The sequence below is a fragment of the Hibiscus syriacus genome, unplaced genomic scaffold (genome assembly GCF_006381635.1).
Source record: "Hibiscus syriacus cultivar Baekdansim isolate YM2019G1 unplaced genomic scaffold, ASM638163v2 tig00110716_pilon, whole genome shotgun sequence".
NCBI lineage: Eukaryota > Viridiplantae > Streptophyta > Magnoliopsida > Malvales > Malvaceae > Hibiscus > Hibiscus syriacus.
This window is the reverse complement of record NW_024062835.1, coordinates 120,856-265,034: the sequence shown is the minus strand read 5'-3', so window position 1 is coordinate 265,034 and position 144,179 is coordinate 120,856. Positions and strand designations below refer to the sequence as shown.

The 144,179-nt window shown below is 33.7% G+C and overlaps 1 protein-coding gene across 1 annotated transcript; it reads left to right on the top strand.

The window, feature by feature from the left end:
- The first annotated feature begins 37,871 nt into the window (after positions 1–37,871).
- LOC120138940 (BEACH domain-containing protein B-like) lies at positions 37,872–116,812 on the top strand. Its single transcript, XM_039154319.1, is given in 37 exon segments — positions 37,872–38,014; positions 67,063–67,386; positions 67,582–67,804; positions 71,765–71,833; positions 72,267–72,731; positions 72,890–73,208; positions 73,845–74,306; positions 74,409–74,567; positions 74,661–74,813; positions 74,905–75,060; positions 75,206–75,247; positions 75,362–75,706; positions 75,843–76,016; positions 76,130–76,290; positions 76,420–76,732; positions 76,925–77,354; positions 77,444–77,780; positions 77,855–78,043; positions 91,327–91,588; positions 91,745–91,936; positions 92,021–92,239; positions 92,349–92,373; positions 92,376–92,524; positions 92,994–93,109; positions 93,984–94,448; positions 94,560–94,773; positions 95,353–95,574; positions 95,732–96,202; positions 96,299–96,616; positions 96,719–97,171; positions 97,278–97,324; positions 97,425–97,518; positions 106,350–106,556; positions 106,749–106,874; positions 106,973–107,344; positions 107,433–107,664; positions 116,076–116,812. Coding segments are annotated over 37 exon segments (9,189 nt in total). The 5' UTR covers positions 37,872–38,007; the 3' UTR covers positions 116,753–116,812.
- The last annotated feature ends 27,367 nt before the right edge of the window (positions 116,813–144,179 follow it).

The window sequence follows — 144,179 nt, the reverse complement described above, 5'->3', positions numbered from 1 at the left end:
TGGCGGCGGCGAGGCAGTGCTAAGGTGGTCAGAATCTGGGTTCATGCGAGAACCCAGCCATGTTCTTACTTTTAAAGAACAGACGAGAGAAATGTTGAGAGGGAGGGAGCTCTCGACGAGAGAAGAAGAGAGGAATGAAACTTTAAAAAATATATTTGAGTCATATAGTGAGCCCAGCAGACCAAACTGACCCGACCCGTGCTTATATCAGATCCACGTATTTTGTAATAAATTAGGGTAAACTACCCTTTTGGTCCCTCGTATCTTTTGAAGAGTTATTTCACCCCCAAATTGAAATTAACCCTTAATATTGCTTTGAATTTTGACCCCTAGCTTATAGTTCTTTCAATTTAATCCTTTTTCTGGATTTTAATTTTATTTATCTATTATCTTTTTATATTACATTATAATGTTTATATATATTTTATATTATTATTAGTTTTTTTACACTCGTATATATGTATTATTAGTATATTATTATTTTACTTATATGTTATATATATATATATATATGTGTGTATACATTTTGTATTTTATCTTATTATTTCTTTACTTTTTTTCTTATTATATTTATCTTCATTATTTAGTTTTTCTATTACTATTATATAGATTTTTTTCTCCCTCTCATATTTAGTTATTATATATATATGGTATTAATATTATTATATGTTTTTTATTAATTTTACCTTATACGCTATTATTTTACATTTTTTATATACATATGGACATTTTATTTAATTCTTATCACTTTACATTTGTATGTTATTTTATTTCACCTTTATTATGTTTTATTTATTTATTTATTCCTTTTTTATTTTATATGTACATATTTGATTATAGTTATTTATTTATTTTAGTTTTTAGTTTTTTTATTTATTACTATTATATATATCTTTTTATTTTTTTCATTGTTTATATCTTTATTATTATTACCATCATTTTTATATTCTATATTTTCCTCATCTTATTTGTTTTCCATTTTACCTTAGGTGTTTTATTTGCATTCCTTATCTAATATATGTCTCGATCTTTTAAGGGTACAATTTAAGCAATCTAAGGTAAGTAATTTGGATCGTCATTTTACATTTTAATTTAAATTTATAACTTTCTTAATTAAAGACAACTGAAAATTACATAGTACCGAAAGGGCAGTTCAAGGGTGCTAATCCTTCCTTAGCTGTAACCGACTCCCGAATCCGACATATCTTTGGTAAGACGCAGATCAGGTAAGATATAAGGTATCCGATTAACCTATTTATTTTTAAATAAATAATCGGTGGCGACTCCAATCCATTTCCCTAAGTCGAAGCCCAATCCCGGGGCCCAACCGAAAGACGGTTACGACAGTAATATTTAATGTGTTTTAATTTCGAATCTTAACATGATATTTTAGTGAGGTTTGCGACAACATTTATAGGAAATAAAAAAAAAGAAAAAATTTCCACAAAATCACGTGATTTTATGAAGAATCTAAAGGATTAAGAATAATGGAAGGAAAATAAAAAGTTATTGATGTGGATGCTCCTATGGTCCTACTCAGCCATCAAGGAAAAAACAATAGAAAGGCATAATAAAATCATATGCCATTAGTGGAGCTGTAGCATTATGATTTGGAGCATCTAAAACCAAAGGCACACGCATTAATAAGAAACTCAAAACAGCTTAATATAATTGCAAAATCCACTTTCCTGTTTCCACTATATAAATAGATCAATAAATAAATAAGTAATGGTGCATTATAATTTAAGATAGCCTCTTGAAAACGTTGAAATTATTTGTCCACAAAATATCTAGAGGCAAAATGTTGCCAAGGGACTAATTGTATACTTGGGGATTAATTGTATACTTAGATATTGGCACTATAATTTTTTAGTGTAACAAATTACTTTAAAATTGTTATACGCTTTTTTTTTATTTAAAGTTGAGGGACGATATTCTCATTTATCAAATCTTATAGATTCATCGTGGATTTGTTATTATCTCTTAAGGTTTCGAGTTCGAACATCGCGTATATAAGAATATAAACATTTATTATCAAATGGTAATTTTTTTTAATAGATACTATATTTGTATTCACTCAAAATTTATAATAAAAAATAGACTTATTGGTAATTGACAAATTATCGATAGATCTTAATATATATTATTTAAAAAAAAGCCCCTCGATTGGGGGGTTATTAGTATATTACTTTCATCAGAGCTTGCCACATTAGTGTCAAGCTTTTTTATTTTATTTTTGAACATATTTTTCATTCATGTAGTGATTATTGGGTTACTAAATTAGCCCATTTTAAGTAGTTTTGGTTTCTACTGGTTCTATTGGTAATAAAGGCCTCCAATTTGGTTTAGGATTCATATTACTTAGTCTAGGTCCAGCCCATCCTAGTCACCATTAAACCAAAACCCATTACCTTTTTTTATTTTTCCTTAATAATAAATGTTTTTTAATTATATATTTATTCGGAGGAAATACTAAATGAGGCATTGAGCTTTCACTTCCTTCAGATAAGGCCTTATACATTTACTATACTAATATATTCCCTTGAACTTTAACTTATACACTGAAACGCCTTTAACTTTAATCAACACAAAATCTCTTAACTTCTATTTTATCCGGTAATAAGAAGTGACAGATTCAAAAATATTTTTGAGGGTAGACATGTATATATTAATAATAAAAAAGTTTTGTATGTGGCGAACATAAATAAAATTATGTGAGTACCATCAATAAAATTAACATTTAATATAAAGAAATTCGAATGTAAACCCTAGATCCCATGTACATTTGTTGTTGCAAATAAGTGTAAGACACGTTATATTCTAAGGGATAGAATCTAGTTTCAAATCTTGAAGATTATATTGTTGGGAGGAACACCTATGAACCCAAGCTTTGATGCAGCCAACTAGATTTCAATAGTTTGGATTATGCTTTATTATGCGATAACGAAACAAATTAATGGTTCTCTCATTTTCTCTGTAGTATCCGATCCGAATTAGTCGATTAATAAATCGATGATTACAAAAAAAAAAAAAAACTCTCTTAGACCTACACCCATGGCTCAGTTAGGTGTGGCTCATTGCCTCAGCCAACTGTTTAGCTCGTATCTTCCAAACCTAGCCCAAGCCACAACCCGCCTCTATTTGGGCTTTTTCCTCTAGGCCTCCTTGAGATCCAAAATCATAGTTAAAGTCTAGAATCCCTTAGAACACCTCAGTGATCATCGACCCAACTTAACCTCGAGCTAACCAGTGAGCTTGCTGAGATCGTTGACTGATCTATATCCGACTCATTAACAAATCCATATTTGACCTGTTAAATGATCCGTATTTGATATGTTGACTAATCTATTTGATCAACCCATATCTGACATACTTAACCGATCAGTATATGACTTGTTGATTGATTCATATTCGATTTGTTGACTGATCTGTTGACTTGACCTAGACTATTTCTATATCCGTACCTAAATTGAATTTGACATTAACTGTTTTGATATGTGTTTATCAACCCGAACCTTTCTGACTCACTGAATCGACTTGTTGATCATTAATCTGTTGACTGTTGACTCATTAAATGTTGATTATTGATTGTTGATTTTGACCTTGACCTATTGACTTCAAATCTTTAACTTAATTTACTCTTGACTCGTATTTCTTTTCTATTGATTTATTCACATATTCTTAATTTTTTAAGGTATCTAATTCGCATCAGAGTGCATTAGCAAGTAGGATTTAATAAACTGATTGTTTGAATTATCAAATTATAACCTAAGTGTAGACACTAATTTTTCATTCTATTTATTATTATTATTATTATTATTAAATAAAATATATTATTATTATTATTATTATTCTATATTATTATTATTATTATTAAATAAAAAATACAAACCCAAATATATTACAAATCCCGAAGCCCAGTTACAATTTCAGACCAAACTTGTTCAGGCCCAAATATCAAACCCGAAGCCCAATAGCTCGAAGCCCAGATGGCCCAGCAAGCCTCAAAACCTACTTAGGGTTATTGTTAGGGTTTCTAAACCCTAGCTCCCAGCCGCCTCAATCTTATAGAAGGCCAGCCGCCGCCTCTGCTCAGCCGCCACCTCCACGTTAACGCTTCAGCTGCTGCCACACCGCCGTCAGTGCCACGCCACCTCGCCGAGCTTTCCAGAAAGCCAGCTGCCCCTCCCCACGTCGAAGCCCTATGGTGAGTCACCACCATAGTCCGGTGACTCACCTAGGGTCGCCATTTGGGACCAGTCCGAGAGCCACACCGTCGATGGCTATAAAAGCCATCGACCACCTGCAAAGAGAGCGACAGAGAGATATACGAACAGCAACGGAGAACAAACGGTCAACAATAAAATAAGGACAGCAACCAAATGAGGAAGAATCTGAGAGAGACAACAACAAGGAAAGAAAAACAGGAAAATAACAAGAGCAACCAACCACGACAGCAAGCAAGCAACACATCAACCAGAAGCAAAAAGAAAAGAGAAAAGGGTGGAGTAGCTTACCATCATCAGAACCCCAAACCACCGTCAAACCCCAAAGAACCGAAGGTATAAACCTATGTCTAGGAAATTTTAAGGGTTTTTAGCAAAAAAGGAAGCTAGATTCGGCTTTGGGATCTTTAGATCTATATTTTAGGGTATGTTTGTAAGTTCCGACCACCGTTGACGGTGGCCGGAAGCGGTGGTCGAAGCCCGAATACGGTGGCCGGCTGGGACTGGTTTCTCTCCGGCGTGAAGAGAGAAGGCAGAGAGTTTTCATCTCTCTCATTTAGAGAGAGAATGGAAAAATAAAAAATGAAGAAGGATGGCCCAAAGGGGCCGGTTTAAGGGTTTATATACCCCTCTCAAAACGGTGTCGTTTTGGAGAGGGGTGTATCTGTAATTTTAGGAATCCACAAATACATCTTATAGTCCTTGCTAGTTTATAAATTTGCATTATAGCCATTAAAATCAATTTATAATCATTTAAATTCGGGTTTTTAATCTTATTTACTTTATAATTTAGTCATTTATAATTTAATCTTATTTACTTTACAAATACCCCATTAACTTTGTTAAATTTTATTTTGATCACTGAATAGTAATTAAGGGTTAATTACACTTTAATGATTATGTTATATAATATTTCGAATTAAATCTGTAAGTTTTAATATTTTATAATCCTGTTATTTTAATTCTATTTATTTTAGCCCCTATAATTTTAAATGATTAATTACTAATTAGGTATTTAATTTTATTATATTATAATTTAGTCACTAATTTTAAATATTTTCATTTATTATAAAGTTTTATTGCTTTTAAATATATAGTTCTAATTTTATTATTGTTTATTTATGTTTTAATTTTACATGTTTATAAATTTAAATATTATTGTTATTATTATTATATAGCCATATAAATATATATATATATATATATATATATAATAAATAATACTTATTTACTTATTTTTACTTTATATATATTAAATCCTAATTTAATTTTACATAAATTGCTTTTTTAAAAAAAGCATATTTTAATATTTATTTATTTTTCAATATTAAGAAAGGATAGTCTTAAAGCAACTGGATGCTCATTTTCTGATATTTTAAATAAATAAATATCTTATTTTATAAATTATATTTATTTTTAATTATTTTTAGATAAATGTTTTATTAATATTTATTTATTTTTTAATATAAAGAAAAGAGCTGTCTTAAAGCACCTAGAAGCCCTTTTCTGATATTTCTAAATAAATAAATATCTTATAAAAAATATAATATATTTTCTTAAAATTATAAATTTGAAATAATAAGATTATAAATTAAACATATTTTTAAATTTTTAAATTTCTAATAATAGAGACAATTTATAATTAATGAGTACCAATTTTGGGCGTTGTGGGGGTGTTAATCCTTCCCCAAACGTAATCGACCATGAATCCCTTTTATTATTAAAAAGAACGAATTTTTGGTTAAAACGCAGACCAGTTTATCTTTTAACTGCTGTTTTCTTAAAAACTCTTTTAAAAGATAATTTTTAGGTATTCGACCTACCTGATCCAAAAGGTCGATGGCGACTCCAAAAACATTTTTAAATCAAAACCATATATTCACATCACTTTTCCCGCCAAGTAAACAATTCGTGCCCGGGCGAAAACCAGTTACGACAGCTTGGCAACTCCGCTGGGGACTTTTTCAAGCTTTAAAATCAATTATAAATTGTCTCTATTAATTATAAATTAAAAATTCATATATTTAATTTATAATTCTTTCTTTTCAAAATTTTTATATATACTTATTATTTTCATAATATTTATATGTATATTATTTTTTATATTTTTATTTTATTTTCAAGTATTTTATTTTCATTATTTATTTGTTTGTCAGAGGTTTGAACATTTTTCCTCACACACAATACGTGCATTGCATAAACATAAGCTTTATAGCCAAGCTTGTCCCTTTTAAGTGGGAGTGAAAGCGACGTCTTCGTGAGAATATATTCTCCGTGTCAGACCTAGCAAGTAGCTTTCGGGGTTCATATGCTCTATGTCTTCATGAGAATTTATTCTCCGTGTCAGGCATAGAGAAGTGTATCCCCTCGAATTAAACTCGATCCGCTTTAGTCTGTGATGGACTAGGATTGAGGGATTGACAGCCTAAGGGGGCACCAACAAGGACAATTCGGGTACCTTTACTCTTAGAACCGAAACCCTGCATATAATAAACCCTAGCAATTCTCTTGATCTAAGACAGTACTGAACCTCTGTCTGTAGGTGTACACTAAGGAGAAATAAATTCTAACTTTTTGTTTTTTTTTTTAATTTTTTTTAATTTTTTATTTTTTCTGAATAAATGCATGCGAACTAGAAATCATGCAGTTAGGTTAATTTTTCGAAACAAAGCATGGAACTAGAAAGCATGAGGTTAGGATTTATACCTTGATAGATAGAATATTTTTCCTTCCATTAGTTGGTACTAACTATTCTATTTTTTTTTCTTATTTTTTCCATGCACGTTACATTGCTCTAATTTGTTTATATTCTTTTGTCTGTATTGCATGATCATGGCATAACCAAAAGGTGTTGACTTGAAATATTGTTCATCAAATTGGAAAGACTTCATAAATGGACAAAAGGTTTTATGATCAAACAAAATATGACGCGGCCAAGGAATGGCATCATGAGGGAACTCCGAGGATAGATGAGAGCTATGCACCCAAAGATCGTATGCCCATTGAAGAGCAAAAGGAGATACGAGAAATAAGAGAGCAAAAGGAGATACGAGAAATAAGAGAGCAAATGTCCAAGATGATGGGAATAATATTTGTTTTGGCCAAAGGAAAAGAGATTCCTTCACAAATAAAGGTCAATGAACATGATCCTGCAATCTCAGATATGCAAGGAACTTCAGATCTTAACCAATTGGAGAAATTACGGACAGTCATTATTCGTATTCACAAATCGTCTGGAGATACCCAGGAAATGGTGACAACTGTAAAAATTCCCAGAGATAAGAAGAAATCTTGCAATTTGAAATCGTCGAAGTTTAGTCTGCTCCCGACATCTAAAACTCAGGTTCAATCCAAGACAAAAGGCAGTTCTCATTTTGATGCTATCCCTATATCATATAAAGAATTATATGAGAAACTACTTAAAGCACGAGAATTGGCTCCGTACTACATAAAACCATTCCAACCTCCGTATCCGAATTGGTGTGACATCAACGTTTATTGTGAATATCATCCTGGAGCTCAAGGACATACTATTGAGAATTGTCTTGCCTTCAAACGTCGAGTCCAAAGTCTTTTGGATCATGGAACCTTACAATTTATGATAAATGATCGACCAAGTTTGATAATTGAAGGTCCTGCTAGATTAATACCAAAAGTCTTCAAAGGTAAAAGTATCAGTAGATATGTCCAGAAGGAAGAAGATTTGTTGAGGTTCGAGGCTCAAATACGTCATTTGATGATTGAAAACGATAAATTGAGCACCAAAATGGAAACCATGCAGGAAGATTTCCAGAAGGTCAGTCAATCCTTTCAGAATGATGGCATAAGAAACACCCCATAATAGTGGATAATAGGGGTCACCAAACTGAAAAAGAATTGCAACATAAATAAAGGACGAGCCAAGAAGTTTCCTCATGATTTACGAATCGCAGAAGAAAGACTCAATACAACTGTCATTGAATCGAGAAAATATCAAGTCGACAATCAAAGGTTGAATAGTGCTATGACCAATATGGAAGCATCATATCAGATTTATCAGCATGAGATTGATACTGAATTAAAAGCCAATATAGACAAGAACAAGACATTGAAGAAATGTTTAGATGATTATGGAGATCTTGTACGAGAACTTCTTGAACATAAAGATTCTCTCACAAGAAAAAATGAACAATATTGTTTACAACTTCGAGAGTTAATGCAAAAGATGAAGGAAAAAGACAATATCATGAAGGAAACATCTGCTCAAGCAAACAATGTGGCTCATAAGCTGGTGGACTTAGCTGGTTTCACGAGAGAGTTAAGGCAGATTGATAACTCCACAACTGAACATGAGTGGAAGTTAAAATGGCTTTTAAGGGAAATAGAGAAATTAGGAGTAAAAGCCATCCCCTACATGTAAAAGTTTTGTTTAATGCACGAAAACTTTTGTGTTCAATGAAATATGTTCTAAGATGATCACTCTTGAGTAACACCTTTTCATACATGCATTTGCATTTCACATTTTTTGCATTTACATTACATTTATTATTTAAGTATTGTTATATACATTAATTATAAAAATATGTAAATAATTCATGAAAGGTTTTGTAACAGTAAAATTGAGATCATTCATTCATATTATTGTACCATCATCATGAAAACAATAGAGCAATCTTATGAGGGACTGCAAGATCAGTGGCCAGAACAATTGACAGGGTTACCTCAGGATATAAGGAAAGAAACATCAGATTCAGTACCAGATGGATCCAATCAAATTATTCAGGGGATAAAATCTGATAAAGAAGAGATAATAACTGATAAAGAGCAACCATGGTGTCAGATTGAAGAGTCGAGAATGATAACGTACCCTGGGGCATCCCACTCGAACCCAAGGAATAGCCTCGTTAATTATTCACAGTATGAGGAAAGATTCAAGAAGATGGATGAAGCAATAAGAAATATGAAAAGTGTTAATGCCTCCCACAAAGAATTAGAAGCAAGAGAGCTCAGCTTGGTTCCACACTTGGTTATTCCCCATGAATTTAAAATGCCAGATTTTGAGAAATACAATGGCGCTAGTTGTCCCCTAATCCACCTCATAATGTTTTGCAGAAAAATGGAAGGATATTTAAGTTCTGATGATTTGTTAATTCACTCCTTCTATAATAGCCTCATTGGCTCAGCAATAGTATGGTATAATTAGTTGACCCAAGATCAGATCAAGAGATGGGTTGATTTAGCTGATGCATTTTTGGAACAATATAGGTATGTTAAAGGCTTAACTCCAACACATATGAATCTTCAAGGAGTAAAGAAGAAAGCCAATGAAAGGTTTCAAGAATATACCTTGAGATGGAGAGGAGTGGCAGCACAAGTTCAACCTCCCATGTTAGAAAAAGAGATATCACGTATGTTTCGTGATTCTCTTCCCGCTCCTTTCTTCGAGTTAATGCAGGCAAATCCGACGAAGGAATTCGAGAATCTTGTGACAAGTGGAGAATTAATTGAGAATGTAATTAGCGAAGAAAACTCAAAAGTCACACCCAAGAGCCCGAAAGATCAAAAAGCGAAAACTGATGATGTAAATGAGTGTCGCATCTAGAGTCCCCGCAATTGCAAAAGAAAAAGAGCAAGTAATTGTTCGGATCGACCAAAGAAAGTCACACGATCAAGAAAAACTTTGGAAGTGTTCCAAACTTCCATTTCAGACTTGTACACTCATTTGATTAAAGGTTAATACATCACACCAAGATCTGTAAGAGTGCCACCAAACCCTTCTGCTCATTTCTATGATCAAAATAGCTTCTGCAATTTTCACTTGGGGGAAAAAGGGCACTCAATAGGGAATTATTGGCCACTATTAAAAGAAATAGAGATGCTTATTGACAAATGAGTCTTGACACAAGAAATGATCAAGAAATGGGGGGCAAATGAGGACAATGACCCTAATCCTATTACACACCCAACATTAGAGAGGCATGATAAATAAACAAGTGGAAGTTGTTATCTACCACTGTAGTACCTTTCATTTTCAACATCTTGTTTGAACTTGTTTTTTTGTTCCTTTATGTGTTTTTGTACAAAAAATAAATTTTTGTTACTTTTATGGTTATGAGCAAAGAATTAAGTTTTAATCTTGAAATTCTTGAGTATCAAGTAGATTAAATATTCTTTTAATTTTTCAAGAGTTATAAATCTGTGTCAAGTGGTAAAGTTATATCTTTCATATCCCATCCAATGCCAATTACTTAACCCTTACCAAAACCAAATCCTGACACTACAATTATCTGAGACTCTGAAGAAATGTCTCTACTTATTTTTGAGAGACCAACTCCAGACGTTTACTGGTTTATGATACTACCTTCCACCATATACACGACTTCATAAGTCACACTTTTGTCCTTCCAAATACAAAACCATCATGAACTAAAAGACCTCAAAAGAACCAAACTTTCAAATTATTCGTGAATCTTCCTGCAAGAAGAGACGAGATGAGGCATTATGGACCAGCTTATCGAAGATAATTTCGAGTGATTGGGGCATACTCAAAGAAGAAAAAATGATTGATTTAAATAAATATATCATGCATTAATTACATTGTTTTCATGTAAATGAAAGTTAATCTTGAATATTCATCCCCCTGGAGATACATCTTTTCACAAAGACTTCTCTGTATGAAATGACTGAACTTTGTGCATAGTTTAATTATGCAAACTCATTGACATATCGCCCAAAGATGAATAAGGCAGTTGAAGGAGCAAATAAGAATATTAAGAGGATCGTTACAAAGATCACTAAAACTTACAAGGATTAGCACGAGAAGCTACCTTTTGCTTTATATGCATATCGAAATGATGTTCGAACATCACTGGGCAACACCTTATTGTTCAGTCTTACCAATTTGAGATACCATCACTTTTTATCTTAAAGGAGGTAAAATTGGAGGAAGCTGAAGGGATCCAAGCTCGATTTGATCAATTAAACCTTATTGATGAGAAGAGATTGAAAACTATTTACTACGGGCAGATGTATCAGAAACAGATAATGAAAGATCACAACAAGAAAGTACATCCGAGAGAATTCCAAGAGGGTGATCTAGTGCTGAAAAACATCTTGCCTATACATAAAGATTTCCCTGGGAAATTGATGCCTAATTGGGAAGGGTCAAATGTTGAAAAAAAATGGGCCTTTTCTGGAGGAGCGTTGATTTTGGCAGAAATGAATGGGAAAGTTCTGAGAAACCAAATAAACTGAGATTCTGTCAAGAAATATTATACTTGAAAAAAAGGAAAAAAAGGAAAAAAAAGAGAAAGAATTGAACCAAGATGAGTGACTCATGGAGTCTCAAGTTACAAGATTGATCAAGTAAAATTAGTTCAAAGATTCATATTCAACAAGAAGTGCAAGAGATACTGGAGATGAATGAATCTTATGGTAAAATCCCCAGCAAAGCATATCCAAGGCAAACAAAGCAAGATTGAAGGCATCTAATTAGAAGAGAATATCTTCAGAATTCATTCCACCTCTCAAGATTGATTTTTATTTGCAAAAATTGATTTTTAAAAATTTTTAATGCATGATATGAAAAAAGAAAAAAAGGGGGTTCAAGATGTAAATTTTTAAATAATATCTTAAAACCAAAGGAAGATTCGAGTTGAAAACCTGAAAAGACGGCTCGAATATTAGATGGTGCAACGACGACATAAGAGACAATCTTAAGCTCTTAATGAAGCACCACACATCCCAAAGATGTTCCTGAGAGTCTGGAAATAAAAAGTATCTCTACGAAATGAGCATAACAACGAGAAGTATCTCTACAAGATGAGCATAACAATCATTTCTTCAAGTTAGTGGAAGTCCAAAGAGACATAAATGATGGACTAACCCGAGAGACCTTACTTTACCATAATCAAACTACACCTTAAATCAGTCAATAATTTTGACACTTGCCATAGGACTATGATTTTTGAATGATTTAAAAGAGTAGTTGATTTATTTGATAGTTATTAATTTCATAACTTATGATTTAATTCTATTGTGAACCTGTAAAGGGCAATACTTTACAAAATTTTGTCATTCTTCAATAAAGAAAGGAGAAAAAACATTTTCAAACAGGGCAGTCTCAAATGAGGAAGGTCCTTGAAGCAAGTTGTCATTTATTCTACCTCTAGAAAAACGAGACCAGAATGATGAAGCATTACACTTTCTTGAAAGCAAGTGGTCCAAGAAGCTAGAAAATCAGGAGAATTGAACTTGTAATGCCTTCTCCTGTGACATTATCAACAATCCATCAAGAAAGATTACCCTTAAGTCCCATTAAGGTGTGTTATGGGAATGACCAAGTCCACCACGTGCAATCTGGTTATACTGTGATGTTGGCTTAATTCTTGATACATTATTGCTACCTCTTCCATGCTGATCATTTTCTTTGTCAAGATTATATCTTTTATGTCATTCAGAAGATTGTTGAATTTAAATTTGAGAACATATGGCACAAAATAAGACAATGGAACAAATTCTACACTTATAGGCTTTACAGGATTCCAAAAGAAGAAATAATCAAACCCTTCCATTGTTCGGGAAGAATGAGATATGGAGGTGTGTATCTTGAAGAAACAAAAAAGAAAATCGTTGTAGCAATCATTGCAAGAAAATGCACCAACAAAAATCCTTGAGTCCATCCAGTTATGTTTATGTCTTCCAGTAAGGTTGTAACATTGGACGTCACCGACAACAAGGTCGAATTCGACAAGTCTACTCATCAATTGCTCCAACCGATCACCATTCAGTTCTTGTGCATCTGTGTTCAAGGATATGCCAAGACAGTAGAAAGCAACCTCTGCATCACTAATCCCAGAGAAAAGAGACAGGACATTGATACCACCAAGGAACATGTCTCTGGCAGATCCTCATTCTCGTGTATGGTTTTTAGGGAAACCTAGAAGCATTTCCACCTCATCAGGTTCAAGTGGAGTAATTTTATTCCTTCCAACCCATACTAGATTCTATTCTTGGCACTCATCAAGAACATATTTCTGGACACTTGAAGGTGGCTCATTGTCACAAGCTTCAAGAGCCTTACGAATCCTTTCTGTCAATTTGGCACTTCCTGTACATGTTTGTAAAGAGTTCAACTTTGTTCTTGGATCCCAGGAAGGTCATCATTTTGTTGTCAAGGGAAAATAATCATGTATGGTGCGGGGAGAAAGCAGAATAAGAAGAAATATGTTCTCAATTGACAGATTAAGAATATAGCCCCTCTTCTATGCAGCAGTACAAAAATATTTCGAATCTACAAATTCTGGCTCTACATTGTATAAGTACAGTGACATTTCAGTCCAAACACCAACTGGAGCAAGTGCCACATTCTCTTAGTAGAAATAAAGAGGCTCAATAGCATCTTCTGGAAGTGTTGTTTGAGTTATCTGATCTGGTTCGATGGGAATCCCAAAACCAATCATTGGATTTGAAAGATGAATTAGATGATCGTCTTCATTAAGAAGCTTCGTTTCAAGCTTCCTCTGCTTCTTCCTTTTCCAAAAATTAGCCCGAGTTTCACCTTTTCTTGTAATTGGGGTCATTGCATAATGGCTTCATATCTTCTACCGGAAGAAGTGTGCCAGCAACCTTAGCCATTTGAGCATCACATATAAAATATGTCAACTCTGCAATTGATGAATTCGGACCATATCTCTCCATGGCTATTGAAGCCTCAGCATCTGAGTACCCCATTTTCGTCAAGTATGACAGTTTATTCTTCTCATTAGAATCAGAATTCAGGATTTCCTCGGTATCAGAAGAACTATCAATAGCTGTGAAATCATCCTGAAAGATCACTTCATAATCAGATGAGTAGTTATCAGAATTAACATGTTGCATGATTGCGGACATTTCAAGAGCCTGTACCACTGTATATGTAGTCTTACTATTACATCAAAGTAAGATTACTGTTCATATAAATTGGTTTCTCTCCCACAGAAAAATATATTCCAGAAATAACCTTCACTGGAAACAGGGTTCATTGTGTCAGCCTGGAATGAATTACCAAGCGATTTATACCACTCTGTCTGACTAGACCCCTTCAGATCCAGAAAAATGGTCACCTCATTCAGAAGAGACACATATCTCAGACATTTCTGTCAGAATGATTGATTATTTCTTAAGTTCATGACAATATGAAGAGCATTCCTCAAATCATTTAAACAATGTTGTTTTGTAACACCAGAATGAGAGTATTCAAGATAAATAGATTTTAGGCACGGATAAAACCACAAGTACACACCACAGTGCTTTGTCAAAATTGGACCTTGTGGGGATCATGATATTCAAGTCAAACAGACATTGAAAGTAAGCTTTACAGTTTAGAATGTCAGGGGCATTGTGAAGGCCCAATTCAGATAGATCAATGCAGGACATCTTAAAAGCCTATTTCAACCAGGAATAGAATGGTGGAGCATTTTGAAGGCTCATAGTAATATGAATATTTGGGAATTCTTGGAGGCTCATCTCAACAAGAAATAATGTGAATTCATTTTAACACCTGTATCAGTAAATGTTGGGGCATTTTAAAGGGTACTTCATACAGATCCATGTGTGGCATTTTGAAGGCTCAGATTAACAAGAAGAAAATGCTAGGGCATACTAAAAGCCCCTCTCAATCAGAATCATGAATGTTGATGTATTTTGAACATTTATATCAGTAAATGTTGGGGCATGCTAAAAGCCCTTTCAATCAGAATGAAGAATGTTGACGCATTTTGAATGCTTGTATTAGCCAATGTTGGGGCATGTTGAAGGCCTATATCCTTTTATAGAAAGATCATTGACTTGAGCAAATATTTCCAATGAGACGGAAAGGTATGAATAATGAAACAGTCGAGCTGATTATACGTGATTGTTTTGTTCATCAGGCAGTTGCATCAGGGTATTGTTGTTAAACAATTATCTACTCAACAAGTATGGTTTCAAATACCCAATCTTCTTAACCATGTGTCACATGACACTGTGTTCTTTAAGCTACATCATGGTTGTATAGATAAAGATGGTCCCCAGGCAGTCTATTCGATCTAGGGTTCAGTGCTTCAAGATATCGGCTTTGAACATGGTCTTTTGTGTGTCAGTGATGATTGGAAATATTTCTTTGAGATTCCTGACAATTAATTTCAACCATATTGTTGAGGTTACGAAGTTGTTTTACATATCAGTTCTTGTTTGAATTTTATTCTTATTCCCGGTGTTATCATTGCCAGCCAGGGTGAATTGAGTTTTCATCTATTTGGTTTATCCTGTGAGTTTCATCCCCAGTGGCAAGAATTCCATAAACCTCCTTATGTACATGGATCCTATAACTGAAGGGTTTATACTTTCTACAATGCTCATTTCGGAAGAAAACGTGATCGATATCACACTTGCCCTTGCTCGAGATGATATCAAGATTAGTTGGTATCTCTTATTCAACTCGGCACTAGCATACATCGTGAATTTGACCAACTTTTTGGTCATACCAACATCTCACTTGTATCCCCACTGAGTTTTGTTCTCAAGTGGTCTTGTGACATCATACAAAAGCTTTGAACACTGTGCAACGAGCTTCACTGACCAGAAATTTGTGTAGAAGTCACAAGAAAGAATGAATGTTTGTCAAATACTTTACAAACATCTGAGCAGAAACCACATGAGATGATGAATGTGTTGTCAAATGTTTTACGAACCAGTGATTATGGTACTGAATCAATGTTGTGATCATATGGTTTCCATTTATTGATCTAAGATGAAGTTTGACTTCTTCAACCCCAACGTTAAAAGCGAGATATGATGAAGATTTGTTTCCACATAAGGAAGCTAGAATTTTAGCAACAAGAAACTAGTGGAGCCAACTATGGTTGAACGACATATTATTATTAAGCATCTAGACATGATATGGTCCAAGTTTCCTTGTTCGAGATCCAATTAGAAGTGGAGACATGAAAGGAATTAGGATAAATCCTCCTTATAATGTGTTTCAAGAGTCAAATCAGAACAGACTCTACTCTCCTAATTAATCCCTGCTGAGTCAGGCATATCTACATCTACACTCTTCAAAGATGATATATTCTCTTTTTAAAGATGATAGATTCTCTTTTCAAAGATTCTCTTTTCAAAGATGAAAGCTTTATTGGATTTCTACACAAGTCTAGACGAAGAAAGTCGATTTTATCCAAAACAAAATGGGGCATCAAGGTCATAGTTCTGACTACGGCAAGAGTTCCATACATGAAACATTTCTTCCGAGATTTTAATACAAACAAAGAAGATACAAAGATACCATTTGATCAAATGGTTCTTCAGCTTTATGGCATAAGTTGCTACACTGATATTCGGAGGTAACCCTAGAAATAAATGATGAAGTGAAGGAAGACCAAGTTCATCACTTTGAAGTCAAATGAAGAATGCATCAACATTCATACATTCATAAGAACATCATTTGCACAATAGATAATGCATTACATTGATACATCTGGTTGCATTCAAACATGAAATTTTACAGATCTTCGTATGAACAAGAAGATTCATAGATGAAAAAATACCTTACAAGAAGAAGGTAGAATTCAAAACCTCAAATGCAGGATTCACACAAACATCTGAAGAATAGATGGACACAATTCACAAGAATGAGCATTATCTTTATTTTGGGGCATGTTACCCAATCAATAAATTATTTCAATGAGAAAGCGCTTTCCAAAGTTTCTCATTTAATCTTTTCTGAAAATGAAATTGTTGAATAGTAAGAAAACAATTTTCATAGTTTCTTACTTAGTAAACTATTTCCCACATCTGTAAGTCCTTCAGTGCTTGATGTTTTCAAAAACCTTCGGGTCATCTGTAAGCCCTTCAGTGCATGATGCTTTCAAAACCTTCGGGTCATCCGTAAGCCCTGCAGTGCAGGATGTTTTCAAAAAGCCTTTGGGAGCTTTTTGATATTTTCAAAGCCTTCGGGTCATCTGTAAGTCCTTCAGTGCTTGATGTTTTGAAAAACCTTCGGGTCATCTGTAAGCCCTCCAGTGCATGATGCTTTCAAAACCTTCGGGTCATCCGTAAGCCCTGCAGTGCAGGATGTTTTCAAAAAGCCTTCGGGAGCTTTTTGATATTTTCAAAACTTTCGGGTCATCTGTAAGTCCTTCAGTGCTTGATGTTTTCAAAAACCTTCGGGTCATCTGTAAGCCCTTCAGTGCATGATGTTTTCAAAACCTTCGGGTCATCCGTAAGCCCTGCAGTGCAGGATGTTTTCAAAAAGCCTCCGGGAGCTTTTTGATATTTTCAAAGCCTTCGGGTCATCTGTAAGCCCTTCAGTGCATGATGTTTTCAACATTTCAAGAAGCCAAATGAAAAATTATTGTCTTTTTTCATCTTTGCTCTATTCTTGTTAACACAAGAATGAGCAAAGAGGGGCAGCTGTAGACACTAATTTTTTATTCTATTATTATTATTATTATTATTAAAAAAATATATTATTATTATTATTATTCTATATTATTATTATTATTATTAAATAAAAAATACAAACCCAAATATATTACAAATCCCGAAGCCCAATTACAATTTCATACCCAACTTGTTCAGGCCCAAATATCAAACCCGAAGCCCAATAGCTCGAAGCCCAGATAGCCCAGCAAGACTCAAAACCCATTTAGGGTTACTGTTAAGGTTTCTAAACCCTAGCTCCCAACCGCCTCAATCTTTTAGAAGACCACCCTCCACCTCCACGTTGACGCTTCAGCTGCTGCCACGCCGCCGTCAGTGCCACACATCACCTCGCCGAGCTTTCCAGAAAGCCAGCTGCCCCTCCCCACGTCGAAGCCCTATGGTGAGTCACCACCATAGTCCGGTGACTCACCTAGGGTCGTCATTTGGGACCAGTCCGAGAGCCACACCGTCGATGGCTATAAAATCCATCGACCACCTGCAAAGAGAGCGACAGAGAGATATACGAACAGCAACGGAGAACATACGAGCAACAATAAAAAAAAGGACAGCAGCCAAAGGAGAAAGAATCTGAGAGAGACAACAACAAGAAAAGAAAAACATGAAAATAACGAGAGCAACCAACCACGACAGCAAGCAAGCAACACATCAACCAGAAGCAAAAAGAAAAGAGAAAAGGGTGGAGTAGCTTACCATTATTAGAACCCCAAACCATAATCGAACCCCAAAAAACCGAAGGTATAAACCTAGGTCTAGGAAATTTTAAGGGTTTTTAGGAGAAAATGAGGCTAGATTTGGCTTTGGGATCTTTAGATCCATATTTTAGGGTATGTTTGTAAGTTCTGGCCACCGTTGACGGTGGCCGGAAGCGGTGGTCGAAGCCCGAATACGGTGGCCGGCTGGGACTGGTTTCTCTCCGGCGTGAAGAGAGAAGGCAAAGAGTTTTCATCTCTCTCATTTAGAGAGAGAATGGAAAAATAAAAAATGAAGAAGGATGGCCCAAAGTGGCTGGTTTAAGGGTTTATATACCCCTCTCCAAATGGTGTCGTTTTGGAGAGGGGTGTATCTGTAATTTTGGGAATCCACAAATACATCTTATAGTCCCTGTTAGTTTATAAATTTGCATTATAGCCATTAAAATCAATTTATAATCATTTAAATTCGGGTTTTTAATCTTATTTACTTTATAATTTAGTCATTATTAGTAAATATATATATTTATGATAAATAACAGATTTAACCCCACTAACTTTGTTAAATTTTTATTTTGATCACCGAATAGTAATTAAGGGTTAATTACACTTTAATCATTATGTTATATAATATTTCAAATTAAATCTGTAAGTTTTAATATTTTATAATCCTGTTATTTTAATTCTATTTATTTTAGCCCCTATAATTTTAAATGATTAATTACTAATTAGGTATTTAATTTTATTAGATTATAATTTAGTCACTAATTTTAAATATTTTCATTTATTATAAAGTTTTATTTCTTTTAAATATATAGTTCTAATTTTATTATTGTTTATTTATGTTTTAATTTTACATGTTTATATATTTAAATATTATTGTTATTATTATTATATAGCCATATAAATATATATATATATATATATATAATAAATAATACTTATTTACTTATTTTTACTATATATATTAAATCCTAATTTAATTTTACATAAATTTTTTTTTAAAATAATTTTAATATTTATTTATTTTATTTTTAATATAAGAAAGGACAGTCTTAAAGCAACTGGATGCTCATTTTCTGATATTTTAAATAAATAAATATCTTACTTTTATAAAATATATTTATTTTTAATTATTTTTAAATTAATTGTTTTATTAATATTTATTTATTTATTAATATAAAGAAAAGAGCTGTCTTAAAGTACCTAGAAGCCATTTTCTGATATTTCTAAATAAATAAATATCTTATAAAAAATATAATATATTTTTCTTAAAATTATAAATTTGAAATAATAAGATTATAAATTAAACATATTTTTGAATTTTTAAATTTCTAATAATAGAGACAATTTATAATTAATGAGTACTAATTTTGGGTGTTGTGGGGGTGATAATCCTTCCTCAAACGTAATCGACCATGAATCCCTTTTATTATTAAAAAGAACGAATTTTTGGTTAAAACGCATACCATTTTATCTTTTAATTGATGTTTTCTTAAAAACTCTTTTAAAAGATAATTTTTAGGTATTCGACCTACCTGATCCAAAAGGTCGATGGTGACTCCAAAAACATTTTTAAATCAAAACCATATATTCACATCACTTTTCCCGCCAAGTAAAAATTTTGTGCCCAGGCGAAAACCAGTTACGACACTAAGAAGTCAGTAGACCATTATGGAGATGATGTTCAAATTCCTAAATATTAATTTGTGTAGTCTCTGATTATGGAGACCATTATGGGCATTGTTTTGAAAACCGGACCAGCCGGTTCAACCGGGAACAACTGTCTAGTCCGGTTCAATTTACACCTGTTGAACCGCTACTAGTGAACTGGCCGGAACCGCTGAACCGTTCGAACCGAACCGGCTGAAAACCGAAAAAAACCGCCAATTTTGTTTTTTTAAAAAAAAATTAAACCAAATGACGTCATTTGTTAAACGAGCCAAGTTGAACTCGAGTATTGCTGAGCTCGACTCGAACTTGAAAACTTTAAAAGTAAGCTCAACTCGACTCAAACTCACGAGCTAAAAATTATCAAGTTCAACTCGAACTCGAAATATAATATTGAAACTTGAACTCGAAAAGGCTTGAACTAAAAAAAATTTAGAAGCTCAATTGAAACCTAAAATTCGAGCTTGATTAAAGTGAAAGAATAGTTCACTCAATGCTCACCAAAAGGCTCCATGATTTTGAATGCCAAATTACCTCTATTATTTATAGAAGTTAGTTGGGATGCTCTTCTATGTTTCTTAGCTATGTGGGATTGTTTTGTTCTCATATTTTCTCTTTAGACTTTTGGGATGCTCTTCTATGTTTCTTTGCCATGTGGGATTGTTTTTAAAAAAAAATTTAAACAAAACAATATCATTTTGTTATGATTTTTTTTAGCCCCAAATTTATTTTTTAATTATAGTTATATAATTATATTTATTATTTAATATGTTTTACCTTAAATATTATGTTGTAGTTAATTTGAATCATTTTGTTTCACTTGATTTTATTGTTTTTAACTTATATATGTTATGATTTGCTTTGAATATGACTTGTGATATAAAAAATTATTTTTTATTAAATATTTTTGATATTTTTTATTTAATTTTTTAAATAATTATGATGTCGTCCGGTTCTTCCGAGCGGTTGAATCGATTCTTCTGGTTGAACCAGTAAACCGATAGCATGACCTGTTCGCTAACCGGTCTGGTTCTGAAAACCATGATTATGGGAACTCCGTCTGTAAAGATTTGGATTCCACAACAATTGAATGATCCCATTTTCAGTTTTAACTCCGTTGCTAAGTACTATTCTTTTATGACTTCCTTTGTGAATTGTGGCTTTGAGACAATTTAAATTATTTATTCTTTGTTTTATTCCTAAATTCCTGAATTTATTTTGAAACCTTAATTAAATTTTCTTTCAGTCATATTCAATATTTGAGCTCAAAAAAAATATTTGAACATAACATTTGAACTTAAAAAAAATATTTGAACATAACAATTTTCTGAAACCTTTAATTGAACAGAATGTATAGAAACTACCAGAGATATTGTCAACCCCATTTGAGTGACGCACAAAATGACGCTACATTTGATGCTGAATTCTCAAAATGGTTCAATAGATTTGTAAGTCAAGTTACATTTTTTTAGTTGAAATGAGATATAGAAATATGCCAAAAAGTTTAATTTTTGGTAAACTTTTATAGGTTCAAGAACTGATGAATAACATCACAAACATATTCTTAAAAGCACTTGCCATGGGTCCACTTCGGTTGGTGAAATCATTCTCGGGTTATAAAGTAAATGGTTTTAAATTTCGCACAATGTCTTATGGTTCAGATAAACCATCACCAAACTATGGTGTTTGTGTTAAAGGCTCCAACTATGTAAACGGTGAAAGTTATTATTTTGGATGGCTTGTTGAGGTTATACAGATTCAATATCCAGGTTGGCCAATGAAGAGCATTGTTTTGTTCAAGTAAGATGGAATATGTGGACACATCACAAATTTATGACGGAATATGTGGATCTGTCACAAATTTATGACAGATTCACCTATTTTGTCAGAAATTTCTGACAGGTCCACATGTTCCTTCGCAAAATTTTGATTTTCTCACCTGGCCCGCCCTTGTTTTTCAATTTCCCTCCAATTACAACATCAAATTTAAAAACTTACCCGCTTTTCCCCCTTATTTTCTCTTATTTAAACCTTTCTAAACTCAATCTTCTCTCATTTCCTTCATTTCATCTCTTCTTAACTTTTTTTCTCTCTCCAAAAGTTCTCTTAATGTCATCCTCTTTATTATCATCAACTATCAATATTGATTTAAGTTCTAATTTTGTTTAATGTCATTTTTCTTAATACATACTTTATTTATTTTTTTTATTTTTTTATTCACTAACATCTTTTATTATATTTTGTAGGTTCAAAACTTTTAAATGATAATAACTCTTAAGTGTACAAACTTTGTATTTTACTTTTTCTTTATTATTGAATATTGTATTTTTTATGTATAGTGTACAATCATATATTTATATTTATTAGAAATATTGTATTGTGAAATATATGTTGTAAAGTCATATTTATCTTAGTTAATATGATGAATTTAATTTTTTTTATTATATGTTATTATTTTCTTATTAAGGCATTATCAAAATACAATATAGACTTCTTAGTATTATTATTATTATTACCTATTTTTTTAATTAATGTAATTATTTTAATTATATTATTATTAATTTTCGGTCTTTTAATTAATTAAATAAAAATATGGATTCATAATATTTTTTGGAGGGAATCTATTTTTTAGGGTAGAATCCCGATAAATTTTCCCTCATTTTAAAAAAATAATATTTAAATTTCCGACGGAAAACATATAATCTATCGAAAATTAAAAATTCAGATTTTCTTTTCATATTTTTATATATTCCGACGGAAAACATATGTTCATTGGAAACATAAAATATAATATTTTATTTATATATAGTATTCCAACAGATTTTAAAGTTTCCGTCAGTAATATTCTGACGACTTATTTTATTCCCTCGAAAATGTTGGTTTCCGACCAACGTTTTACTGACCACTTGTTGGATATATGAACTGCAAAACTACACCGTTAGCACTGACTGGAAATATAAACAGTAATTAAAAGGAACAGATTCGTAAACCGTGTCGTGGTATAACCACTGCCTTAGAAACGAATTCTCCCCGATGTGTGTAATCGCTGCAGTAGGCGGACCGTCCCCCGAGGTTAACACGGTCGCTCCGAATTCCATACACCCGAAATCGGAGTGGACTGCCGGTGGTATTGCTCTTCTTATCGGAAAGCACAGAAAGAATAATTGCAGAAAACACTTTGAGAGTGAATTGTGAATGTTGAGAGTGAGTTGAGAAGCTGAATATAGCCCTCTATTTATAGGGTTAAAATCGACCATAAAATTTCAGGATTAAATCTCTTCTTTTGTAACAGCTGAAACGTCTAGATGAACATGACTCAAAAATAGTCCAGGTTCATTGCATCATTGTTCAGCTGTTATAACTCCCGAAATTATATCATGTAACCCATGAAATTAAATCAAATAACTCCTGTAACTCCTGATATTAACAGCTTGTCTCCTCTGTACAAAGATGGAAATCAGTCCAGATACATCTTAACATTTTTGATTTAATTTAGGAAAAGCTGTTTAATTTCTGATAACTCTCATAAACCAACTATTATCATTTGAAATTAAACAGTCCTCAGCAGCCTATAAATATCAGTTGAAATCTTTCACATTTTTTCATTTGTTTCTTTCAAAGAGAAATTCCTCAAGAATTTTCTCTAAAAAGATAGTATCCGTGCAGACGTGTCGAAGACACGTATTACCACGACCACGAGCCGAGCCGAGTCGTACCGTGCCGTGCCGAGCCGAGACGAGACAGACGGCGGCGGTGCGCGAGAGTCCCCCTTGTTCTCTTTCACTCAACAAGGAAGTGGGAATTCCATACTATAAATACCCATTCCCAATAGTGTTTCCAATACTATGTGGGATTGAGCATTACCAACATTCCACCACTAATACGAAAGAATTCTTCTGAAACTCGAAAACAAACTTTCCAGAAGAGCAATAGCGAGATTAGTTGCTTAAGCACTAGTGAACGTATCTGGAACTAGTACATAGTGATAATGAGCAATCCTTCTCTTAGATAAGTGAAACTAGTCTAGAACTTTCTAAGATGGGGGTAAACTCATAACACACAACTAACCCCTTCATCCACCTGAGTCCTCGATGTGTAAGATATATATATACAAAAGTATATATTAGGCCATCTTACCTCAGGATTCTAGTAAGTGTGCTAGAAAAATGGCCCAACATTTTTCATAGAAGGCGGCTAACCCTTCTTACTTACATAGGTTGTTTCATCAAGTTTATCTCAACATAAACCACCCTTAAAAGGGATATAAAATAATTAAGAGCTTTTATAATAGCTCAACCTCACAAAGGGTATGGTGACATTCTTCAAGTTCATTATAAATGAACGACCCAAACTCTGGATAAGAAGTCATTAAGAATAAATATTCAACCTCATTTATCGATAAATTCAATAAGTCATTCTCACTAGAACCATCAAAATACTTGGATTTGAATTTATTAAGAGTTTAACAAACTCAACCTTTCTGTCGGTAAGTTCATCATTTCCTACCCACTCACTCTGGGTTATGAACTTATTAAGAATAGATATTCAGCCAAAATCGGTAAATTCATCAAGTCTTTCTCACTAAGACCACCCAAAGCCTGGGCTATGAATTTATTAAGAGCACTTAAGCTCATCCTGGGCATGCACATTATTCGTCATAGGGATAGGCAGTAGGAATATGCACTATGAGCCTTTTCATGGTTTCGTTTGACCACATGGAACTTAGATAACTAAGTTGGGTATCCACCATGAATTCCTCAACCAATGGGCTTTAGACCCATCCCCATCGACGAATCTAGGACCAGCTTCCGACTTAACCCTTTGGTAAGTGGATCTGCTAGGTTCCTTTCTGACTTCACATACTCTAAAGAGAGCACTCCATTCTTTATTAAGTGTCTAACAGATTCATGTCTTATGCGAATGTGTCTTTTCTTACCATTATAAGCTTGGTTCTTAGCCACACATATCGCAGCTTGTGAATCACACAATAATGAAACCGGAGGAGTCGGTCTTCCCCACAACGAAATATCTGCTAACAAGCTTCTGAGCCACTCAGCTTCTTGCCCAGCTAGGTCAAGAGCTATAAACTCTGACTCCATGGTAGAATGAGCAATACAAGTATGCTTTGATGATTTCTACGAGATTACTGCCCCACCCAAATTAAAAATATACCCGCTCGTAGAGCTTACCTCATCATTATCAGAAACCCAGTTAGCATCACAATATCCTTCCAGTACCGCAGCAAAGCCAACGAACTCAAGTTTCCAATCCAAAGTACCCTTAAGATACTTCAGTAAGCGTTTAAGAGCAATCCAATGTTCACCACTCGGATTATGAGTATATCTACTCAGTCTACTCATAGCATAAGCAATATCAGGCCGAGTATAGTTTATTAAGAACATTAAGCTTCCGATTAATTTAGCATATTCAGTTTGGGAAACGCTACTTCCTTTATTCTTAACAAGATGTATTATAGGGTCATAAGGAGTTCGAACAGGGACGACATCAAAACTGTCAAAATTCTTTAGCACTTTCTCTATATAATGTGCTTGACTTAAAGAAAATCCCTTTTCAGATTTGGTAACTCTGACTCCTAAGATTAGATCAACTTCTCCCAAATCTATCATCTCAAACTTAGTGGACAAGAAACTCTTAACTTTATTAATGGAATCGATGTTAGAACTGAAAATCAACATGTCATCAACATACAGGCTTATGATGACACATTTAGTGTCAAACATCTTTGAATACGCACAAGCATCCGAACCATTCACAACAAAACCAAAACTAAGAATAGTTTTATGGAATTTCTCATACTACTGTTTAGGAGCCTGCTTAAGTCCATAAAGTTACTTTTTAAGTCTACAGACTTTCCCTTCCATACCAGGTGCTTCAAAACCTAGTGGCTGCTCCATGTAAATCTCCTCATCTAGATCCCCATTCAAGAAAGCAGTCTTAACATCCATTTGATGTACCTGTAACTTATGAATAGAGGCTAGCACAAATAATGCACGAATCGTTGAGATTTTCGTAACGGGAGAGTATGTATCAAAGTAGTCTAAACCAAACCTTTGAGTAAACCCTTTGACGACTAACCTTGCCTTGTACCGCTGAATCGAACCATCTGGCCTTAGTTTCTTCTGGAAGACCCATTTGTTAGAGATTGGTTTGAATCCCTTAGGCAAGTCAACTAATTCCCAAGTATGATTTGACATTATCGATTCTAGTTCATGATTAACAGCGCTTTTCCAAAAACTAGCATCGATAGATCTTATAGCTTCTGCAAAAGTTTTAGGATCCTCATCTAACAGAAAAATTTGAGCTATAGGATCTGAAATGGAGTCTAAATCATTTATCTCAGAAATAAAGAAAGTAATAAAGTCTGGTCCAAAAGAGGTTTCAACTCTTTGACTTTTACTTCTTCTAGGCTCAAAATCAATTTGTTCAGAAGACTTAGCAGGATTACTAGAAGAAGTTGATGGAATATATTCTATTTGTGTTTCGACATTTAATCTCGGTTCCTTTAAAGGAAAGGTATTTTCAAAGAAAACAACATCTCATGACTCACAAATTGAATAATCTTGTAAAAGCATGAATCTGTATGCAACAATATTCGTAGCATACCCTATAAACACTGCATCAACGATTTTAGGTCCAATGGTGGACTTCTTAAAGTCTGGCAAACCCACTTTAGCCAGACACCCCCACACTTTCAGATATTGTAAATTAGGAGCGTATCCTTTCCACAATTCATATGGGGTAGAATCTAATTTCTTATGAGGAACTCGGTTCAAGATATGAGCTGATGATAGAATGTCTTCCCCCCACATGTTATCAAATAACCATGAACTTATTAGTAAAGAATTCATCATCTCTTTTAAAGTTCTATTTTTCCTTTCGGCTATACCATTTTGTTGAGGAAAATAGGGGGCTGAAGTTTCATGAATTATGCCATTCTTTTCACAAATATCTTTTAAGAATTAGATCCATATTCACCACCTCTATTAGATCTAACCCGTTTGATTCTCCTATCTAACTGATTTTCAACTTCTGCCTTATAAATAAGAAAGAAGTTTTCAACTTCATCTTTAGTCCTTAGGAGATAAACTTTTGTATATCCAGTGTTTCTAAAATCTGCTAGATCAGTATGAATAAGTTCTAACAGCTCAGTCTTTCTATTAGAAACAATCTTAATGTGAGGTCTAGTATGCTTAGCTTCTACACTAATTTCACATTTGTTAAAGCTAGTTGTGTCTAGTTTAGGCAGAACATTCATATTTATCAATTTCTTTAAAGCATGAATATTCATGTGTCCTAATCTAGCATGCCACATATCAATGGATTCAACAATATAAGCAAAAGTGGTAGCTTTATTTTCATTAAATTGGGTTTCTATGACAAATAAACCATTGCTTAAAAACCCTTTCCCAACATAATCACCATTTCGGGAAAGTACAAGCTTATTTGCCTCAAAAACTAACTTAATGCCTGCCTTATTCAGAACCCCACCACTTATCAAATTTCTACGCAATGCAGGTACATACAGAACATTATTTAAATCCAGAGTTTTACCAGAGGTCAGCTTGAGTAAAACCTTGCCTTTACCTAGCACTTCAGAGCTGCTAGAGTTCCCCATGTACACACGTTCACCTTCGTTCCTATCCTCGAATTCGGTGAAAAACTCATTCCTTGCGCATAAATACTTTGAAGCACCAGTGTCAACAACCCATTCCGAACTGTTTTCCACCAGATTGACTTCTGAGACCACCGCAGTAATGATCTCATCATCTTCTTCTACAACATGCATCTGTGGCTTGTTGACATTCTGGCGATCTGAGCGGTGTTGGCATTGGTAAACTTTGTGGCAGGGTAAACCGCAGACATAACACTTGAGTGTTTTTCCTTCAGGTTTGGCCTTTCTTGACTTTTTGAAGTTGGTAGCCTTCTGAGGTTTCGTCTTCTTGTCTTGATTCCCACGTTTCATGATCTTCTTAAATTTAGACTCAACCAAGTTAGCTCTAAAAGATAAATTACTCATAGAATTAGTAAGCTTATCTTTTAAACGGTTGGCTTCTTCAATCTTCATATAGCCCACGAGCTCTTCAAGCGAAATTTCTCTCTTCTTATGCTTAAGAGAGTTGCGGTAGTTGGACCAGGACTTGGGCAGCTTCTCAATGAGAACATTGGCTTGCAGCACCTCGCATATTTGCATCCCTTCGGCGATGATGTCAGCGACTAGGTTCTCATAGTCATGGACTTGATCCATTATCTGCTTGTCATCAGTCATCTGGAATTTGATCCATTCGCCGATAACGTACTTCTTGATTCCAGCATCGTCCGCACCATACTTTTTATCTAGAGTATCATATTGTCTTGGCACTCCTTTCTCTAAGAAACATATCAAATAATTTATTTGACATGTGACTGAGCAGATGTCCTCGCACCGTTTTGTTGTCTTTCTCGTACTTCTCGTAGGTAGCGAGTGCAGCAGCGGCAGTTGCTAAGGCATCATCATTAAGGACCGCATCAGCATCATTACCGGTAGCTGGGGTTGGCGGCATGGTAGGTGGTGGCTTGAGCAGGACGTAGTCAAGATCAAGTTGCTCGAAGAATATCAGGATTCTTTGGGACCACCTTCTATAATTCTTTCCATCAAGTGCATCGAGCTTGGAAAGATCGGGTATTAGTTTGCTCAAAGGTATTGACATGATTGCAATATATAGAATTCGTTTCTAAATTGTTGGATATATGAACTGCAAAACTACACCGTTAGCACTGACTGGAAATATAAACAGTAATTAAAAGGAACATATTCGTAAACCGTGTCGTGGTATAACCACTGCCTTAGAAATGAATTCGCTCCGATGTGTGTAATCGTTGCAGTAGGCGGACCGTCCCCCGAGGTTAACACGGTCGCTCCGAATTTCGTACACCCGAAATTGGAGTGAACTGCCGGTGGTATTGCTCTTTTTATCGGAAAGGACAGAAAGAATAATTGCAGAAAACACTTTGAGAGTGAATTGTGAATGTTAAGAGTGAGTTGAGAAGCTGAATCGTCCATAAAATTTCAGGATTAAATCTCTTCTTTTGTAACAGCTGAAACGTCTAGATGAACCTGACTAAAAAATAGTCCAGGTTCATTGCATCATTGTTCAGCTATTATAACTCCCGAAATTATATCATGTAACCCATAGAATTAAATCAAATAACTCCTGTAACTCCTGATATTAACAGTTTGTCTCCTCTGTACAAAGCTGGAAATCAGTCCAGATACATCTTAACGTTTTTGATTTAATTTAGGAAAAGCTGTTTAATTTCTGATAACTCTCATAAACCAGCTGTTATCATTTGAAATTAAACAGTCCTCAGCAGCCTATAAATATCAGTTGAAAACTTTTACATTTTTCCAGTTGTTTCTTTCAAATAGAAATTCCTCAATAATTTTCTCTAAAAAGATAGTATCCGCGCGGACGTGTCGAAGACACGTATTACCACGACCACGAGCCGAGCCGTGCCGTACCGTGCTGAGCCGAGCCGAGACGGACGGCGGCGGTGCGCAAGAGTCCCCCTTGTTCTCTTTCACTCAACAAGGAAATGAGAATTCCATACTATAAATACTCATTCTCAATAGTATTTCCAATACTATGTGGGATTGAGCATTACCAACACCACTATCTTCCCTCAGAAATTCCATTAATAAACTTAGATTCTGTCAGAAATTCGCTCGGAAATTTCCTCAACAATCCCACATTTTTTTGTAGTGTCTTAAACCGACCATGCACTATTAACTTTAGCATTTTATATGTTTAATATGTTTTGAACAAAGAATTGATTTACAATTGTATTTTTGTGAAGGTATTTGTGTTTCGCCAGATCGAGTAACAACCATATTTAACGCTTCTTGTTCAGCAGATCTGCATGATTCCCATACTTAGGGATGGCTATTTTACCCTAAACTGATGGGTGTTGACCCGATCTGATCGACCCGACTAGTCAGGTCGGTCTTTTATTTTTAAAAATTTGAGTTCGAATTGTGTTAAGTTAGTTTTTAGGATGTGATCGGGTCAGATAGGATTTGAGTTTGTGATAATTGCAATAACATCCCTTTCTATTTTATTTTTTCCTATTAAATCCTTATTATACCCAATAAAAAATGAAATATATATTTAGGTCAGGTCGTGTGTGAGTTTTAACCTAAAACATCGAGTCAGGTTTTAGGTCGGGTAGGGGTCCTCCTAAACTCAGGTCAGGTTCAATGTAGGTGGATGAATTTAATATTTGGGTAGGGTTCAAGTAGGTCAAAAAGCGAACTCGATTTACTCAAAAAATTACTTGTATGTCTTCGTAAATTTTTAGAGTAGAGTTCAGATTTGATTTTACCAAAATAGTAATCTAGTTTTCTTTGGTACTTAGGTTCTAGCACCAGCGCTCCCCGAGATAGACAAACCATTCAATGGATTTTACTATCAGACTTCTTAGCTCAGTACATGTATGTTCTTGATAGTGTTATACTATTGTTTTGTTTTAGTTATTCGGATTTCCATGAGTGGATGAATGCATACATATTTTAAAAAGTATGATTTCTAAGTTATTGTTATTTCAGTGAATTATATGTATGTTATGAGTTACTGAAATGATTACGTATTTTAGATAAATCAGAATATTGTCTTTCCTAAAAACATAACATGTATACTTATTATTATTCCGAAAATATATATTTTAAGAGGAAGTTATTCAGTTTATATTATACATGTAATTCTTTACCCTATGTTCCTCTGCTATGTATAGAGAGTAATTCTTTATTGTAGGTTCTTCTAGTATATAATACAAAAGGTAATTCTTTAGCGAGCGTACGTGAGTATAAGATTCATGGGAACCTACACACTTTTGATGATCGGTAGTGGTCATGTTTTTATAACTTATATTTCAAATAAATTTTCAGTATGTTTTTTTGTATGTTTCTATGCGGATCACTGAGCTTTCTAGCTTGAACTCACGACTTAAAAGATGGAATGCAACCTTCCAACCATCTGCACTACAACACCATTGAGTTATGAGATTCCTCAACGTAATTTTAAATCATGTTTCCCTTTAAATCGATTTTAATGGGGGCATAAAACCCATATTTCTCAAATAAGAGACATTTGGCATCCTAGATTTTCTCCCAAAGCTCTCCTATTCTAGTCAGCTACTGCCATCGATTTGTATCATCTAGCTATTCATGAGCTACACCTCTAGTGCATTGCCTCGAGTTGATTAGTGCCCTCGCTCCTATCATCATCGTTGTCATTGTCGAGTTTAGAGGGGGGAGATTTTGCCTATATTGGAATGCATCTCTATACTGTTATCCGTCACAAAATGAACCCGTATCGTCTCATACATGTGCTCGTACTTGACCCAGTTTAGCACAGTCTATGAACCAGGTCCACGGGTACCTGATGGGCGGCTTGTTCGGCCTAACTCGTCAACCCTGAACCAATTTTGTAAGCCCAAATCAAACTGGTCCAAAATCCTAGCCCGAATTGAAGGCCAGACTAAACCTAAACCTAAACCGAAACCGAAACAATTCAGTCCGAACCAATTGAGCCGAGCTGATTTAAGTCTATCATTAATCATTGAATTTTCCATTGATCGTTAATTGTTGAATGTTGATTTTGATTTTTAACTTTGAATTTGATGGATGTTGACTTTTTTCTGTTGAACTTGACCTTGACACTTTTCGATGCATTGATTCTGTTTTTACGGTTCATTCTACCAAATTCTAACTAGAAAACCTCAAATTGAACCTGTTAACCTGAGAATTTACATGTAACTTTAATATTTTATCTATTTATAGATTTCAGATAAAAGTTTGATTTTAAATTATATTTTTTGTGTTGGTATTCATGTTTCACATGATCAAGTATTAACTATATTTAACATTGCTTGTTTAGTAGATTCGTATGATTCTCGTAATTAGAAAATTACTCGTACATTTTCGTAAATTATTAGATTAAAGTTCATATTTGATTTTATCAGAATTTAATCTATTTTCTTTGGTACTTAAGCTCTAGAACCACATTTCACCATGGATGATAGATCATTTTGTCGATTTTCTTGTCAGACTTCTCAACTCAGTGCATGTGTGTTCCTGATAGTGTTATATCATCGTTATGTTTTATTTATATGAATTTCCATGAACATGTGATTGCATACCTATTTTAAAATTTATGGTTTATTGTTATTGTTATTTTAGTAAATTGTATTCATTTTTTAGGTAACGAGAATGATTTTGTATTTTAAATAAATCACACTATTATTTTCCCTAAATACATGCTTATTTATTATTATTGTTATGAGGATAAATATTATATGAGGATGTTATTTTATGTTTAGTCTATATTTGACCAGTAATTCCTTAACGCAAATTTCTTTGTTCTATGCAGAAGGTAATTTCTTACGATAGGTTCTTATACTACATATAAAATGTATTTTTTTTATTAGATGTATAAGTGGGTGTATTGTTTTAGGGAACCTGTATATTTTTTTATGACCAGATAGGGATAGTTATAATATTTTTATAACTTATATTTCAAAAAAAAAAAATTCATGATGTTTTTAATATTTGTGTGTTTCTTTATACTTTAAGGAGTATATTGAGCTTTCAAGTTCACTCCTTAATTTCATTTTTTTTCATAAAACTAGAGTATAAACTTTTGGACTTGACATATGGAGGATCAATCACTTTTTACTTTTATATTTCATTGCAACACTTTTATCTGTTTCTTCGTTATTTTGGTGACACTGAAATTTACTACTAATTATGTATGTACATATTATTTCAAATGCATATGATATTATTGATATTTTGTACATGTGATGATTATATGATTTTATGTATTATATATATATATATATATATTACAGACTTAATGGACTTTTGGAAATTATTTTATTTTATTAATAAATAAATATTTTATGTTTAATTTCCATATTTAGATGATGTATAAAATTTCATTGCAATACTTTTACCCGTTTCTTCATTATTTTGGTGACATTGAAATTTACTACTAATTATGTATGTACATATTATTTCAAATACGTATGATATTATTGATATTTTGCATATGCGATGATTATATGTTTTTATGTAATATATATATATATATATATATAAATGGATTTTTGGAAATTATTTTATTTTATTAATAAATAAAAATTTTATGTTTAATTTCCATATTTAAATGATGTATAAAATTTTAAAAACGTTTTGAGGCAAAGTATGTAACTAAAAATATATGGTCGTAATGTCTGAGTTGAGTTTAATAGGTTATAAATTAGGAAAGTAACAATAGCATCTTCATCTAGCACATAAATAACATCAAATGAAATACATAAAAGAAGATGTAAAGGTTAATTAGATTCAATTATTTAGGTGAGAAACTTAAGACTTCTGAAGTATTGGAAAAATTATTGAAGATAAGATACTATATCTTTACAAAAAAAATGACATCGATGGAAAATGAAGGATTTGATGGTAAATTTCTTTACAATGTGTTTGATTTTTTTGTAATGAATGAGTTCGATGCCAAAGCTTTCCGATGAAAAAACAAAACATATAAAATTTTGATTTCAAAAGTTTACCCAATGTTAAAGCTATAAGATTTTAATGTAGCACTTAATAATCATTAAACATTTCAATAAATTATTAATTAAATGTGTTGTACTACTAATTATGCAGTTGGCCAATACCGTTTTCGTATTATGATATACTACTAATTATTCATTTAGATGATATTGTTGTTTGAAAGTGGTGTGCTACTAATTATGCAGATGGACAATATTATTGTGTTAATATAATGTAGTACTAATTATACAATTGAAATGACATTATTCAATGTGATATAATACTAATTAATATCAATATTTATTCCTTTTCAATGTAGGTATATAAAACACATTTTTAATAAAAAAATTAAGATTATATTAATTAAACCCAAGTATAAAATTTTAATTAGAAGTTAAAATGTAAATCTAATGTTAAAAATGTTAATGAATAAGAATTATGGTCCCTTTCAATTCCAAAAAAAATGTATTACTATCAACTTAAAGTTATTTATATTATCTATATTTATATAAAAGAATGAGTGACATAAAAATTTAATTTATTGTATTTATAAAAATAAAATATCATAATACGTATATAAAATTTTAAAAAATATATAATTTTATAGCAATAAAATTAAATCAATAAAAAATAAAAGATAAAAGGAACAAAACTTAAAACGTGTGTTTGTTTCGCTGAAAGTATATTTCAATTTTAAGAAAATTTATCAAATGAAAAATAAATTACGCATAATCATCGAAACATTATTTTTTCAAATTTAAAAAAGATAATTTATTTTCTAAAAGATCAATTACATTAAAACAAATGGATCTTAAGATGTTATTTTCTAATAAAATAATATTTATTTATTTGAAAATTATATCAAACACACTATGGGGTAGTCCTCCAAACAAAATCCGAATCTTTAATGGATCTATCAGGCCCATTTTCTTTCCCCTTCCGCAGGTTCCAAAACGGAATGGAACGGCATCGTATAATGCAAATGCTTCAAAACGACAGCATTTGGGACTGATGCAGTTCTGTTGGTTGTTCTATTTTATTATTGGGTAAAGTGCATATATGGTCCCTTGACTATATGATACTATATTTTTGAGCCCCTAAACTATTAAACATTATAAAATGGTCCCTAGACTATAGGGAGTTGCTTAGTTGAGTCCTTCGACTATTAAAAGTTATAAAATGGTCACTCGACTATTCATTATATTTCAAACTTGTTCTTTTTCGTTAAAAGATTAACGATCATCTGAGCTAGACGTTAACATGCTGACTGAGATATGATAAAATTGGATCTCATAATCTCAAATGACTATTATATCTCAGTTAGGGTTTCAAATCGCGATCGCGTTTTCGGTCATTTCGGGTTTACAGTGATTGTGGCCATCGCGGGCGCTATTGCGGGTGTAGCAGGCAACTCGGACTACAACGAAACCACTATTTCTCGGGCTCTATCACATTTTCGGACCATGATTTGCAACCCTGATCTCAGTTAGCATGTTAACGTCCAACTCAGACGATCGTTAATTTTTTAACGGAAAAAGATGAGTTTGGAAGATAACGAATAGTCGAGTGACCATTTTGTAACTTTTAATAGTTGAGAGACTCAATAAAGCAACTCTTTATAATTGAGGGATCATTTTGTAGTTTTTAATAGTTGAAGGACTCAATAGAGTAGTATCCTATAGTAAGGAGACCATATGTGTACTTTACCCTTATTATTTTTATTCAATATAGTTAGTTAAACAAACTCTAAGATGTATTCTACCTTCCTTTCACCTCCCCATCCCCTCTTTTCTCTCTGTTTTCTCTTAGTCGCTCATCATTTTTTTTCCATTCTCATTGCATCGAGAAAGCTCAAGGAAACGAACAGATATTGTTAATATAGCATTCAAGGCAGGACACCAGCCGTTTGATATGATCTGGTATTTCCATCTTCCGTCATTAACGATTGCTTTATTCTTCTTTTTTAATTTCACTTGATTGAATGTTCGGAAAATATTGATTATATTCGCTTCATTTTTTTTCTTTTCAATCTTCTTAATCTCGAATGGTGTGTTCTTGAATGTTCCTCGTTTTAAAGAATGTGCATTGGCTTCCACTTGATCGCCTTCTGTAATTTAATTTTCTCCGTGAGAACTTGTAATAAGTACTTCGATATTATTTAATTAAAAGAAATTTTGATCTTACATTTATTGGCTTAGAATTTTCATTGAAAACAGGAAATTAGAACTGGAAATTGTTTTAAAAATAAGAAAAAAAAGTCTTTTGCGAATTATTTGTTTTAACTGAAATTGAAACTGCCTAGTTTACTGTACTGAAGCATTTGGATGTGGTTTAATATGAACGGCTTGGTTGATCGTGGCGCGAAGTAATGGCCAAGAATGGCCATCTATTTATTGTTGGTTGGATTATGAAGCAGTAGTTCTTGCATTGGCGGGAAACATGAACATTGTAAAAGGTGTTGCCGACCTTATTCGACGGTCTAGTGGTCACACTGGAGAATCTTCAGGGGAAAAAGAGGAGATATTGTCTCCTCCTACACCAAGGATTCGTTTCAGGTACGTGATGCTATCCGAATTTTGTTATCACACATTATTCAGAAATGATCACTATAATGGAGTTTTTGAGAATAAAATTTGGAGATGTTTTAGCACTTTAGAGTAAACTTATTTTTGAACAAGTTGATTAGTTCCATTTGTCCAAGCTGGCAGTTCATTTGGTTCTTTATTCATTTTGGTATTTTTCTTCCAGTGGAGTAGACGATGAAGCAGTTTTGAGTTCATTGTGGGAGAGATATGAGAATACCGAAGATAAGGTATTCCTTCATGTCTTCAAAAGTTTTTAAATGCTTTTTTAGTTATCTGGTTTAACTACACCATTTGTAGAGTTTTCTTTTACCTTCTATCAATTCATGTATTCTTTTTCCTAGATTTGGTCCAAGAAAAGGAATGTCTTGTTAACAACTTGGTAGGAGGTGATTATGACATATAATATAAACTGTAATTAGACCAACTCTAGATGGAGTGTGGTCATTCTGCTAGAGAAGGTAAAAGTTTTAGAGAAGAAACCTTTCTTTAATCATTGAGCATTGAAACTTCGTTCATGCTTGTTTAGTATTATTGTAACATTCTTAACTACTCACATGGTATTCAATTCACAATTTTTAAAGGCTTTTAAATGTTCATTGGAAATAGTTTTACATGTCTTTTAGTTGTTTTCTCACTTTAGGTGACTTCTCATCAGTTTTGAGCAATTACTTTATTAATCAATTCTTTTTCCCTCCTGCAATTCAGGTCTTTATATGTAATCTCATAATTTTAAAAATATTCTTCTAATATAAAATTCTAATAATCTTCATCTTTAATGTTTATATCTATTGATAATATATCTTCAGTTGTCTATATTAATCTTCCCCCACCCTCTGGTTTGCATGATTTTAGGAGGAAAAGAAACGACTATTTCATATTTTCCTGAAGCAGTTTTTGACAGTATTCAAGAACTGGGAGCCTGTTAATGCTGGTCAGTTACCAGAGGCTGATCAACCTGGAGAGAATTCTACTATTGATAATGATATTATTGGTTGTTCTGTCGGGCATCCTTCTGAGATCATTTTGACATTGTCTGAAGAGGTTGTGCAATTAACCATTTTGGTCTCTGAGAGTAAGTTGATATTTATCTATTAAGGAAGTTCCTTTCGTTTGACATTATTTGTTGATAGGAAGGACATAAGGGGAGAAAAAAATTGGAAATTGAATTAGAATGGGAAAGAAATTCTAAATTTTAAAACATTTGTTTTTAGAAAAATGATAGAAATTTAATAACCTACTCTTAAAAATATAAAATTTCATATGCAACCTAAGATTTGTTAAGAACTAGTTCAGATTGAAGTTTTAACATGGTAATTAATTACAGTTTCATTCATTCCTTGTAATTTTTTTGGATATCCCTTGTAAGTGCTAAAACTCCTCTTTGTTACATTATTGTTAATATGTCCTTTATTGGAAAAATTTTACAGCTTTATTTTCTAAGTAAAATTAATCAAAAGACATTGTTACCAGAGATTATCACAGGTGAAGGTGGTAGTATGCACTCTTAATTATTCCAATTTTTATGGTTCTCTTTTCCTATATATAGGTTGATTGAGAATTTATTATAAATGTTTATTCTTCATTATATTTTATTTATTCTTTTCATTATGAATCCAGTAAATACAGGTGCGGGACGCACAACAACAGACGTTCCTGCAGCTTCCTTAAGCTTGATAATCACTTCCGAAGGGTTACCTGTTTTGGATGCTTTAAAAATTATCATTCGTTCACTGCGTAATTGCAGAGTTTTTGGCTACTATGGTGGAATTCAGAAACTTATTGCATTAATGAAAGGTACAATTAATTTATTAATGGCCAATATATTGTTACTTCCGGCATGTTTTGTTTTTAGGGTACCCTATTGATGTGATTTAGAAGAAAAAATGTAGTGAAACAATATAAATATGACTGAAATACGAATTGGAAAGATGGAACTAAAGATAAGTTAGGTTAATAGAAGACCCCTAGTTTTTCTATTAATTCAAAGAAAATGGCAAAAGCCATGAATTTTACTTTAATTTACTCTTATTAAACGTGTAGGAAACTTACAATTATATATACAAGACTAGGCCTTATCTTAGGTAACTTCTAAACTAGGTAAGAGACTAATTCTAGTAAAAAAAAAATCTCTTAGATTTAGGGATACTAACTAAATAGAATATTTACAAATCCAACTCAATCTTTTTAACTTAGGGAACTAATCTCTGACACTCCCCCTCAAGCTGGGAGCATGGATATCTTCCATCCCCAGCTTGTTTGTTAACTTCTGAAAATACTTACCAGGTAGACCCTTGGTAAGTATGTATGCAACTTGATCTCTAGTGGTCACATAGGGAGTACAGATCAGGCCACTGTCAAGTTTCTCTTTTATGAAATGTCATTCCACTTCAACATGTTTTGTTCTGTCATGTTGAATTGGATTATGAGCAATGTTGATTGCTGACTTGTTATCACAGTAGAGTTTCATTGGTCCATTCCACTTTACCTTCAAGTCTTCTAAAATAATCTTCAGCCATAATAACTCACAAATTTCCAATGCCATAGCTCAAAATTCAGCTTTTGCATTTGATCTAGCCACCACATTCTATTTTTATTTTTTTTGCTTCTCCAAGTAACTAAGTTACCTCCAAAGAAAGTGCAATAGCCTGAAGTTGACCATCTATCAATTATGGATCCTGCATAATCTGCATCCATGTATTCTTCTAGAGTCAAGTTTCCCCCTCTTCTAAATAGAATTATTTTCCCTGGTGTACCCTTCAAGTATTGCAAAATTTGGACTACAACCCTTAGGTGTGATTCCTTAGGATTGTGCATGAATTGGCTCACAACCTCAACATCATATGCTATGTTTGGTCTGGTGTGTGACAAATAGATAAGCTTTCTAATGAGTCTCTAAAAAAACTTATGTCAACTACTATATCATTCTCCTTTGGGTCTCCAAGCATGTGATTCACTATTATAGGAGTTTCTGCTGGTTTACATCTTAGTTTTCTAGTTTCCTTCAACAAGTCCAAAGTATACTTCTGCTGAGATATAAAAGTCCCTTGCTGTGAGTGAGCCACCTCAATACTAAGGAAGTATTTTAATCTTCCAAGGTCCTTCACTTCAAACTCTTTTATAAGACACTTCTTTAAGTTACTAATTCCTTCAGAATCATTACCTGTAATAATTATATAATTTATATACACCAACAGTGCAGTTACTCCCCCTGAAGGAGAGTATTTCACAAACAAAGTATGATCACCTTGGCTATTTTTGAAGCCTTGTTTTAGTATTACTTTAGTAAATCTCTCAAACCAAGCTCTTGGGGATTATTTTAGTCCATAAAAAGCTTTTCTCAATTTACACACTGCCTGTCCAGTATTCAAATCAAATCCGAGTAGAATATCCATGTAAACTTCTTCTTCAAGGTCCCCATGCAAGAAGGCATTCTTGATGTCAAATTGCTGCAAATTCTATCCCTGAATATATGCTAAGGATAGTAGGGCCCTCATTGTGTTCATCTTTGCAGGGGAAAACATTTCAAGATAGTTAATTCCATAGGTTTGAGAATACCCCTTTGCCACCCATCTTGTTTTGTACATTTCTTTAGAACCATCTGATTTATACTTGATAATAAATACACATATGTATCCCACTATTTCTTTCCCTTCTGGCAGCTTCACTAAATCCCATGTCTTATTCTTCTCTAACACCTCCATTTCATCTTTCATAGCCTTTTTACAGTTCTCATTTTCTAATGCCTCAGATATTGTTATAGGAATATCAATGTTATTTAGGCTAGTAAGGAAGGTTCTGTGATTAGGGGATAGGTTTTTGTAGATAAAAAATAGATAAGTAGAATGTTTGGTGGTGCAAGTTATGTTTTCTTTTCTAATAGTAATGGGAAATTCAAAATCATAAGCATATATAGTATTTTTAGCATCACTTTTTTCAAAAGGAGTTTCAGAGTGTACCTTAAATTTCATAGGAACAGGAGAAGGAGATGATTGAATCTGTATATATGTCTTCTTCTTCAAATAGACCCTTAGGGACAAATAGTGTCCTGAATATTGGGCTATGGTGTATTAATGTTTGGTTGAAGAGTAGAAGTTTGAGGAATACTAGGTTCTGACTGGGGAGATGATGAAGTAGAAGTAGGTTGTGTTTTTGTAGAATGTGTAGATATAGGTGTAGAAGCATACTGTGTTTCTGTATAATGTATAGGTATATGTGTAGATTTAGGAAGATCAATAAGGGGTTGAAGTAAAAAAAAATTGCATCCTTATCTTCCCTAAAAGATATATCCCCTTAAGATAAGGAACTTTAAAATAACTCTCTTTTTCGACAAAAGTGACATCAGCAAAAGTGTAGTATTTTCTTGTAGGAGGGTGATAGTATTTGTAGCCCTTTTGAGTAGAGGAATACCCAATAAAAATGCATTTCAATGCCCTTGGATCAAGTTTCCCTCGGCCTTGAGAATGAATGCGAAAAAAGCATCACACCAAATACTCTTGGTTTTAGATTAAAAGATTGACTGAAATCTGGAAAGAACTTTGTAAGGGTTTGAAGGGGACTTTGGGATTCAAGGACTTTAGTGGTAGTCTATTTATGTAAGTGGCAGTTAACACAGCTTCCTCCAGTACCTTTTAGGGACATTATTTTAAAATAAAAGGGTTCTAGTTATGGCAAGAAGATGTACATTCTTCCTTTTTTATACCCCATTCTGTTGGGGAGTGTTTACACAAGAGAACTCATGTATAATATCTCTTTCTAAAAAAAAGGTGACATGGCTTGAATAAAGTAGTCCTTGGCATTATCTATTATGATTCGTTTTATTTCAGCCCCAAATTGAGTCTTGATCATGGTATAAAAGGTTTTAAAAGTAGAGGAAACATCAAACTTATGTTTTAGTAGATAAATCCAAGTAACCCGAGTATAATCATCTATAAAAGACACAAACCATTTATCCCCAGTTATGTCAGGAATAGTGGAAGGCCCCCAAACATCACTGTGAATAAAGGTAAATGGACTGTTGGTCCGCTTATTACTTGCTGCAAATTCACAAACTTCACAATGAAAATTTTCAATATTTAAGGAATTACACAATGAGGGAACATAATATTTAAGAGTCTAAAAGATAGGTGACCAAGGCGAAAGTGATGCATCCAGATTTGGTCTTTATTGATTGTATATTCGAATAAAAAAGACAATGGTTGAGTATTCGAAACTCTAGTTGGTCTACTAAGGTCTTTAAGGTAGTATAAGCCATTTATTTCCTTAGCACACCCAATCATCATTATTTTTTGCTCCTGAAAAATACATTGTGTATGATGAAATAAAACATTGCATTTAGTGTATTTAATAAGCTTTGGAATAAAGATAAGGTTATTAAATAGTTTTGGCACATGTAGAACATTTTTAAGCAATAGGTTTTACTGATGGCAATATCTCCTTAGCCAGCAACCGTTACCATAGTACCATCTGCAACTGTGATTTTCTTGTTGCTAGAGCAGGCTATGTAGGTGAGAAATTTTAGTGATGTTATGTGATCAGTGGCTCCTAAGTCAATTACCCAGGAGTTTTGGGTAGGTATGTGGGTGGATGATTCCAAGGCAATAGAATTCTAAGAAGAGGAATAAGATATACATGAGAAAACTAGATTGCATGTACCTGTAGATGATGGTTTTTCTAAAGATTCCAGTAGGTTCTTCAATTTTTCTACTTCTTCCCGGTTGAATTCCATGGATTGTTCATCAGACTCCTTAGCCACATGTTTAGTTGCATAAGCTTTTCTTTGTCCTCTTGTTGAGCCTCATTTATCTGTGAAATTTTTATTTGCAATCTGAGGCTTTCCATGTAACCTCCAACACTTCTTTTTGGTGTGATGAGGTTTTTTGAAGTAAGTACAACATAAGGAGTCCTTGTTAACAGTCCTTGTTTCTTCTGGCATGCCTTCAATATTCTGCTGCTCTAAAAGATTTGGACCCTAATTAACAACCCTAGTAACCAAGGCTGAACTTTCTACTTGATTGTTTTCAACCACCATCACTTATTTTCTTCCTTCTTCAGCACGAATGATAGTAATAGTTTCATTCAATAAGGGCAGATATTCTTTTCCTAGAATCTGGACCTTTACTACATCAAATTCTATATTTAGTCCAGCAGGAAAATCATAAATCCTATCTTTTTCTACAAATATCTTTAGAATTGTTGCATCCTCACTGCATTTCATCTGAATACATTGATAGTGATCCATTTCATGCCACAGATTCTGCAACATATTAGAATACTCTGTAATAGATTTGCTTCGTTGTTTAGTGGTTGAAATCTTGCTCCTGATTTCATAAATCTGGACAGTATCTCGAACCTTCGAATATGTTTGTTTTACATCCTCCCAAATCTCCTGGGTTGTTCCAATAAACATGCATGTGTCACTAATTTCAGGCACCATTGAATTCCACAACCAATACATAACCAATGAGTCTTGTTTATCCCAAGCCTCGAATATGAGATCTCCTTCCTTAGGATCCGTTCAGAGGAGATGACTAAGTTTACTTGTCCCTTTTAAGAAAGTCCGAACCAATTATGACCACTTAAGGTAGTTTTTTCCATTCAATCTATAAGCGTCTTGTATGTTTTGTAAGGCACTTATCGAATTAAAGTACTTTCCTCCCTCATTGTGCCTCCTTTAGCAGTTTCTGTACTGCTGGAATCACCCGTATTGCCTAGATCTTGCTGATCAAGTGTCATACTCTCTTAAAAAATAATAATAACTAAGAAACAAATGCTCAACAAGAAGACTACGACCAAAATATAAGTAGCTCTGATACTATGACAAAAGCAATGAATTTTACTATAATTCACTCTTATTAAACGTGTAAGAAACTTACAATTATATACAAGCCTATGCCTTATCTGAAGTAACTTCTAAACTAGGTAAGAGACTAATTCTAGTAATAAAAAGAATCCCTTAGATTTAGGGATACTAACTAAATAAAATATTTACAAATCCAACCCAATCTTCTTAACTTAGGTAACTAATCTCTTACAAAAATAATAATGATAAGTTGTGGTTGTAATTATTTTTACAACTTATTCATACTAGGTTACAAAGGTATTTTTGATCTTATCTCTTGATCTAAAATATAAAGGAAAAACACAAGCCAAACGACATTGTGGTAAAAGAATTGTTGTTATTCATTGAGATCTTAGGTTTGAGCACCATGAATGTCAAAAGTGTGATACTTACCAAGATTAATTCCTATGACCTCACTTCTTTAAAATCCAACACATCTTCAACAACCTTAGTCTTTTTATTAAGATGTTGTTACACTTGATATGATGGCTTCAAATTATGATACTTTTCCTTTGGAAATCTTTCTAGCCTCAAATGAACAAGAACATAGTCTCCCTATTCAAACTCCTTATTTCGAAAAGCTTGATTAGCTTATTAGCATAACTCTAATTGCTTGCTTCCATGACAGCCCCCTCACTCTTCATTAACTTGTCATAAATGATAAGAAAAAACCTCTCCATCGTCACTCTCTCTAGTATATATTGTGGTTTAAGTCCATATTCAACTTCAAAAGGTGTCTTCTTAATTGTTCTATGCACGAAGTTGTTTTATGCAAACTCAATATGAGGAATGATCAAATCCCAACTCTTCACGTGATTCTCAATAATACATTGAGATGAATTTTCTAAGCTTCGATTAACGACTTTTTCCCCCATCTATTTGTAGATGATAAGTGCTAGAAAAATTCACGTGAGTTCCTATTTTCTTTCAAAAAGTTCTACAAAAATGTCTAACAAATTTTACATCCCTATTAGAAACAACAAATGTTGGTACAACATGGAGCCTCACCACTCCTATAACACCCTAAATCTGATTCGCTATAAACGGTGGGCTTAAGGTGTCACATTAGACCACTGAAGCGACCAACAAATTTAAAAACGTTTCTTGTTTTCAATAATCATTCATATACTTAAAATTTGATATTGAAATGACAACATCTATAAACATTGCAAATCGTTTATACAAAACCGAAGCTCCTTATTATATAATGTATATCAACATAGAAATTAAAATACTAATAAAGTTTCAGACCAAATACAAATGAGAGTACTATGAATACATATGTCCTCTAAAATAATCAAATATTCTACTTTGATATAGAGATACTAAAATATATTCAGTGATGGTGTTCCTCAACACGATTTCTGATCTACTAACATGCAACTGAATACATTTGAACGTTAAGTTTTACAAGCTCAACGATACAATTCTTGTTAAAAATAGAGAAAATTGTTTAGAACATAAAAGAGTATGTATTCTCTGTTATTTTTCTCATTCAAAATGACTACCTAGACTAGGCTTTATATAAGCAGATTAACAATATATATATAACTCTAGCTTGAGTCATATTAAAAGTTAACTTAATCTAACTAACACTCTATATAAAATCTTATCTTATTCAATATCTTAGTTAGATAAGATGCACAATACAAATAAAAAATAAAATAGAACTAAATTACAATTAAACTGTAATTTATTTAGTTACAACCTATACTCCCTATCAAACTAGTAAATGTATATTGTAGAGTCCGAGCATGGATATGGTCTCATCAAAGTTTTCTCTTGAAGGGATTTGATGAGGACATCTGGAAACTATTTTTGTGTATGAACATAGTTTAATTTAATTGATTTTCACATATTTATTTTTATCATGGTGGACAAGATTCTTGACAATGTCGATGGTAGATTGGTTTTTTCTTTTTACCTCGAACAATCCATTGAAGTCCACTTCCAATTTTTTTCAACAATCTTTGTATCCATATTCCTTCTTAAATTCTAAGCTCCAGTGCTCAAAATTCTACTTCAACATTACTTCTTGACACTACAATTTTTTCTTACTTCCGTATGTAATCAAATTTCTCCAGACAGATGAGCAGTAACCACTTGTGGATCATATTTAGGCTAATTCTTTAGTCCAACTAGCATAAAAAGAATTTCTACATGTAGTTCTCACTTTTCCTGAAAATCAGTCTGTGTCTAGGTGTCATCTTGAGATACTTTAAAATCCTATTAATTGTTGATTTTAATATGTTTAGTTCTATCATGGTGGAAATATTCTTAGCAATGTTGATGGTAGATTAGTTGTCTCTTTTTACTTTGTATTGTCCATTGAAGTCCACTTCCAATCTTTTTCAACAATCCTTGTATCCACATTCCTTCTTAAATTAGTACTAGTACTCGAAATTATACTTCAACACTACTTCTTGACACTACAATTTTTTCTTACTTCTATATGTAACCAAATTTCTTTAGACGACTGAGCAGTAACTACTTGTGGATCTTATTTTGGTTAACTCTCTAGTCCAACTAGCATAAAAAAGAATTTCTACCATGCAGTTCTCATTCTTCCTGAAAATCAATCTGTGTCTGGGTGTCATCTTGAGATACTTTAAAATCCTATTAATTGTTAATTTTCATTTGTTTAGTTCTATCATGGTAGACAAGATTCTTGGTAATGTTGATGGTAGATTAATTGTCGCTTTTTTCCTCGAACTGTCCATTGAAGTCCACTTCTATTTTTTCCAACATTCCTTATATCTACATTCCTTAAATTCGCACTAGTGCTCGGAATTCTATTTCAACACTACTTCTTGACACCAATTTTTTTTTTACTTCTGTAAGTAACCAAGTTTCTCCAGACAGATAAGGAGTAACCACTCGTGGATCTTATGTCGGTTAACTCTCTAATCCAACTAGCATAAAAAAGAATTTCTACCATGCAATTCCCATTCTTCCTGAAAATCAGTGTGTTAGGTGTCATCTTGAGGTACCTTAAAATCTTATTAATTATTTTAAGATGCTCTTCTATAGGGTCATTCATATGTTGGCTCGTGATTCTTACTGAAAAAGAAATGTCTGGTTTGATTAGAGATAAATAAATTAACTTATCAACTAATCTTTGGTATTGATATTTTTTTATTGAAATTTCAATGTCATCCTTAATTTTAAGTTCGGATCCGTAGGAGTCTCGACTAGTTTGCATCCTAACTTACCGATTTCAATGAGTAAATCCATTATGTACTTTCTTTGAAAGATAATTTTTTCAATTTTTGATCTAACTATCTCCATTTTCATAAAATATTTGAGTGAACCAAGGTCTTTAGTTTTAAATACAACATTCAAAAGACTCTTTAATTTACTAATTTCTATAGCGTCATCATCAGTTACGATGATATCAGTTTTGATCAAACTAATAATGTTTGTATCTAGTTTGATAAAAAAAAATTATAAATTTATCAAATCAAGTTTTTGGTGATTGCTTCAAGCCATGTAAGATTACTTTTATTAGCATAGCTTATGCTTGTTATAGTATTCTTCCAAGTTTAAGGGAATTTTCATGGTTTGAAGCAATCACCAAAAGCTTGATTTGATAAATTTACAAATTTTTTTCATCAAAATGGATACAAGCATTTTCTATTTAGGAAAGTGTTTTAATGTCTAACTAGAAAATGAATCAATCTTCATTTAAATTTTAATTCTTTTATCACCGATCTTGCCTTGAATATTTCAACACTTCTACTCGGATATATTTGATTATAAATATTCACTTATATTTGATTGTTTGTGTGAATTGGAAAGGTTTTAAGACTGTCCCAAAAGTAAAATTTATTTAAATTCTTCCACTGAATTTAAGATTTGGAGAAATAAAGTTTGTCTTCAAAGAACATCCATGAAAGTATACATTTTCTAAATTATGGGAGAGTAACATTTGATCCCTTCTTAGTAGAGGAGTAAACTAAAAAGACATATTTTATGAATTTAGGGTCAAATTAGTTCTTAATTGTTGGTGAACATGAACAAATGATGAACAACTAAATACTTTTAGTGAGAGATTAGAAGAAACATATGTGAAATGGGGAATTAGTTGAAGAAGAACATCACAAGGTATATTACAATGTAACACTTTGTTAGGTATTCGATTTGTAAGGTATGTGATAGTTAAAACAGTTTTTCTCCAAAAATATTTAGGAACACTCATGGAAAACATTAAGGATCTGATCGCCTCTAGAAGGCATCTATTTTTTCGATCAACTAACCCATTTGTTGCGGTGTATCCACATAGGAGCGTACATGAATTATGTTATTTTCTTTAAGATAGGAACTTAGTGTTTTTGTAAAGTAGTCACTCTCATGATCAGTTTTAAGGACTTGAATATAACTTTCAAATTGATTGTCTACCATAGTGTAAACGTTTTGAAATATCTTATTGTCGAAACCTCTTTAAAAAGTAGAAGGTGAATCCTCTTTTAAAAACCAGCTTCAAATGAATATTAAATTATGGTTTGAGAGAGTTGTCACTAATCCTTATTATGGTCTGATTCGATCACCCGAAATTTGTTATTTTTTAAATTAAAATAACATATTAAAGTATGATTACAAGAGAAAATGGATCCAATAGTCGATTACGTGCGGAGAAAGATTAGTACCCCACAACGTTCTTTCGGTACCTAATCGGTTACGTTGTTGTCTTAAAAATGAAAATATTGAATTTGAATGTTAATTTAATTAATAATCTCTTTTAATTGTCCTCGAAGGTTTATTACCATAAACCAAATAAAATAAGTTGAATAATTATAATAATAAAAATACTAATTAATGTTAGGGTTAATATAAAAATAAGTAAAATACCAGCCAAATTAACACATAAAATAGGAATTAAATTAAATTAAAGCTAAAAGAACATAAATTAATAAATGAACAACAAAAAACGTAGAAATTACAAAAAATGAAAAAAAAACGTGTATATATATAATAATCTAAAAACTATACTTATATATTAATAATAAATAGATGATAAACAAATGTAAATAAAGAATGTAAGTAGAAGTATCTAAAAATTAATTACGTAAAAAAGTAAATATAATAAAATATAATATTATAATAACAATCTAATAGTATTAAAAATATGTATAAAAAAGTAGGACTTTCTTTTAAGAATTAAAAGATAAAATCAATATTAATTTATATAAATTTTAGGTTAAAATAAAATAAACTTACGAGAATTGAGGTAGAAATCAATCCAAATACACAAAGACGTGAATCTAAAGACAACTTCTTTGAGATATAGATATGATAACACTCCCTTCTAAGATCGTGTCTTTAACAACCTAGACGATGGAAAAGAACAAATACTTGCTACTGTATAATTGGCCGCTAGCACTTTGAAACAAGACCAAGACAAAAATCGTGAACAAAATGAAAGAACTCTCATATAGAACTTTGAAGAAAAATATAAGTTTATTTCTGAATTTCTGCGTGTCCCAAATACAAAAGTAATGAGCAAACCTAAAACTAAAAAAATTACAAAAGTTTGTTTCAACCTCAAAAACTAAATCTAAAAATAGATAAAACAATATCCTAATTTATCTATATCTATAAAAATGATAAATAAAATTATAAATTATATAAAATAATAAATAAAAATTATTTGCCAAATTTAATTGTAAATAATCAATAAAAGAATTAAAAATTCATAATTACTACAAAATCACACATTGGATCCGTATCCATTTTTCTACTTGTACTATCTTCGTTAAAATGGACATTTCTTGAGTTCTCAATATCTGATTGAGGCGTTCAAGTTGTGTTGGAAAGACAATTGAAAAATGGTTCATAAAAAAGAAGGCATCTCCACATAGAAATGCCCATATCCCATCAGAAAATTTATCGTAAGTCAGATGATATTTCAAGCTTCAAAATCAAAATCAACTTCAATTTATTTTATTTTTTCAAAAAATGTTTGGACCTTAGAAAAAGGAAGGTCAAATAAAAATATGGTATTACAATTGCCACTTTTTGCTTATTGGTGTGGAAATGGAATATGGCAAAGACCAAGAATCACCTGAGACATATATGGGTAAAATTTTGATTCATTCCACTGCAATTTCAGGAAAGGTTGGACATGGGTTGTTTTGATTTGTTGCAACTTCGGGAAGGTCAAATTTGGATAAGTTGATGATCCACTCAGATGCTTTTCAATAGATAAGATCTGGGCTGATTTGGTTCACTGCTACTTTAGGAATGTTAAATCTGGATAAGTTGATGATCAAATTTTCCATTTTTTAGTGAGAAATGATCTAAGTTGATTTTCTTCACTGCTACTTCAGGAAGGTCAAATCCGGATAAGTTGATGATCCATTTTGTCGCTATTTAGGGGAGACATGATCTGAGTTGATTTGCTTCACTACTAAACTAGGAAGGATAAATCTAGACAAGCTGATTATCCACTCTACTGCTTTTTAGGAAGATGAGATCTAGGTTAGCTTTCTCTACTGAAAAATCGGTATGCTGATTCGTAACTTGAGGGTAGGCTAGACTTGTAAAGGTACCATTGACATTGGTTAGTATATCTGAAAGTACATAAATTTGGATGTTTGACCCTTTTCCTCAAGTGAGTCATAATCTAAATGTAAATCACTAAAAGAAGATTTTTTTCAATCTGTTTTGAATTTTAGTATTATCTTGTCTCTAGGGATATGAAACTAGTACTTCAAAAGAAACAATATCGAAGTTTGTGTTTTGAGAGAAACTGTCTTTTTTTTATATAAAAGTACGAGGCCTCGTTAAAAAATCCCTTCATAGTTGTCTCATCCCAAAAAGGAAAGGAATAATTAGAGGAAAGAGGAAAAAAATACCTAAATTTTATTTAAAAACCCAAATAAACACATAAATCCTTGTACAATACCAAAACTACATCCTTCTAGATACAATTAGAACACCCAAAGGTTCCCTAAAATTCACCCAATCCCATCTTTAGATAATTTGTCAGCCTCCAGTAGCTACATCTAGGAATCAACCTAAAAATTATCTCCCTAAACTTTACAAGAGAATCAATTTTCCTAACTAGGCTGCTGAAACAAAAAGGGATAAAAGTAGACAAATTTATTCAATCCACTACAATTTTACAGTCACTTTCCACTATCAATCTACCCATAGTTGCCCAAACAGAGGAGAAGAAGAACTCAATGTCTTTTCTTATTGGCTTCAATTCAGCCAACAGGGGAGGACCAGATCTATCACTTTTTGAAAATGAGTCTAAAGTGATGCTGTAAGAGTCCCTTAGAATACCTGTCAACCCATCATTCCTTACTACTCCATCGTCATTCAATTTGAAAAATCCATCGGTAGAGGGAGTCATCTTTACATTGGCTTGCATTGTACCCCTTTGCACATGAACTTGTCTACTAGGGAGGGGCCACTAATCAGCGAATCCACCAAGATGGGGACGTAAGGGAACTTGGCCAAAAACCACTTTGCCAATCTAAATCTAATGATAAAGAAAAGGGAAGACCTGTCTACTTCCCAATTATCGAAAATAATAAAGTTTTTGAACTTCCAAATAGACCAAAATTATACACCTGTGATGAATTTCCAAATGGTAGACTTTGGCACCAAATCAGCCCAGGAAGTTACGAGGGATGGAAGATCACGAGGCAATGCCCAAGAGACCTCCCAAAACAGTAGGAATTTGTTCTAGAGTTCCCAAGATAGTGCACATGAAATAAACAAATGTTGGACATATTCTTCAACCTGTTTACATATCGGGCAAATGAAATTGTCTGCCAAGGGAACCACATTTTCTTCAACTCTGATTTTACAACCATTTTTTGATGAATTGCTTGCCACAAGAAAGTTTCTACTCTTGGAGAAATAATCCCCGTCTAGACCCATTTCTTCAAAATAGGATTCTCCTTAGGAAACTTAGAGTCAGCCTATAAGCCTTCACCGAAAATAGCCCGTCCCATTTCCAGACCAAGAGAGGAAATCATCCATTGATTCCATCAAGTTAATAATGTTCAATTTCCTCATAAATTTCATCTATTGCTCTAATTCATAGTTGCACAAATTTCTTCTTGTTTGTACATTCCAAGACTAGCCTATAGATTCATATTTGCCAATTTCGACCACTTTGCCCCCTTTATTGGTTGACAGTGCGAAAATCCTAGGATATTGAGCTTTTAAAGGAGAGTCATCTATCCATCCATCATTCCGAAAAGAAATTGACTTACCATTCCCCACTTGAAAGCGAGAATGATTTCTTAAGCACTCTCCAACCATAACATTTTTTCAGGTAATTATTTACTATTCCTTTCCAAATCCAAGAATCTTGGGGAGATTGCAAATTGTTTACTGTCATAGAATTATTGTCAACATAATGTCTACTGCAAATCAAGTTCTTCCACATGGTTTCTCATTCGCAAACTTTGAATTCAATTTCCTCAGCAAAACCCGATTTGTTAAATTCAAATCCAGAACTCCCAAGCCTTCAAATTCCCTTGGGCGACAAACTATTAGCCAATTCACCCAATGAATTTGATTATTCTCTGTTCTACCTCCCTAAAAAAATCTTGTCATCGGTGAGATAAGTTTCTAGCTAACTTTACTCGACATCCTGAACACTGATAGGAAAAAATAATAGAGAATACAACACTGTTCAAAAGCACCAGTCTGTCAGCCATGGACAAGGAAGACACTTTCCAATTTGCTAGTTTTTTATTAAATTTCTGGACAACCGATTCCCACAAATATTATGAGTTCTTCTTGGCTCCTAGTGGTAGAGTATTTCGTAGGGAATGAACCCACTGAGCATCCAATGGTAGAGACCCAATCTTTAAGGGTGTCATCTTCCACATTGATTCCATATAATTTGTTTTTTGAGAGATATAAGTGCAACCCAGCCACTAAACTGAAACTGAAAATTCTCAAGACTATTTTGACGTTTTTAATTTATCCAAGTGAAGTGCGACAAAATATCTGCAAACTGAAGATGTGACAACTGAAAAGGATTTTCTGACTTTTCTATGGAAAAACCACAAAAGAGGCCCATATTACCAGCTTTGGCCAGCACCAAGTGGAGTAGTTCACCAACTATATTAAATAATAAGGGAGAGAGTCTACAACCTTGTCTTAAGCCTTTTTCCATCAGGAAATACTTAGTAGGGGTGTCATTTACAAGGATAAAAATTGAAGCAGAGGTTAGACAACACGAGATCCATGAACACCACCTCTCCCCAAATCCCATTTCCTTCATGATTCTTAATAGAATTGGCCACTTGACCGTGTCGTATGCTCTTCAAAAATCAAATTAATGACAACACCTTGTAGCCATTTGTTTCTCAAATAGTCTATACCTTCATTAGTAGAAAAGCACAATCCAGCAAATACCTACTAGGAATAAACGTAAATTGGGATGGGTTGAAAACTTCTTCAATACAGGAAATAAGTCTATTCGACAGGACTTTAGAAAGAATTTTGTATAGGCTTCTAACATGACTTATCGATCTGTAGTCCTCCAAGCTTTTTGGATTTATCTTATTTGAAATCAAGGTGATGAAGGCATGATTGACACCGTGTTCCCAGTTCCTTCCCCAATGGAAGTCATTGAAGAATTTCATGATTGAGTCATTTATACTTGGCCAAAATTTCTTGAAAAAACCAATGTGAGCCCATCTGAGCCTGGAGCTTTATTACTACCGAAGAACGAGATTGTTTCCCACACTTCCTTTTTTGAAAAATGTTCTTCCAGACATACCTTTTGATCATGGGACAACTTTGAAAACTTTAATTTGATTTCATCTACATCCACCGTTGTTTTGTTGCTGTAAGCTTCCTTGAAAAAATCTGTAACATGGATCTTTATTTGTTTTGGATCCGAAATTCTCTTCCCATCAATCTTCAAGAATGTAATTACATTTATTTTTTCCTGCACAAAGTACAAAGATGGAAGTATCTCATGTTTCTGTAAACATGCTTGACCCATTTAGCTCTCGACTTCTGGAACCAAATGCTTTCATCAATCCTATGTAACCCCCATATCTCATTTTTGTACTGAAGTAGCATATTCCATTCTTTGGAGAAAAGAATTTCTTTTTGAGACTTGACTTCCATGTCTTGAATTTTAGATTTTATCTCTGTAATTGACTCAGAAATCCCAAGGTGTTTACTGCCATACCAATTTTTTATCACATTTTTTTGTACCTTGCAGAATGCTAAGGATTCCCATACAATTGTTCTCCTTCTTTAGATCAATTATGGAAGATCTGACCAAGTCTTCGAAGCCTTCTTCATCTAACAGGTAATTGAAAAATCTGAAAGGCTTAGGACCTCGGTTCTAACATTTATCTTCTAACACTTCCGAATGGTGATCATAGAATGATTTAGAGAGGAGGCATTGAACTATGTTCAGAAAACGATTTAGGAGGCTGCCATTGATCAAGATTCAATCAAGTCTTACCCATATTGACGATTATATGTTATTACACCATGTGAACTGTCATCCCGTAAGTGGAAGATCAATTAAATTGGCTTGTTAAACGAAAGTTTTGAACAAATCTATGGAATGCTAATTTTGGGAAACTCCAATCTTTTTTCTGGATCAAGGTAAGCATTGAAATCTTCCCCAATACATATTGGTAAGTTCATATTGACAATAAATCTAGTAATTCCCTGAAAAACTCTTCTTTCTCTACATCTATAGAAGGGCTGTAAACATTGATGACTACACAATCGAAATTCGTTTCTTTGAAAACCCCTGAGATTGCAATAAATCTTATGTGGATACGCTCTCGAGTGACTTTAAATAGATTTTCATTTCACAGACAAAGCAGACCTCTAGCAGACCCAATAGCTGATGAAAAACTGAAACCCTTCAGTAGATCTCCCCAATGTTCCTTCTTAAAGCTTGTTGACAGTGTTCTTGTTTTGTTTCCTGAAGAAGTAACATGATCGGTCTCCTCTTCTTAACAAGCCTCAACACTGCTATCGCCTTTTCTCTTATCCCAATACCTCTTATATTCCAAGAAATTACATTGAATTTTGACATAAAAATTTATGTAAATATCAACAGCAGTAAACATGAACTTAACTACTCATCTCCATAGCCCCCTTCCTCTCCAAATTAATGATCTATTCCTTTAAAATTCTTTAACCCCCTTTGAAAGTTATCCCCAACATATCACTCACCTCTCTAGTTCCTACAACTTCCTTTCTGAAGTTAATGGATGCAAGGGAAGATTTTGATGAAACCCAATCCTGATCCAGGGAGTCTCTTAACTTTATTCTTTGTGCCCTTCATACACTTTATCGAAGAAAATGACTGGCCTACTGACATCTGAAGAAACGCTACAGGTGCAGCGAAGTGAAATTATGATGTGAATCATTTTACTATAATTTTATGAATAAGTTAAAGGCAGCTGCATATTCACTAAGGGAACAATGTGATTATCCTTAATTGTTCGACCTTCTCTAGAAGGGTTCCCACTAGTGTAAATCTCAAGGCCCAAATTCTCACTAGCACTTGATTCTATGATCTGGTTGCTTTCTATCTCAAGCCCATTTTACAAATGGGTTGTCCTAACCTGTTTCTCTTGAGCTCCGACTTTTTGGATGGGTAGTTTACTCTCCACGTTTACAACATTTATTCTATCCACTAGTAACTGAATCCTGACATTAAAACCCACTTCTTTGTTTTTCATCCCCACTGACTGGTGCCTTGAATCCACCAAAAAAACTATTGACATGAACATCATTATCCTCAGGAGAATTAACCTCAGGATTCGTTTCAACATTGCCACTTGTCTGACCCACCTCAAGACACGTATTGACTATGTTTTGGACCTCCTCAAGTGATAATTTATTTCTTAGGTTAACTAGAGGATTTTGATCATCATGTTCCTCGTTCTCTGATGAACTTTATTCCCAGATATCCTCCAACGAGATCCCATCATTTTGATCAATGTACACGTCCGATCTCGTCATAGATAAACATGTTTTAATTTTTACCAAGAATGATCTTCCATTTTCAAATATTCTAATAGATTTTGGCACGTAAAAAGGACTAGCAACCCTCAAAAGAAACTTATCCACTATCAAATCATCTTTATTCTTTGTTTTATCTTGAATAATAATCAGGTGCCCCTATCTGTTAGCCAATCTTGTGAAGATAGAATCATTCCAACTGATAAGAGAGACTCCATAAAGGTTGGCAGAGCAGAAAACAATGGGAACACCTTCCTCCATAACAAGCTTATCTAACCACTCAAACCAATACGACAGTTCTACCTTTTGATTCAGCCATGTATCGATCATTACTTTTTCTGAAGGGAAAATAAGGATACACGAATTCCTAGCAAAGCCCCATCTCATGATTTTGATGTCTATGACATCGTTAAAAAGAGATTTCTACACAAAGTCTAACTCATACCTAATTTTTGTAATCCCAATTAAAGAACTCTTAATACATTCCTTTCTTTTGCTGGCATGAAGAAATTTGTCGAGTTTCTTATTCCCCCATGAACAGTTAACTTTGGACTCGCTAATCCATTAGAAATCCTACTACTATTCTCTAAAGCTTATTTGTAAGTCCTTTCGTCATTAAACTACTTAAGTAGTTCCTCAATCTCCTCTGATTTTCTGGAGGTTTCCTCCGTTCGCCTCTTTAGCACTTCACCATTTCTTTCAGATGTAGTTTTCTGGCTCTTCATGTTTGGGTACTTAGCTATCCCAACCGAAACCCTTCTCCCATCTATCAGGATGTTGTTCAGCTTCCTGATAGCATTCAACTAATCATCTTGACTTGCAAAGTGAACAAAAGCGAAGGAGGATTCTCTATACTTTGGTCTATTGTTGACAAAGGGGATAAAATCCTTTGTCACCTTTCCATGGTGATTGAATAGTTCCCTTAACGTTCCTTTAGAAACTCATCTACTGAGATTATCGATGAAAACAGACCAGGTTGCTCCAGTGGGGAGCGAACCGACTCTAGGACTTCTATTAGAGATAAGTTATTTTTTAAAAAAATTAAAAAAATATAATTATTTTGAGATAAATTGTCTCAAGATAGATGGTATTTGTGTTCAAATCTCATATTTCAAAGGGAATTCTTTCAAATGAGACGAAAGATTTTCTAGTTCATCATAGTGATTGTGTAACTTGTCCTACTTCAAATGCTATTGCTTATTTGTAAAGTGGATGCCTAATTCTTAAAGTTATATCACATTTTTTGTTCATTATAATGATTGGGTAGCTCGTCCTACCTTGAATGCTATTACTTTTCAACAAAGTGGACGCCTTTGTTATGAAGTTACACTATATTTCTGGTTCATCATAGTGATTAGGTAGCGCATCCTACCTTAAATACTATGACTTCTTAGTAAAATGGACACCTCTGTCAGGAAATTATGCCACATTTCAGGTTTATCATAGTAATTGGATAGTTTTTCCTACCTCTAATACTATGACTTCTTCGTTAAGTGGACGCCTCCTTCTTGAAATTATGTCATATATCTGGTTTATTACAACGATTGGGTAGCATGTCCTACCTCGAATGTCATGACTTCTGTAAAGTGGACACCACCATGAAGTTACACCATATTTTTGGTTCATCATAGCAATTGGGTTGTCCGTCTTACCTCGAATGCCATGAATTTTATAAAGTAGACATCTTTATTGTGAAGTTACGTCACATTTATGGTTCATCATAGTGATTGGGTAGCCTGTCCTGCCTCGAATAATATGACTTCTTTTGTAAAGTGGATGCTTGTCTTAAAGTTACATCACTTTTTTGGTTCATCAAAAATATTGAGTAGTCTGTCCTACCTCGAATGCCATGAATTTTGTAGGGATGATGCTTCCGTCATGAAGTTATGCCTTATTTCTAGTTCATCATAGTGATTGGGTAGCATGTCCTACCTCGAATACAACGACTTATTTTTAAAGTGGAATCCTCCATGTTGCAGTTATGTCACATCAAATTTTGATATCAAATATCATCAAGTTCAAACTTTTGGCTTCCTTTTTTTGAGATTAGCCCACAAAAATATTCTTATTTCCTGGAAGATCCTACAAAATCATATGTGAATGCATCTTATCATTAATGTAATACTTATATTTGTCTAGGATGTGCACAAAGAAAACAATATTTTGCATCTTTGTCCTTTTAAGAGACTTCAATTGTTGGTCTTTTTTCTTTGTCCATATTTTTTTGGTATGCCCAACATTGGTTGGATCGTCAATTGTCTATCATTACTCATAAATTTTTTATATTTGAATATTCTTCTCATTTTGTGCAATAAAGTCGCATTTATTTTTTACCTTTTCTTCGTGCCTTTTTCTTCATAATAAAGATTTATTCTTTGCACAATTGTTCACTCGATCCTGTGATCTTGTAATCTGGGTTGGATGAACTGACTTTTATCCTCAGATTCTTTTAGCTTTGGTTCAATCAAGGGAAAATATCTATGGTTTTATTTGGAAAGTAAAAGTCTACTACCATATCATTATGTTTGAATCATAAACATTAAGTGAAAGACTTTCTTGTGAGGCTTTGAAACTTGGGTAGCAATTCCTACACCTTAAGACGTCTCTTTCAATGTCTACAAAGTCACTCAGGTTATCATAAGAGAAAAAATGATAATCGTGTAGGTATCTTTGGAAGATGATGAACATTCTTAGTGCCATGCCTATTTTTGATTCACTTGCAAGGGAATCTTTGCTGCAAGGTTTATTTTCATTTTAAATCTCTCAGACTGATTTGGTAATTTCGATATGCACATTTAGTATGTCATTGCCATAAGGTCTTGCATTCACATTGTTTATACTAGATGTAACATTTTCAAGTTCAAACGTAAACTCATATTGGCTATTTGAGAGAACATCTATAATATATAAATTCTTATATGTATTGCATGAAAAGTTATTTCCTATCGACTTGCTATTGTAAGGCTTTCATGATTTGAAAATCACTTTTCTTCAAACACTCTTACTGTTCGTTGGGTGAATTTGTTCCAAGGGTAATTGTCAAACCTTCTTCTGTACAACATCAAACTTTACTTTGATTGGAACCATATTGGGATATTCTAAAATTTCCCCATTACTTCATTTTAGGCTCTTGGGTCAGAAGTCATCTTTTCAGCTCCGAGATAATTTGTATTATTTGAAAATGCCTTTCCATTTTTCCAAAATATGAAAAGTTTATGCATAGATTCTGAAAGAAAAATGTTCATTACTTTAGACTCAAAATCGAAACAAGCCATCAGTTCACCAAATATCAAATGAATTAATTGTTCATTTCATTGTTTTAAAAGTTATAGTCATTTGAAAAGTGTTAGGATGGATGAGTTAATTTGAGAAGGGAACATGATTTACGTTGTCTTCTTCTTGGGTTTTTTCAAAGGTTTCGCATGCTCCCACCGTCATGATTTGACCTTTAAATTGATGAAGAAAAAACAATGCAACTATCACATGCAACTACGAAACCTTTTAGAGAGCGTTTATGTTTCAACTCTAAGAAACCCTTCTATTTGTTCAAGATTTATAGACTCCTTTAACAAAGGTAGTGCAGGAAATACTTCCCTAAATACAAAATTCTCAAGTGCTCGTGTGCAGTTGACTACAACAAGTGTTTCTCAACTCCCTTAGTCTATCTTCCACTAAAACTCAATCTCATTTCAAACTTTTCACCTTTTTTTTCTTGTTGGGAAGTTCATCTAGTCACAGGGTCTTTTTAACCTAACAATTTTCGGGTGACCCATTTGTTTCATGATTAGAATGTAATATTGCTCATAAAGTTTGTGCTATTAAAATTACCTCTTCGGCTTATTACTTTAGCGGAGTACCTCTAACAACATCGATAGATGATTCAAGTTGTCGCAAAGTCTTTGACTTAACAATTTGAATGGAAGTCACTTCATAAAGCTTAGACATACCTCATAGTTGTTTGAACTTTCCTTCATAAATTAACAACTCACTACTTTCATCGGAATATTCCCAGTGGTTTTTTTTCTAATGAATTCATCACATCACAAAGTTTTCTATTTGACAACCATAGTGGACCAAAAACCAAATTGTCAGGTGAGCCTATTAATGTCATAATTTGAATGTAACCACTTCATGAAGCTTGGACTTACCTCCATAGTTGCTTGGACTTATCTTTATAGATTATCAACTTACTACTTTAATCAGAGTAGTTTGTTTTTTTTTCTTTTTGATAATGTCTTGCCAACTTATATGAATTTCCAACTTGAAGATTTCTTAAACTTTCTAAGAATAATTGATTATAGTCCAAATGTTACTGAAGATTAGAAGATTCCATCTTTAGAGGTCATGTTATTGAAGATCAGAAGATTTTATCTTTAGAGGTCAATTTTCCAAGCATCTGACCTAAGATTAATTTATCTACTCCATCATTCCATTTGATAAGATTATTGATATTTATCAAACATTCCAAATATAAATCTAAACTAATCAGTATTATAAAGTCATGTACAATAGATGCCTCATCTTGCTCGCTTCTACACTTGCCTAAGTATCTCGCTTTAATGATTTCACTATGAAAGGAGAAAACTATCTTCATTCCTGGGGAGAAATGTGGGATGGTTGGTATAATATCTAGTACAAGGGTGGACGGATCTTATTTTTAGGGGTTTAATCTCATCACATGTTAAAAAACTATAATCTGATTCTAAATAACATTCCATTATATTTGATATTCACTAAAATTATAATAAAAACCTAATTCATTGTTCAAACTCAAAAAGGATAGCAAAAGCTTCAAACATATTAAAAATGTTTAAGTAAATGAAGAAAGACAAATTCAAACAAGACATCATGTTTTTCTATGCAACAACCTCATATCGAGTGAATGATGTTTTCTTGTTGGCTCATCTTAGGATGCCCTATCACGACGTCAGATGTCCAGGTGCATGATTCCCCTACTACGTCGTCATTTTAGTTTTAACTAGTTTTTCCTTTTATCGATCAGTGGCCTACACTTTCATGTGGAATGTTCGACACTTTCCATGTGAAAAACGCATACACTATTTAGGTTATAGCTATAAGAAGACATGATATTCATCATTTGTAAAAAGTTCTTGGAGTGAGGTACCAATATTTAACCAAATGGGAAAGATATATTGGAACTTTTTAAGGGTTGTGTTCGTGCAAAATATCTTCTACAATGGGTGCTAACCAAACAATATCATTTTTTCTCTTTTCTTTGTTTTCTAATGTATGATCCTTATTTAGTTTGATCTCAATAACCTAGTGTGAAAAGATATTTTTCTGATGAAGGAAGTAAGTATTTTTATTCAAGGAAAAAATTCCACGTTTTTACAAGAGGATACATAGGATATTTATATACAAGAATTAGAGATATAGATAAAATAGGAATCGTCTACAAATTAGGAGATAGTTATAGATTTTGATTCAAACACTACTCACACTCCCCCTCAAGCTAGGGAGTAAATATTGTAAAGACACAGCTTAGATGTAATTTTGTCAAAGGTAATCCTTGGAAGAGCATTGATCAATACATCAGCTAGCTGATTTTGTGAAGAGACGTAGTTTAGTTTCATAGTTCCGCCATTTACTTTTTTTGCAATGAAGTGTATCGATCTCCACATGTTTGGTTTTGTCATGGAGCACCAGATTCTTTGTAATGCTTATCGTAGATTTTCTATCACTCTGAAGTTCAAAATAGTTGTTGTCGCACATCTCTAGTTTAGTTAAGAGTCTCTATAGCCAAATTCATTCACATATCCCAACTGTTATCGCCTTATATTCTACTTCTGCACTATTTCTGGAGACCACTGATTGTTTCTTGTTTCTCCATGTCACTAGGTTTCCCCACACAAATGAGCAATATCATGTGGTTGACCTTCTATCCGTCACTCCTCCAGCCCAGCTTGAGTATGAGAAGATTTTAACTGTTATGTCTTTATGTTTTCTAAAAATCAACCAATGTCCTGGTGTCATCTTTAGATATCTTAATATTCGATTAACTACCTCTAAATGTTTTTCTCTGGGATCATTCATGTATTGTCTAACAATGCTAACAGAGAAAACAATTTTAGGTCTAGTTAGAGATAAATAAACGAGTTTACCAACTAGCCTTTGATAATGTTCCTTATTTACCGGGTTTCCATCTTTACTCAATTTCAAGTTAACTTCAATAGGAGTTTCCGAGGGCTTACAATTCGTCAATCCAGATTTAGAAAGTAAGTCTAGAATATACTTTCTTTGATTTATGATAATTCATTCTCGTGATCTCGCTACCTCCATGCCTAGGGAATATCACAAAGTTCCCAAATCTTTGGTTTCAAACTCCTTTGCTAGTAATGTCTTCAACTTTTCGATTTCTACTAAGTCATCACCTGTGATGATGATATCATCACCATAGACAATCAAGATTGAATTCTTCTTATGAGGATCAGTTTTTACAAATAGAGTGTGATCAGATTGACACTGTTTGTAATTGTCTTGTAACATTACCTTCGTGAATCTATCAATCCAAGCTCGAGGTGATTGTTTTAGACCATATAAGGATTTCAGCAATTTACATACCCGGTTATGTCCATAATAGATTCCTGGTGGAACTTGCATATATACCTCTTCTTCAAGATTGTCATTGAGGAATGCATTTTTTACATCTAGTTGGTGAAGTATCCAATCCTTGTTTACCGCCAAGGATAATAGAACTCGAACAGTGTTGACTTTTGCAACTGGAGCAAAGGTTTCCTGATAGTCAACTCCATAAGTATGATGGAACCTTTTTCCATAAGTCTAGCCTTATATCTCTCAATTTTTCCATCTGCCTTGAATTTCACAATAAATACTCATTTGCAGTCAACTGGTTTCTTGTCTTTAGGTAGATCAACGATGACCTAGGTTTTTTTGTTTTCTAGAGTTAAAATTTCTTCTTCAACTGCATTCTTCCACTCAGGATTTTTAATGCATCCTCTATGGCCTCTAGAATGTGAATATGATCAACCTGAGCTGTGAAAGTCTTAAAACCAGCCAGTAGTTTCCCATAAGCAACACATTTACCAATAGGATGAGTTGTATATCGTCTAACTCTTTTTTTTTGTTGAGAAATTGGTAATTCACTAGTATCAATTACCACATACAACTTATTTTAGTCACCATTTCCTCTATCTGTTGATGGATTTAAACTCAGTTCTGGCTCTTGACAATGCATTGGCTGCGATGTGGAAGTTAGAGCTTGTTTAGGGTCGTCTTATGTAGATGATAATATCGGTATATGACTTGAGTATTTCATGAGAGTCGGTGGAATTAATGGATTGTTTTTCATTATAATATGTGGTGGTGTTAAGAGGTTGTGAAGTGGTAGGTTTTTTAATAGAAGATAGACTGATGGGTAACTCAGTAATAATCAATAATAATTAAAATCCAGATTCACTCTCCCCTGGATTTCGGTTTTTGAGAAGAATGATGTATGCTCTTGAAAAGTGACATCCATATAAGTGAAGAACAGTTTTGTAGAAGGAAAGTAGCAACGATAACCTTTCTAAAGGGATGAATAACCCAAAAAAACATTGAATTGCTCAGGATCAAGTTTATATTTATGAGGATTGTGGTCATGGACAAAGACAATACAACCAAATACACGAAGAGGAATAAAATAGGTAAAAGGTTTGAAATGTGGAAATTTGGTGGAAAGAATATCTCGGGGATATTTAAAGGCAATTATCTTACTATGTAGACGATTGATTAGAAAAGTAGTTTTTAAGAGAGCCTCAACCCAAAGTTATTTCGGAACATTAGAAGAAAAAAGTAGTGCTCAAGTTACCTCAAGAAGATGACGATTTTTACGTTTGATGACCCATTTTATTGGGGAGTGTCAACACAGGAAGTGAGGTGGACTATTCTATTTTCCTGGAAGAAATAACCTAATGAACAAGAGAGATATTCCTCACCATTATCAGATTTAAGGATGCCAATAGAACTTTGGAAATGTGTTTCAACCATTTTGTGGAAGTGTTTGAAGATGGTACAAGACTCGGACTTGTCATTTATAAGAAAGGTCCAAGTGGTACGAGAGTGGTCGTCAATAAAAGTAATAAACTGACGAATTCCATGTAAGCCTATAACCTGTGATGGTCCCCAAATGTCACTATGAATTAAGAAAAAAAGTTTAGGCAAGCGAGAGGGGAAAGGAGGATAAGAGCTACGAATGTGCTTTGCAAGAGACCAAATGTCACAAGAAAATGATGTGAGATTTTTATTAATAAATAATTTGGAAAACAATTTTGCAAGATAAGGAAAACTGAGATGACCTAACCTAAAATGCCATAACACAATTTCGACAACAACATCTATGGGAGAAACTGAAACAAATGAAGAGATAAATGGTGCAGGTGGGCGGTTGAGAACGAGAGCAGAAGGATAAGCTTCAAGGATGTAGAGTCCACCACGACGCCTATCATTTCCAATCACCATCCCCGAGGTCACATCCTGAAATTCACAATAATCATGAGTAAAATGAGAAGTGCAACCCAAATCAGTAGATAATTTGCTAATCGAAAGAAGATTGCAAGTCAAACTTGGAACAAAGATGAAATTAGACAGAAGAATATGACTATTAATGTGAATCGAACCACTGCCTTTAACCGATGATAGGGAGTCATCAGCAGTACGAACACTACATGAGACTCCATATTGTAAAATGTTGAAAATAAACCGTAGTTTCCTGTCATATGATCACTTGCCTCGAAATCAACAATCCAGGAGACACACCGTGGTGAAGGGGATAAAAAGGTAAAAGGAGAACTACCTACACTAACAGTGCAGACAGACTTATACTCAGTAGTAGGAGGAATTTGTAAATGACTAAAATCTGCCCAGATCGTCCAGCTATTGACGAGAAAATGAACCACTCTCCAAACGTTGTTACAGTAGAGTTACCGTGAGATGGACGCGAGGAGGATTTGGATGGAGTCCAGTTGGCTAGACGTCCATAGAGCTTCCAACATTTATCAAGAACATGACCAGGTTTTCGACAGTGATTGCATCAGGGACGGTCTTTCTTGACACGAGTGTCACCGAATGAATGGTATTTAAGGCAGAACTTTCAACGGGTGGAGGAAACATCAGAGAGCGACGGCTTTCTTCGTGGTGAACTTCAGAGAACACCTCGCTAAGAGACATAATTTAGCCTGATGCCCAGAAATTTGGCCACAAAAATCATCAAGAGAGACGAGAAGTCTCGATATGAATTGAAAAATACATCGTTTTCAAGTAGCCCTTTGTAGAGTTTGGCATCTACACCGGTTTTCCAATCGGGAGACTCAAACAAATAAATTTGCTACAATAAGTGAGATAGTTGAGTGAAGTATTGGGTAATAGTGAGATCACCTTGCTTCAAGTCATTGATTCAACATTCAATGGTAAACAGAACGAACAAGTTTTCTTGATTGGAGTACGTCTCCTTGACAACATTTTAGATTTCCAAGGCGGTGGTGTAGAGCATGAAGTTTGCGCTAATGTCAGGCATCATATAGTTGAGGAGCCAGGACATAATCGTGGTGTTCTTGGTGAGCCAAGTTTCGTATTGGGGGTCAGAGGGATCAGGGACCAACATATTGTCAGAGATATATAGTTGTTTCTGATGACTGATGATGAATAGACGCACATATTAAGACCAAACAATGTAATTCTCACCATTTAGACGATGACAAGTAATGGACGAGGAAACCAAGTCGGAAGGAGATGGCTAAACAATGGAAGTTTCAACCTCGGATGACAGGTTGGATGAAGAAGGATATGCCATGACTGTCAAGGAATTGAGATTGGGATATGTCGCGAACTAGCAGGGAACACTGCTATAAGTTACAATCGGAGATTTGAGGAGATCGGTGCTATGATGAGTATCGAATGGGCTGTGCAGCGAAGAGACAATGCTGGCCGAACAATTACCAACATCATTGGAACAAGTACCAAACAACAGCGGAACATGTACCAAACAGCTGTAGGGTGATGGGATTTTTATGGGCGAGAGAGTGGCAATGCAAAGAAAACTCACTACCAGTCGAATTTCTGTCAAATAACGGCGGGAGCAAAGCTGGGATCAATGCCAGCGACTGATACCATGTGAAAATATATTTTTCTGATGAAGGGAAATTCTGATGAAGGTAATAAGTATTTTTATTCAAGGAAAAAATTCCACATTTTTTACAAGAGGGTACATAAGATATTTATATACAAGAATTAGAGATCTAGATAAAATGAGTCATCTACAAATTAGGAGATAGTTTTAGAGTTAAGTTAGGACACAAATTTTGATTCAAACACTACTCACACCTAGATAAGACGTTTTATCTTCATTACTTGGGTCATGATAGACTAACCCTTAATCTTTAATTCTACAACTCCATGACTAAGAAGAATTTTGAACTCGACGTCTACAGTTTATACTTCTCTTGATAAAATATCCTTGAACTTCGACATGGTATTTACAATGGGCCTTTTCATTGTACCATAATGGATACAATAATGACAATGATTTAACATGTCATGGTGCAATCAATCGATCTTCGAGCAATCTAGAATACAAATAATTGTATATAAAAGGGATGTGATTGAATTATGAGCTTTTCTATTTCATCTTCTCCTTGTCATTTATGGTGTCATCATAGGAAACTAACAAGGAGTCAACATGCAATAAATTTGGCTTCAAGGATTGGCTTTGAAGATTCAAATCTTGACCGACATGTTGTGAAAGATTGAAGAACTAGTTTTCAAGAGTTTGATTATCTATCTTTTCTATAGAATTGGATATCACGATAGTCTTAGTGAATATTCTACAAATCAACCATTTGAACAACAATATTCTCGATTACAATGATATTAGTTGTAGGGCTGGTAACATTTGATGAACCAAATGATACTTTCAGCATGCCTTAGTAATGAAGAAGACATGTTTATTATGAATGAATCGAATCTGATAGCATGACGAAAAAAAGAAGGGAAAGCAAAACAAAAGAAAAATACTAAAAATCGACTCATTTTCTGTTCATCATAACAATGCACTTCTATCTCCTATTTAACCTTAATAAATTGACTTCTAATATAATGTTCTACTAGATGATATTATTTTTCTAGGGATGAAGATAATAAGGACTCTTTATTCTTAATAGATTCCTAAAACAATATGTACTCTTAATAAAAGAGTAAGATAAGCTTAAGTATGATTCTAATTACAATTGATACTTATGGACTTGGGGTTTTCTTTCACCATATCACGATACACACTTTTCAGTCACTAAAGCATGTTGACGTGCATCTTTGAGGTTGAATACAAGAAAATGTATTTTCAATGACATTAGGATAGTCATTAAAAATATCAAATTTAGTCACTGAAATTTATAGTAAACAATCGTCATTAATAACTCCATCACTATCATATTAATTATAATTTTTATGAGTTCGTCACAGTTATTTATATTGTTATAATTACGGCTTTTGAAGCAAAAAGAATAATAGTGAATACAATTTAAAAACTAATATTATTATTATTAGTGATTTTTTTTATCATAACTATATATTTAAATTAATAAATAAAAATTATTTATTATATTTTTAGTTATAACAGTCTTATTTTTGGAACTTGCTTTACAATAACTATCATTAATCAGTTATCATTACCAATAACTAATGTGTCACCTCTATATGTATTTTTTAAAATAAAATTTAAATGACTGATAACTTTATTGTCATAACAAATATTAAATAATAATAATAATAATTACTTTTTATGTTATCACTATCATATCATTTTTAAAATAAAAAAATAATTAGCGTCAATTTACGTATTCCAATCATGGCTTAAAAAGTAAATCTTACTTTAAACCCTCACGTTTTTGTATTCTGATTTCCCGTTAATTCTGATATGACCTTGTCATTTTATTTGTGCTTCTGTTAGACTTACATGAAAGTCTGAATTTTATTGCTGAGCACCTTTTTTTTTCTTTGTACTTTTAAAAATTTGCAGGTGCAGTTATCCAGCTCAAAACAATGACCGGTTCACTTTCTACTGATGAGAATATTTCGAATTTCATAGCAGAGAAAACGGGTTTCTTACAGCGAGTACTTGTATATGTGGTGTCAATCATCTTTAGCTGTATTAATATAGATTCAAATATACTTGAGAAAGCTCAGATGTACAGTATTAATGAAGATTTTTATGAAATTGGTGCTTCAACTTCAACCCACTCTTCTAATTGTTTAAAGGCTTCTCTTTTTGAAACAAGGCTTCATTGGCATCAGAACGCTATTGTCTCAGTGGTGGAAGCTGGTGGCCTTGATTGGTTCGTAGGTAAGTTAGGCACTTCTGTTTACCATCTTATGTAACTTTAGTAATATGTGTGAACCATTTGCCATGTTTATAAATGATCACTTTTGTTTATCATCTTATACCAACCCTAAACTCTAAAACCTAAACCCTAAAATAGAAATGATCACTGGATTGTTTATATTTTATTTTTATTCATGGAAGCCGTTTGTTTTTCAGATTTGATGAGTGTCATGAGAAGGTTGAGAATGAAGGCACGGTGGATAGATACGTCACTGCAGTGCTTGACTTTGAGAATCCTTTGTGTCGTGTTATCTAATAATTCAAGTGGTCAAAATCATTTTAAAACCATTGGGGGACTTGAAGTTCTATTGGATGATCTTGCACTTCCATCTATCGATACGCCACTTATAAAACGTGCCTCAAATGGTGACGGAAAAAGGTACTTTCTTAAAATTGTTTAGGGTTTTCGTTTGTGTTTTGACATTACATTGAGTTTGCCAGTAAAAGCATTAGGTTTCAATTGATTTGATTGCTTAAGATATAGAACTAGAATGTTTACCAGTCACCTTTGAAGTTTTCATCAGCTGCATTTCCTCAGCCTGTTTTTGGTCTCTTGACGACATAACTAAGGATAGGGTAAACTAAAAAGGAATGTTTTGATCACTTATTTTATCAATTCATAAATTTTAGTCACTCGATCGTCAACTTTCTTTAATTTAATGACATGATATGTTTAGGAAAAAAAAGAGTAATTTTAATTTTATCTCTAAATTTTAGACAAAACACAAATTTAACCCTAAACTTTATATAAAATGTTAATTTAACACTTGCATTTTAGATAAAATATCAATTTGACCATTGGATTCCATCAAAATCCTCGCCATCAGTTGCCGCTCTTTACCATTGTCGCCCACTGTCAATTGTCATTACTAGTCACTTCGACTGTTATCATAGACAATTGTTTAACCTCAAAATTTTTAATTCACTCATTTTTATTATCTGAATGTGAATTCAATATCCATTTTACAAAAAAAAAAACTCAAATTGTACCAACCTTATCTAGAACCCGTAAAGTTTATTTAAAAATAAACCATAATAATAAAATTGTGATTACATTTATTTAAAATTAAAGACAATTGAAAATTTATATTTATTAAAAAATCAAAAAGTAAACCTCCTCACCTGAATCATCAAGTCCTCAAACTTAATTTTCTATTATTCAACAAAAATTTTAAAAATCTTTAATATAAATAATAAAACAAACACAACCACTTAAAACACATTATCTCTTTAAATTGTATTTCTTTTAAGGGTTTCTGTTTTTATTGTTTTGTTGGAATTAATAGCAAAGGCAAAAGAGAGAGAGACTCCCTTTGATTTTACTATACAGGGCAGCCCTAGGGGTGTTCATTCGGTTAAAACAGTGGCCGACCGAACCGAATTAACCATAACCGAATTAACCAAACTTTTTTTTCTTTAACCGTTAACCGAACCGAATTTTTTTTCGAACATATTAACCGAAGCGAATAAATTTCGGTTAATTCGGTTAATTTCGAATTAACCGAATTTTTTTTAAAATTTTCTAATTTATATAAAAATTAAATATTTTTTAATTCAAAAAAAAGTTTATAATTAATTTAAATAATATATAATTATAAAATAAAAATTTTAGATAAATTTTTTAATTAATTAATATTGATTTAAGTTTAAAAGTTATTGGATCTTAAATTATTAATTGGGTTTTAAATGGTTTGAGCTTAGCCCATATGTTATATATAATATATTTAATATTTTTTAATTAAAAAAGAGTTTACAAATAATTTAAATAATATATAATTATAAAATAAAAAAATTATATAATTTTTTAATTAATTAATATTGATTTAAGTTTAAAAGTTATTAGATCTTAAATTATTAATTGGGTTTTAAATGATTTAGGTTGAGCCCATATGTTATATATAATATATTTAATATTTAAAATTTAATAATTCGGTTAATTCGGTTAATTAACCGAATTCGAACCGAATTAACCATTAACCGAATTCTAAAAATTTTCTTCACCGTTAACCGACTGAACTAATTCGGTAACCGAACCGAATTAACCGAACTAATTCGGTTCGATCGGTTATTAGTTCGGTTATTTGAACACCCCTAGCAGCCCTGTTTTTTTTCTTAAATATACAAAAGGTATCCAACTTATGCAAGGTTTTTTCAGTTTAGTGTCTAACTTTTATTTTGTTTCAGTTTGGCGTCTAACTTTTCATTCTGCTACTTAAAATAGGTCAAACTGTGATAGACCGTTAGTTTTCTCCGTTAAGTGACACATGTTATAATCTCGTAATTTTAATTTTTTTTAAAACAAATACTAAAAAAATTATTATATTTAAAAAAACCCTTGTTTCTTTTAAATTACAAAAAATCTCAAAATCCCTAAAATCTCCAAATCTTAACACTAACCCACCATTGCCGTCCTTTTCGACCATGTCCACCACCGCCGACGTAGTCATTGTCATAATCCTAGTTATAAGTCATCGTAGTTGTTGTTGATTGGCCGTCAAAATCGCTTGGGATTACGATTTTCATCATAGGGTTCGCGGGGTATAAAACATTGATTCGCCGTCCGCCATTGACCAGTCACAATTTCATAGGGATTTTGGTCGTTGGGAAAGGTGTGGTCGGGTGGAGCATCGTCGACGGCAAAGGGCGATGATCGGTATGGGTTTAGGGGTTGAAATGAAGGTTTTAAAGTTTTGGGGTTATTTCAAAATTTCTATTTTCTTTTTTAAAAAATATATAATTTTTTTTTAATTTTATATGAAATTCTTAGTATTATCAAATTGTGACACGTGACACTTAACGTAGAAAACTAACGGTCATTCACGGCTTGACCCATTTTTAGTAACAAAATGAAATGTTAAACACTAAACTGAAAAAACGAGTATAGGTTGGGCACCTTTTGTATATTTAAGTTTTATTTTATTTTTTACAAAATCTTTTTTAAACAAAGAAAAAATATTAAAAAATAGACAAATAAAATTTTAATTTTATAAACGGATAAAATTCAATAATCTTAACTAATATTTAAAATAAAAAAATATTATGTTAAATAAAATTTAATGTTAAAAATTTGAAGGCAAACTATATTGATGATCCATTTTATTTCCGATCCATCTTAATTTATATAATTAAAATATATAATATATAATTTATAAAAAAATTATTATCATTATAATATAAATGTATGATGACACATAATTAGATTTTTTATATCCTTATTTTCAAAGGATTATAATGATAAATTTATTAATATGGTGATGATAGCGGTTGGCAATAACTGATAACATATACCGATGGTGACTGACAATGGTGATGAGCGACATTTGAAACTTTGATTAGATTTAGGAATTAAATTGATATTTTATTTAAAGTGAATGAGGTTAAATTAGTATGTATCTAAAGTCTAGGGTTAAATAAGTATTTTATCTAAAATTTAAGGTTTAAGTTAAAATTTAATCTTTTTTACTAACGTGTCATATCATTAAACTAACGAAGTTAACGGCTTAGTAACCAAAATATGATAGATTAAAAATAAAAGCAAGCAGAACGTAACCTTTTCAAAATCGGTGCCTAAAATTAGAAAGGTCGAAAACAATAGGGGCCATCATTGTAGTTTACCCCTAAGCACGTCATGTCATGTTTTTTTCTTTTCATTTGGTTCTATTTCCTGTCTTTTTTGGCCCCTTCCCTTTGTTGTCTAGAACTTGAACCTTTTAGTTCATTTAACGAAGTAAGATTTTTACAAGGTCTCTAGGGTTGAGAGTGATTTTATTAGGTAGTGTCCAAACGCCTATGATTATTTTTGTTGATGTTTCAAAAGTTGGATGGAGTTTGACTAGAAACTATAGTGATTGTGTGGGTAGGTGTCAATAGAGGAGTTTCATGGTGTTTGTGGAAGTACTCGTGTAGAATCTGTATTTTCTACACTCTTAGTTCTTGGTTTACTTTACATCAGATTTCTACTCTTTGTTAAGGTATCCTACATTTAAATATTTTTATACCAGTTTAATTAATGCCTACTTGTGAAACATCTGTTAGTTATATGATCCCACATTATCCAAGTGGGTCCAGAGTTGCTAAACTTGGCTTTTTTCTGGTGATTGAGGAGTAGGCTATTTGAGTTTCTGCCTAGTTAATATTGAAATTGTATAGTTTTCTTTGGGAAGCTGATGCATAATGATCTTAAAGTTTTTTCTCATTAATTCTTTCTATTATGAAAGCCTTAAATTTAATGTTTTCTGTTCCTTCAACGCCTGAAGAAAATTGTCTGATGTTTTAACTTATCATTTTATTCCTACTTCTCTTTCTTGATCTTTTATTCTGGTGGTTAATTTTTATGCAGTGAGCAAAATGCATTGCTGGAAATTTTTGAGCTCCATGTTCTTTCTTTGGAAGTTCTTAGGGAAGCTGTGTATCCTGTTTATGACTTCTCTCGTATTTAGATTCTTATGGTGTTTTGTTGTTTGCACGTTAATGCTTTAATTGTGTCTCTGTCTTTTTGAAAATGAAATTTCTTATTCTTTTGTATGCTAGCTGGAATTATGCCACTCTCTTGAAGATACAATTGTTTATTATGTTATCTTTTAGCATGCCATACTTTTTAGTCTTTGCACTAAAGCCACTTTTTAGAGTGGTTGTATTGTCGTGAATTTTATCTTTAGCGCATTGATACAAAACAAACACTTTTTGTTTTTTCCATTCCTCCAAAATTTTCAAGAGTTTCTTACTTATCGAGTGAATCAGTGACAACAGGGGTTTCTGTTCTGGATTTATCGGCTGATATTTAACATTTTATGTTATCAATTGTGCATGAACACATGTTAACGTCCTTAACAAGTAATCAGCTTTGAGAATGTGAATAACCTGCAGTTCCTATGTGAAGATGGAAGTGTCCATAAATTTGCTAATGGCTTTTGTTCACCTGCTTTCATGCTTCAAGAGTACAAGCAGCAGGCGAAGGGTTCTGTACTGCAGCAGGATGGCAGTCAGACATCCATTTCTTACTTTAAAAATGAGGATAATGCTATAAGTTCTTTGATGGAGCCTTCCGTTCCTTTACCTAAGATGGAATCTTATTCTCAGCTTTGGAATGATTATTTTGTCAAGCTGAGCAGGGTTCTTTGTTCATTCCTTTTTGCTCCAGAAGATGTTAACTTTCATTCTGACCAAACAACCTCTGGTCAGATTCCCACATTAGTTTCTTCATTTTATGATGAACTTTCAATTAAATGGGTCATTAAGGTTCTGCATATGGTTTTCCCCTCTATCAAGGCTTGTTCAAATAAAAATGGGTTTCGAAGCCATTTATGGTAAGGTTTCTCATTGATTTTCTGTTTCTATTGTAGTTCTGGTTCTATTTAGCTGTATGCAGACTCCTGCAAGTGATGATTCTATTTTCCTTTAGAATTCTCTCATCTTCTGATCTCTAACCTTCCCCCTTCTTACCCCATTGTTTCTTTTCCTGAAGGGTCTTCGTCAGTACCTTGCAGCATTACGTTCTCAAGGCCTTCAGGAAGGTTCTTACCTCTTCTCCTGCAATGCTCGAAGTGTTTCGCAAAGAGGGAATATGGGACCTTATCTTCTCTGAGAACTTTTTCTATTCCGGATCTTCAGAAGAAGAACTTTCTGAAGAGTTTAGCACATACGACGAGGGTTCTCTTGAAAAGTATTATGCTTGTCAGAGCAATGTTGTTCAACTGAAGTATAGTGGGGTTGAAACTATTCATATGGAAGTGATAACATTTGTTGAGTCAGTGGCAACTTCTAATGGGAGTGTCCAAAACTTGGTAAGTCGTCATCACTATGAGATGTTATTCATGTAACAGTTGACCTACATGCATGAACAATTAATTTCTTATCTAGTTGACATTCATGTAAGATTGACATTGACATAGGTGATTATGAAGGGAGAGAAAGGGGAAGTCTGAGGTTTTATGGGCTCTAATAAGAACTCTGTCACTGATGAAAATACCTTAATCAGAAAAGTTAGCAGTACTATGCTTTCAAGTATTCTTTCAATGCTTGTAATCATACTTTTTGGGGAATTCATCTGGGTCCTGCTTGGATATAGATATGCTGAAATCACAATGATGAACATAGTTAGTACTGTAATATGTTGTTAATTTCTTTTGCCTCTAATATCAAAGCAGCATGCTGATCAGAAATTTAGGGTGTCTTGTATTTGAAAAATTGTAAATATTTAAACTTATTTATATCATATGGTTATGTATTAACGGAAGTATGATGTGTATGTTTGACTCTTTGTTTAATTTTTCTGCATATGTGTGCTTGTATCTGTTATGCCAGTGAATGTTCCAGTTTGTTCTACACTTGTAGCAGTAACATAAAAGATTTATTCTTCATTAGGTTGTATTTTTGATCTTTTGAGCTTGTTTAACTTCTTTCTCTCTATGTTTTGACAGCCTGAACTATCTGCTTTATTAGAGGCCCTTGAACAATGTACTTGTAATCCTGAGATTGCTGGTGTTCTTGCAAAAAGTTTGCTTCGAATATTACAACTATCAGCAGAAAAAACGGTTGCTTCCTTCAAGACACTCAATGCACTTTCCAGGGTTCTTAAAGTTGCTTGCATTCTGGCCCAAGAATCAAAACAGTCAGGCGACACTATCCCCATGATTGGTAATAATTATTTGGAAGGGGCACCATCTCATGGTTGCCAGAGTTCTGATTCACGTGAGGCATTCCGAAGTTGGACTGAAGGCATAGAAACATGCATGGAGATCTTTACGGAGTTTTTCTCGGTAGCAGATGATTCTAGGAGTTTAATTTTGCATGATTCTACCTGCATCGACTGTTTGTTCGAATTATTCTGGGAAGAAGACTATAGAAAACGTGTTCTTAAATACATTCTTGACCTCATGAATGTATGTTTGATACTGTTAGAAAGATTTGTGGTTCATTATTATACTATGTTGCTAACAAATAGACATGTTCCATTTTCCCCCCTCATCTTTCCATTTGTTTAGGTTGTAACACTGTCCGAAGAAGATCGTAAAGCAATGCTGAATGTATGTTCAAAATATTTAGAAACCTTCACTCATATAAAGGAAAAGGAGAAAAGCTTCGTCGAATTGTCTATTAATCTGTTGGTTGGAATGATAGATGTAATTCAGACTGATGTTGTGGTATAATCCCTATGCCCTTATCTAAAGCTGTGTCTCTTTGGCAACTTGGGAATTGACTTTTATACATTTCTAACAAATTTCATGTTTCATCAGCATTACCAAGCTTTGTTTCGAGATGGAGGATGTTTTTTGCATGTTGTCTCTTTACTGAATGGCGATCTTGATCAAGAGGAAAATGGAGAGAGGTTGGTTTTGGTTGTTTTACAAACTCTTACCTATTTGCTTGCAAGGAATGATGCCTCCAAGGTAATTTTCCTTCTCTTTTTTACTTTTTTTTTCATTTTCATTAGTTTTTTTTTCCTGGAATAATTGAATGTTTTATTAATTAATTTTTCAGGCAACTTTTAGAGCTCTTGCTGGCAAGGGTTATCAGACATTGCAAACTTTGCTGTTAGACGTGTGTCAATGGCATCCAAGTGAACAACTTTTGAATGCACTTCTTGATATGTTAGTTGATGGAAAGTTTGATATGAAAGAAAGTTCTCATATAAAGGTGATTTTATTTTCTGAAAAGCCTCTTTGATACATTGTTACGCCCATGCTGTCTGGTCATGTGAACTAATTATGTAGTCTTTTTTTCATTTTCTTCATGCTGCCACTGTCTTTCTTCTCATATACATTTATATCCTTCGATTCAGAATGAAGATGTGATCTTACTATATTCAAGTGTTCTGCAGAAGGTTAGTAATTCATTTTTCTTGGTGGTTACGAAATTCCTATTGGTAGATGATTCTTACTATAAGTGGCAGTCGTTTAAATTTGATGTCATTACTTGCAACTTTTTGATTGCCCAGAGCAGTGAATCTTTGCGGCTTTATGGTCTCGGTGTGTTTCAACAGCTGCTTAGAGATTCCCTTTCGAATCGAGCTTCGTGTGTCGTGGCCGGAATGCTTAATTTTCTTCTTGATTGGTTTGTCCAAGAAGGCGATGACAGTGTCATTTTGAAAATAGCTCAGCTGATTCAGGTTATTGGTGGCTATAGCATATCTGGGAAGGATATTCGCAAGATCTTTGCTCTCCTCCGAAGTGAGAAAGTTGGTACTCAACAACAATACTGCTCATTATTGTTGACTACTGTTTTATCAATGCTAAATGAGAAGGGACCGACTGCATTCTTTGATCTCAACGGAAATGACTCTGTAAGTCCTTTTGGTGTCTGTCCTTGAGGAGCATTTCTTCTGATATTCTTATTGTTATAAGTCCTTTTGGACCGTTTTTCATTCATTCATTGTGTCATGTGAATAATTTGTAAGAATCCCTATATTATTTTTGTAGGGAATCATAATTAAAACACCTGTGCATTGGCCTCTGTACAAGGGTTTTTCTTTTACATGTTGGCTTAGGGTGGAGAACTTCCCCAGGAATGGAACAATGGGACTTTTCAAGTTCCTCACCGAAAATGGAAGAGGCTTCTTAGCATCAGTAGCAGAAGACAAGCTTATATATGAGGTAAAAGTTACATGAACAATGTAGCAGGTAGAAAGGATTGGCCTGTTTTCTCTTCACTGGGCATCACTGCCAATTTCATGCAGTTACTGATACATTTTTCATGTGTTTCACAGTCTATCAATCTGAAACATCATTGTGTTCATGCGCATGTTAATATAGTCAGCAGGAAATGGCACTTTCTTTGTATTACTCATACCATTGGTAGAGCATTTTCTGGGGGTAGCTTATTTAGATGTTATCTTGATGGCAATCTTGTATCCTCTGAAAGATGCAGGTAACATGCCACCTTTATTAGTCATTCTCAGTTTGTATTTTGCTTTTTGTTTTTTTATCATTAAAAAAACTTTTCAAGAGTAACATAGTTCATCAACCCAGATTAGTGATTGTCATAATCATGCCTCAGATATGCAAAAGTCAATGAAGTATTGACTAACTGCTCCATTGGTACAAAACCCATCTTACCTCAAAATGAAGATATTACTCAGGACTCCATCCAGGATTTTTCCCCCTTTTTCGGTCAGATTGGTCCACTTTATTTGTTTGCTGATGCCATTTCCTCCGACCAAGTCAAGGCTGTACATTCCCTTGGACCAAGCTACATGTATTCCTTCCTGGATAATGAAGCTACTGCTTTTGGTGGTAACCCTTTGCCTAGTGGAATTCTTGATGAGAAAGACGGTCTTGCATCAAAAATTGTGTTTGGACTCAATGCACAGGTTCTTTATCTCTACCTTTCTAGGACATGGATGCACACACAGGGATGGATCGAGGGGGGGTTGTATTAATAATCTGTTTTAGTCCTTAGAACTTTATAAGTTCACCCCTAACATAAAATCATATGTCTATCCTTGCGCACACATTTTCTTTTGTGTGTATGTAGCTGAAACCTAAATGCAACTCCTTTTCAGGCAAGTGATGGCAAGAAATTGTTTAATGTTTCACCTGTATTGGATAATGCATTGGATAAGAATTTATTCGAAGCAACTATAATGGTCGGTACGCAGTTATGTTCCAGGCGCTTGTTCAAAGAGATAATTTACTGTGTTGGAGGTGTTTCTGTGTTTTTCCCTCTTATAACTCAATCCGAGAGATATGAAAATGACGAAACTAAAGCTTTAGAAAGTACAACCCTCCCAGTTGCAAAGGAGCGTCTGACCGCTGAAGTTATTGATCTTGTTGCTTCTGTCTTTAATGAGAATTTAGCAAATCAACAACAGATGCATCTTCTTTCTGGTTTTTCAATACTGGGATTTTTACTGCAATCAGTTCCACCTCAGCAACTCAATATGGAAACTCTCTCAGCATTGAAAAATTTGTTTCTTGTTGTATCCTCCTGTGGTATGCATGATGAACCCTATGGTTTTTTTCTTATAATAATTGTAGTTCTATTCGTTCCCTTCAATAATATATCTTATTTTGCTGTTTAGGATTGGCAGAGCTGCTTGTAAAAGAAGTCATAGCTTCTATTTTTCTTAATCCCATTACCTGGTTGTACACTGTTTTCAAGGTGCAGCGTGAACTATACATGTTTCTTATAGAACAATTTGATAATGATCCTAGACTGCTTAAAAATCTGTGCCGCTTTCCACGTATTATCGACATAATACAGCAATGTTACTGGGATGAAGTGAAATCTGGGTTTGCCATTGGAGGCCAACCTCTTTTACATCCTATTACTAATCAAGTTATTGGAGAAAGACCTAGAAGAGAAGAAATACATAAAATCCGTCTTCTTTTATTAAGTCTTGGTGAAATGAGCCTCAGGTACATGTTTCAAGCTGTTTCTTGTTGTACAGTACATCTGCTCTTTCTTATCTGATTAAAACTGTTGCATGCAGGCAAAATATTGCACCACCAGATATAAAGGCTCTTATTGCCTTTTTTGAAACAAGCCATGATATGGCATGCATTGAGGATGTTTTACATATGGTTATACGTGCAGTTTCTCAAAAAACATTACTTGTCTCCTTCCTTGAACAAGTAAATCTTATAGGTGGATGTCGCATTTTTGTCAACCTGTTGCAGAGGTATGCCATCAGCATTAAGATTCAAGTGTCCAAACTTTTTGCATAGGATACAATGTTGAACTCTATATTATGATAGAATGGTTTTTAGGATATGTGTTTCAATGGTTACTTTTTCTGTATTTCTTTAGTTGTATTGTTTTACCATTATGCTTCTCCATTAACTGTGAGTTTTATTTTTTTTGATAGGAATAGGAGGTCTCATTAAAAACCTCCTTCTTAGTTGGCTCTTGTGGAAGAGGAAACTATCGGAAGGAGGAAAAGAGTACCTCATCTTATTAATAAACCAGAATTACATAAGCTTACATCTTACATAATAAACCTCCCGAAATAATATACAAACCAAACCAACCATAAAGCTATAAACATCAACCAATCCCCTCCTTAGCTAACTTGTATGCCTCCGAATTGCAACTCCTAGGAATCCATCTAACAATAATACCCCAAGCAGAAACTAAGGTCCCAATTTCCCCAACCAAAGTACTGAAAAACGTAGGGGCAGAAAATGGCAACAAATTCCAATCAACTGTTGTTTTACAATCACTCTGTAGGATTAGTCTACCCTTCGATGCCCATTCAGAAGAAAGGAATAAATCAATTCCTTGTTTAATAGCTTTCAGCTCAGCTAACATAGGACGACCAGGACCCACCGCAATAGAGAATGAGTTTAAAATATAACAATTCGAATATTTCAAGACTCCACTCATCGCTCCATCAACATTGAATTTAAAGAAATCAGTAGGAGACGGAGACCAGTAGATAGCCTTCTTCCTTTTATAGGATTTAGTAGGAAATCTATCTGCCATCGATGGATCCCCTACTAGTAGGTCAACCTGAATATTAACATGAGGAAATTTCGATAAAAACCATTTAGCTAATCTAAACCTGGAAATGAAGAACATAGATGAAGTTTCTAGTTTCCAATTTTCAAACACCACTAAGTTCCTAGCTCTCCATAAAGACCATAGAACGACTCCTGGAATAAACTTCCAAATAGTAGACTGCTCCCTTAGATAAGACCACGAACTAAAAAGGGAAGAAGGTTCTTAGGGCATAACTGAAGAGATATCCCACAATCTTAGAAATCTATACCACAACTCCTCTGCAATCGAACAAGAAATAAACAGATGATGAATTGTTTCCTCAAATTTATGACGTAAAGGACACAAAACATCTTCTATAGTAATCCCTCTTTTCTTTAATTCCACTCTAACCGCCAATTTCTGATGAGTAACCTGCCATAGAAATGTTTCCACTCTAGGAGAAGCCATTCCTGACCACACCCATTTCTTCCACTGAAAAGAAGTTCCATTTCTGCTTGAAATAGTCAGTCTACACGATTTTGCCGAATACAAACCTTCACCTCTCCCCGACCACACCAGAAAATCATCCACAGATTCATTCAAGACTATGTTCTGAATCAAACACATTAAGGAAAACCACTGCTCAAACTCCCAGTCACAAAGATTTCTCCTTAGCTGAATGTTCCAAACCCAATCATTAATTTCAAAGTCACCAAATTCAACCACTTTACCCCTTTTGTTAGTCGAAAGAGCAAACATCCTAGGGAATTGAATCTTTAAAGAAGATCCATTGACCCAAACATCATTCCAAAACTCAATTGACCTACAGTTCCCCACTTGTATCTTCGAATTAGACCTCAAACACTCTCCTATCTCATCATTTTTCTCATAGTTACTCAGAATCCCTTTCCATAACCAAGAATTTTGAGAAGAAACGACTTTGCCTATTGACAAAGATAACTTACTGACATTATGCGTACAACAAATTAATTTTTTCCATTGAGAGTCTTTCTCATTTGCATACTTCCAAACCCATTTCCCAAGAAAAACTCTATTAACCAAACTCAAGTCCACGACTCCTAAGCCACCCTCTTCAAATGGTTGACATACTATATTCCAATTCACCCAATGAACCCTTTTCTTCTCTGAAACTTCACCCCAAAGAAATCTGGCCATTACGGAATTTAGTTTCTAATTTACCTTAACCGGAATTTTAAAAATGGAGAGGTAGAAAATAGGTAAGGATGACAACACCGATTTTACCAACACCAATCTTCCAGCCATCGATAGAGAGGCTGCTTTCCAACCTGCTAATCTCTTCTATACTTTCTGTAAAGCTGGCTCCCACAATAGCTCAAAATTTTTATTTGCTCCTATTGGTATACCTAGATAAGTTATAGGAAAAGATCCAACCCCGCAACCTGCTTGCAGTGCAAATTCTTTTAAACTGTCCTCTTCCATATTAACACCAAATAATTTACTCTTGGACAGATTAAGATGAAGCCCTGTAATTAAGCTGAACACCCTCAAAACTCTCTTAATATTAAGAATTTGGGTTGAGGAGTCTCTTCAGAATATGATTAGATCGTCTGTAAACTGGAGATGTGTCAAATTAAAAAGGTTCTCATTCTTACCAATACTGAACCCTTCGAAAAGGCCAAGAACAGCAGCCTTACTCAACATTAAATTTAAGAGCTCACCAATAATGTTAAACAGAAGAGGGGACAAACTACAACCTTGTCTCAACCCCTTACCTATTTGAAATTCTTGTGTAAGAGATCCGTTAACTAGAACCGATATTGAAGTAGAAGAAATACAATAATCCATCCAAGAGATCCATTTGTCTCCAAAACCCATTACCTTCAATAATCTCAAAATAATTGGTCATTCCACTGAATCATAGGCTCTCTGAAAATCGACTTTAAAAACCACTTATTTCCTTCCTTTTTTCCTCCAATAATCAATAGATTCATTGGCCATAAAAGCACAATCCAACAGCTGCCTACCTGGAATAAAAGCGAACTGCAATGGGCTGATCAAATCTTTAATAACCAAAACCAGTCTTCTCGATACGATTTTGGAGATAATTTTGTACAGGCTGCCAACTAGACTTATAGGTCTGTAATCTTCAATGCCTTCATGATTTAGTTTATTAGGGAATAATGTAATAAAAGCATGATTAACCCCATGCTCTCAACTCCTTCCTCTGTGAAAGTCATCCACAAACTTCATAAGATGGTCCTTCATAATAGGCCATAATTTCTTAAAAAAACACATCGTGAAACCGTCTGGACCCGGGGCTTTGGAACTGTCCGAATGAAACATTGCTTCCCAAACTTCCTGTTCTGAAAATTTCACCTCCAGACCACTCTTCTGCTCCTCTGATAATTTTACAAAATTAAGATTAATGTCCTCTACCTCTAGCGTAGCTTGTGAACTGTAATTCAGCTGAAAATACTCAAAGACAAAGTTTTTCAGCTTATCCGGCTTAAATATCTCTTCATCAGCCACTTTCAAAGCCGAAATTGCCTTTATTCTGTTTCTATTAATTGTTGTTAAATGGAAAAACTTAGTATTACTATCCCCTTCCTTGATCCACTTCAGTCTTGATCTTTGTAACCAAATACTCTCTTCCCTCTTGTGCAACTTCCACAGTTCGTTCCTACACAAAATCAGCAAATCCCGTTCTTGAATAGAAATCCCTCCTTCTTGTAACTTCAATTCTAGACCATTTATCTTTCTTTCTAGATGAGAAATATCTTCAGAAATCCCCTTGAGACTCGTATTTGGCCTATACCTGATATTTTGTTTAGTTCCTCGAAGTAGAGAAAATAAACCCCCTCGACCATTAGCTTTCTTCACATTAGACAATGAATTTTCAACCAACTCAACAAACCCTTCTTCCTCTAGCAAGTAGTTGAATAATCGAAGAGGCTTAGGTCCCTAATTGTTACATTCTTCAACTAACATTACGGGATTATGGTCCGAAAGGAATTTGGAAAGCATTTTTTGGATCACATTAGGAAATTGATTTAGGAATGAACCACTAAAAATAAACCGATCCAACCTTACCCAAGTCGGAGGCTCTCTATTATTGCACCAAGTATATCTTCCCCCAACTAATGATAAATATATAAGATTAAAGTGTTGAACAAAGGATCTAAAAAAATCCAAGGAATGACAATTCTGTGCAACACCACATTTCTCCTCTGTATCCAAATAAGCATTAAAATCCCCCCATGCAAACTGGCAGATTCAAACTCTGTACAAAACACATCAGCTCCCTAAAGAATTCCTCTTTATCCGCCTCTATTGCCAGACCATATACATTAATTAAAACACAATCAAAGTTGTATAGCTTTAACTTCCCTGATAATGCTATGAATCTATTCTGATTGTATTATGCACTGACCTCAAAAAAATTCTCATTCCACAAACTTATCAAACCACCTGCAGAACCCTCAGCTGGATTAAAGATATGACCTTTCAATAGATTACCCCTAACCTCCTCCATAGACCACTATTACAAACATTCAGTTTTGACTCCTGTAAAATAGGATGAACGACTTCTCTCTATTAACAAGTCTGGCCACTGCTCTGATTTTTTCTCTTCTCCCAAGACCTCTAATATTCCACGTGATCACTTTTATCTTTGACATTTGAAATGAAAATCCTAAGTTCCACACCGAACTCGAGAAACCTTCAGGATCTCCTTGAAGACCCCTTCATCTCCATCTTAAAAATCCTCCTCTAATAATTTCTGCCCCCTTTAAAGGTAATCCCCAACATTTCATAGACCTCCTTAGTAGCAGCAGCTTCATTCCTAGCTTTAACAGAAGATTGGGAAGACTGAGATACCTCCCTGACTTGTTCCAATGAATCTCTGACCATACTTCTCCAAACCCTTCTATACACTTTAACAAAAAAGCTGATAGACACTTCAGTATTCGAACATGCACCTCCTGAACAGCGTGGAGCAATTCTCAACTTTCTGTGATTAACAAGACTTTTAGACCGAGGAATAGACTGATCCTGATGTTCAATAGGAACTAGATGAATCTCATTTTCTTTAAACTGATTGACCCTCTCAGGACCTGCAGTACTTCCCTCTTGGTACTCATTACTCCTAATCCTTTCTCTCGAACTTGAGAAGCTTTCGTCTATGAAGTTACACATATTATCCTCCATGACCTTCTTTATCTTCTTTAAACCTTCCGATTGATCAACTGAAAATTTGCTCCTCCCTCCATCATTATGAAGATGTAAACTGAAAATGTGATCCCCATCTAGACTTTTCGTACCAACATATTTTTCTTTACTCATTACAACACCCTGTTTGCTTGGAAACACTTCCTTCTCCCCCTGTAACTTATCTTTCATCACCCTAACCTCCCCCTCCTCAGCAGCAAGCAACTGATTTTCAGAAATGGCATTGGGCTGTAAGATAAACTTATCCCCAACCCATTTTAAATTAAATGCAGGCCCATTAGGAACCAATTTTTTAATTGTTGATAAATCATCTCATTGTCCTCAGATTGAACTAAGTCCACCGAGTCAATTTTATCTCTCAAACTCAGGCCCACGTGATTATCATTCTGGCTTTTCCTAATTTCCAAGAAACCTGACAGCCCACAATCAGAATTATCTGTTGTTAACTTACCCGATTGGACATGTCCCCCACTGACTCCATTCACTCCACTGTTCTGCCCATAATTCAGCTAAGAAATAACTTTACGCCTAGCATCCTCTGTGAACTCATCCCTATATACATCCAGAGTAGGACGACTGCCATCTCCCTCGTTAGACATGACATAACCACTGTTCATTTTTTTAGAGAATTTCTCCATCTTCTTCCTCCACGTTTCTTCTTCTAGTTTATTCACAACAGAGCCCAATGAGATCTTAACTTTGAACGATCTTCCATACTAGCCTATCATGACTATTTCAGGAACATCATAAGGACTTTCCACCCTAAGCAAAACTTTCGTCGACGAGAGGTTCGACCTGCTCTATTGATCTTCATTAAAATATAAAAATTGACACCACTTCTCAGTAAGTTTTCTTAAGAATGTCTCATTCCAACATAGTAGAGACAATCCAAATAACTCTATCTGGCAAAGGGCTGACGGAACACCCTCCTTGTTCAAAACTGGAGCCAACCAGTTTAAGCACATGAACAACTCTTCCTTTTTATTCGTCCAAACCTTAGAGAACTCCTTCACCGAATTGAAAGTAATAATGCATGCATTCCATGCGTAACCCCATCTAGCCACCTGAACTTCCATACCCGCTATCTCCAAAGCTTCCTTCAACGAGTCATGGTCGAAAGAAGATTTTATAATCCCTGTTAATGAACGTTTAACCCATTCTGAATTATCTGATGGAATATGCATCTCCAAAACATTCCTCACACCAGTTGCATTCTATTTTTTAGCATCCAATTTTGCCCCTGATACAGGTTCACTTCTCACCTTGAACTCAGAGTTCACCACATCCTTATATGATCTGCCATCTCTCATGCTTCTCAACGACTCAACTATCCTCCCAGTTCTTGAAGTATCCTTTCCCCCGACTTGATCTCCCACGTCCTCTTCCCCTCCGCAGTTTTCCTCCTCTCCATCTTTTGATACTTAGCAATTCCTATTGAGACTCTTCTCTCATCAATCCACTTCCCATTCACGAACTTGATTGCCTTGTTTCTACTTTCCTCACCAGCAAATTGGACAAATGCAAAAGTAGAGGACTTATAATTTGGTTTTTCTAAAAAACGGGGGATGAAAATCCTCAGAATCTGACCAAAAGGACTAAAATAATTCCTTAACACCCCTCGTGAAACACTCTTACTAAGATTATCAATGAACACTGTCCATTCCTCATCAAGAACGCTAGATTTTTTTGAAATTACTCTCGCTCTCTCTATCTATCGCGCTCAAATATTATTTAAATAGATTTCTCTCTCTACCTATCGCGCTCATTCTCTCTTTGGGTATAAACAATGTTAGTATCTATGACCTACTCAAAACTCCATCTTAGAGAGGAAATGTTTGGATTTAAATACTTAGAAGGATGGTTTCGATGATAGGGTTTCATTGAACCCATAGAAGTAATCTTTGTAGAAATTGAGAAGATTATATTTTTGAATAGAGAAGAAATTGGATTCTTTGTATTTTCTCTCTTAAAAAACTATTATATTGGTTAGACCTTATATAAATAGATTTACAAGGAAGATATAATAAGAATATAGTTATAATTTAGTGTCCTATTAGGAATTAACTTAATCTAATTAATATCCTATCAAGCTAGTGGGTATATATTATAGAGTACCAGCTTGGATGTGAGCTCATCAAAGTTTGTTCTTGGTAATCAATATTCATTTAGGAGGATGTTTTTAATGTCTGATTGAAAGAGGGGGTCAATCTTCATTTACTGTTGGTGAAAATAGTACTCTAACAGTGTTCAATTTTGCTATTGATGCAAAGGTTTCTTGGTAGTCAATTCCATAAGATTGGTTGAATCCTTTTGCCACTAGTCTTTTCTTGAAACTTTCAACTCTCCTATCAATATAATATTTGACCTTAAATATCCATTCACTAGGTAAACACTTCATTCTTGTGTCAATTTCTAAGGTAAAAGGATCCAATTACAGTTCTTGGCATATTCTTAGTTGTATAACTTTCTTTAGATTCTCATCAGGCCGCTCCCTCCTTGTATAAACACGAATTTATCAATTTTCAAGTTGAGTTTGGGATGATGGTTGAGGAGTTTTAGAAAGTGTTGTTTTTTTTTGGTGAAGTGGTTATTTTTTGTGGAGATGATGAATTTATTTCAGTGGTCTCTAGTTCTTTTGGACGAAGGTGTTTGTGTGGGTTGAAAGGTTTTAAGGTTGTTTCAATGGTGAAATTCAAGAATTTCCCACCTGAATTTTAGATTTTGAGAAAGAAGATAACACCCACAAAAGTTGGGAGAATAACATTTATATAGCCCTTCGTAATAGATAAGTAATCCAGAAAGACACATTTGATGGATCTAGGTCAAGTTTGATTCTAAATTGCTGGTGAACATGAACAAATGTTGAATAACCAAAAAGTTTTAATGGGAGATTAGAAACTGACTTCAAATGAGGGAATTATTGAAGGACACCGTGAGATTTTTAAAGTGTATAACTATATTATGCATTCGATTGATAATGTATGTTGTAGTTAAAACGATTTCTCCCCAAAAATGTTTAAGAACACTCATGGAAAATATTAAGGATCTGGCTGCCTCTAAGTGGTGTATATTTTTCCTTTCAGCTACCTCATTTTGTTGTGGTATATTAACATGTGAGCTTACATGAATTGTGTTTTATTCTTTAAAATAGAAACATAGTGTTTTTGTAAAGTACTCACCATCATTATCTGTTTTAAGGACTTGAATATGGGACTAATTTTCTATCATAGTGTAAAATTGTTTGGAATATCTCACCAATTTCAGTTTGTCTCTCGTTAAGAATGTTATTGTCCTCGAATGATCATAAATGAATGATAACCAACATGATCCACTGAGATTTTTAAATTTAGAACGCCCTAAATGCCACTGTGAATAATTGAAAAATATTTTAAGTTGTGTAATTTGTTTTGGGGTAAACAATTCATGTATGTTCGACAATTTAGCAAATAACATAGGAGAAAGAATGGGGTTTTATTAATAAATATTTTGGGAGGAATTTTTTCAGGATAATGGAAATTGAGATGTTTAGCCTAAAATGCCATAAAACAATATCATTGGAAAGAATTAACACCATTTCATCATTGAAGGTAGCAGAGGACGTTATTTCAGACCCAGAACAGCTGAGAGGCTTCGTTTTTTAGTATTTCAAGGACAACTATAATTCGAAATCTACCTGACATGTGGATGTAATGTACTTGAATTTTGCTAAACTGACGGATGAGCAAAAAAACATTCTTGAAGTTAAAATCTTAGAACAGGAAGTGTGGGAGGCGGTTTTTCACTCGGATAGTGCCAAATCACCGGGGCCAATGGTTTCACCATGGGTTTCTTTAAGAAATTCTGGTCAACTTTGAAGCCTCATATTATGAAATTTGTTGAAGATTTTTATAACGGAAGGAATTGGGAGCATGGGGTCAATCATGCATTTCTTACATTGATTCCCAAGATCAGAAATCCTGAAGGTATTGAAGACTATAGACCAATAAGCTTAGTCGGCAATTTGTATAAAATAATTTCTAAAATCCTATCTAGAAGGCTTATGTCTGTTATTAAAGATTTAGTTAGTCCATCACAGTTTGCCTTCATTCCTGGAAGACAGCTGCTGGATTATGCCTTTTTGGCTAACGAAGTTATTGACTACTGTAGGAAAAAAGGGAGAAAAGGTGTGGTCTTCAAATTGGATTTTCGAAGAGCCTATGATTCGGTGGAATGGTCGATCTTGTTGAGACTTCTGAGAACTATGGGTTTTGGAGATAGGTGGATTTCATGGATAGATTTGTGCATTTCATCAGCCTCTATCTCAGTTCTAGTCAATGGTTCTCCGACTAATGAATTTAAGTTGGGGAAAGGGTTGAGACAAGGTTGAAGTTTGTCTCCTTTGTTGTTTAATATTGTTGGGGAATTACTGAATTTAATGTTGATTAAGGCTGCAGATTGTGCTCTGTTCGAAGGGTTCAGTGTTGGCAGGGAGGATAATTTGTTTCATTTGATGCACTTGCAGTTCGCAGATGATTTAATTCTATTCTGCAGAGACTCATCTACTCAGATTCTAAACATTAAGAGAGTATTGAGGATTTTCAGTTTAATGACAGGCCTCCATCTTAATTTGTCCAAGAGTAAGTTGTTCAGTGTAAATTTAGATGATGATGTTCTAAAGGAATGGGCTCAAAGTGCAGAATGTGGTATGGGGGTTTTTCCTATGACATACCTTGGGCTACCGATTGGAACTACCAGAAATTCAGAATTGTTGTGGGAACTAGTACTGCAGAAGTTCAACAGCAAATTAGCAGACTGGAAAGCTACTTCATTATCGATGGCAGGGAGATTAGTGTTGGTGAAGTCTGTTTTGTCGTCCTTGCCTATTTTTTACCTTTCGATTTTCAAAATTCCCTTAAAGATAAATCAGAAGTTGAATTCTTTGATGGCTAATTTTCTGTGGGGGGATAGTCCTATTAAGAAACGAATTCATTGGGTAAATTGGAAAATGGTGTGTCAAACGTATGAGGAGGGAGGCTTGGGAGTTTTGGACTTGTGTTTGACTAATAGAGCGTTACTTGGGAAGTGGGTTTGGAAGTTTGCGAATGAGAAAGATTCACAGTGGAAGAAGATGATCTGTTGCAAGCACAATATTAGTAACTTGTCTCTATCAATTAATAAAGCTACAAATTCTCAAGATTCATGGATATACAGAGGAATTCGGAATAATTATGAGAAGAAGGATGATATAGGGAATTGTTTGAGGTCAAATTCAAAGATTCAAGTGGGGAATGGTAGATCAATTGAATTCTGGAATGATGTTTGGGTTAATAATTCTACTTTAAAAGAACAATTCCCTAGGATTTATGCCTTATCGATTAATAAAAGGGGATTAGTTGAGGACTTTGGCTGTTATGAAAACAATTGTTGGGTCTGGAATATCCGATTAAGGAGGAATTTATGTGACTGGGAATTGGAGCAATGGATTTCTCTAATGACTTTGATCGAGAATATTGTTTTGATTGATTCAAATGAAGATTTTTTATCTTGGTCAGGGAATGGAGATGGTTTGTTCTCATTGAAGGCTTGCAGATCAACACTTACACGTAGGTATGGTGGGATTTTTCAGTGGAATAAGGATGGGATTGGTTCCTCCGAAAGTTGAATTTTTATGGCAACTATCTCATAAAAAATAGCTGTTAGAGTGGAGTTGCAGAAAAGAGGTGTTTCCATGGAAGATTTATTATGTCCTCTATGCAAAAAGATGAAGAAACAATTCAACATCTATTCATTCTATGTCCGGTTGCCTGGGAGTTATGGAATAGGTTCATCATGATATGGGATGTGTCTACTGTTCTGCCTAAAGATCCTATGTCTTTACTCTGGTCCTGGTCTGTTTTAATGGATTCTTCTTCTATTTGGAAATTTATCCCGGGTGTTGTTTTGTGGTCACTATGGAAGGCTAGGAATTTAGTGGTTTTCGAGAATTGGAACTTTGAGAGCTCTACATTGTTCTTCATATGCAGATTCAGGCTGGCAAAATGGTTTTTAGCCAAATTTCCTAAGGCTAATATCCAAGTTGATTTATTAGTTGGGGATCCTCGGCTTGCAGACAGTCTAGCTGTTTTATCTCACAAGAGGAAGATCGATCAGTGCTAGTTTCCACCTCCTCCTGATTTTTATAAATTCAATGTGGATGGGGCGGTTAGAGGTGATGGCTTGCAGGGTGGTATTGGAGGTGTACTGAAAGATTCGAATGGCTCTATCTTGATTTCTTTTTCTAAGGCTGTGTGACCAGGTCCTCCTGTGCTTGCTGAGTTGAAAGCTATTAAGGAAGGCATGGATTTGTTTCTTAATTCGGGATGGGTGTTGAAGGGTAGACTTATTCTAGAGAGTGATTGTAAAACAACAGTGGATTGGATTTTGAGGCCCTTTGAGGCCCCATCGTTTTGTTGTTCTTTGGTTGGGGATTTAATTTTGTTTAAGGACATTGTGGTTAGGCTGGTCCCTAGGGCTTGTAATTGGGAGGCTGATAAGTTAGCCAAGGAGGGGATTGGTTGAAACGTTCTTTTAGTGTTTTTATGGTTATGTTTAGTCTCTTATTTCGGGTGATGTTGTATTTAAAGTCTTATGTAATTTTGGGTTATTTATATATTGAGGTACTCTTTTCCTCCTTCCGCTAATTGCCTCTTCTTAAGAGGCAATTATGAGGGAGATTTTTAATGAGACCTATTCCTATAAAAAAAATATCATTGGAAAGAAACTTTGAAGTAATAGGGGATATAGAAATAATTTTGGGCGGTTTCCCTTTGAGTAGGTAGAGTCCGCCATAAAGCTTAGCATTGTCAATCACCTTCCCATGGCTTAGTGCATGAAATTCACAAAGATTTGAATCAAATTTAGTGTAACATTTGAAATCATGGGAAAACATACTACCACATAGACGGTTGCATGCCAAGTGAGGAACATAAAGCACATATGAAATATTGAGATTTTGTTTCAGTTGAATGGTGTCACTTCAACTTTTAAAAAAGATTCATATGCAGTCTTAACATTGGAAGGTGTTTTTAGTGATCAAAATGTCTAAAATAGATTGCTATCACTTATCATCTGATTTGATGCTCCAGAGTCTATTATCCATGTTGTAGATGTTTTGTTATCTGCAGTAGGTGCAAAAGGAATAATACCTTGATAAGGTATAAATCTTCTATGTTGATCACTAGTTTCACCTGTCATATGGTTTGAGGCTCCAGATTCCACTATCCAAGATTTGTTTGCAGCAAGAATTGCAGCAAGATTTGTTTGCTAATGATCTGCTGGCAGAAATTGTTAATAGCCCAAGGGTCGGGAAAACTACACCTAACTATTTAATGATTGAAACTTCTGTTGAGGCTAACCCTGCAGATCATGAAGCGATAGCTGATTCTGTCTGATCTATTATTGAGCAAGGAGTTGATGTTAATGCTGAGAAAATTGCATCTCTTTCTTCCTTTGCTGCTGATGTTGCTTCTACTGCAATTGTTGTTGCATATGTTGTATATGAAAGGTTATAGGAATATGTGAAAAAATGGGCACAGTATTTTATGATGAACGTTGATCTGATCTAGAACTGATTTATGAGGAAGAAGGTGGGTCTACCATAGTATTCGAGGGGTAGAACAAATAGATATTAGATATGCTAGACCTTGTATAGACATATTTTTACAAGGAATATAATAGGAATATAATTCTAATTTAGTGTCATATTAAGAGTTTACTTAATCTAATCAATATCCTATCTAATCTCTTTATTAGATATGATATAGAGTACAAAGTAAATAGATAACAGAACTCTAACAACTAAGCTAAATTAAAACTTTAACAACTAAGTTATGCGGCTACAATCTACAATTTTCAGTGAAGAGATGATACTTATTTTCTCAAGCATCTTTGTATTATATTTCTATTAATTTCCATTTTGAAAATCAAATCTACTTTTATTTTATATGTTTATCTTTTTTCACTATGTGATGATGCTATTGCACATTGTAATTTTGTAAGAATTTTTTATTTATTTATTTTTTGTTCTAACTGTTGATTAGAACAATATGCAGTTACTGAAAACGTTCAAGTTTATGAATCAAGTGCATGCTTAAGTATTTTTCACCATGATGGCTGATCTCATAATTTCACTAATCAATGCATTTTCATTCTGAAATACTTGAAATGTCTTAATGAAAAACAACACACATGGTCTATTTTAAATCAATGAATAAGAGTTAATGTCTTAAAGTGTCCCTCCAATTTTGCTTTGCATAGGGAATATGAGCCTATTAGATTGCTCAGCTTGCAGTTTCTGGGAAGACTTTTGGTTGGTTTTCCATTAGAGAAAAAGGCGACAAGGTTTTTCAATCTTCTTTTAGGAAGAACGAAACCTATTTCAGAAAACAACAAGAAATTCAGCTCAAGGTTGCAACCACTTTTCTCAGCTATATCTGATAGACTGTTTAAGTTTCCACAGACGGATAATTTGTGTGCGACCTTTTTTGACGTTCTCCTAGGTGGTGCTAGCCCCAAACAGGTGATCGACCAATCATGGAATTTTATCTCATTTGTCTTTTAGTTTAGTATATTTTAGTTGTTCTTTCTTTTTATTCTCGACCTGTGCCTTTTGTTTGAATAATTCTTTGATATTTTTTTCAAACATAACATGTCCGTTGGAATTGTTTGTTTACAGGTATTACAAAAGACTAGTATGATAAAAAAGCTGAGGACGAGAGGAACAAATTCTCACTTTTTGCTTCCTCAAATGTTGGTTCTAATTTTCAGATTCCTATCTGGCTGCAAAGATGAATCTGCAAGAATAAATATAATTAGTGATCTACTTGAACTTCTCGATTCAAATTCATTGAATATAGAATCATTAATGGTATTGCATACAATTAATAATTCATATGTATTTGTTCAATGTCTTCTTTTAAAAGTGTTTCTAATTTTTCAAGTTTTGAATTAGGAATATGGTTGGAATGCTTGGTTAACAGCTTCTGTGACACTTGACGTTGTAAAACACTATAGGACTGATTCAAGATATTATGATCACGATGAGAAAAATGAAAAAACTCTTGTGATTAAGGTTTTTTCTATTGTCCTTTGTCATTACATTCAACTTATAAAAGGTGGCTGGCAACAATTAGAGGGAACTGTGAATTTTCTTCTTCTGCATTGTGAGCAAGTATGTCAAATTCCTTACTATACTAATGGGCATATTAATTTATATTTATCTATTTATGATTTTTTTATTCCATTGGTGGATAATTTACTTTGATTTCAATTATTGTTAGGGTAGCACATCATGTCAACACTTACTTGTGACATATATGACAACTTGATTCAACGACTAGTAGATTTATCTTCCAAGGAGAATATTTTTAGTTCACAGCCTTGTCGTGACAACATATTGTACTTTCTGCGTTTGGTTGATGAGATGCTTATCTCTGAAATTGGCAATAAACTTCTGGTATCATTTCACTTGAGACTTTGATTGTTTTACATCAATTATTGGTTTATCTTCTCTATTGTGAAATATTTTTTTCCTTATGCCTCTAACGTCTCATAAAAACCTAATATACCTGACTTAATTATGTCCTGAATATAAGAGGAAGAATATATTAGGATATTAGGAAGAGAAGGAAGAGGTGGTCCTAAAGTTTCCTTATTGGATTTCCCTTTACATGTTTGAAAGAAAAAAGTGAGACTCAATTGATTATCTTGTATATGACTGAACTTTTAGTTTGTTCTAAAATATATGAAATTGAGACATTAAAACATTTAGAAATTTATGATTTCAATCTTTTCATGAAGAACTAATCAAGAATTGTTTACCAACTCTTAACATATAAATCTTTTAGGCTAGACAATTCCGTTACTTTTATATCTTGTTATTCCACATATGAATGATGTTAATTTGTTATATTTTTCCCTTACAGTTTCCATCTATTAGTTCAGATTCATTTGTGGATTCTTTAATGGTAGAAGGCCTGAAGGATTATACAACTTTGTTAAATGAGGTCTTGCGAGGAGAATTTGATGACAAAGTGTATGGATACAGCTAGCCCAATTTTATCCATTGCCTTTGAAACTAATATATTTCGTATCGTTTAATTGTGCTTTAGTTGGAATGCAATATACATAGTTTATTGCGATTTGGTTATTTCTTCAATTTGTGATACTAATTTGTTTGTGTAGCCATTGTATTGTGTTTTGCTTTTATTTTGCATGACATTGACAAGCTTTCCTTCTACTTTTTTACCTTTTAAAATCCTCAGTGAGTTTAAATGTTAGAGATAAATGTTATTCTACTCTTTTTTTCAATGGAGGAAATACCAATCTGATCTTTTCTAGCTTGTTTTCTTCAAAATAAACTTTTTGCATTGTAATAAGGCATATTACCAATTTGTAGGTAAAACATTTTATACTTTTATCGTGAAAAGTTTGTATATGATTCTACACCTTTATGATATCCATAAATCTAACTTTACAGTAGAATTTTCAATATTTAAGAATATTAATCAATAACACTAGGAGAATTTGAAGCAATAATTTGACTTATTTACCATTTTAAAAAAGGTTCAGTTGAGCACGTGGTTTTCTTGAGATGTAGGGTGCCATCACTTTGCATTCTGTTCTTTTTTACAAATGGTATCTACAATATCTCTCGATTCTTTTGTTCAATGATATGTACAATATTTCATTATAAAGTATAGAATTCATGATTTCACGTATTTCATTATTGGAAAAGTAGTTGCTTCTTATTATCATGTTGCATCATCCAAAATTATGTTTGAATCAGTTTTGCTTTGAGTCTGAGAATTGAATACGACATAATATGGATATTTATCAAGACAATATTATGCCACCAAACAAGATGTTCAGTGGTAAATAACTTCATAGTTTTGTATGAATTGTTTCATTGTCAGAAACCCATTGGCTTCCAAGCAATCAATAACAAGTGAAGATGACATAACTAATGATAGGTGGTGGAACTTATTTGACAATTTATGGAATGTTATTAGTGCGATTAATGGAAAGAGTCCGAGAAAAATGGTGCCTAGAAGTACTGTATCAGGTGGTCCATCTTTGGGCCAAAGAGCACGCGACTTGGTAGAATCTCTTAATATCCCTGCCACAGAAATGGCTGCCGTTGTTATTTCTGGAGGCTTTGGCAATGCATTGAGTGGAAGAACAAATAAAAATGTTGATAAAGCTATGGCTTTAAGGGGGGAAAGGTGTCCAAGAATTGTGTTTCGACTATTAATTGTATATCTCTGCAAATCTTCCCTAGAAAGAGCATCACGATGTGTCCAACGATTCATTTCACTTCTACCTTTCTTTTTGGGAATTGATGATGAGCAAAGCAAAAATAGACTACAACTCTTCATCTGGTATTAGTGTTTATCCTATTCCTAGGTCTAAAAATTCTGTTTGTCATACAACTGGTTATATTAGTTTTGAGGAAGAATATTAAAATGATAATAAAATAACATGATGTGCAGGTCTTTGCTTCTTGTACGATCCCAGTATGGAAATTTGGACGATGGTGCAAGAGTTCATGTTATAGCACATGTGATTCGAGAAACTGTAAACTATGGAAAGTCAATGCTTGTCACTTGCATGGTCGGTAGGGATGACTTATTTGAGTCTAACAGTCAGTCAAGAGAAACAGGACATTTCAACAATTTAATTCAGAAGGATCGAGTGCTTTCTGCGGTTTGTTCTTAATTTTAAATTTATCATCTCTTTTGGTTATTATTTGTTTCAACGTTTTAATTGTATGAAAATTTCTTTTATTTCAAATGGTGGAAAATATCATGGACTTGGGAAGTTCCATTAATGTTTTGCTGGTTCTACTATATTCCAAGATTGAGACCTATTGTTTTTTGTGTGGTTTATTCTAGACCTTACACGGAAACCACTAAAAAAATCATCGTTCCAAGTTTATTTGATTTTTCAACCTATATGGTATTCTATGAACTTTCTTTTGATGGAAGAAAGAAGAGTATTTTATGTTTTGCTTTAATGTCTCTATCATATACCTTTTATTTTTCTGAATTGAGAAAAATTCTTTTGAGATTATCTCCAAGGGTAAACGCAAATAAGCCACATGAAGAAATGGTATGTGCATTGCATTGCATATTTTATAAATGCTGTCATTGCCTAAAGATAACTAATAAAATTGTGAATTTTTCATCTTGTTTTGTGAGATTTTTCATTACTTTGCCATATAGTTTTATGCTCCCCCACTTTTCCTTGTTATCCACCATTCAGTTTTTGACCTTTTTATTTCAGGTTTCTGACGAATCTAAGTATATTAAGATGTTGGAATCTGACCGTAGCAGACACTTGCAGGAGCTTCGTGCCAAAATGAATGAAAATTCCTCTTCAGAAGTTTATAACCAAAAGGCATTTGAAGATGAGATAGAAAGTAGCTTACACACAATTCTTGATTCAGATGAGAGTAGAAGGAATGCGTTCTTGCTTGCACATGAGGAGGAGCAGCAAAATATTGTTGTATGGAAAAAATTTCTATCTTAGAACTTGTTCTTTCATTCAGTTCTTCGTTTATTTAATAGTTTCTCTACCTTTGTTTTGTTTTTTATTTCTCCATGAATTAGTTATGTTCGATTTCGTGCTCATATGTATGTAAAAGTAGGTTTTTCTCTGACAGGAAAAATGGATGCACATGTTTCGCACTTTAATCGATGAAAGGGGCCCTTGGTCTGCTAATCCATTTCCAAATCATGCTTTGATACATTGGAAACTTGACAAGACTGAAGATACACAGAGACGTAGACCAAAGTTAAGGCGGAATTATCATTTTGATGAAAAGTTGTGTCATCCTCCTTCCACTTCCCCCTGTAATGAAGCTACTCTGCCAAGTAGTGAGAGCAAAGAAAGTTTTGTGGGGCAAATTCCTGAGAAAAGGAAGTTTCTACTCAAAGGTGTACACAAGATAACTGATGAGGGCAACTCAGAACCTGGTGAGAGTGGTGTTGAAACAAGCAAGCAGTTGATTATTCCTGATGCTCATTCTGACATTCACAGTGCAGAATTAGTCAAACGCAATAATGATCATATTGACATTGTACCAGTCAGAAAAGAGTTTTCGTCACCTTCTCTAGAAACAGAAACTAGTGAGGTGCATCATTTGTATTATAACAACAGGCAAACATGGTTTCTTCTCAATTAAACGTATAAAGTTACTTCATTGACAATTTGTGGTTTGATGTTGCAGGTTCTTATGTCACTTCCATGTGTTCTTGTAACACCAAAAAGAAAATTGGCAGGTCAATTGGCAGTCATGAAACATGTCTTGCATTTCTTTGGTAAATTTTTGGTCGAAGGTACTGTAGGGTCTTCGGTTTTCAAGAACTTAAATGCATCAAGTCATTCCCAATTAGAAAAGGCCAATCAAAAGGCAAATTCTTTTAAGTGGTCCATCAATCAAGATATATATTCTAAGAAATGGGCTTCTCCTGACAATATAGATGAAGAAAATTTGAATAAGCAATTACAAACGGTTAAGCGACATCGAAGATGGAATATTGGCAAGGTAGGAAACATTGGTTTCTTTGTTTCTTTTCCTCACTTTTTTGGTTGTATTGCTTGTATGTCTTGCTCCATTTTGATATCTCGTTTGATTTCTTGACCACAGATAAAAGCTGCTCATTGGACTCGATATTTGCTTAGATACACTGCAATTGAGATTTTCTTCAGTGATTCAGTTGCTCCCATATTTATAAATTTTGCTTCACAAAAGAATGCAAAAGATATTGGGACCCTGATAGTTTCTACTAGAAATGAGTTGTTGTTTCCAAGAGGAAGTAGTAGGGACAAGAGTGCCACTATTTCATTTGTTGATAGACGTGTGGCAGTGGAAATGGCAGAAACTGCTAGGGAGAGATGGAAGAGAAGGGATATAACCAATTTTGAGTATTTGATGATTCTCAACACACTCTCGGGAAGAACCTATAACGATTTGAGTCAGTATCCTGTCTTTCCTTGGATTTTAGCGGATTACTCATCTGAGGTTCTTGATTTTAAAAAGTCGGCAACTTTTCGAGATCTTTCTAAGCCTGTTGGAGCTCTGGACTCAAAAAGGTTTGAGGTCAGTTTTCTTCAGCTTAAGTTCATAGAATGAGTTAATGTTGATTCATTTATATAATCTTTTTCTTCCCCTTCAATGTATCCAAACATTTTTCTTCATGATTTAGGTGTTTGAAGAAAGATATCGAAACTTTTGTGATCCAGATATACCTAGGTAATCTCAATCCTGACTCAAGATATTCATATGTTTTTATATAAATTTTACTTTAGTTTGTTTTTCTAATGTGTTGTTGGGCCTCTACTTCCTAGTGCAGTTTCTATTATGGGTCTCATTACTCAAGCATGGGGATTGTGCTTTATTACCTCCTTCGAATGGAACCTTTCACATCTCTTCACTGTAATTTTCAGGTATCTTTTTATTTGCATCATGAATTTAACTTTTTATTTGCATCATGAATTAAACTATCTTATGAAGTCTGACATTTAAAGCAGCACCTTGTCTGATACTGATATATAATGATATAAAAGGGTAACCACAGTAAGTTGATCTGACTATTTCGTTGGTATAGTAATATTTTGTCGATGACTTGTTAAATTCTTTTAGAAGCTCTCATTTGGTTTGATCTTTGCAAAATGAATCTTATTTTTTCATCAATAGATAGCAACAACAATACTCCTCCATATGGGAGAAATTTAAGTACTCATCAATAGATATCTTTATTTAATGAAGTGATGAACAATCTTTATTTCTTTTCCTAATCATTTTATGTTGGATATTGGGCTATAATAATCCAAATTTTGTTATCACAGTACCTTGATAGTTTTCTTTTCAAGATAAATTTAGTTTTTCCAATACTTTTCATGACCAAAAAGCTCACAAACCTTAAGTCGTAACTTCATACTCTGCTTTAGTACTTCATCATGCAACTACAATTTGCTTTTTGCTTCTCCAGGTGACTAGTTTCCTCCTACAAGCACAATAATCAAAAGTAAGCCTCCTATCATATGAAGATCCAATTAATATGCATTTCTAAAAAAATTATCCGAACTTAACCAAATTTGGAGAAAGGAAGACATTTACCAAGATTATGCGAAAAACAACTTACATGTGAGACTCTTGGGGATTGTGCTTAATCTAGCTTACCAATACAGCATCATATGATATGTTTGGTCTAATGTGTGAGATAAATTAGTCATCCAACCAATTTTTTATATCTCTCCTTATTAATTAGCTTTCCAATCTCTGCTTGTAGCTTACGAGTCCTCTCAATAAGTGATTTTGTCAGTTTGTAACTCAGCATACTAGTTCCTATCAAGAGATCCAAAATATATTTCCTTTGATAATTAAAGACTCATTTTCCTAATTGCTAATTTCAATTCTCAAGAAATATTACAGCTCCCATAAATCCTTGATTTAATATTCTTCAATTAAAAGCCTTTTTAGTTTAACAATTTTTTATTTACCATATATTGTCATCACTATGTCATTAATATAACAAGATTGATCTTACCCTTGTGATATTTTGAACAGATTTGAGAAAGTAATAATTATGTATTTCTCATTTTCTCTAACAACGGATTACAACTTTAAAGGAATAATTAGTACAAAAATAGGAAAGTGTCCCTAAAAATTAGGAACTACAATTAGAGACATATTTACACTAGGTTAACTCCTAAAAATAAGGAAAAAGATTCAGTCCGTTAATTCTAGGATTTTCAACACTCCCCCTCAAGCTGGTTTGTAGATATTCATCAATCCCAGTTTGCCAATAAAATCTTCAAACATGTTCTTACTCAGACTTTTAGTTAGCAAGTATGCAACTTGTTGCTTAGTAGGAAGATAGATGATACAAACTTCTCCTGAATTTACCTTCTCTTTGATGAAATGACGATCTATCTCCACGTGTTTAGTATGATTGTGATGAACTGGGTTATGTGCTATACTGACAGCAACTTGATTATCACAATATACCTTCATAGGTTTAACGTAGGATACTTTAAGTTCATTAATCTTTGTAACCAAATTCCCTCACTTATACCATGAGACAAAGCTCAATATTCTGCCTCTGCACTGCTACGAGCCACAACGAACTATTTTTTACTTCTCCATGTCACAAGATTGCCCCACACATAGCTACAATAACCACTTGTAGATCGCATCTTACTCACTAATCCTGCCCAATTTGCATCAGTGTAAAGTTCTATGTCACGACTGGTGTTTTTCTTGAAATGAAGACCTTTACCTGGTGTTCCCTTCAAATACCTTAGTATCCTGTAAACTGCCTCCAAATGTTTTTCCTTTGGAGCATTCATATACTGACTGATGACACTCACACCAAATGCAATATTAGGTCGGATGTGAGATAGATAAATAAGTTTTCCCACGAGTCGCTGATATCTCCCCCTGTCTACTTCTTCCCCATCATCATCATTTCCTAGCATAGAATTGAACTTCATTGGGGTCTCGGCAGGTTTACAACTTAGCATGCCAGTTTCAGCCAATAAATCAAGAACATACTTTCGTTGGGAAATAGAAATGCTCGTCCAAGTCCGTGCTACTTCCATGCCAAGGAAGTATTTGAGATTCCCCAAATCTTTAAGCTCAAATTATGTGCTGAGGAAGTCTTTTAGTTTCACCAACTCATTCGAATCATCCCCTGTTAGGATAATATCATCAACATAGACGATAAGAATAGAGTATTTACCACTTCCCAAGTGTTTGTAAAATAGTGTATGATATGCTTGCCCTTGGGTGTAATTCCTGCTGGTCATAGCCTTGGAAAACCGACTGAACCAAGCTCTTGGGGATTGTTTCAGTCCGTATAGTGACTTCTTTAATCTGCATACTTGCCCTTTTTCTTCTTCAAAACCTGGTGGAAAATCCATATATACCTTCTCGCTCAAGTCTCCGTTGAGGAATGCATTTTTTACATCAAGTTGTGTTAAGGGCCAATCAAGGTTGACAACTAAGGAAAGGAGCACTCGAACATTATTGAGCTTTGCAATGGGGGAAAATTTCTCATCATAGTCGAGACCATAGGTTTGAGTAAAGCCTCTTGCCACAATTCGGGCCTTGTGCCAATCAATACTCCCGTCAGGCTTGATTTTTGTGGTGAAAATCCATTTACAACCCACAGTTTTCTTCCCTTCTGGCAGATCTGTAACTTCCCATGTCCCATTATTTTTTAGAGCATTCATTTTTTCAAAAACAATATGTCTCCATTTGGTTGATTTCAAAGCTTCTTTCACATTTCTTGAAGTCTCTACACTGTCAATATTAGTTACAAAAGTTTTGTAAGCTTTAGATAAATTTTCATAGGATACAAACCGAGAGATTGGATGATGAGTACAAGTTCTTGTGCCTTTACGAACAGCAATGGGAAGGTCCATATTCGACGAACCAGGAGACTGATCTGGAACAGGATAGTCCTCGGAGTTTGATGAATTTGGCACTGCTGCTGTGTCGTTTTTAGGAGGGAAATGTTTTCGAGAATAAATAATAATTTCTGGAGGTTGTAGCTGGGGTTTCTCAGAGGAATAGGTTGCTGAAACTTACTTCCAATGGGGATTTCATCGATGGGAAGTTCATTTCTATCCAGTGGAATACTCAAATTTGGTGTTATAAGGACAGGGTCATCCTTAGAATTTTGTGTGAGAGTGCTGTTAAGGATAGGCTCAGGGGGTATAATAAGAAGAGTATGAAGAGTCTCATCTTCACTAAGAGTCTCCCCCTGAAGATCAGTGGAAAAAAATGTGGTTCGCCTTCAAAAAAATGTGACATCACGAGAGATAAATATGCGACACAAGGTGGGTGAGTAACATTTGTATCCTTTTTTTGTGGATGAGTAGCAAACAAAGATGCATAAGTGTGATCGGGGATCAAGTTTAGATTGATTAGGTTGGTGATTATGTACAAAGGCTTTACAACCAATATCTTGGCTGGTAGGATAGGAACACGAAATAGGGGGAAGTTTTGTTTGTAGGACATGTAAAGGAGTTTGGAGATTAGGAACTCTAGAGGGCATATGGTCTATTAAATAACATGCAGTAAGGACAACCTCCCCCTATAGGTATTTTAGAACTTTCATGGTAAACATTAAGGCTTGAGCAATAGCTAGTAGGTGTCTATTTTTTCTTTCTGAGATCCCGTTTTGTTGAGGTGTGTCAGGACACGAGCTTTGATGAATGATGCCTTGTTCAGAGAGATAGAGGCTTAAAACAGAATTGAAATACTCCCTTCCATTATCAGTGCAGAGCGTGTGTATGTTTGACTCAAATTGGGTTCGGATCATGGAATGAAAATTCTGGAATACTTTTGGTGTTTCTGTTTATTCTTTTAGAAGGTAAACCCAACATACTCTAGTATGGTCATCAATAAAGGTTATGAACCATCTAGCACACGTGATGTTTTTAACACGACTTAGCCCCCATAGGTCACTATAAATCAAGGAGAAAGGTTTGGATTGTATATAAGGCTTCAAAGGATAAGGAACACGACTATGTTTTGACAATTGAAAGATTTCACATTTCAAGGAATTGATTTTTTTATTCCGAAATAACATAGGAAGCAAATGCTTCAAATACAGAAATTTGGATGTCCTAACCTATGATGCTACATCTTGACAATGTCCTCATTTGAAGCAGAGAGAGCAAATACTCTTTTTTTATTCTTGTCCTTGTAGTCATCCTGTATATAGAGTCCATCATCAACCTTAGTAGTGCCAATTATCCTCCCCGATTTCTGTTCCTGTATAATACAACCATCAGCAAAAAATTTAGCATAAACATCTTGTCTTCAGTAAGTTTACTTATTGACAGTAAATTGCAAGGTAAACTAGGGATATGAAGAACTTTCTCGAGTGAGAAGTCCTTGGTGAGTCGAACAGCTCCAATTCTAGCAATAGATGAGTATGAACCATCAGTTATCCGAATTCCAGATTAGTTGTGGCAGGGGGCATACGTATGGAATAGTGATAAATTACCTGTCATGTGATTGGATGCTCCCGAATCTAGAATCCAGGATGGATGATTACTAGATTCAAAAGTAATATTAAAAGCAATACCTTGAACAGCCAAGGAACCATGGCTTATTGGTGCATCGAGTAACATGTGAAGAGTTTCAAGTTGGGACTTTTTTAGGCGAACATCCTGAACGGCTTCAGTAGGTACAGGGGTCGCAGTGGATGAGCTGCCCAAGGATAAAAGAGTCTTATTTTCCTTCTGAATTTTTGTTGTACCAGGATAACCATGAAGCTTGAAACATTTCTCCTTTGTGTGACCAGTACGGTTACAGTAGCTACACCAAAGTCGATCTCCTGAGCAAATTAGTTTTGAATCATTCCCTGCTCGATTCTTTTGAGATTGAGGGCCCCTTGAGACCAGGGCAGATGATTCAGTAGGACTATAATTAGAATTGGTCACAGGTTTAGGTTCCTTGAAATCTCCCATCATTACTCGCGATGATTTTCTTCTCTTCGAACCTCTGCAAATGCTTCTCTAATGGTTGGAAGAGGGGTCCTACCCAGAATACGGCCACGAACTTCGTCCAAATCTTGGTTCAGCCCTGCTAGGAACTCATAGAGCCGTTCTTTATTGAGATGTGACATGAACTTGGTTTGCTCCAAGCCTTCACCCCAGTCCACTTTATAGTACATATCGAGTTCCCGGCATAAGACTTTTAAGTTGTTGTAGTATTGTGTAACTTTAAGAGTTCCTTGCTGAATATCTTTTAATTTTAGCTTGATTTCAAAAACTTGAGAAGCATTTCCTAGATCAGAATAGTTCTTCTTGACTGCATCACACATTTCTTTTGCAGTCTTGAATAAGAGGTAGGTTCGGCTTATGTGACTCTCCATGGAGTTGATCAGCCAAGCCATGACAATAGAATTATTGAGTTCCCACGTAGCATACGTAGGATCAGTAAGGGGAGGACGTGGAATTTCTCCACTGATATATCCTAGTTTCCCACGGCCTCGAATCACTATGAGTACCGATTGGGACCACTGTAAAAAATTCTTCCCATCTAATCGGTGATTAGTTATTGTGAGGGACAAATTAACATCACTATGAGATAGTGCTTGATTGACATTCTGAGTTACTTGTGAAGTCTCAGAATCAGAATTATTTTTAGCGTTTACCATGATAGAAAGACAAGACAGGAGAAAACTATAAAGAAGTATAATGGATCGGAAATATCCCTACAGCTCTGATGCCATGAACAGATTTGAGAAAGTAATAATTATGTATTTCTCTAACAACATATTACAACTTTAAAGGAATAACTAATACAAAAATAGGAAAGTATCCCTAAAAATTAGGAACTACAATTAGAGACATATTTACACTAGATTAACTCCTAAAAATAAGGAAGAAGATTCAGTCCCTTAATTATAGGATTTCCAACATATTTTATAAAGAAGATAGGATTAACATTGCTTTTTTTAATAGTCGAAAGAGATCTTGAGTTTACTAAATCTATTGAACCATGCTTTGGAAAACTATTTGAACTTCATTTGATAGTTTGACGAAGAGTGTATAATCTCCTAAGCTTTGTTTGAAATTCGTTCCTTCCATAGCCTCGGTAAATCTTCTAAACCAAGCCTTTGGAGATTTTTCCAACCCATAGAGTGCTTTGCCCAGCCTGCATGCCTTGTTAGCATCAAATGTTTTATTGAACTCATGTGGTGGCTGAAAAAAGTCTCATCCTCTAGATCCCCATGTAAAAATGCATTTTTAACATCAAGTTATTGTAATTTATAATTAAGAATTTTCATTAAAATAATAATATCCTAATGGTATTTAATTTTGCTATAGGTGTGAAAGTTCCTACACAATCTACCCCATATGTTTTAGTATATCCTTTAGTAACAAGCCTATTTTTAAATAATCAAGTTTCCCATTTGCAATATATTTTACTTTGAACACCTATTTACATAAAATTACTTTTTCACCTTTAGACGACACAACTATATCTCAAGATCTATTATTTTAAAGTACTCTCATTTTCTCAACCAAGAAAATTTTCACTCTCCACCCTTAACTGTTTTTGGAGCATTTTTTGGAATCTTAATAGTATTTACTACTATTAAAAGTTCCCTATATGATGGAGATATATTAGAAAAAGAGATAAAATTGGCTATTGGGTGTTTTGTATATTTGTGTGTTTCTTTTCTCAGTACAATAGGCAAAGGAAGATCTTATAATTTAGAAGATAAAAGTTCAGTTGTGTTACCTTCTTTTAGAGTTTAATCTGGCATGTGTTTCGAAGATTGGGACACTATTGGTTCATGATTATGCTTCTTTCTTGTGAACACTCATAATAGAAATATTAGACGTTCATTTCCCTACGATTGAGGATGATTTGGAATTGTATTTGGTATTTCTTGCGACTGTTGAGGATGAATTGAATTTGTATTTGGATTTTCTTGAGTTGGACCTATAGGAATTATGGGACTACATTCATGAGTTGGGAAAAGATGAGATGAATGTTTTTTTTAAAGATGAATACTTTGTATTGATAAGGATACAAGGTACACCACCCATGGATCTCATTAAAAAACCTCCCTAAACCTATTTAGATGAAAAAGAGTGAACCATGAGGTGGAAAGAACAGGAAGCCAGAGGCAAGCTCCTGAGAAAGCAATCACTGCCTGCGATACAGGAACCTACAAAGACACATCTAACCTGTTGTTATTAAAACAGCTACAAACAGAGATGAAAACCAACAAAAAGACCACCTAATGAAGAGCAGCAATACAACTTAGCACTTAACCTCCTGTAGAGAGACACCAAAACATAATTACAACAATAACAACCTAAAAATAGAACGACCTCGAACTTCAAACTAAAACCCGAAAATCAAGGGAGCACTCCAATATGCTACTCAGACCACGAATAGATCAACCAAAGCTCCAACATGCAATTCCAACATCTCCAGAATGAACAACAATCGATCCATACCCCTAAGCCAATCGAACAAAGACAAAAACTAAGATGATCTCCAAGACCGAAAGCAATCACCTAAACAACCCCAACAATACTCTGAAAAACGTCAATACGTTCATAGGTAAGACTTGTTGAGTTGAGATCAATTGTAGGAAAGTCAATGTTAATTTTCTTTTTCTCTAGGCTTCCTCAGATGAAAAGTTTTACCATAAAATCATTGATTATAGAGCATGATCTCACTGACTTCTCAATGGCTAATAGGAATTTTTGGATTTTCTTAATCTCTTACTTATTGAAATCACTTAACATTTCGATTGTAATGTCTCTTTTCTCTATGGACAAATTTTTTATTGTAATTAAGCAGCTGACTTGTGGTTCTAGAATTATTTTTGATGGATTTTCTTACAGTTTCCAACATATATCATTAGTATGTCCTTGTTTAGTATAGTAGTTATAGAAAAACTTATCTCTGGTGGTCGTGGATTTATCAGCAGATGAACTAGTTTAGGAGCCATGAAAAGTGAGCTTAATGAAAAAGTGAAGAGGAGGAGGAGGAGATGGTTATAGGTTAGGAAGATTGAAGAGTTTACGTAATGGCTTTGCTCATGATTTTCCTCTCTCCCAAAAGAAGCAATACGATGACTCGGATACCATGAATAAAATTTTACTCTTACGTATTATTGACATTCGATTATAACCTTTTATAGCTTACAAGGGTCTACAACTATTTTGAAATCAAGGGCGAAACCAAAATTTATTAAGGCGGGGTTAAAGTATTTTTTTATTTTTCATAAATACAATTTTTTTTAATTGAGGGGGCCGGGTAAATTTTTCTTTATGTATTTTTCAAAAAAAAAATCAATATTAATTAATACATAAAAAAGAATTGGCGAGGGCCAAGGCTCCTCTTGGCCCCCTGAAGTTCCGCCCATGTTTGGAATATAGGTTATACTAAGAAAGTCTAAATTAAAAAGAAATCAGAATTAATTTTTGTATTTGCAGCTAAATATACAAGTTTGAATTATCAATAACAATTGCGTGTTACAAACATTGAGATGAAGGGAAGACAATTGACTTCAATTTCCTTGTCAATCACCTGGTGACATGATTTATTCACATATTTGTAACAATATGATGGTTTCAAATATGATTCTAATGCTAACTTATGAATAATATTCACTTTTAATTTATTATTTCTTGTATGTGACATGGTTCTCTATCCTTTTCTTTTTTATCGGTTAAGTAGTGGTCAAGTCATAGCATGCAAGCTCAACTAATTCATCATTTTTCTTCAGGGCGGTAAATTTGACCATGCAGATCGTCTTTTTAGAAGCATTGAAGATACATATAATAATTGTCTTTCTAATACAAGTGACGTGAAGGAGTTGATTCCTGAGTTTTATTACATGCCTGAGTTTCTCATTAATTCAAACTCTTATCATCTTGGGGTGAAACAAGATGGCGAACCCATAAGTGATGTTTCTCTCCCTCCCTGGGCTAAGGTATGTGAATTCCTAGAAAGAATGTTATGTTTCAGACATTTTCTAGGGTGTATTTGATTTAAGTTTTGCTTTCTCTACAAGTTGAATTTGCCTTGAGTCCTTCACTTGCTGAGCTAAAGAATCCTTGTTAATTTGAGATCAAACTATTTTGATTAAATAGTTAATATAAAACTTATTTTCGCTTCTTTATAGGGTTCACCTGAATTGTTCATAACTAAAAACAGAGAAGCCCTAGAAAGTGAGTATGTTAGCTCAAATCTCCACCACTGGATTGATTTGGTGTTTGGTTACAAGCAGCGTGGTGAACCAGCAGTGGAGGTATTTTGTGGAAAGAATGTCTTTCAATAACTTTACTTCAATTATTTTCTTCAACTTTTTTCTCCAAACTGATTTCAGTTAAAATGAACGGATTCCAGGCTGCAAATATCTTCTATTATTTAACTTACGAAGGTTCTGTAGATCTCGACTCCATGGGAGATGATCTACAGAGATCAGCAATTGAAGACCAGATTGCAAATTTTGGTCAGACACCAATACAAATTTTTCATAAAAGTCACCCTAGAAGAGGGCCTCCAATTCCAATTGCTCATCCTGTGTCTTTCGCACCCGATTCTATTAATTTGACATCTATTCTTTCTTGTACGAGTTATCCAACATCAGCTGTTTTGTATGTCGAATTAATGGACTCGAACATTGTCATTGTGAACCAAGGGCTTACTTTATCTGTTAAGATGTGGTTGACAACCCAACTTCAATTCAGTGGAAATTTCACCTTCTCAGGTTCTCAGGTTAGAATTTATTATATCATTTTTTTGTTTTTTTTAATTGAATCATTGGAATGCCTTGAAATACTCTATATTTTTTCAAACTTCTCAGGATCTTTTCTTTGGAGTTGGTTCTGATATTCTTTCTCCTCGCAAAATTGGGAGTCCTATAGCAGAAAATATTGAACTTGGTGCACAATGTTTTGCTACAATGCAAACACCATCGGGGACCTTTTTGATTTCGTGCGGAAATTGGGAAAACAGCTTCCAAGTCATATCTTTGAGTGATGGAAGAATTGTTCAAAGCATTCGACAGCACAAAGATGTTGTTAGTTGTGTTGCAGGTATTTTTCTTTCATAGAGTGCTTTAAATTTTTTAGAAGAAAAAGGAATATGAAGCTTGATCTTATCTGATACGAAGCATAGCTAATATTTCTAGTATTTTTGAACATTTACTAAAGCTTTACCCGATAACTCTTTAAAGTTAACCATATTGCATTTGTGGAACTATCTGTTGCTGAATAATTCATTTTTTTTTCTTTCAAGTTATGCCCTCAACCTCCTTATGATAGTTAAATTCTACTTAGACTTCCCATTTTCTTCTCCCACTATAAACTCTTCTTCACAGAAGTGGGTTGTATTAGCAATATGACAAATGAAGAAATTCCAGTACTAATGATAAGAGGTGTTGAAATTCAAAATTTCCAATTTTATTGATTTGTCAAAGTAGGAAGGGAAGTAAATATACATGCATTAAATATGAATTGTATAATCAAGGATGTTGAGTCTAATCAAGGATGATACATATGCAGAAATTAAGAATGATTTTGAAATAGAGAAGATGATTTCGCTGATCTTTTTATTACATAGGTTAGTCCTTCATATAAATAGATTACAAAGAAGCTACAAAATAAATACAATTTCCACTTTAAATCATATCTAATATTTTAATTAGATAAGATGTAGAGTACAAGATAAAATAAAACTTTACTATTTAAGTCATACAGTTACAATCTACACTCCCCCTCAAACCGGTAAGTATATATTGTAGAATCTCTACTTGGATATGAGCTAGCCAAAGTTTATAAGGGTCTCGGTGAGAACATCAACAAGTTGTTTCTGTGTAGGGGCATAGTTCAACTTTACGAAACATTGTTGACCTTCTCTAAGATGAAGTGTGTCGATTTTCACATGTTATGATGGAAAACAATCCTTGGCAATGTTGATGGCAGAATTTCGTACCTCGAACTATCCTTTGAAGTCCAACTTTAATTCTTTCAATAACCTTTACATCCACATTCCTTTAAAATCTCAGGTTCAAGTGCTCAAAATTCTACTTCAACATTGTTTCTTGACACCACATATTGTAGCCATGTTTAACCACAATTTGGTAAATCTTTTTTTTTTTTATAAAAGTAGGTCTCATTAAAAATCCCTTCATAATTGACCCTTTCCAAAATGAAAGGGACAACTAGCGGAAGGAGAAAAAGAGTACCTCATTTTATTGATAATACATAAATACAGCAGTAAACCTTTACATAACATCAGAAAAAGCTGTCCTCAAAAGATGCAGGAACATCCTATAAAACAGCAAAGAATTATCCAATCCCTTCTTTAGCTAACTTATCAGCCTCCCAATTACAACCCCTAGAAATTAACTTCACTAACAACGCCCTAGACAGTACATAAGACTCAATCTCCTTAATTACATTACTAAAGTACACAGGGGCAAGACAAGGTGACTGGATCCATTCCACAACTGTTTTGCAGTCATTTTCCAGCATCAATCTACCTTTAGTAGACCAAACTGAGGAATAGAAAATTTCAGTAACTTTCCTAATAGCCTTCAACTCTGCTAATGGGGGAGGACCAGGTCCAACACTCTCTGAAAACGACGCTAGAACGAAGTCATTTGAATTTTTAAGAATACCCCCATACCACCAGCCATCCCATCTCTTCTAACAACACCATCAACATTAAACTTGTAAAAATCAACAGCGGGAGGGAGCCATTTATGTACAGCCCTATTTGAAACCTTTGAACACTTGAAACCATCTGCTAAAGAAGGATTAGCCATTAATTAGTCAACCGAAATCGACCCTTGAGTAAACTTGGCTAATCCAAATCTGACAATGATAAAGAGGGATGACCTGTCCAGTACCTTATTCTCAAAGACAATTGAATTCCTATGTTTCCATATCGATCATAGGACCACACCTGGAATAAATTTTCAAATCGTTGATTTCTCCACCAAATTAGACCAAGAACTAATGAGGGAAGGAATATCACGAGGCAAAGTTGTACAAACATCCCAAAGTCTGAAAAACTTATTCCAAATCTCCCCAGCCACTGAGCAGAAAATAAACAAATGTTGGGCAGTTTCTTCGCTCTGCTTGCACAACGGAAAAAGCTCCCCATCTGATAAGGGAACCCCCTATTCTTCAACTATGATTTAACTGCCAGCTTTTGGTGAGTAGCTTGCCAAAGAAAAGTTTCAATTCTTGGAGGCACCAACCCTGACCATACATAATTCCTCCAAATAGGGTTCTCCACATGATCCTTAACTAGAGTTCTTCTGTAGGATTTGACCGAAAACAACCCATCGCCTTTCCCGGACCACGATAAAAAATCATCCACTGCCTTTATCAGTTGAATGTTGTTCAATTTGATCATTAATTCCAGCCATTGTTCTAATTCACAATCGTACAAATCCCTTCTTGTTCGAAAATTCCAAATCCAACCATTAGAGTCATAACCACCAAAATCGACCACCTTACCCGATTTATTTGGAGACAATGCAAAAATTCTAGGAAACTGAATTTTCAAAGGGATATTATCGACCCATACGTCATTCCAAAAGGAAATCGATTTACCATTTCCCTCTTAGAACCTAGAATGGGATCTTAACCTCTCACAAATTGAATCATTTTTCAAGAAGCTTCTAACAATTCCTTTCCAAATCCAAGAATCTAGGGTAGAATACACCCTACTAACTGACATAGACATACTATCAACATTGTGTTTGCAACAAATCAAATCCTTCCACAATGTGCCCTTCTCGTTTGCAAACATCCAAATCCATTTCCCTAGCAAAGCCCGATTAGCAAGATTTAAATCTAAAGCCCCCAAACCTCCATTTTCAATCGAACAACACACCGTTAGCCAATTCACCCAATGGATACGATTCTTCTCTAAACCATCCCCACAAGAATCTAGCCATCAAATAATTCAATTTCTGACTAACTTTACTCGGCAATTTGAAGACGAATAGGAAAAATTTCAAAAGAGAAGACAATAATGATTTCAAGAGCACCAATCTACCAGCCAAGGATAGTGAAGAAGCTTTCCAACCTTCCAATCTTTTGTTGAATCTCTGTATAACCGGATCCCACAGAACCTCTGAATTTTTCTTTGCTCCTAAGGGTAACCCTAAATATTTCGTCGGGAAAGAACCCACAGAGAAACCCTATGGATGAGGCCCAATCTTTCAGGATGTCTTCTTCCATATTGATCCCATACAAATGACTTTTCGTAAGATTTAGATTGAGCCCAGCCATCAAGATGAAAATTCTAAAGACTCTCTTAACATTTCTGATTTGCCCGAGGGAAGCGCGACAGAAGATTATTAAGTCGTCTGTGAACTGAAGATGAGACAACTGGCAAGAAATTTCTGACCCTCCATTAGTGAAACCATAGAAAAGGCCCATATTCACCGCTTTAGTAAACATCAAATGAAGTAACTGCCCAACTAAATAAAACAAAATTGGAGAAAAGGTTATATCCTTGTCTTAAACCTTTTGACATCAGAATCTCCTTTGTGGGGGTGCCATTTAGGAGAACAGAAATAGACGCAGAGGATAAACAATAAGAGATCCACGAACACCATCTCTCACCAAATCTCATCTCCTTTATGATTCTTAGAAGGATTAGCCATTTAACTGTGTCGTAAGCTCTATGGAAATCTACTTTAAAAACCAAACCTTTTAGCATTTTTTTCCTCCAGTAATCTATACCCTCATTAGCAATAAATGCACAATCCAACAACTGCCTTCCTGGAATGAAGGCAAACTGAGACGAGCTAACAATATCATCAACGCAAATAAGTCTCTTGGACAATACTTTAGACAGAAAATTTTACAACTTCCAACGAGACTGATGGGCCTATAGTCATCCAAACACTCTGGATTTATCTTCTTCGAAATTAAGGTAATGAAGGCATGATTGACACCGTGCTCCCATTTTTTCTGATAAAAATCACTAAAGAATTTCATCATCGACTCCTTCAGACTAGGCCAACACTTCTTGAAAAAACCCAAAGTGAGCCTATCCGGACCAGGCACCTTATTACTATTCGAACACGAGATCGCTTCCCAAACTTCCTGTTCCGAAAATTGCACCTCGATCTGCTCCCTTTGTTCAAGAGATAATTTGGAAAAACCTAGATTAATATCCTCCACTTCCAATGTTGCTACACTGTTGAAAGCCTCTGTAAAAAAATCTTCTACGTGCTTCTTTATTTGAACTGGATCCGAAGTTTCCTTACCTTCAATATTCAATGAGGTGATGGAATTAATTTTTTTCCTGCTCGAGACACAAAGGTGGAAGAACCTTGTATTCTTATCTCCATCCTTAATCTATTTTGTTCTTGACTTCTGAAACCAAATCCTCTCGTCAATCTGTGCATCCTCCAAAGCTCATTCCTGTATTGCGACAACTGACTCCAATCTTGAGGTTAGAGACTACCATTTTGAAATTTTAATTCCATGTTAAGAATTTTGGCTTCCAACTCCAAAATAGACTCAGAAATCCCTGTATGCCTACTACCCGACCAGCTTTTAATCGCTTTTTTGTACCTTGCAAAATGCATAATATGCCCCTATGTTTATTCTCCCTCTTGAGGTTAGAAATTACAGAACTGACCATATCTTCAAACCCTTCTTCCTCTAATAAATAATTGAATAATGAAAATGGCTTAGGACCCCAATTCAATCATTTTTCTTCTAACAGAACCGGATTGTGATCCGAGAGAGACTTAGGAAGGAGACATTGAACTACGTTCAGGAAGCAATTCAGAAATCCACCATTAATTAGAAAACGATCCAATCTGACCCACGCTGGAGAATCCCTATTATTACACCAAGTAAATCTGCCACTTGCTAATGAAAGGTCCATTAAATTAGTCTGTTGAACGAAATTCCTTAGCATCTCAATTGAATGCCAATTATGTGTAGCACCCATCTTCTCTTCTGGCTCTAAATAGGCGTTGAAATCTCCCCCAATACACACTGGAATGCTAAGGTCTACTACAAAATCCAATAACTTCTTGAAAAATGCCTCCTTTTCTGCCTCTATAGAAGGACCATATACATTAATTACTGCACACTCCATCCTCGACATTTGGAATGTACCAACAATTGCAATAAATCTGTTGTATATATGTTCTTGAGTAACTTCAAACATCTCCTCGTTCCAAATGCAAAGAAAGCCTCCTGCAGACCCCACAACTGGAGAAAATTTTGAGCCGTTCATTCGAATACCCCCTAATTTTCTTTTTAACTCTTGTTGGCAATGTTCAAGCTTGGTCTACTGTATCAACAAGAAAATTGGACTACTCTTCTTCACAAGCCTGACCATTGCTCTGACTTTTTCTTTTCTTCCTAAACCCTTAATATTCCACGATAACAAATTGATTTTTGACATTTAATTTATCTGATAATATTTTTAAAAACCCAGCAACAAAAAGAAGAAGCTTAAATCTTCTTCTTCGAAACCCTCATCTTCTCCAGCTTCTCAATCTCCTCCTCTAGCAATTTTTGACCCCTCTGAAAGAAATCCCCAACATATCACTAATCTCTCTAGTAGCAACAGTTTCCTTTCTTGCATTTATTGAGGCAGGGGACGAACTGGTTGAACCACTATCTATTTCCAGCGAATCACGAACCATCATTCTCTGAACCCTTTTGTACACTTTGTCGTAAAAACAGATGCTAATCTCTGAAGACACACTGCCTATACGACGATGAGAGATTCTATTTTTGAACGAAATGGCTAACACTTTTAGACCGAGTTAACACTGGCCCGAGATTGTCTAGGGGAGCTTTGTTTTTTTTGTTATTACAATTACTTCCTTCAGCTTGAATTTTTCCACTATTTGTTTCTGCACAAGAAGGCACAACGGCCCTTGATCCAACTGTCTAATTACTACCTATTACCAGCCCAATATGATTATGGGTAGACATTATCTGTTTTTTCTGGGTGGCAGCCCGTAAACTGTGAGAATCCCTTTCCCCATTATTGTCATTTAAACCTTCCCTTGGGGAATTAATCCTTACTTTTAAATTGTCTGCTTCATTAATCGCCTCCCCTGAAATCCTTCTCGAATCAGCCACAATTAATGCTCATAGCATCAACACCCCCTTGCTTATTTACAACTGGATTTAAATCATCAACATCACCTGACATGCCTCTCTCGAGCCACGTGTTCACCTTATTATAGACATCCTCCGGGGACGGATGACCGTCCATATTACCTTCCAGGCACCATCGTCATTTCCCCCACTCTCTGATGAACTATCTTCCCAAATATCCTCTGAGGAGCTTGCATCATCAGGCAACCACTGTCTTTCGATTCTGACTTAATATACCCAGTTTTAACCCTAACTAGGAACGATCTTTTATTTGCAAAGAGTCCGATAGTATTAGGCACATTATACGGGCTTGCAACCCTCAATAAAAATTTAGCCACCGAGAGATCAGCTTTAGACAATGTGTCCTTATGAATGCTTACCAGACGACCCCATCTATTCGCTAAGCTTGTGAAGATAGAATTATTCCAGCAAATAAGAGGGATTCCGTATAGATGAACCGAACAAAACGCCATGGGTATGCCATCCTCCATGAGCAACTTCTCAATCCAATCAAACCAATATGAAAGCTCCACTTTCTTGTTAAGCCAAGTTTCTTTCATTTCTTCTTTTGAATTAAAGCTAAGGATGCACGCGTTCCTATCGAAACCGCATCGCCTCACAACAACATCAATGCCATCATTATAGAGAGCTCTTTGAACTCAAACTCAAAATCAAAACCTTCTTTAACTATACCCGTTAATGAACATTTTATCCACTCCCTTTCCTCCTCTGGAATGAAGAAGTTCACCGGATTTTTTGATTCATTCTTCGTACCCAACTTCTCAACTACCACAAAAGGGTTATTGTCACTAACAATAGCCTCCCTGTAAGATCTACTGTCATTAAATTTTTTGAAGAAAGCCTCCTTCTCTACTGCTTTTTTGTAAGTCTCTTCAATCTGTTTTCCATTTGAACACCATTTTCTCCTCCAGGATAACGGAGGTTTATCACCTTCGGGTACTTAGCTATTCCTCCGAGACCTTTCTGCCATCTATAATTGTGTTATTCAGCTTATTGACCGCATTCACCTGCTCTCCCTGACTTGCAAAATGAACAAAAGCGAAGGTTGAATCCCTGTACCTAGCTCCGTTGTTAACCCGAGGAATAAAATCACTAATAACCTTCCCATGGTGATTACACAATTCCCTTAACGTGCCCCTAGCAATTCTTCTACTGAGATTGTCAATGAACACTGACCAGGTTACTCCAGTGGGGGAGTGAACCGACTCTTCGACTTCTATTAGAGAGAGGTCATTTTTTTAGAAAAAGTAGTAAACGTTATGGCATACTTTGGTAAATCTGTCAAACCAAGCTCTAAGTAACTACTTCAAGCCATATAGGCAGAGGTGAGATATTTCAAACCTTTTACAATATTGTTGAAAACCAATTTAAAAGCCACGTTCAAATACTTAAAATTGATCATAAGGATGAGTGCTTTATTAAGAAATTAAGTTAATATTCTAAAGAAATCGTTCAAGTGTTTTATACATCACAAAAAAAAAAACAAGGTAGATAAAAGAAAAAATAGAAATCTACTCGAGGTAGTCAGATCTCTCATGTTTTCTATTAGTGTTCCTAAATGTCTTTAAGGAGAAGTCATTTTAACTGTTATATACCTCATCAATCGACTTCCTAGTAGGATGTTAAAGTTTAGGAGGCCTCGTGATATCCTTCTTCAACAATTTCCACATTTTAAGTCTTTTTCTTCTGATCTTCCATTAAAAGTCTTTAGTTGTTTAGCCTTTGTAGAAAATAGAGAAAATGATTTGAAACAGAGAAAATATCATATCCTCTTTTTTTTTCTCATTTAAAATGACTACATAGGTTAGACATTATATAAGCATATTTACAATAGATATACAAGTCTAATTTAGATTTCTATTAAGAGTTAACTTAATCTAACTAATATTCTATCTAATCTTATCACATTTAATCTCTTAATTAGCCGTATATAATATGTTCTCCACATGTTGAGGGATGTGTATTCTTAGACTTTGTATTTTAGTTTATTTTAAACTTGTAATCTTAGACTTGTCTAAATAGAAGTTGAGACTTATCTATGTAGAAGACAAGATAGATATTTGTCAAACTAGGTAAACACCTAACAAGACTATTATATTGTAAATACTAGTAGGACTCTTATGTTGTAATTCAACCCATTTAAAATATGTATGGTCTTCCTTTTTCCTTTTTTTTTTTTTTTGAATAAGAGAAAAACAGAGAAATAAATTTCTCTTTCCAGAAAAACTCGTTCATATTTCTTAGCAACTTACAAGTACTATATGTAATTGTGAATTGTCAATATAAGTGTTTCTTTTAGTATTTATTATCTCATTACATTGTTGTAGTTACTTCTGATGGAAGTATTTTAGCTACTGGAAGTTATGACACTACGGTTATGGTGCGAGAGGTTCTTCGTGTTAGAGCCCCAGAAAAGAAAGTTCTCCGTAAGGACTGTATCATTGCTGAAACTCCCTTACATATTCTTTCTGGTCACGACGATATAATTACATGCTTATATGTTAGTGTTGAGCTTGACATAGTGATTAGTGGGTCAAATGATGGAACTTGTGTTTTCCATACCTTGCGAGATGGAAGATATGTAAGATCTTTGCAACATCCATCTGGAAGTGCTTTGTCAAAACTTGTAACTTCTCAGCATGGAAGGATTGTACTTTATGCCGACGGTGATCTCAGTTTACATCTCTATTCTATTAATGGAAAACATCTTGCCTCTTCTGAGGCTAATGGTCGCCTCAACTGTGTTGAACTCAGTGGATGTGGCGAGTTTTTGGTTTGTGCTGGTGACCAAGGACATATTGTTGTTCGCACTATGAACACACTTGAGGTTGTGAAACGATATAGTGGGGTTGGGAAGATAATAACATCCCTATCTGTGACTCCAGAAGAATGCTTCTTGGCGGGGACAAAAGATGGAAGTCTTCTTGTATATTCTATAGAAAATCCCCAACGCAAAGCTATCATTCCTCGGAATCCAAAAACTAAAGTTGTGATATCCAACTAAGCAGTGATTCAGTATAGCAATGGTTGTTTTGAAAATTAAGGTCTACTTAGTAACAATGATCTCAGGTACTTTTCTTAATAGTGTTTATTTTTAATCATTTCATTTATTGAGCATAATTATGTTAATTCAGTTCATAATTTTCATTTCTACTACATGCATCAAATAATGTTGCTTAATGTGGTTTTTGTGAGCTTATTTGGTCAAGTGTGTTGCATAGTTGTTTGAAAGGTATACATGACATAAAATTTCATGTTGGTATACCTGTTTCTTATATGATATTGCAAATACAGGAATGTCACTACCTTTTCTAATACTATACATTCTTTTAATTGCTTTCATTGTAATACCATATCATTCAATGCATCCAGGAAATGGCATTTTATAATATTTTTTGAAGCATGTGGAGTTTGTCAAAGAGTTAATTCTTTGTCAGTGTTACTAAACTTAGTCAATGGTGGTTAGAAGATAAGGTGGATGACTCACACTTTCGCTTACTATTTCTTAGTAAATATTTCAGAAATATCTTGCAATGAAGATGAATCATTGTTCAGCAAATATATTGCATTTTGTATTCTGTTGACATCATTTTAGTTTTCTTTTCATTTTCATGGACATGAATGCTATGGAAACTATAGCTCTGTTTCAAATATATTTATAGTGCATGAAGATGAATGATTCTGATGTATCTTTCTGCATGGTACGAGCATTAATCCAACACATGAGATTCTTAACCTTTTTGTAACATTAAGAGATAAGGCAACCTTTTAGAAAATTCAATTTCTCTCTTTACTTCATAATGAGTTAAGGCAAAAATTAAGATAATTTAACACATGTGTATAACATATTTCATACTACCCTTGGTTTCAATTATTTTGTATTATCAACATCCGCATCTCCCTCAACTCAAAGTAAAATGTACTCTCATCCTACTTTGTACAAATGGGCTTACTTTCCTGATTATAAACTAAATGGAAAAAAAAATCTATTCTTCCCAAGAATAATCATTGGCAAAATATCCATTCAAGTACTTTTATTATATTGGGAATTTGATTCACATTGATTGATTTTTCCCTACTTTTAATTTAGTAACACAATATTCCTTATTCAATCAATTCATCATCCAACATTCAATGTCATGGAAATTTGATTGTTATAAATTTGGGTTAATTAGCCAAATTTATAGGATAATTACCCCATTCATACATGAAGTATACCCGATTCTCAGTTTCATACATAATGTTTAAAAGTTCTCGATTTCATACATGATGTTTTCTACCGTTAACGGGTTCACCTATTTCCGTCACGGAAGGTGACGTGACACTCAAAAAAAATATTTTTTTAAGTTCCACGTGGCATTTTTGTTAGGGTTTCACGTCACCTTTCGTGACGGAAATGGGCGAACCCGTTAACGGTAGAAAATACTATGTATGGAATCGAGAATTTTTAAATATTATGCATTAAACTGAGAATTGTGTATACTTCATGTATGAATGGGGTAATTAACCCTATAAATTTCACAAATTACGAGTTTAAGAAGCTGACGAGCTAAACATTTGAGACTAAAATCTCCTTTGAGATTATCATTTTTTGTATATCTTAAATTATTTAAATTCCATCTCATCTCTTATAAATATTATTACTCAAAATAAATCTAAATTATTAAAAAATAAATTAATCCAAATTATTAAGACCACTGAATTAATTTGAGAATATTATTGAGTACAAGTACCTTACAATCTTGTATTTAATTCAAAATTTTCATTTCCTCACTCTATAAATATAATCCCGTTTGACTAACAAATTTGTCTACGCGCACATCATTCCTCCCCCAAATTCAATCAATCATACTCATTATACATAAAAAGGGGCTAAATTAAAAAATATACAAATATATAAGGGTATATAGGTAATTTAATAAGCATAGATATAATTAAAAGCCTAAAATTTTACAATTTAAACGAGAAGTATCGATATACAAAGTTTAATATTGAAACTTTATATTAAGTATTAATATTATAGTTCATACTAATACCAAATCAACATACTTGAAATTTTAGCTAAAAGAAATATCAATACTATGAGAACAATATTTATACTAAATGTTCAAAATCTAAAATTTACCTACAAATTCAATTTTAAATGTCTTATAACATTCTCAAATAATAACGTACTGATATGAAATCTTTGTAGTTACTTCATAAACAAAAAAAAACTATATAAAAACATTCTTACAACGTCAAATTCACCAATATATCACAATTTGGCTATCCAAGTAGTTTTATGCAATTTATTATGCATTTTCAAGACATGCATGCTTCTAAGCATGGTTAAAAGCTAAAGTGTGTAACCAGCAATTTGGTTTAGTGTGATGATGTATTAGATACTTTAAGCAAGGTCAGAATTCGAACCTTGACGTTTGTGAATTGAACAAACTGGGTTGCGAGGGTCACTCTTGCCTCGCAATGTCCGATCTAGAATCAAAAATAAATTATACTTATCGTAACTGATTTTCCTCGATACGACTTTTTTGAAAAATAAATAAATGGTATTCAATGAAAAGAATGGGAGTCGTCACCAGGTCATTTTAAGGTGAGATTATAACACTTAAAATCAGGTAATTTAATAAAACAATTTTATTTTACTAAAAATACTAAATTTTGGTATGCGGAATCAAAAATCAGGCTCGGGAGCTAATTACGCGTGGGGAAGGATTAGCACCCCCACAACGCCTAAAATTAGTACCTAGTCGATTATTCTATATTTTATTATTAGAAATTTTGAGTTCAAAATTTAATTTAATTTAAAATCCGCTAAGTATGCATATTTAAAATTTAAAGAACCTAAGGATCAAACCTAAAAATGGAGGCTCTAATATTAACTTAAATTAATTTTAATTAATCATGCGATATGAATAAATTAAAAGCTCTAGGGACTAAATCAAAAGGAATCTAAATTTAAAAGGTAAACTCAAAGATATGGTAATCTAAATTAGGAACAAAATGCAAGATAGCAAAACAAGGCACTCAATAAAAAAATATGAAATATGCATATATATATATTCATGGGACTAAAATAGAGTAAACAGAAAATAAAATGCAATATTTAAAGGACTAAAATTAAAATACTGAAAAATGAAAGGAAAAAATAAAAAGACAAAAATTAAAGCAATGAAATTAAAAGACTGAAATTAAATAAATAAAAAGTAAAGGGCAGAATTTTAAATGTGCATAAAATTAAATAAAAAATTAAAAGAGCAATAAAATAAAATGTTAGTGTTAATGTTTTAATGTTTAACCCAGATAGTAAATAATGCGAGTCATACCTCAGGGCGGGTTGTCACAAGGTCGTACTATTGTTCGAATATAAAATAAATAAATAAAAAGTTAGCGGTTAGTGGTTAGCGGTTAGATGTTAATAGAGTATGGACCATAATAATATGGATCATACCCTGGATCAGGTCACCACAAGGTCGAATCAAATAACAGTAATAAATAAATGACAGTGGTTAATAAGTAATAAAATAAAAGCTAGTAGTTAATTCGAAATAAATAAAATAGTATAAATAGTGACCAAAATAAAAGTTAGTAAAATCAACATGTATATTTAAAGTAAAAAACACAAATAAGTGACCAGAGTGCAAAAGGGCACTAAAATACGGAGGACCTAAAGGTGGTTTTCCCATGAAAAAGTGACCAAAACGTGAAACACGCTGAAACTGGGAGGACTCGAAAGTAATTTGGCCACAACAATTGTGACCAAAACAGGGAGGATTGAAGCGACATTATACCCTAAATTAATGACCAGGACACAAAATGATGCCTAAAGTCTAGGGGCTGAAAAGCAATTAAACATAAAAGAAACTACTCCCCCCACGTTCATCTTTCTCTCTCACACTCTCCCTCTCGTCTTTTCACACAGTCGAGAAGGCTTAAAGCCAAGCTCCAACGTCGGTGCCGCTCGCAAGGAACTCCTCAACGCCGTCAGCCACCCACAAATCCGAGGAACGTGCTCAACCAAAACTCGAAATGACCCTCTTTCTAACTCTCCTTTCTTCCTCGACTGAAAACCACAACCCTTGGCGCACATAAACCCCAACAGTTCAACTCCGACAGCCCAACTACCCCAGTTTAGGTAACACATCTCTCATCTCTTCGTTTTTGCATTAAAACTACATTTATGCATAAAGGAAATGAAAAAAGAGAAGGGGAAAAAGGTTCAAACAAACCTTTGCACAATAAGGAATAAGCTTTCTATCCCCCCACCCCCACAAAAAAAATCTCCTTTTTAACAAGAAAAGTTTGGGGTTTTTATAACCCCAACAATGCTATATTATTTTATTATTTTTAATAATAAAGTAATAAAATATATTTTATACAAAAAAATGGTGATTGCAGTTGTTATTCTTTGCTCATTGTTGTGAAATAGGAATGGAACAAAGATTTAAAGCACCATTTTTTGCCTGAAATATTCAAATTTCTAAGCTACAAGTTCTTCTCATTATGAACTTTTCCATTGGGAATGTCAATCCACCTCTTTCTGTGATGTATTTGGGAAAATGTTAACAAGTTCTTCTTATTACGAACTTCTTCTCCCTTTTTGGACTAGTTCTTCTCATTATAAACTCTCCATTGAAAATTTCGATCCACCTTTTTTTGTGATGGATTTGGGAAAAGGTTGAACAAGTTCTTCTCATAATGAACTTCTTCTCTTTTTTTGTTCCTGCCGATCCACCTTCTTCTGTGATGAAAACAAACAGAACGTTGATATTGATATATTCCCTTCTGTGATAGAATCGAGCAAAATGGTGAACAAATTCTTCTGATTATGAACTTTTTCTCTTTCTTTGGATGAGATCTTCTCATTATGAACCCCTCCATTGGAAATGTTAATCCGCCTCTTTCTGTGATGTATTTGAATCTCGAATCTTTGCTGAGATCCACTTCTTCCAGAAATGAAGATATGGATTACTTATTTGCTGAAATTTTCTTCTTCGACATGGAATTGTGAAATCTCTATTAACTTTAGAATTCCTGTCAAATATTTAACATTTGAGTGAAAATGAATAAGTGAAAAGGGATATGTTTCAAAAAAAAGTTATCTTATGTGAGATAAAATTTTATTTCGGGTGAAACAATTTCAAAACTTGCATTTCAAAGGAAACTGACTCAAGCGAGATAAAGTTTGTCTTATGAAAAACAATATCAAGTGAGACAAAATTCTTTGTTTCGAGTGAAACAATTTCAAAACTTGTATTTCAAAGGAAACCATCTCAAGCGAGATGAAATTTGATTCGAAATAACAATCTCGAGTGAGATAAAATTTATTGTTTCAAGTAAAACAAATTTGAAATTTACACTTAAAGGGAAAGTGTCTCAGATGTGATAAAAATTTGTTTCGAGTGAAACAATCTCAAAACTTTTGTTTCAAGGGAAACTGTCTCAATCGAGACGAAACAATCTCAAGTGATATAAATTTTTTATCTTTACTTAAAAATATTAAATTTAAAGATGATTTCTCATACTTGTTGAAGACGTCTAGTTGTCTTTGATTTTATTATTTCCTGAAAGATCTATAAAGAATGTGTACCTGAATGTAACTATCCTAAATATTTCTACGAAATACAAATGAATTTTGAATTTATCGTCGTGAGAGGAGAAAATGTCTTTAAGACAAGATTTCAATGGAAATTTTAAAAGTATTCCCATGAGAGGGAAAATCAAAGTCTTTATTGCACATAATGATGGATGTTTGATGCAATTAGGCAAAAATCATGTATGTATATGCCGCTGCATGTTTTCTTGATTAATGGTAGTGAAGAGGTGCTTAAGAAATCTTGATTCTCTTCTTGATCTATTCGTCTTCATTCTTTTCTCACACCAGAATGTATCCTTGAATTTATTTGCAAAAAAATATGCTCTTCTTGATCCCTAATATTCAAATCCGTTGCCTCAGTTTCTGATTATGAGCTTCTAAGTCTGAGAGACCTCTCTCAATTTTCAAGATATGCTCTCTAAATTATCATGTTTAAAAATTTCACACCCCAATGTAGAGGTTAAAATTTCATATGATATTTATAGAAATAGTCTGACTAAAATGTTGGGTTAACAAGGAATTTTGAGAAGGATAAGGACTCTAAGTATAATTTTTCCTTTCTTTGGGTTTAGTTGATTTTAAAATTAACATGATTTATCTAGGTTTTATTTGATATGGATTTTATTATTATTATTATTATTAGTATAATCTGGAAAAATGGCGAACCCATGGTTTTCAGAACCGGACCGGTTAGCGAACCGGTCATGCTATCGGTTCACTGGTTCAACCGGTCTAATCGGTTCGACCGGTCGGAAGAACCGGGCGACGTGATAATTATTTAAAAAATTAAATAAAAAATACCAAAAATATTTAATAAAAAATAATTTTTTATATCACAAGTCATATTCAAAGCAAGTCATAACATATATAAGTTAAAAACCATAAAATCAAGTGAAACAAAATGATTCAAATTAACTACAACATAATATTTAAGGTAAAACATATTAAATAATAAATATAATTATATAACTATAATAAAAAATAAATTTGGGGTTAAAAAAATCAAAACAAAATTATATAATTATTCTTTCACTTCAATCAAGCTCGAATTTTAGGCTTCAATCGAGCTTTTAATTTTTTTTAGTTCAAGCCTTTTTGAGTTCAAGTTTCAATATTATATTTCGAGTTTGAGTTGAACTTGATAATTTTTAGCTTGTGAGTTTGAGTTGAGTTGAGCTTACTTTTAAAATTTTCAAATTCGAGTCGAGCTCAGCAATACTCGAGTTCGACTTGGCTCGTTTAACAAACGGCGTTGTTTGGTTTAATTTTTTTTTTAAAAAAAACAAAAATCCCGGTTTTTTCCGATTTTTTTTTCGGTTTTCAGCCGGTCCGGTTCGAACGGTTCAACGGTTCTGACCGGTTCACTAATAGTGGTTCAACCGGTTTAGATTGAACCGGACTAAGCAACGATTCTCGGTTGAACCGATTGGTCCGGCCCGATTTTCAAAACATAGGGTGAACCACACACTTGAAAGATAGTTTGGTGAACAGTGTAAGACTTGTTTTCTTTAACCAAGGTGTCGAAACAAACATGGGCACTCTGAAGTCTAAAACCCCAAAAGATTCATCCTTTAATAATCCGACTTACGAATCCAACCATTTTGGTTCACCAGAACAGTTAACCGATCAGAGAAAACAAATTAAAAGAAAAGGGAATTTGACCAGCATAACATCCATCACCGGTCGTGACTTAGGTGGTGTTTGTTTTTACTGTGTAAGGTCTGCAAAGCTCTTATGTCTGCGTCGCGCAAACCACGCGCAGACATTGGGCTTCGCAGACCGTTTGTTTTTTAGAAGACAGAAGCTCTTCTAACGTCTGCGCGTGGTCTGCGCGGCGCAGACGTGGTCTTATGTCTTCAGACGTCTTCTAACCTCTTCAAAGAGGTTTTATATTTAATTTTATATTATATTATATTTAATTTTAATATTAATTTTTTAAATAAATTAAATATTAATATTTTAATATTATATTATAGATATTAATTTTAATATTAATTTTTTAAATAAATTAAATATTAATTTTTTAATATTATATTATAGATATTTAATTTATATCATATAAATTATTTTATATATTATTAAAATTTATATTTATTTTAATTATTTTGATTTAAGTTTAAATATAATATTTTTTAGATTTGTTATTTTTAAATTATATTTAAACTTTTTATACAAAATGTAAGTATTTAAACTACATTGCTTAATAAAAAATGATTTCATTGTTTGATAATTAAGATTTTAAAATATAAAAAATTATAAATTATGTTTTTAAATTTTAAAATATAATCACAATTAAATAAAAAATAATCATAAAATAATTTGATAAATTAAAAAAATATTATCTAAAAATATCATATAATTATAAAAAAAATTATGAATATATATTTAAAAAAATTAAAAGTATTACATAATTGCATATTTAAAAAAATCATATAATTTAATGATCATTTATAAATTTTATTCTATAAAACTTATAAAACTAATAATACATGTGATTATGTGAGACGTATAATAGAATTAATAAGGTAGTGTTTGTTTTTTTAAAAAAATTATTATTGTAGTTGTATAAATTATTTAAATTTTAGTATTGTAAAACTAAAATTATTTAAATATCAGTATTACAAAACTCTTTTAAGTTTAAAAAATCAGTTTATTTATATTTCAGTTTATTTTAGCAGTTTGCAGACGTTAAAAAACAAACAGTCTTTTTCTTGCAGACTGCAGACTTTTGGTCCACCTCTTCTGCTGCAGATGCCTGCAGATGTGGTCCGCAGACTGCAGACCTTTTACCTCTTCAAAAACAAACACCACCTTAGAGTATTCTGGCGTGGTGTTATAAAATGAAGGATTAAAAATGATAAATGTAGGGGGAATTTGGCTTATAAATGGATACTTATATCTTAACCAAAACTACGTAGTTTTGGAAATAGTTTGGGACCTTGATATGAAGAAAGGGTAAATCATGGCTTCAGTCCTCCATTTTCAAGATCCTTACAGTGGGAACACTCCTCTTGGCAATGGGTAAATCACAAGGTTAGTCATCCAAGTTTGGTGAGATATTTACCTTGTCTCTTAGTTTCCAAGTGGTTACAGTTATGATATAATAGTTTCTATAAGATCAATTTAGTCACTAATTTAAGTAATTAAATATTTTGATGAAACCATTAGTTTTCAATTTTACCAATTGAGTCCCCAAATTATTATTTAGATTATAATAAGTTACTTTTATGGAAAAGGAAATTATTTTGGATTCGAGTTTGTATATTTGTTGGTCTGAAGCCTGTTTTGCTAAATTCGCACTCTGTAAGCCGTTTTTCAGTGATTTATCTTCGGAATCGAATTTGGTTTTCCGATTAAGTTCAGTTTCTGACGTAAATTTGTTTTCTATGTATCCGAGAGTTCAAGAGTGATCGAATGGAGTTTAAATGTTCGATCGGTGGAACACAAAAATCGAGGTAATACATTACTACCTTATGTATGCTTTATGGAACATGTTGGAATTGGTAGATACATGGATATATATGATTGGTCTCATCTATATAGTAAATTAATTCTAAACTCAACCCAAATACGATAAAAAGTCAGTAACCGAATATAACTCAGATGACTCATATAAGAAATTAGGGGACCAATAAGGATTTAATTACAAGTTCTGTGATTAAGTGGTAAAGCAATCAACCCCAGGATCTATAAATTTTGATTTATCTCATTAAAAGTTAAATACCAAAGGTAATTGGATGAGAAATTATGAAAATACTTCGGTTGAGTAAAATTTTTAAAAAAATACACTTATGGGGTAAAATTACAAAAATACCCTTAAGTTGTAAAAATGGTATGTATTGATCTTGATAGTGGAATTAACCCAAAATTTGTATTTCGACCCGATAAAATTTATGACGTATTTTTTGACTCCTAATTTATCTGGAACATATATTTTAATCAGTTTTAAACTTTAGAGAAAGCACAAGGCCTATAGACTTTGATTCTTGATTAAGCACTTGAATCCTAAGTTATCAGAAGTAATGTCACTGACAGAATTGAATGAAATGATGATAATACCCTAAAAGTGTAAAAAGGACATATGGATGGCTATGAAAATGGAGACGACCTGAGAACTTATATTTTGATCCACTTGAATATTAGAATCACCGATTAAATTCTTGATCTATTTAGAATGCCCCTGAAGAGTAATATGATTCGAAGTACGTCCAAGCTCTGGAATAACTAAATACCCTCAGCTCTGAAATGAATAAATCAATCTCGAATACCAAAATGACTATATTATATGACCAAGTTAAACTAAATGGAAGTATTGTATGGATTCAAAATTGCGAAACGACTTAATTACTTTGAAAACTCCGAAGTGACCGAGACAGACTTGACTACTAAATGACCTAAGTATTGTCAATGACCTAGGATTAAGAGAGTAACTTGGATAAGTCTGGAAACGCTGATGAACTTACATGATGTAACATCCCTAAGGGTTATGACCATAAATCAAGCATGTCGATATTTCTTGATATCGTTGCAATACAGAAGTGAAATAAATACCATTAAAATTACTTGTTTTGTATCCTTAAGATCCATTCATTGAAGATTTAAAGATGATCAGTTCGAAAAAAGTTGTCAGAATTAAAGTGTGAATACCCTTGAAGTGCAAAGATTTGACCGGTTGACAAGTATCACAGTGCTGGGAGTTATTCAGTTCGAGTTAACTCGATACCCTGATAAATCGACATGAATCTTAAATACCATGAATCATCGTTATTCCCTTATTGGATTAAATTACTAATAATTATCCAAGAACCAAATATCTAAAATGCCCTTGATTTTCCTGAATAATGGAAATACTCATGTTATGTCTAAATCTTCAATAATTCTGATGTAAAAGATTTTGAATGCCTTCATGATACTCAATTGCCTACAAAAATATCTGAATATTGTATGATCTTGATAAATCACTTCTCGATTGAATTATGAATCAATTAGCTATCAAACCCCCTTAAATAGGGATCTTGATTATGGAATCCTATTAAATTACAAAAGTTTCATTGGTTCCCTACCTGGTAAATACCAAGTATGTCCGAATAATATTTGGATCCTCTAGTGTGTTCCCTATATGCTACATGACTATTTCATCTGCTTTGAAATAATTTTAACTGAAAATTTTGATTTACTGATATATTGGTTAAAGGTTAATGGACTATGATGAAATGATATATGTTATTTGAATATTTGTTTTCACTAGAAATATGATTATGCCGATTAAGGATCATGAAAATTACTACTTATTATGTAAACTGTTTTATTGAAACATTTTTTTTGGGTAGGTTGGAGTTTGAAGGTTCAACTCTGATCAAGGCAACCCTTGGGTAGGCTCTGAGGCCCCGAGAACTTTCTTGGGTAGGGTCTCAGGCCCCAAGATGCTCCCTTAGGTTGGCTCCTTATATCCAATGGGTATAAGGTAAGCCCTATGGATGCAGTTATGGGGAACTGCATATAGTGTATAAGTGGAGGGCAATTATATGGTTTATTTCATTGTCACACTTACGAGATTTTAATGGATCACGATCCAGATATTATTGTCACTGTTAAATCTGATTTCTATTGGATATTGTATGGGTAGGATTTTGGAGTATGGAGGTTCAGCTCTGATCAAGCTGGTAAATCCTTACAGACCTAACATGACCCTTGGGTAGGCCCATAGGCCCCAAGTCATTCCCTTAGGGTGGCTCCTCTACTGTGTGCTTAGGGTAAGTCCTTATAGATGCAGTTTTGAAGAACTGCATAACGGTGTTCAGTTGGAGGGTATTACTATCATTTTTTGAAAATATGTTTTAAATTATTACTATTTTAAAAAAATTGTATCTCTTTACTAGTTTTGGTTGGAACACACTAGACATCCTACTCTGATCTCTTGAAAACTTGGTACTCTGAATGTTTCCTACGAAAAGAAATCTTCTTGGTTTTTGCTTGATGAAATATCAGTGGAACCTCGGCTCATTACAAAAACATATAGACGATTGAGTCAATAAGGAAAGTTTATGATGTTCTTTTTATCTGAATGTTCTTTAGCATCACTTGGTAATTCTGTATTACTGAGCTTCCCAAAGCTCATTTTGTTACTCACGGTTTCAAGTTAAAAGAATTGTACCAGTGCAGCTATCGACATCAGTAAAGGAGCTCCACAAGCGTTACTTATGAAGTACGGTGCATGTGATTAGGGGGCATGTAGGTTGTATTCTGTTTTTTATATCAGTCTAGAATTTGTATGATTTTAATCATGTTTATAACATATGAATGTTTTTTTTGAATTTGTATTATTTATAAATTGTTTTATGATTTTACGTGTTTTAACAAAAAAATTAAATTTTCTCAGATTTTTACTGTGGGTCGCTCCGGTGGCCCTAATGTGACACCCCGGATCTGATCGAGTCACCCACATCGGTTTGTGGTTATTATAGAAAATATTTTTCTTCTTTTTTATTTTTCAAAAATATGAAAAGTTTGATGAAGAGAAAAAAAACTGTGTCCTTCTTTTAGTCTTACAATTCAAGCAAATCACAGAACATGAGTTCATTAAATATCAAAAGAATCAACAACTCTTTTAATATTTCAAAGTTATAACTCTTTGACAGGTGTCAAAACTGATGGGTTGGTTTTTCAAGTTGGTTTCTTAAAGTTTCTAAGGTTTCAGTCATCAAAATGTCAATTTTTTCTTGGTCATTATGAACTTTATGACATGCCCCTCTTTCTTGGCTTGTCATTTTAATCAGATGCGGACAAAATGATGTAACCAGCATAATTAATTGCTAGACGTTCTAGAACACTTCTATTTCAATTCTCTCAAATCTTCCATTTTTTCAAGTTTAATAGACTCATTCAGGAGAGGTAGTGCAGAGACATCGATCTAAAAACAGAATTCCTGAGTGCTTATGTGAATTTGATTACAATATACGTTTCTCAACTCCCTTAGTCCATTTTCCATTGAAACTCATTATTAATTCAAACTGTAAGCATTATAGACTTTATTTATTTAATTTTCCCTTATTTAAGCATAGCTGAAGGATTCATCTCATCACAAAGTCTTCGACTTGAATATCGCAGTAGAGCAAACACCGAAGTGCCAGGTATCCGATCAATGTCATGGTTTGAATGCAACTATTCATAAAGTCAAGGCCTTTGAGTTGCCTCTATAACCAAATGCTTTAGTGGAATAGCTCAACTTTATTATATTTAATATATAATAATAATAATAATTTATTAACCTTTTGAGTATTCAAATTTAGAATTTCTTAAGCTTATTAAGAAGAACCTATTATAGTCTAGGTGTCTTTGATGGTCAGGAAATCCCATATTTAGAGTTCAGTTCCCAAACAACTTACCTAAACTAAATTCGTCTACTCCACCATTCTATTTGCGAAGATTAGGATCATCATTGAACATCCTCAACAGAAGTGTAGTCTAGTCAGCTTTACAACGTCATATACAGGAGAAGCCCTATGTTGTCCGCTCCTATACATACCTGAATGTCAAGCCCCTTTTTTTCTCTTCATGAGAGGAGAATGCTCAATTGGTCTCTACAAGAAAAAGATATAGGGTTCGAGTGTATCTTCTGGAGTAGGATCAAAGGTACTTGTTTTATGAGGGTTTAATCTCGTCACTTTGTCAAAGATCTATAACTCTGATTTTTTGAAAGAGTTTTTAATCCAATTGATACTTAAAAAATTTCAAGATTGAAATTTACTCATGGATCATAACCTTAGAAGGTAGCATTTTATTTAATATGTTCAATTGTCAAGTGACTTAGAAACATTTTAACGAAAAGAGACAGAAAATAAATTCAAACAATATAATATGCGAGTGCAACAGAGATTCCTAGTTGATGCAATGATTTATTCTCGGTTTGCATTAAAATGCCCCATCATTCATTAAATGTCCATGCCCCTAAATCACTTAAATTCTGAACCTTGCACTTCAATGCCTCCACAATTCTCAGTAGTATGCCCGAGCTTCCCATATGGTAGCTACATACTGCATTAACATCATACCCCTAAGGAAATGAGGGTTATTTCAGTTTAGAATGAACTAGAGTCACAAGATTCTCTCAACTAGTAATGAGAGTAGTTTTTCATATGTCATTGGAATTTCACCAATAAGAGTCTTCTCTCGGGTCACTCTATAAGGTTTGGTCCCATGATTAGCTGAATAAGACCTCGCTGTATTAACATCATCTCATTTCTCAACATCAATATTGTGGGAGCCTCTTATCCTGCCATTTTTATAGTTGTTTCGATCATTTATTCACACATGATGGTGTTAGATAAATTCTTAATGGCAGCCCTTATCATGTGATTAATATAAGGAGATTTTAATGTATTGATGAACAAAACAGTGAACTCCCTTTCAGTCACTGGTGGATGCCCTTGAGAAGCAATGTCCCTCCATCGTTGTGAATATTATCAAATGCTCTCATTGCACTTCATCTCTATGTTTTGCAACGTTGTTTGATCAGAGGTCATATCAGTCATGTGCTTGTATGTAACCCCCTCAGACCGATGTGGGTGGCTCGATTCGATCTGGAGTGTCACATTAGGGCCACCAGAGTGATCCACCATAAAAATCTCAGAAAAATTAATATTTTTAAAACATGTAAAATCTTAAAATCATTTATAAATATAAAAGTAAAAGTTACCAATATTCAAAAATAAAATAGTTTCCCAGACTCACATATCAAAACAAAATACAACATACATGCCCCCTAAATACATACAATATACTCCGCAAGTAACTTCGGTGAAACTTCCCTACTGATGTCAATAGCTCCACTGATACACTTCTTTTAACCTGAAATGGTAGTAACAGAGTGAGCTTTGGAAAGCTCGGTAATACAGTACTTCCGATTGATACTACAGAACATGCATATAACATATAAACATATGGTTTCTTTATTGATTCAGACATATACAGATTTTTAGGCTGAGATGACGTCCAAGTGATATCTCAGGTAGTAACAGACGGTAAGCTTTCAATTCAGAGGGAAATATTTCAGAAGACTGAGTTTAAGAGATCAAAATAGGGTGTCTAGTGTGTTCCCACAAAACCATTTAAAACATGTTTTCAAAACCATAATAGTCCCTCCAACCGAACGCCATATGCAGCTCCCCAGAACTGCATAACATAATGGAGCACCTTGGGGCCTAAGAGCCTACCCAAGAAAGTTCTCGGGGCCACGGAGGCCTACCCAAGAAAGATCTCGGGGCCGCAGAGCCTATCTAAGGGTCGCCTTAGGTCCATAAGGAATTATCAGTCGGTGCTGAACCTATAAAAGGAATTATCAACAATGACTGAACCTGCCAGAGTCTTCATACCAGATCCTAGAGTATCCCAAATATAACATTTTCATTCAGTAAATAGAGATATCAGAGATCAGAGCAGATATCATAACAGAAATCAAAGAAAACATTCATGTGATCAGGGAACACAGTAGAGGTTCCAGATATGGTCGTAGATACTATATAATCTTATCGGGAAGAGAAACATGAATCTTCATAATACCGATAGATTGTTGGAATTTAGGGTCACTATCGAAAGAATTTATTAGCTGACATGATTATCAGTTATTCAGAACGTGATTTATCAGGATCGTAAAGTATTCAAAAAATTTTCAGAGACATTAGGAGATCATAAAGGTATTCAGAATCCTTTGCATATGAGTTACTCGTGTTGTCAGATGTAACATGAGCGATTCCATTATTCAGGAAATCATAGACATTTTGGGCATTAGGATTTTGGAGAATTCTTATTGATTTGAGATGATAAGGGAGAAATGAAGATTCATGGCATTTACGATTTGTGTCGATCTATCGAAATATCTAGTTAACTCGAGCTGAACAACTCCCATCACTAATGCATATCAACCGGTTAATTCGTTTCACTTCCAGGGTAGTCACTCTTTAATACAAAATCTTGTCCATAGATCATCTTCAGAATCATTGTTGAATATCTTAGGGAGGCGAACATATATTTCAATGGTCTTTATTTCATTTCTACATTTCAACTATATTAGAAAATGTCGATGTGCTTGATTTATGGTTGATAACCCTTAGGAACGATACATCATGTAAGTTAATCAGTGTTTCCAAACTTATCCAAGTCATTGAAGTTATTTAGGTCATTAGTAGTCAAGTCTACGTAGGTCATTTCGGAGTTTACAGAGTAATTCTATCGTTTTTGAAATTCGAATACATATTGGACTTCCATTCCGTTTAATTTGATCATATAATATAATCATATTGGTATACGAGGTTATTTTGTTCATTTTAGAGATGAGGGTATTAGTTATTCTAGGGCTTGGATGTGCTTCAAATCATATTACACTTTACGGATATTATTGTCATTTCATCCAATTATGACAGTGGAATTACTTCGAATAACTTAGGCTTGAATGTATTCTAGTTCCTTTAGAGTTCAGAGTACTTTGTTCATTTAATCACTGGAGGTTATTTCCACCATTAGGGAATATCTATGTCATTTTTCAGTACAAGGGCATTTTTGTAATTTACCCCAATATACTATTCATGGTAATTTCCTATCCAAATATTTCCATCATTTAATCTTTAATGAGATTAATCACAAAATAATGCGTTCTGAGATTGATCGATTTATCAATTTATTCATTGAACTGAAATTTGTTTTCAATCAGTCTACCAATTTATTTTTCGAGTCGTTTGAGTCTTATACAATGTGCCGTCTTTAATCCAATTTTCGTCTGAGTCCCAAGATAGCTAACTACCCTAATGGACTACTTATTTTCATTCATGCATTTACCATTTATTAGTGAGTCTCGAAAAGCATTCAAAAGATAGTAAAGTATTACTTCAGTTTTCGAGCCATACCGATCGACCATTTAAACTCCATTTGATTGCCCTCGAACTTGAATTTAACGTCCAATATTTCCTCGGATACAAAGTAACCAAATTTACGTCAGAAACTTAACTAAATTGAGAAACCATATTGAATTTCGAAGGTAAAACGTCGAAAAATGGCTTACCGAGTGCGAATTTGGCAAAACGGACTTCGGATTGTGACTTAGGATGTCAAAAAACATAAAATAGGGTTTTTTAAAATTTTAACTTTTTCAGTCAAGTCAACGATCTGACCAGTCAACGGTCAACTCTGACCAAAGTTAACAGCCCGGGTCAAAGTTAACGGTTAACGGGCCGGGTCAAAGTTAACGGTTCGGGTCAGGTCAATAATTCAGGTCGGGCAGACGGGTTAACTCGATTTGGTTCAAATCGGGTTGACCGGTTCGACCGACTAGACCAGTTCTGAAGACTTCTTTAGAGCATGGACAAGCCCCATGTGCACCCGACGACGCGTGAGGGCGCGTAAGCCGACGAGAAGATGGCTGGTCAATGGCCGATTCTTATTAGAGCATCAATACATCATTACAAGCTAAAATCAAATCAAACATCAACCCTAATTCATCAAAATTAAAGAAAATGGTCGAAACACTTACCCACGCCAGCGTCGGAGGGATATCAACGGCGTTTATGTGACCCACCAGTCGGGTTTTGTGTGGAACCGACCGGAGAAGATGATGGGAAGGGCGATGAGACTCCCTGGTGACTGGAATCGACGGAAAACAAACATTGGCCGATGGTTTTCGTCGATACTTTGACCTTCGATTCACGGCTGACGGCAACGTTTCAGGGTAGAAGGGTGGTTGAGTTTTGCTCACCGTTCGACGGTGAGTCTTTTGGTGGTGGCGGCTCGAGCTGGGGTGTCCGGACGGCGATGAAATACGGAGTTAAAGGGGTTCGATGAGGGATGAATTTAGGGGTTAGGGATTTTGTTTTTAGGGAAAAATTAGGGTTAAATCGATCGGGTAAGGGGTTTATTTTTGTTGTGTAACAAAAATTGGTAAAATATGGGGCTGGGTCCCTAAATTTTTGTCAAGTTGCACCATAGCCTTCATTTTGTAAAATCTTATAATTTACCCCCTAAATTGGGGGGTTACATTGTATTGACCCAAAAAGGCTTGAGCTAATTCTTTCCAAGAAAGGATTTAAGTACGTTTTAGCTGGTTATACCATTTGGAAGCAGGTCCAGATAAACTATCTTAAAAATAGTGGATCAACAACTTCTCATTCTCCATATAGCCAGCTATCCGACGATAATACATGGTGATATGGGATGAAGGGCATGTGGTCCCATTATACTTCTCAAAATCTGGAACCTTGAACTATGGTGGGAGAACCAGGTCGGGGACCAAACTTAGCTCTTTGACGTCAAACCCATAGAATGATTCGACCATCTCCCTAGATTTTATCACCTCTTCTATACTTTTCATTCGTTGGGTGATTTTTTCTTCTCAGCTAATTCATTCAAGTTAGGGACCTCATTATCAATACAGAAATCACCTGGCTTCAACCCATAAGAAGCAATATAATTAGTGGGGAATGAAGCTCCAGTCTGATGTTGTGGGTTCTCAATAGTGAAATAGACTGGTGGTCGGATTTCTTGATGCGTAAAGGTGTGCTTAAGATTGTGAACAAGTAAAAAACTCGAAGGATGCGTGGGGTCTTCAACAAGACTCTTTCCAGCGATCATATGCCTCTTAAACATTTCTTCCATCTTGTTCAATATATCGAGCTGAGAGTTTGCGATATCAACCTCAATTTTAGCTAGCTTGCTTCTCACTTCTTCTTGCATCACTTTCTGATTTTTCTCAATTTTGGCTAGCCTATCCTCTGTTTCTTTAGGCATTTTTCTTGTGTCGTGCGGGTGCTGAGTGTTCTTGCTACTAGTAGGAACCAGGATCACTGCGATCAGAAACCTTATCTTATTATTATTATTATTATTATTATTTTAATGAATGAATGTTTTAATGCATGATTTGTAAATGTATTAAGCAATAAAAATGTAATGTAAAATGAATGTATGCAAAAGACATTGATCCAAAAATAATTGTTCATAAAACAATTCTCAAAGAACTGACAATGTCTCTGTACAATGGAAAGCAAAATCAAAGATTTATAGAATGAAATATAACTTTATCTTCTAGCTCTTCAACTCCTGTGAGTAGTCGGATAATGCATCATTCTTTATTACGCTTTGGCGTCATTAAAATCCATATGAAAGATTAATTAAGCAAGCTCGCGGTCTTCAGCTTCTCCCCTCAGCATTGAATCATGTTGAGCTCGGACTGTTTCTTTAACAGATAGATTGTATCTTGATTAAAGTTGTTTCTATTTTGACCACCGATCAACCTATGAAATTCTATCTTACCCATCGGAAGACATTGTCGTTTTGAGTACCTTCTAATACCAACAACTATTTCAGGATCAATATATTTGATGATATGTCATGTTCATAAAAAAAATAAAACACAACAAAACACATAACAAGACAAAAGGAAATCAAGGTAGTGAAATAATAATCAAATAAAAGAAATGTGCGTTAAAAATATAAAATGATTAAATTCAATCAGTAAATAAATCATGAATATAGTGAATAAAGCATACATATAAAATTAGAACCCTAACCACATGCATTCTAGTTCTCTTAGGGTATCCACATGGCTCTAGATAGGTGGGCTTTCTAAATTCTCTATATGAAGTTTGGTTCTAGAAGTAAAGGTACTCGAATTGTCCTTGTCAGTGCCTCTTGGGCGAGACAGACCTTCAATTCTCACCCATTACATGCTTAAACAGATCGAATTCAATTCGAAAGGACACATTTCCCTATGCCTGACACGGAGAATAAATCCTCACGAAGACATAGCGTATATAAACCCCGGAAGTTACTTGCCATGTCTGACATGGAGAATAAATTCTCACAAGGACGTCACTTTCACTCCCACTTAAAAGGGAAGAGACCGGGTATAGAACTTATGTTATGCAATGGTCATATATATATATATATATATTCGAGCAAATGAAAGCATTAACCAGAGAGTAAATATTTTCTTTTTCAAAAAGACAGAGAGAATTGTAAATTGGATAAACTCAAACTCAAAATTTAAAGCTCTTAAAATATAGGGTAATCGGTTCATGGCTTAACTCTCTTTTTGTTTTAGAAAGCAAAATCGTCCCCAGTATAGTCTCTAAGTCGTCGTAACTGATTTTCATCGATACAAATTTTTTGGAAAATAAATAAATGGTTTTCAATGAAAATAATAGGAGTCGCCATCAATCATTTTAAGGTAAGATTAGAACACTTAAAATCAGGTAATTTAGTAAAACAATTTTATTTTACTAAAAATAACACATTTTGGTATGCGAAATTAGAAATCAGGCTTGAGAGTTAATTACGCGTAGGGAAGGATTAACATCCCCACAGTGCCCAAAATTGGTACCTAATCGATTACTCTATATTTTAAAATTAGAAATTTTGAGTTTGAAATTTTATTTAATTTAAAATCCGCTAAGTATGCATATTTAAAATTTAAAGAACCTAAGGATCAAACCTAAAAATGGAGTCTCTAATAGTAACTTAAATTAGTTTTAAGTAATCATGTGATCTGAATAAATTAAAAGCTCTAGGGACTAAATCAAAAGGAATCTAAATTTAAAAAGTAAACTTAAAGATATGGTTATCTAAATTAGGACCAAAATGCAAGATAGCAAAACAAGGCATTCAATAAAAAAAATATATGAAATATGCATATATATATATATATATATATATATATATATATATATATATATATATTCATGGGGCTAAAATAGAATAAACAGAAAATAAATCGTAATATTTAAAGGAATAAAATTAAAGTACTAAAAAAAGAAAGACAAAAATAAAAATATAGAAAATTAAAGTAATGAAATTAAAGGACTGAAATTAAATAAATAAAAAGTAAATGGTAGAAATTTAAATGTGCATAAATTAAATAAAAAATAAAATAGCCAATAAAATAAAATGTTAGTGTTAATTTTTTAATGTTTAACCAGAACCGTAAATAATGCGAGTCTTGCCCCGGGGCTGGTCGTCACAAGATCGTACTATGGTTCGAATATAAAATAATAAATAAATAAATAAATAAATAACAAGTTAGCGGTTAGATGTTAATAGTGTCTGGAGCATAATAATGTAGATCATACCCCGGATCGAGTCACCACAAGGTCGAATCAAATATCAACAATAAATAAATATCAGTGGTTAATATGCAATAAAATAAAAGTTAGTAGTTAATTCGAAATAAATAACATAGCAGAAATAGAGACCATATTAAAAGTTAGTAAAATTACCATGTATATTAGAAATAAATAAAAAAACAAATAAGTGACCAGAGTGTAAAAAGTCGTTAAAATATAGAGGACCTGAAGGTGATTTTCTCATGAAAAGGTGACCAAAACATGAAAAGGCACCGAAAGATGGAGGACTGAAACGACAATTATGCTCTAAATTAATGACCAGAACACAAAATGATGCCTAAAGTCTAGGGGCTGAAAAGCAATTAAACCTAAAAGAAACTACCCCCCCGGTTCATCTTCCTCTCTCAGTCTTCCTCTCCTCCTTTCAGGCGGCCGAGAAGGCTTAAAGCCAAGCTCCAACGCCGGTGCCGCTCGCAAGGAACTCCTCAACGCCGTTGGCCATCACAAACCCGAGTAACCTCCTCGGCCAAAACTCAGACCGACCCTCTTCCTAACTCTCCTTTCTTCCTCGAACAAAAACCACAGCCCCTAGGCGCCACACAAACCCCGACAGTTCAACTCCGACTACCCCGGTTCAGGTAACACGTCTCTCATCTCTTCGTTTTTTTCATTGAACTACATATATGCATAAAGGAAATGAAAAAGGAGAAGGAGAAAAAGGTTCACAGATACCTTTGCACAATAAGGAAGAAGCTTTCTGTCCTCCCCCCCCCCCAAAAAAAATCCCCTTTTTTACAAAGAAAGTTGGGGTTTTTATAGCCCAACAATGCTACATTATTTTATTATTTTTAATAATTAAAGTAATAAAATATATTTTAGACCAAAAATGGTGATTACAATACGTCAATACCTCATGTGTGCTTCTTAACATCATTCGTATCTCATTTGGTGTACGCACATGCCAACATAATTAGTCACCAACACCATAGCAAAACATCATTAATTATATTTATCTTATAATTGACATATATGTCCCAAAAGTAAATCAACCATCATATGAACAATACATATTTCGTATTAAGCATAATAAACTTGTCTTACACACTTCCAAAAGAAAACTCAACCTGATGGACCTATGTACATGGCACTTCTAAAAAAACGTTGATCAAAACTTAATATACTTTCGGAGAGTAGCATCGTAATATGTTGCCTTATGTGACTTGAGTCTTCATAATCCTTTTTTGGCTCAACAAATGAGATTTAGGGTCCGTTAATTTCACGGAAAATATTTTTCGAAAAACGTTTTCATCATTTTTTAGTGTTTGATTGAAGAAAAACATATTGATTAATGTAAAATATTTCCCTAGTAAACAGAATTTCTTTTGTATTTTTTGGAAAATGACTTACGGTTTGATTTTACCTAAGTCATTTTCTGAACTTTTCACTTCAAAGCATAAATACTAAAAAAAATATTATTTTATTTATTTAGTATTAATATAATACTTTAGTATCATTTTAATAAAAATATTAATTATTAACATATTTAAAATATTTTTATTAATATAATATAATAATATTATTATTACAATAATATACTCAATCATATTATAATATATATGATACTATTATATTATTATTTTAATAATATATGATGAATTATTAATAAAAGTTATATTATTTATTAATTTCTTAAAAAATATTATTGAATTATTAACAGTGAATAATATTATTTAGGTATTTAATATTAATATAATAATATGATAATATTTTAATAAAAATATTAAAATATATTTATTAATAATTTTAAAAATATAATATAATATTTTAATTTTAATAGATATTTAATATAATTTATAATATTTTTATTCTAATAGAATATGCTAGTCTTGATATTTTTTTTATAAAATTATAGAAATAATATTTTAATAATAATATTGGAATAAATAAATATTAAATAAATTATTCTAATATTTTTAAAATAATAATATTAAGTTTTCATAATAAATGATATTATTTATTATATTTCATATTTATAATAAATAATTTCTAGAATATTTATCAACTAGTGAAAAATGATTTACACAATATCTTTTAAATATCGTAAAATATTTTCTGAAAACTGTTTTCAGTGAAACAAACGGACCCTTATTAGCACCTCGATACTAATAAGATTCAACAGAATTGTATTAAGGCAAATCTCACATTGCTTTAAACACATAATAGGAGGGTTGACGCCACTGTCCAAATCAAGAGCAGCAACCACTCTTGTCATTGAGAATCGTCCTAGACATGAACTCTTTAGCCAAATGACTTGAAACAATGATTTGAATAAAAACCAAAGATTTGGCGAAGTAATCAAATAAAAATTGAACAACCAACACGCCCAGCATACCCTATGGTAAAATCCAAGAGAACTCTTCAGAGATAGAATAGTAACACCAGCAATCAGAAATCAATCCACAACATGAAAAACCTGCAACTCCTAAATTCAACAATCGAACAAACTAATACGACCTCTCTATCAGACTTGAGAACAAATCAAAAGATAAACCCCCCACCTTCAAAAAAGCGATCGGAAGCAATTTTCAACTCCTTTCACTAATATTAAAAACATCCATTCTTAGAGAAGCATAAAACATTCATAGTTAATCTTTATATTGCGACCAAGATGTCGTAGCACCCAAGAATAAAGATAACCTCTCATTAAGGTCTTCAAGTCACACCTAACCTCATCAATTTACACCTATATCTATAATGAAACAAAATCAAGAAATGTCTAGAAAAAAACACATTTCCATAACATCCACCATAATATGACAAGCTAACAGATAAATCCCCGCAGATAAGTCATTCCAAAAAGACTTAACCACGCAGCCTTTAGAAATAATCAATCTATCAATTTACCCCACATTTAACCTTATATACCCTTTCAATAAAAAAAACGAACAGATAGATACCAAGCCCTACTATAAAGCCATTTTGGAAAGTCGAATCTCGTGGAAATACTATGCTGTGAAACACTGAAGAAAATGCCTCACAAGCTTATAACCAACACACGACACTAACCTTTGGAAGTAACCAACCTTCGAAGCATCACCATCTTCTACTATGCGACAATTTGAATCCCCATTATAGCCTATCCTTGCTTTTGATTTATGAGCCTATGAATACAAATGACTCTTTGTCGATCGGTCGCTAAGAATAAAAGTCAAAATCCAACGATTCCATAAGAGTCAGCCATTAGAGAGCTCTAAGTTGTAGAAAATCCTCAATAATCACTTCTTCGTCACCATCGAATCGAACACCAATCTTCCTTCCAAGCTCGAGATATTTCTTTTCTTTTTGAATAAGAACATCTTTTCTATTAAGGAGAACAGATTCTGAGAGTGAAGCCTGTTGGTAATGCTCAATCCCACATAGAGTTGGAAACATTAGTGGGAATGAAATTTAAGGTTCACATTATTCATTCCCTTATTGAGTGATAGAGAACAAGGGGTGGTAATATGTGTCTTTGACACATCCGCACAAATATTATCTTTTTAGAGAAAATTCGTAAGGAATTTTTCTCTGAAAGATTAAATGTGAAAGATTCATCTGATATTTATAGGCTATTGAGACTGTTAAAGTTCGAATATTTCAGATGATAATAGTTGATTATTAGTTGTCTAAAATTAAATAAATTAATCAGTTACTTTCCTAAATTAAATCAGAACTTAAGATGTATATGGACTAATTTACAGCTTTGTTCATGGGAGAGACAAGCTGTTAATATCAAGAGTTACCTGATTTAATTTCAGGAGTTTTAACTATTGAGTTTTTATACAATGAACATGGACTCTTTTTGAGCTAGATTCATCAAGACATTTCAGGAGTTACAAAATGGTTTAAATTCAGAATTAAAATCAAATTTAATTTGATTTTCTTGTTGGACGAATTTACCCTTACTTCTAGCCTATAAATAGGGAGTTGAATTCAGCTTCTCAACTTACTCTCTACATTCAGAATTCACTCTCCAAGAGTTTTCTAAAGTTGTTCTCTTCGTGCTTTTTGATCAGAAGTGTAATACCACCAGCAATTCACTCTGGTTTCGGGTGTACGAAATTTGGAGCGATCGTGTTAACCTCGGGGGGACGATACGCCTATTGGAGTGATTACACACATCGGGACAAATTCGTTTATAAGGCAGTGGTTAATACCACGACACATTTAATTGGTTCTATATTTATATATTTCGATATATATTTCTCCAGTCAATGTTAATGCCTCGTTTTGCAGCAGTCTATTTTACCAACAATTTAGAAACTAAATTCATTATACTGCTGTTAACACATGATTCTTATAAAGGTAGGATAAATTTTCCAAATCGAATATGGATGGCACTGCATGAGATCGTGTCTTTACTTTGCAAATTTGGAATTCATTCCACTTCTCGGAATGGTAAGAATCAAAAGGTTAGTACGAACAATATATCTAAACGTCAAATATGTTTTAAATCACGCGTTTGAAACTTAAGAGCTTTTAGTGCATAATTGTGCTAAGATCGAGAATTGCATGACATTAGCGTTAAAGGAATTAAAAATATGTGCTTAAAGGCATTCGAAACTTATGGTAATTTAACGTTAATTCATAATAATGCATATTAATACACGAGATTAAATGCATGAGATTAATGCATATACATAAAGCAATTAACTTGATCGCAATTCATTAAAATGCATGGTTATAAACCATTAATGCATTGATATAAAGTTATTATATGAAAATAACTGTTCGATTCTTTGGTAGTAGGAGGAAGCATAAAAACATTTATTTGTTCAAAGGAGAAATATTTTATCATTAAATATTTTTTTGAATGATATTTATAATAAAATAGTGAGAATTGTTGTTTACACTCTGGCAAGTGAATTACATTCAAGTATGCACTTATGAAAGAATTGCAGGTAAGAATTGCAATTTCTGTTGGAAGTATGTTACATTTCCATAGTGCAAAGTGTTAATACGGTATGATATATCCAACTGCAAGGTACATTATAAATATTTTATGATACAACCGTTTTATTTATAGCTTTTAATAATTTTCATAATGGCCATGAAAACATTGGTTTTAATATTTTTTTATTGAATTGAATAACAATTTTAATGGTTAGATTAGTGAAAGATTAATAACCATTTATAATTGTTAAAGGCCAAATGGTTATGGAAAAGATTTATTAAAACCTTATAAATATTTTGGGTTATGTTATTCAAAACATTGGAACGGTTGAATGACAAAAGTTTTAATTTGCATGTATGATAGTTGATATGTGGAGAAGAGTGACTATTTATTTTCATGTGGGGTAAGATTATTTAGTTTTGAATAATAAGTTGAAAATAAATGTCAACTCTCTTGTCATGGTAATAATTTCTTTTGAGAAATTATTAAAGATAACAGAACGTTGCAATTTTGGAGAATCATGAAGATGATGATGTTGGACGAGAAGATTCTTCAAACTGAAATAGTTGTTAAATTCGGGTTTGATTTTCACAATCTACTGAAGATAAGGAACCAAAATCTTAAATATATGGATCTTACAGTAAATTATTTTTATTTTATTATTGTTAGTAAAATATTTTTGTGACTAACCATATATAATCTCCATTTCAATTCAGAAGATTCAAAAGAGATGATGGTTCAGATGAAGTGATTGTCATGATAGATTTTGGGGTCCTGATGACAAGGCTGAAGTTGCATGCATGGTGAGGATGAACAAGTTTGTTTGGAAATGTAGATTAAATGTAGAAACTCAAATAGAAAATATTTTATCCATTTCTTTTAGTATTCCTGCTAGGTCTTCTCAAGAAATTGATTTCGAGCCTAGAAGAAGTAAAATGGTATTTGGACCAAATTTTATCACTTTATTTTTGAGATAAATGATTTAGACTCTCTTTCTGATCATATAACTTAAATATTAGATGAGGATCCTAAAAAAGCTACAATATCTATCAATGCTAGTTTCTAGAAAAGCACTATTAATGATGAACTAGAATCGGTAATGTCTAATAATACTTGAGAATTAGTTGACTTGCCTAGAGGATTTAAACCAATCTATATCAAATGAATCTTCAAGAAGAAAATGAGACCAGAAGGTTTGATCTAAAGGTACAAGGCAAGGTTAGTTGTCAAAGGGTTCACTCAAAAGTTTGTTTTATACTACTTTGATTCTTACTCTCCCGTTATGAACATCTCAATGATCAGTGCATTATTTGCACTAACCTTTATTCATAAGTTGCGAGTACATCAAATGGATGTTAAGACTGCATTTCTGAATGGAGATCTAAATGAGGAGATCTATATGAGAATATTGATACAAGAGATTTCATAAAACTATACTTAGTTTTGGTTTTGTTGTGAACGGTTCGGATGCTTGTGTGTATTCAAGGATGTTTGGTACTGATTGCGTAATCATAAGTTTTGTATGTTGATGACATGTTGATTTTCAGTTCTAACATTGAGTCCATTAACAAAACAAACAATTTCTTGTCCACTAAATTTGAGACAACAAATCTAGGAGAAGTCAATGTAATCTTAGGAGTCAAAATTACCAAAACTGAAAAGGGATTTTATTTAGGTCAAGCACACTATCTTGAGAAAGTGTTAAAGAAATTTGACAGTTTTGATGTCATCTCTGTTCGAAACCTTGTGACCCTAACATATATCTCTTTAAGAATAAAGGAAGTAGTGTTTCCCAAACAAA